Raw genomic sequence first — 131,143 nt, 5'->3', positions numbered from 1 at the left:
GGGGTATGTCTAGTGTTATCTAGAGGGGTATGTCTAGTGTTATCTAGAGGGGTATGTAGTGTTATCTAGAGGGGTATGTAGTGTTATTTAGAGGTCTGTAGTGTTATCTAGAGGGGTATGTAGTGTTATCTAGAGGGGTATGTCTAGTGTTATCTAGAGGGGTCTGTCTAGTGTTATCTAGAGGGGTCTGTCTAGTGTTATCTAGAGGGTATGTCTAGTGTTATCTAGAGGGGTCTGTCTAGTGTTATCTAGAGGGTATGTCTAGTGTTATCTAGAGGGGTATGTCTAGTGTTATCTAGAGGGTATGTCTAGTGTTATCTAGAGGGGTATGTCTAGTGTTATCTAGAGGGGTCTGTCTAGTGTTATCTAGAGGGGTCTGTCTAGTGTTATCTAGAGGGGTATGTCTAGTGTTATCTAGAGGTATGTCTAGTGTTATCTAGAGGGGTATGTCTAGTGTTATCTAGAGGGGTATGTCTAGTGTTATCTAGAGGGGTATGTCTAGTGTTATCTAGAGGGGTATGTCTAGTGTTATCTAGAGGGGTCTGTCTAGTGTTATCTAGAGGGGTCTGTCTAGTGTTATCTAGAGGGGTCTGTCTAGTGTTATCTAGAGGGTATGTCTAGTTTTATCTAGAGGGGTATGTCTAGTGTTATCTAGAGGGTATGTCTAGTGTTATCTAGAGGGGTCTGTCTAGTGTTATCTAGAGGGGTATGTCTAGTGTTATCTAGAGGGGTATGTCTATTGTTATCTAGAGGGGTATGTCTAGTGTTATCTAGAGGGGTATGTCTAGTGTTATCTAGAGGGGTATGTCTAGTGTTATCTAGAGGGTATGTCTAGTGTTATCTAGAGGGGTATGTCTAGTGTTATCTAGAGGGGTATGTCTAGTGTTATCTAGAGGGGTATGTAGTGTTATCTAGAGGGGTATGTAGTGTTATCTAGAGGGGTCTGTAGTGTTATCTAGAGGGGTATGTCTAGTGTTATCTAGAGGGGTCTGTAGTGTTATCTAGAGGGGTATGTAGTGTTATCTAGAGGTGTATGTAGTGTTATCTAGAGGTGTATGTAGTGTTATCTAGAGGGGTCTGTCTAGTGTTATCTAGAGGGGTATGTCTAGTGTTATCTATAGGGGTATGTAGTGTTATCTAGAGGGGTATGTCTAGTGTTATCTAGAGGGGTCTGTAGTGTTATCTAGAGGGGTATGTCTAGTGTTATCTAGAGGGGTCTGTAGTGTTATCTAGAGGGGTATGTAGTGTTATCTAGAGGGGTATGTCTAGTGTTATCTAGAGGGGTATGTCTAGTGTTATCTAGAGGGGTCTGTAGTGTTATCTAGAGGGGTATGTCTAGTGTTATCTAGAGGGGTTTGTTTAGTGTTATCTAGAGGGGTCTGTCTAGTGTTATCTAGAGGGGTCTGTAGTGTTATCTAGCGGGGTATGTCTACTGTTATTTAGAGGGGTATGTAGTGTTATTTAGAGGTCTGTAGTGTTATCTAGAGGGATATGTCTAGTGTTATCTAGAGGGGTCTGTCTAGTGTTATCTAGAGGGGTATGTCTAGTGTTATCTAGAGGGGTCTGTAGTGTTATCTAGAGGGGTCTGTCTAGTGTTATCTAGAGGGGTATGTAGTGTTATCTAGAGGGGTATGTCTAGTGTTATCTAGAGGGGTATGTCTACTGTTATCTAGAGGGGTATGTAGTGTTATCTAGAGGGGTATGTCTACTGTTATTTAGAGGGGTATGTTAGTGTTATTTAGAGGTCTGTAGTGTTATCTAGAGGGGTATGTCTAGTGTTATCTAGAGGGGTCTGTCTAGTGTTATCTAGAGGGGTATGTCTAGTGTTATCTAGAGGGGTCTGTAGTGTTATCTAGAGGGGTCTGTCTAGTGTTATCTAGAGGGGTATGTCTAGTGTTATCTAGAGGGGTCTGTCTAGTGTTATCTAGAGGGGTCTGTCTAGTGTTATCTAGAGGGGTATGTCTAGTTTTATCTAGAGGGGTATGTCTAGTGTTATCTAGAGGGGTATGTCTAGTGTTATCTAGAGGGGTATGTCTAGTGTTATCTAGAGGGGGTATGTCTAGTGTTATCTAGAGGGGTATGTCTAGTGTTATCTAGAGGGGTATGTCTAGTGTTATCTAGAGGGGTCTGTCTAGTGTTATCTAGAGGGGTCTGTCTAGTGTTATCTAGAGGGGTATGTCTAGTTTTATCTAGAGGGGTATGTCTAGTGTTATCTAGAGGGGTATGTCTAGTGTTATCTAGAGGGGTCTGTCTAGTGTTATCTAGAGGGGTATGTCTAGTGTTATCTAGAGGGGTATGTCTATTGTTATCTAGAGGGGTATGTCTAGTGTTATCTAGAGGGGTATGTCTAGTGTTATCTAGAGGGGTATGTCTAGTGTTATCTAGAGGGGTATGTCTAGTGTTATCTAGAGGGGTATGTCTAGTGTTATCTAGAGGGGTATGTCTAGTGTTATCTAGAGGGGTATGTAGTGTTATCTAGAGGGGTATGTAGTGTTATCTAGAGGGGTATGTCTAGTGTTATCTAGAGGGGTCTGTAGTGTTATCTAGAGGGGTATGTAGTGTTATCTAGAGGTGTATGTAGTGTTATCTAGAGGTGTATGTAGTGTTATCTAGAGGGGTCTGTCTAGTGTTATCTAGAGGGTATGTCTAGTGTTATCTATAGGGGTATGTATTGTTATCTAGAGGGGTATGTCTAGTGTTATCTAGAGGGGTCTGTAGTGTTATCTAGAGGGGTATGTCTAGTGTTATCTAGAGGGGTCTGTAGTGTTATCTAGAGGGGTATGTAGTGTTATCTAGAGGGGTATGTCTAGTGTTATCTAGAGGGGTATGTCTAGTGTTATCTAGAGGGGTCTGTAGTGTTATCTAGAGGGGTATGTCTAGTGTTATCTAGAGGGGTTTGTTTAGTGTTATCTAGAGGGGTCTGTCTAGTGTTATCTAGAGGGGTATGTCTAGTGTTATCTAGAGGGGTCTGTAGTGTTATCTAGCGGGGTATGTCTACTGTTATTTAGAGGGGTATGTAGTGTTATTTAGAGGTCTGTAGTGTTATCTAGAGGGATATGTCTAGTGTTATCTAGAGGGGTCTGTCTAGTGTTATCTAGAGGGGTATGTCTAGTGTTATCTAGAGGGGTCTGTAGTGTTATCTAGAGGGGTCTGTCTAGTGTTATCTAGAGGGGTATGTAGTGTTATCTAGAGGGTATGTCTAGTGTTATCTAGAGGGGTATGTCTACTGTTATCTAGAGGGGTATGTAGTGTTATCTAGAGGGGTATGTCTACTGTTATTTAGAGGGGTATGTAGTGTTATTTAGAGGTCTGTAGTGTTATCTAGAGGGGTATGTCTAGTGTTATCTAGAGGGGTCTGTCTAGTGTTATCTAGAGGGGTATGTCTAGTGTTATCTAGAGGGGTCTGTAGTGTTATCTAGAGGGGTCTGTCTAGTGTTATCTAGAGGGGTCTGTCTAGTGTTATCTAGAGGGGTCTGTCTAGTGTTATCTAGAGGGGTCTGTCTAGTGTTATCTAGAGGGGTATGTCTAGTTTTATCTAGAGGGGTATGTCTAGTGTTATCTAGAGGGTATGTCTAGTGTTATCTAGAGGGGTATGTCTAGTGTTATCTAGAGGGGTATGTAGTGTTATCTAGAGGGGTATGTAGTGTTATTTAGAGGTCTGTAGTGTTATCTAGAGGGGTATGTCTAGTGTTATCTAGAGGGGTCTGTCTAGTGTTATCTAGAGGGGTCTGTCTAGTGTTATCTAGAGGGGTCTGTCTAGTGTTATCTAGAGGGGTATGTCTAGTGTTATCTAGAGGGGTCTGTCTAGTGTTATCTAGAGGGGTATGTCTAGTGTTATCTAGAGGGGTATGTCTAGTGTTATCTAGAGGGGTATGTCTAGTGTTATCTAGAGGGGTATGTCTAGTGTTATCTAGAGGGGTCTGTCTAGTGTTATCTAGAGGGGTCTGTCTAGTGTTATCTAGAGGGGTATGTCTAGTTTTATCTAGAGGGGTATGTCTAGTGTTATCTAGAGGGGTATGTCTAGTGTTATCTAGAGGGGTATGTCTAGTGTTATCTAGAGGGGTATGTCTAGTGTTATCTAGAGGGGTATGTCTAGTGTTATCTAGAGGGGTATGTCTAGTGTTATCTAGAGGGGTCTGTCTAGTGTTATCTAGAGGGGTCTGTCTAGTGTTATCTAGAGGGGTCTGTCTAGTGTTATCTAGAGGGGTATGTCTAGTTTTATCTAGAGGGTATGTCTAGTGTTATCTAGAGGGGTATGTCTAGTGTTATCTAGAGGGGTCTGTCTAGTGTTATCTAGAGGGGTACGTCTAGTGTTATCTAGAGGGGTATGTCTATTGTTATCTAGAGGGGTATGTCTAGTGTTATCTAGAGGGGTATGTCTAGTGTTATCTAGAGGGGTATGTCTAGTGTTATCTAGAGGGGTATGTCTAGTGTTATCTAGAGGGGTATGTCTAGTGTTATCTAGAGGGGTATGTCTAGTGTTATCTAGAGGGGTATGTAGTGTTATCTAGAGGGGTATGTAGTGTTATCTAGAGGGGTCTGTAGTGTTATCTAGAGGGGTATGTCTAGTGTTATCTAGAGGGGTCTGTAGTGTTATCTAGAGGGGTATGTAGTGTTATCTAGAGGTGTATGTAGTGTTATCTAGAGGTGTATGTAGTGTTATCTAGAGGGGTCTGTCTAGTGTTATCTAGAGGGGTCTGTCTAGTGTTATCTAGAGGGGTATGTCTAGTTTTATCTAGAGGGGTATGTCTAGTGTTATCTAGAGGGGTATGTCTAGTGTTATCTAGAGGGGTATGTCTAGTGTTATCTAGAGGGGTATGTAGTGTTATCTAGAGGGGTATGTAGTGTTATTTAGAGGTCTGTAGTGTTATCTAGAGGGGTATGTAGTGTTATCTAGAGGGGTATGTCTAGTGTTATCTAGAGGGGTCTGTCTAGTGTTATCTAGAGGGGTATGTCTAGTGTTATCTAGAGGGGTCTGTCTAGTGTTATCTAGAGGGGTCTGTCTAGTGTTATCTAGAGGGGTATGTCTAGTGTTATCTAGAGGGGTATGTCTAGTGTTATCTAGAGGGGTATGTCTAGTGTTATCTAGAGGGGTATGTCTAGTGTTATCTAGAGGGGTCTGTCTAGTGTTATCTAGAGGGGTCTGTCTAGTGTTATCTAGAGGGGTATGTCTAGTTTTATCTAGAGGGGTATGTCTAGTGTTATCTAGAGGGGTATGTCTAGTGTTATCTAGAGGGGTATGTCTAGTGTTATCTAGAGGGGTATGTCTAGTGTTATCTAGAGGGGTATGTCTAGTGTTATCTAGAGGGGTATGTCTAGTGTTATCTAGAGGGGTCTGTCTAGTGTTATCTAGAGGGGTCTGTCTAGTGTTATCTAGAGGGGTCTGTCTAGTGTTATCTAGAGGGGTATGTCTAGTTTTATCTAGAGGGGTATGTCTAGTGTTATCTAGAGGGGTATGTCTAGTGTTATCTAGAGGGGTCTGTCTAGTGTTATCTAGAGGGGTATGTCTAGTGTTATCTAGAGGGGTATGTCTATTGTTATCTAGAGGGGTATGTCTAGTGTTATCTAGAGGGGTATGTCTAGTGTTATCTAGAGGGGTATGTCTAGTGTTATCTAGAGGGGTATGTCTAGTGTTATCTAGAGGGGTATGTCTAGTGTTATCTAGAGGGGTATGTCTAGTGTTATCTAGAGGGGTATGTAGTGTTATCTAGAGGGGTATGTAGTGTTATCTAGAGGGGTCTGTAGTGTTATCTAGAGGGGTATGTCTAGTGTTATCTAGAGGGTCTGTAGTGTTATCTAGAGGGGTATGTAGTGTTATCTAGAGGTGTATGTAGTGTTATCTAGAGGTGTATGTAGTGTTATCTAGAGGGGTCTGTCTAGTGTTATCTAGAGGGGTATGTCTAGTGTTATCTATAGGGGTATGTAGTGTTATCTAGAGGGGTATGTCTAGTGTTATCTAGAGGGGTCTGTAGTGTTATCTAGAGGGGTATGTCTAGTGTTATCTAGAGGGGTCTGTAGTGTTATCTAGAGGGGTATGTAGTGTTATCTAGAGGGGTATGTCTAGTGTTATCTAGAGGGGTATGTCTAGTGTTATCTAGAGGGGTCTGTAGTGTTATCTAGAGGGGTATGTCTAGTGTTATCTAGAGGGGGTTTGTTTAGTGTTATCTAGAGGGGTCTGTCTAGTGTTATCTAGAGGGTATGTCTAGTGTTATCTAGAGGGGTCTGTAGTGTTATCTAGCGGGGTATGTCTACTGTTATTTAGAGGGGTATGTAGTGTTATTTAGAGGTCTGTAGTGTTATCTAGAGGGATATGTCTAGTGTTATCTAGAGGGGTCTGTCTAGTGTTATCTAGAGGGGTATGTCTAGTGTTATCTAGAGGGGTCTGTAGTGTTATCTAGAGGGGTCTGTCTAGTGTTATCTAGAGGGGTATGTAGTGTTATCTAGAGGGGTATGTCTAGTGTTATCTAGAGGGTATGTCTACTGTTATCTAGAGGGGTATGTAGTGTTATCTAGAGGGGTATGTCTACTGTTATTTAGAGGGGTATGTAGTGTTATTTAGAGGTCTGTAGTGTTATCTAGAGGGGTATGTCTAGTGTTATCTAGAGGGGTCTGTCTAGTGTTATCTAGAGGGGTATGTCTAGTGTTATCTAGAGGGGTCTGTAGTGTTATCTAGAGGGGTCTGTCTAGTGTTATCTAGAGGGGTATGTCTAGTGTTATCTAGAGGGGTCTGTCTAGTGTTATCTAGAGGGGTCTGTCTAGTGTTATCTAGAGGGGTATGTCTAGTTTTATCTAGAGGGGTATGTCTAGTGTTATCTAGAGGGGTATGTCTAGTTTATCTAGAGGGTATGTCTAGTGTTATCTAGAGGGGTATGTCTAGTGTTATCTAGAGGGGTATGTCTAGTGTTATCTAGAGGGGTATGTCTAGTGTTATCTAGAGGGGTCTGTCTAGTGTTATCTAGAGGGGTCTGTCTAGTGTTATCTAGAGGGGTCTGTCTAGTGTTATCTAGAGGGGTATGTCTAGTTTTATCTAGAGGGGTATGTCTAGTGTTATCTAGAGGGGTATGTCTAGTGTTATCTAGAGGGGTCTGTCTAGTGTTATCTAGAGGGGTATGTCTAGTGTTATCTAGAGGGGTATGTCTATTGTTATCTAGAGGGGTATGTCTAGTGTTATCTAGAGGGGTCTGTAGTGTTATCTAGAGGGGTATGTCTAGTGTTATCTAGAGGGGTCTGTAGTGTTATCTAGAGGGGTATGTAGTGTTATCTAGAGGGGTATGTCTAGTGTTATCTAGAGGGGTATGTCTAGTGTTATCTAGAGGGGTCTGTAGTGTTATCTAGAGGGGTATGTCTAGTGTTATCTAGAGGGGTTTGTTTAGTGTTATCTAGAGGGGTCTGTCTAGTGTTATCTAGAGGGGTATGTCTAGTGTTATCTAGAGGGGTCTGTAGTGTTATCTAGCGGGGTATGTCTACTGTTATTTAGAGGGGTATGTAGTGTTATTTAGAGGTCTGTAGTGTTATCTAGAGGGATATGTCTAGTGTTATCTAGAGGGGTCTGTCTAGTGTTATCTAGAGGGGTATGTCTAGTGTTATCTAGAGGGGTCTGTAGTGTTATCTAGAGGGGTCTGTCTAGTGTTATCTAGAGGGGTATGTAGTGTTATCTAGAGGGGTATGTCTAGTGTTATCTAGAGGGGTATGTCTACTGTTATCTAGAGGGGTATGTAGTGTTATCTAGAGGGGTATGTCTACTGTTATTTAGAGGGGTATGTAGTGTTATTTAGAGGTCTGTAGTGTTATCTAGAGGGGTATGTCTAGTGTTATCTAGAGGGGTCTGTCTAGTGTTATCTAGAGGGGTATGTCTAGTGTTATCTAGAGGGGTCTGTAGTGTTATCTAGAGGGGTCTGTCTAGTGTTATCTAGAGGGGTCTGTCTAGTGTTATCTAGAGGGGGTCTGTCTAGTGTTATCTAGAGGGGTCTGTCTAGTGTTATCTAGAGGGGTATGTCTAGTTTTATCTAGAGGGGTATGTCTAGTGTTATCTAGAGGGGTATGTCTAGTGTTATCTAGAGGGGTATGTCTACTGTTATCTAGAGGGGTATGTAGTGTTATCTAGAGGGGTATGTAGTGTTATTTAGAGGTCTGTAGTGTTATCTAGAGGGGTATGTAGTGTTATCTAGAGGGGTATGTCTAGTGTTATCTAGAGGGGTCTGTCTAGTGTTATCTAGAGAGGTCTGTCTAGTGTTATCTAGAGGGGTATGTCTAGTGTTATCTAGAGGGGTCTGTCTAGTGTTATCTAGAGGGGTATGTCTAGTGTTATCTAGAGGGGTATGTCTAGTGTTATCTAGAGGGGTATGTCTAGTGTTATCTAGAGGGGTATGTCTAGTGTTATCTAGAGGGGTCTTTCTAGTGTTATCTAGAAGGTATGTCTAGTGTTATCTAGAGGGGTATGTCTAGTGTTATCTAGAGGGGTATGTCTAGTGTTATCTAGAGGGGTCTGTCTAGTGTTATCTAGAGGGGTCTGTCTAGTGTTATCTAGAGGGGTATGTCTAGTTTTATCTAGAGGGGTATGTCTAGTGTTATCTAGAGGGGTATGTCTAGTGTTATCTAGAGGGGTCTGTCTAGTGTTATCTAGAGGGGTATGTCTAGTGTTATCTAGAGGGGTATGTCTATTGTTATCTAGAGGGGTATACCCAAGTTTTATCTAGAGGGGTATGTCTAGTGTTATCTAGAGGGGTATGTCTAGTGTTATCTAGAGGGGTATGTCTAGTGTTATCTAGAGGGGTCTGTAGTGTTATCTAGAGGGGTATGTAGTGTTATCTAGAGGTGTATGTAGTGTTATCTAGAGGTGTATGTAGTGTTATCTAGAGGGGTCTGTCTAGTGTTATCTAGAGGGGTATGTCTAGTGTTATCTATAGGGGTATGTAGTGTTATCTAGAGGGGTATGTCTAGTGTTATCTAGAGGGGTCTGTAGTGTTATCTAGAGGGGTATGTCTAGTGTTATCTAGAGGGGTCTGTAGTGTTATCTAGAGGGGTATGTAGTGTTATCTAGAGGGGTATGTCTAGTGTTATCTAGAGGGGTATGTCTAGTGTTATCTAGAGGGGTCTGTAGTGTTATCTAGAGGGGTATGTCTAGTGTTATCTAGAGGGGTATGTCTAGTGTTATCTAGAGGGGTCTGTCTAGTGTTATCTAGAGGGGTATGTAGTGTTATCTAGAGGGGTATGTAGTGTTATCTAGAGGGGTATGTCTAGTGTTATCTAGAGGGGTATGTAGTGTTATCTAGAGGGGTATGTCTAGTGTTATCTAGAGGGGTCTGTAGTGTTATCTAGAGGGGTATGTAGTGTTATCTAGAGGGGTATGTCTAGTGTTATCTAGAGGGGTCTGTACTGTTATCTAGAGGGGTATGTCTAGTGTTATCTAGAGGGGTATGTCTAGTGTTATCTAGAGGGGTCTGTAGTGTTATCTAGAGGGGTATGTCTAGTGTTATCTAGAGGGGTCTGTAGTGTTATCTAGAGGGGTATGTCTAGTGTTATCTAGAGGGGTATGTCTAGTGTTATCTAGAGGGGTCTGTAGTGTTATCTAGAGGGGTATGTAGTGTTATCTAGAGGGGTATGTCTAGTGTTATCTAGAGGGGTCTGTAGTGTTATCTAGAGGGGTATGTAGTGTTATCTAGAGGGGTATGTCTAGTGTTATCTAGAGGGTATGTAGTGTTATCTAGAGGGGTATGTCTAGTGTTATCTAGAGGGGTCTGTCTAGTGTTATCTAGAGGGTCTGTAGTGTTATCTAGAGGGGGTATGTAGTGTTATCTAGAGGTGTATGTAGTGTTATCTAGAGGTGTATGTAGTGTTATCTAGAGGGGTCTGTCTAGTGTTATCTAGAGGGGTATGTAGTGTTATCTAGAGGGGTATGTCTAGTGTTATCTAGAGGTGTATGTAGTGTTATCTAGAGGGGTCTGTCTAGTGTTATCTATAGGGGTATGTAGTGTTATCTAGAGGGGTATGTCTAGTGTTATCTAGAGGGGTCTGTAGTGTTATCTAGAGGGGTATGTCTAGTGTTATTTAGAGGGGTATGTCTAGTGTTATCTAGAGGGGTCTGTCTAGTGTTATCTAGAGGTCCTCTGTAGCTCAGCTGGTAGAGCACGGCGCTTGTAACGCCAAGGTAGTGGGTTCGATCCCCGGGACCACCCATACACAAAAAATGTATGCACGCATGACTGTAAGTCGCTTTGGATAAAAGCGTCTGCTAAATGGCATATTATTATTATTATTATTATTATTATTATTATTATTATCTAGAGGGGTCTGTCTAGTGTTATCTAGAGGGGTCTGTAGTGTTATCTAGAGGGGTATGTAGTGTTATCTAGAGGTGTATGTAGTGTTATCTAGAGGTGTATGTAGTGTTATCTAGAGGGGTATGTCTAGTGTTATCTAGAGGGGTCTGTAGTGTTATCTAGAGGGGTATGTCTAGTGTTATCTAGAGGGGTCTGTAGTGTTATCTAGAGGGGTATGTAGTGTTATCTAGAGGGGTATGTCTAGTGTTATCTAGAGGGGTATGTCTAGTGTTATCTAGAGGGGTCTGTAGTGTTATCTAGAGGGGTCTGTAGTGTTATCTAGAGGGGTATGTAGTGTTATCTAGAGGTGTATGTAGTGTTATCTAGAGGTGTATGTAGTGTTATCTAGAGGGGTCTGTCTAGTGTTATCTATAGGGGTATGTAGTGTTATCTAGAGGGGTATGTCTAGTGTTATCTAGAGGTGTATGTAGTGTTATCTAGAGGGGTCTGTCTAGTGTTATCTATAGGGGTATGTAGTGTTATCTAGAGGGGTATGTCTAGTGTTATCTAGAGGGGTCTGTAGTGTTATCTAGAGGGGTATGTCTAGTGTTATTTAGAGGGGTATGTCTAGTGTTATCTAGAGGGGTCTGTCTAGTGTTATCTAGAGGTCCTCTGTAGCTCAGCTGGTAGAGCACGGCGCTTGTAACGCCAAGGTAGTGGGTTCGATCCCCGGGACCACCCATACACAAAAAATGTATGCACGCATGACTGTAAGTCGCTTTGGATAAAAGCGTCTGCTAAATGGCATATTATTATTATTATTATTATTATTATTATTATTATCTAGAGGGGTCTGTCTAGTGTTATCTAGAGGGGTCTGTAGTGTTATCTAGAGGGGTATGTAGTGTTATCTAGAGGTGTATGTAGTGTTATCTAGAGGTGTATGTAGTGTTATCTAGAGGGGTATGTCTAGTGTTATCTAGAGGGGTCTGTAGTGTTATCTAGAGGGGTATGTCTAGTGTTATCTAGAGGGGTCTGTAGTGTTATCTAGAGGGGTATGTAGTGTTATCTAGAGGGGTATGTCTAGTGTTATCTAGAGGGGTATGTCTAGTGTTATCTAGAGGGGTCTGTAGTGTTATCTAGAGGGGTATGTCTAGTGTTATCTAGAGGGGTATGTCTAGTGTTATCTAGAGGGGTCTGTCTAGTGTTATCTAGAGGGGTATGTAGTGTTATCTAGAGGGGTATGTAGTGTTATCTAGAGGGGTATGTCTAGTGTTATCTAGAGGGGTATGTAGTGTTATCTAGAGGGGTATGTCTAGTGTTATCTAGAGGGGTCTGTCTAGTGTTATCTAGAGGGGTCTGTAGTGTTATCTAGAGGGGTATGTAGTGTTATCTAGAGGTGTATGTAGTGTTATCTAGAGGTGTATGTAGTGTTATCTAGAGGGGTCTGTCTAGTGTTATCTATAGGGGTATGTAGTGTTATCTAGAGGGGTATGTCTAGTGTTATCTAGAGGTGTATGTAGTGTTATCTAGAGGGGTCTGTCTAGTGTTATCTATAGGGGTATGTAGTGTTATCTAGAGGGGTATGTCTAGTGTTATCTAGAGGGGTCTGTAGTGTTATCTAGAGGGGTATGTCTAGTGTTATTTAGAGGGGTATGTCTAGTGTTATCTAGAGGGGTCTGTCTAGTGTTATCTAGAGGTCCTCTGTAGCTCAGCTGGTAGAGCACGGCGCTTGTAACGCCAAGGTAGTGGGTTCGATCCCCGGGACCACCCATACACAAAAAATGTATGCACGCATGACTGTAAGTCGCTTTGGATAAAAGCGTCTGCTAAATGGCATATTATTATTATTATTATTATTATTATTTATTATTATCTAGAGGGGTCTGTCTAGTGTTATCTAGAGGGGTCTGTAGTGTTATCTAGAGGGGTATGTAGTGTTATCTAGAGGTGTATGTAGTGTTATCTAGAGGGGTCTGTCTAGTGTTATCTAGAGGGGTCTGTCTAGTGTTATCTAGAGGGGTATGTAGTGTTATCTAGAGGGGTCTGTCTAGTGTTATCTAGAGGGGTCTGTCTAGTGTTATCTAGAGGGGTATGTAGTGTTATCTAGAGGGGTATGTCTAGTGTTATCTAGAGGGGTATGTAGTGTTATCTAGAGGGGTCTGTCTAGTGTTATCTAGAGGGGTATGTCTAGTGTTATCTAGAGGGGTTTGTCTAGTGTTATCTAGAGGGGTCTGTCTAGTGTTATCTAGAGGGGTATGTCTAGTGTTATCTAGAGGGGTCTGTAGTGTTATCTAGCGGGGTATGTCTACTGTTATTTAGAGGGGTATGTAGTGTTATTTAGAGGTCTGTAGTGTTATCTAGAGGGATATGTCTAGTGTTATCTAGAGGGGTCTGTCTAGTGTTATCTAGAGGGGTATGTCTAGTGTTATCTAGAGGGGTCTGTAGTGTTATCTAGAGGGGTCTGTCTAGTGTTATCTAGAGGGTATGTAGTGTTATCTAGAGGGGTATGTCTAGTGTTATCTAGAGGGTATGTCTACTGTTATCTAGAGGGGTATGTAGTGTTATCTAGAGGGGTATGTCTACTGTTATTTAGAGGGGTATGTAGTGTTATTTAGAGGTCTGTAGTGTTATCTAGAGGGGTATGTCTAGTGTTATCTAGAGGGGTCTGTCTAGTGTTATCTAGAGGGGTATGTCTAGTGTTATCTAGAGGGGTCTGTAGTGTTATCTAGAGGGGTCTGTCTAGTGTTATCTAGAGGGGTCTGTCTAGTGTTATCTAGAGGGGTCTGACTAGTGTTATCTAGAGGGGTATGTCTAGTTTTATCTAGAGGGGTATGTCTAGTGTTATCTAGAGGGGTATGTCTACTGTTATCTAGAGGGGTATGTAGTGTTATCTAGAGGGGTATGTAGTGTTATTTAGAGGTCTGTAGTGTTATCTAGAGGGGTATGTAGTGTTATCTAGAGGGGTATGTCTAGTGTTATCTAGAGGGGTCTGTCTAGTGTTATCTAGAGGGGTCTGTCTAGTGTTATCTAGAGGGGTATGTCTAGTGTTATCTAGAGGGGTATGTCTAGTGTTATCTAGAGGGGTATGTCTAGTGTTATCTAGAGGGGTCTGTCTAGTGTTATCTAGAGGGGTATGTCTAGTGTTATCTAGAGGGGTATGTCTAGTGTTATCTAGAGGGGTATGTCTAGTGTTATCTAGAGGGGTATGTCTAGTGTTATCTAGAGGGGTATGTCTAGTGTTATCTAGAGGGGTCTGTCTAGTGTTATCTAGAGGGGTCTGTCTAGTGTTATCTAGAGGGGTCTGTCTAGTGTTATCTAGAGGGGTATGTCTAGTTTTATCTAGAGGGGTATGTCTAGTGTTATCTAGAGGGGTCTGTCTAGTGTTATCTAGAGGGGTCTGTCTAGTGTTATATAGAGGGGTATGTCTATTGTTATCTAGAGGGGTATGTCTAGTTTTATCTAGAGGGGTATGTCTAGTGTTATCTAGAGGGGTATGTCTAGTGTTATCTAGAGGGGTATGTAGTGTTATCTAGAGGGGTATGTAGTGTTATCTAGAGGGGTCTGTAGTGTTATCTAGAGGGGTATGTCTAGTGTTATCTAGAGGGGTCTGTAGTGTTATCTAGAGGGGTATGTAGTGTTATCTAGAGGTGTATGTAGTGTTATCTAGAGGTGTATGTAGTGTTATCTAGAGGGGTCTGTCTAGTGTTATCTAGAGGGGTATGTCTAGTGTTATCTATAGGGGTATGTAGTGTTATCTAGAGGGGTATGTCTAGTGTTATCTAGAGGGGTCTGTAGTGTTATCTAGAGGGGTATGTCTAGTGTTATCTAGAGGGGTCTGTAGTGTTATCTAGAGGGGTATGTAGTGTTATCTAGAGGGGTATGTCTAGTGTTATCTAGAGGGTATGTCTAGTGTTATCTAGAGGGGTCTGTAGTGTTATCTAGAGGGGTATGTCTAGTGTTATCTAGAGGGGTATGTCTAGTGCTATCTAGAGGGGTCTGTCTAGTGTTATCTAGAGGGGTCTGTAGTGTTATCTAGAGGGGTATGTAGTGTTATCTAGAGGTGTATGTAGTTTTATCTAGAGGGCTCTGTCTAGTGTTATCTAGAGGGGTCTGTCTAGTGTTATCTAGAGGGGTATGTAGTGTTATCTAGAGGGGTCTGTCTAGTGTTATCTAGAGGGGTCTGTCTAGTGTTATCTAGAGGGGTATGTAGTGTTATCTAGAGGGGTTTGTCTAGTGTTATCTAGAGGGGTATGTAGTGTTATCTAGAGGGGTATGTCTAGTGTTATCTAGAGGGGTTTGTCTAGTGTTATCTAGAGGGGTCTGTCTAGTGTTATCTAGAGGGGTCTGTCTAGTGTTATCTAGAGGGGTATGTCTAGTGTTATCTAGAGGGGTCTGTAGTGTTATCTAGCGGGGTATGTCTACTGTTATTTAGAGGGGTATGTAGTGTTATTTAGAGGTCTGTAGTGTTATCTAGAGGGATATGTCTAGTGTTATCTAGAGGGGTCTGTCTAGTGTTATCTAGAGGGGTATGTCTAGTGTTATCTAGAGGGGTCTGTAGTGTTATCTAGAGGGGTCTGTCTAGTGTTATCTAGAGGGGTATGTAGTGTTATCTAGAGGGGTATGTCTAGTGTTATCTAGAGGGGTATGTCTACTGTTATCTAGAGGGGTCTGTCTAGTGTTATCTAGAGGGGTATGTCTAGTTTTATCTAGAGGGGTATGTCTAGTGTTATCTAGAGGGGTATGTCTAGTGTTATCTAGAGGGGTATGTCTAGTGTTATCTAGAGGGGTATGTAGTGTTATCTAGAGGGGTATGTAGTGTTATTTAGAGGTCTGTAGTGTTATCTAGAGGGGTATGTAGTGTTATCTAGAGGGGTATGTCTAGTGTTATCTAGAGGGGTCTGTCTAGTGTTATCTAGAGGGGTATGTCTAGTGTTATCTAGAGGGGTCTGTCTAGTGTTATCTAGAGGGGTATGTCTAGTGTTATCTAGAGGGGTCTGTAGTGTTATCTAGAGGGGTCTGTCTAGTGTTATCTAGAGGGGTCTGTCTAGTGTTATCTAGAGGGGTCTGTCTAGTGTTATCTAGAGGGGTATGTCTAGTTTTATCTAGAGGGGTATGTCTAGTGTTATCTAGAGGGGTATGTCTAGTGTTATCTAGAGGGGTATGTCTAGTGTTATCTAGAGGGGTATGTAGTGTTATCTAGAGGGGTATGTAGTGTTATTTAGAGGTCTGTAGTGTTATCTAGAGGGGTATGTAGTGTTATCTAGAGGGGTATGTCTAGTGTTATCTAGAGGGGTCTGTCTAGTGTTATCTAGAGGGGTCTGTCTAGTGTTATCTAGAGGGGTATGTCTAGTGTTATCTAGAGGGGTCTGTCTAGTGTTATCTAGAGGGGTATGTCTAGTGTTATCTAGAGGGGTATGTCTAGTGTTATCTAGAGGGGTATGTCTAGTGTTATCTAGAGGGGTCTGTCTAGTGTTATCTAGAGGGGTCTGTCTAGTGTTATCTAGAGGGGTCTGTCTAGTGTTATCTAGAGGGGTATGTCTAGTTTTATCTAGAGGGGTATGTCTAGTGTTATCTAGAGGGGTATGTCTAGTGTTATCTAGAGGGGTATGTCTAGTGTTATCTAGAGGGGTATGTCTAGTGTTATCTAGAGGGGTATGTCTAGTGTTATCTAGAGGGGTATGTCTAGTGTTATCTAGAGGGGTATGTCTAGTGTTATCTAGAGGGGTCTGTCTAGTGTTATCTAGAGGGGTCTGTCTAGTGTTATCTAGAGGGGTCTGTCTAGTTTTATCTAGAGGGGTATGTCTAGTGTTATCTAGAGGGGTATGTCTAGTGTTATCTAGAGGGGTCTGTCTAGTGTTATCTAGAGGGGTATGTCTAGTGTTATCTAGAGGGGTATGTCTATTGTTATCTAGAGGGGTATGTCTAGTTTTATCTAGAGGGGTATGTCTAGTGTTATCTAGAGGGGTATGTCTAGTGTTATCTAGAGGGGTATGTCTAGTGTTATCTAGAGGGGTATGTCTAGTGTTATCTAGAGGGGTATGTCTAGTGTTATCTAGAGGGGTATGTCTAGTGTTATCTAGAGGGGTATGTCTAGTGTTATCTAGAGGGGTATGTAGTGTTATCTAGAGGGGTATGTAGTGTTATCTAGAGGGGTCTGTAGTGTTATCTAGAGGGGTATGTCTAGTGTTATCTAGAGGGGTCTGTAGTGTTATCTAGAGGGGTATGTAGTGTTATCTAGAGGTGTATGTAGTGTTATCTAGAGGTGTATGTAGTGTTATCTAGAGGGGTCTGTCTAGTGTTATCTAGAGGGGTATGTCTAGTGTTATCTAGAGGGGTATGTCTAGTGTTATCTAGAGGGGTCTGTAGTGTTATCTAGAGGGGTATGTCTAGTGTTATCTAGAGGGGTCTGTAGTGTTATCTAGAGGGGTATGTCTAGTGTTATCTAGAGGGGTATGTCTAGTGTTATCTAGAGGGGTCTGTAGTGTTATCTAGAGGGGTATGTCTAGTGTTATCTAGAGGGGTTTGTTTAGTGTTATCTAGAGGGGTCTGTCTAGTGTTATCTAGAGGGGTATGTCTAGTGTTATCTAGAGGGGTCTGTAGTGTTATCTAGCGGGGTATGTCTACTGTTATTTAGAGGGGTATGTAGTGTTATTTAGAGGTCTGTATTGTTATCTAGAGGGATATGTCTAGTGTTATCTAGAGGGGTCTGTCTAGTGTTATCTAGAGGGGTATGTCTAGTGTTATCTAGAGGGGTCTGTAGTGTTATCTAGAGGGGTCTGTCTAGTGTTATCTAGAGGGGTATGTAGTGTTATCTAGAGGGGTATGTCTAGTGTTATCTAGAGGGGTATGTCTACTGTTATCTAGAGGGGTATGTAGTGTTATCTAGAGGGGTATGTCTACTGTTATTTAGAGGGGTATGTAGTGTTATTTAGAGGTCTGTAGTGTTCTCTAGAGGGGTCTGTCTAGTGTTATCTAGAGGGGTCTGTCTAGTGTTATCTAGAGGGGTCTGTCTAGTGTTATCTAGAGGGGTCTGTAGTGTTATCTAGAGGGGTCTGTCTAGTGTTATCTAGAGGGGTCTGTCTAGTGTTATCTAGAGGGGTCTGTCTAGTGTTATCTAGAGGGGTCTGTCTAGTTTTATCTAGAGGGGTATGTCTAGTTTTATCTAGAGGGGTATGTCTAGTGTTATCTAGAGGGGTATGTCTAGTGTTATCTAGAGGGGTATGTCTACTGTTATCTAGAGGGGTATGTAGTGTTATCTAGAGGGGTATGTAGTGTTATTTAGAGGTCTGTAGTGTTATCTAGAGGGGTATGTAGTGTTATCTAGAGGGGTATGTCTAGTGTTATCTAGAGGGGTCTGTCTAGTGTTATCTAGAGAGGTCTGTCTAGTGTTATCTAGAGGGGTATGTCTAGTGTTATCTAGAGGGGTCTGTCTAGTGTTATCTAGAGGGGTATGTCTAGTGTTATCTAGAGGGGTATGTCTAGTGTTATCTAGAGGGGTATGTCTAGTGTTATCTAGAGGGGTCTGTCTAGTGTTATCTAGAGGGGTCTGTCTAGTGTTATCTATAGGGGTCTGTCTAGTGTTATCTAGAGGGGTATGTCTAGTTTTATCTAGAGGGGTATGTCTAGTGTTATCTAGAGGGGTATGTCTAGTGTTATCTAGAGGGGTATGTCTAGTGTTATCTAGAGGGGTCTGTCTAGTGTTATCTAGAGGGGTCTGTCTAGTGTTATCTAGAGGGGTATGTCTAGTTTTATCTAGAGGGGTATGTCTAGTGTTATCTAGAGGGGTATGTCTAGTGTTATCTAGAGGGGTCTGTCTAGTGTTATCTAGAGGGGTATGTCTAGTGTTATCTAGAGGGGTATGTCTATTGTTATCTAGAGGGGTATGTCTAGTTTTATCTAGAGGGGTATGTCTAGTGTTATCTAGAGGGGTATGTCTAGTGTTATCTAGAGGGGTATGTCTAGTGTTATCTAGAGGGGTATGTCTAGTGTTATCTAGAGGGGTATGTCTAGTGTTATCTAGAGGGGTATGTCTAGTGTTATCTAGAGGGGTATGTAGTGTTATCTAGAGGGGTATGTAGTGTTATCTAGAGGGGTCTGTAGTGTTATCTAGAGGGGTATGTCTAGTGTTATCTAGAGGGGTCTGTAGTGTTATCTAGAGGGGTATGTAGTGTTATCTAGAGGTGTATGTAGTGTTATCTAGAGGTGTATGTAGTGTTATCTAGAGGGGTCTGTCTAGTGTTATCTAGAGGGGTATGTCTAGTGTTATCTATAGGGGTATGTAGTGTTATCTAGAGGGGTATGTCTAGTGTTATCTAGAGGGGTCTGTAGTGTTATCTAGAGGGGTATGTCTAGTGTTATCTAGAGGGGTCTGTAGTGTTATCTAGAGGGGTATGTAGTGTTATCTAGAGGGGTATGTCTAGTGTTATCTAGAGGGGTATGTCTAGTGTTATCTAGAGGGGTCTGTAGTGTTATCTAGAGGGGTATGTCTAGTGTTATCTAGAGGGGTATGTCTAGTGTTATCTAGAGGGGTCTGTCTAGTGTTATCTAGAGGGGTATGTAGTGTTATCTAGAGGGGTATGTAGTGTTATCTAGAGGGGTATGTCTAGTGTTATCTAGAGGGGTATGTAGTGTTATCTAGAGGGGTATGTCTAGTGTTATCTAGAGGGGTCTGTCTAGTGTTATCTAGAGGGGTCTGTAGTGTTATCTAGAGGGGTATGTAGTGTTATCTAGAGGTGTATGTAGTGTTATCTAGAGGGGTATGTCTAGTGTTATCTAGAGGGGTCTGTAGTGTTATCTAGAGGGGTATGTCTAGTGTTATCTAGAGGGGTCTGTAGTGTTATCTAGAGGGGTATGTCTAGTGTTATCTAGAGGGGTATGTCTAGTGTTATCTAGAGGGGTCTGTAGTGTTATCTAGAGGGGTATGTCTAGTGTTATCTAGAGGGGTATGTCTAGTGTTATCTAGAGGGGTCTGTCTAGTGTTATCTAGAGGGGTATTTAGTGTTATCTAGAGGGGTATGTAGTGTTATCTAGAGGGGTATGTCTAGTGTTATCTAGAGGGGTATGTCTAGTGTTATCTAGAGGGGTCTGTCTAGTGTTATCTAGAGGGGTCTGTAGTGTTATCTAGAGGGGTATGTAGTGTTATCTAGAGGTGTATGTAGTGTTATCTAGAGGTGTATGTAGTGTTATCTAGAGGGGTCTGTCTAGTGTTATCTATAGGGGTATGTAGTGTTATCTAGAGGTGTATGTAGTGTTATCTAGAGGGGTCTGTCTAGTGTTATCTATAGGGGTATGTAGTGTTATCTAGAGGGGTATGTCTAGTGTTATCTAGAGGGGTCTGTAGTGTTATCTAGAGGGGTATGTCTAGTGTTATCTAGAGGGGTCTGTAGTGTTATCTAGAGGGGTATGTAGTGTTATCTAGAGGGGTATGTCTAGTGTTATCTAGAGGGGTCTGTAGTGTTATCTAGAGGGGTATGTCTAGTGTTATCTAGAGGGGTATGTCTAGTGTTATCTAGAGGGGTCTGTCTAGTGTTATCTAGAGGGGTATGTAGTGTTATCTAGAGGGGTATGTAGTGTTATCTAGAGGGGTATGTCTAGTGTTATCTAGAGGGGTCTGTCTAGTGTTATCTAGAGGGGTCTGTAGTGTTATCTAGAGGGGTATGTAGTGTTATCTAGAGGGGTCTGTAGTGTTATCTGTGGTCCTCTGTAGCTCAGCTGGTAGAGCACGGCGCTTGTAACGCCAAGGTAGTGGGTTCGATCCCCGGGACCACCCATACACAAAAATGTATGCACGCATGACTGTAAGTCGCTTTGGATAAAAGCGTCTGCTAAATGGCATATTATTATTATTATTATTATTATTATTATTATCTAGAGGGGTATGTAGTGTTATCTAGAGGGGTACAGTTGGGAAAAAAAGTATTTAGTCAGCCACCAATTGTGCAAGTTCTCCCACTTAAAAATATGAGAGAGGCCTGTAATTTTCATCATAGGTACACGTCAACTATGACAGACAAAATGAGAAGAAAAAAATCCAGAAAATCACATTGTAGGATTTGTAATGAATTTATTTGCAAATTATGGTGGAAAATAAGTATTTGGTCACCTACAAACAAGCAAGGTTTCTGGCTCTCACAGACCTGTAACTTCTTCTTTAAGAGGCTCCTCTGTCCTCCACGCGTTACCTGTATTAATGGCACCTGTTTGAACTTGTTATCAGTATAAAAGACACCTGTCCACAACCTCAAACAGTCACACTCCAAACTCCACTATGGCCAAGACCAAAGAGCTGTCAAAGGACACCAGAAACAAAATTGTAGACCTGCACCAGGCTGGGAAGACTGAATCTGCAATAGGTAAGCAGCTTGGTTTGAAGAAATCAACTGTGGGAGCAATTATTAGGAAATGGAAGACATACAAGACCACTGATAATCTCCCTCGATCTGGGGCTCCCAAGATCTCACCCGTGGGGTCAAAATGATCACCAGAACGGTGAGCAAAAATCCCAGAACCACACGGGGGGACCTAGTGAATGACCTGCAGAGAGCTGGGACCAAAGTAACAAAGCCTACCATCAGTAACACTACGCCGCCAGGGACTCAAATCCTGCAGTGCCAGACGTGTCCCCCCTGCTTAAGCCAGTACATGTCCAGGCCCGTCTGAAGTTTGCTAGAGTGCATTTGGATGATCCAGAAGAGGATTGGGAGAATGTCATATGGTCAGATGAAACCAAAATATAACTTTTTTGTCAAAACTCAACTCGTCGTGTTTGGAGGACAAAGAATGCTGAGTTGCATCAAAGAACACCATACCTACTGTGAAGCATGGGGGTGGAAACATCATGCTTTGGGGCTGTTTTTCTGCAAAGGGACCAGGGCGACTGATCCGTGTAAAGGAAAGAATGAATGGGGCCATGTATCGTGAGATTTTGAGTGAAAACCTCCTTCCATCAGCAAGGGCATTGAAGATGAAACGTGGCTGGGTCTTTCAGCATGACAATGATCCCAAACACACCGCCCGGGCAACGAAGGAGTGGCTTCGTGAGAAGCATTTCAAGGTCCTGGAGTGGCCTAGCCAGTCTCCAGATCTCAACCCCATAGAAAATCTTTGGAGGGAGTTGAAAGTCCGTGTTGCAGCGACAGCCCCAAAACATCACTGCTCTAGAGGAGATCTGCATGGAGGAATGGGCCAAAATACCAGCAACAGTGTGTGAAAACCTTGTGAAGACTTACAGAAAACGTTTGACCTGTGTCATTGCCAACAAAGGGTACAGTGGGGAAAAAAAGTATTTAGTCAGCCACCAATTGTGCAAGTTCTCCCACTTAAAAAGATGAGAGAGGCCTGTAATTTTCATCATAGGTACACGTCAACTATGACAGACAAATTGAGAAAGAAAATTCCAGAAAATCACATTGTAGGATTTTTAATGAATTTATTTGCAAATTATGGTGGAAAATAAGTATTTGGTCAATAACAAAAGTTTCTCAATACTTTGTTATATACCCTTTGTTGGCAATGACACGGGTCAAACGTTTTCTGTAAGTCTTCACAAGGTTTTCACACACTGTTGCTGGTATTTTGGCCCATTCCTCCATGCAGATCTCCTCTAGAGCAGTGATGTTTTGGGGCTGTCGCTGGGCAACACGGACTTTCAACTCCCTCCAAATATTTTCTATGGGGTTGAGATCTGGAGACTGGCTAGGCCACTCCAGGACAGGACCTTGAAATGCTTCTTACGAAGCCACTCCTTCATTGCCCGGGCGGTGTGTTTGGGGTCATTGTCATGCTGAAAGACCCAGCCACGTTTCATCTTCAATGCCCTTGCTGATGGAAGGAGGTTTTCACTCAAAATCTCACGATACATGGCCCCATTCATTCTTTCCTTTACACGGATCAGTCGTCCTGGTCCCTTTGCAGAAAAACAGCCCCAAAGCATGATGTTTCCACCCCCATGCTTCACAGTAGGTATGGTGTTCTTTGGATGCAACTCAGCATTCTTTGTCCTCCAAACACGACGAGTTGAGTTTTTACCAAAAAGTTATATTTTGGTTTCATCTGACCATATGACATTCTCCCAATCCTCTTCTGGGTCATCCAAATGCACTCTAGCAAACTTCAGACGGGCCTGGACATGTACTGGCATAAGCAGGGGGACACGTCTGGCACTGCAGGATTTGAGTCCCTGGCGGCGTAGTGTGTTACTGATGGTAGGCTTTGTTACTTTGGTCCCAGCTCTCTGCAGGTCATTCACTAGGTCCCCCCGTGTGGTTCTGGGATTTTTGCTCACCGTTCTTGTGATCATTTTGACCCCACGGGGTGAGATCTTGCGTGGAACCCCAGATCGAGGGAGATTATCAGTGGTCTTGTATGTCTTCCATTTCCTAATAATTGCTCCCACAGTTGATTTCTTCAAACCAAGCTGCTTACCTATTGCAGATTCAGTCTTCCCAGCCTGGTGCAGGTCTACAATTTTGTTTCTGGTGTCCTTTGACAGCTCTTTGGTCTTGGCCATAGTGGAGTTTGGAGTGTGACTGTTTGAGGTTGTGGACAGGTGTCTTTTATACTGATAACAAGTTCAAAGAGGTGCCATTAATACAGGTAACGAGTGGAGGACAGAGGAGCCTCTTAAAGAAGAAGTTACAGGTCTGTGAGAGCCAGAAATCTTGCTTGTTTGTAGGTGACCAAATACTTATTTTCCACCATAATTTGCAAATAAATTCATAAAAAATCCTACAATGTGATTTTCTGGAAAAAAATGTCTCATTTTGTCTGTCATAGTTGACGTGTACCTATGATGAAAATTACAGGCCTCTCATCTTTTTAAGTGGGAGAACTTGCACAATTGGTGGCTGACTAAATACTTTTTTTCCCCACTGTATGTTCTGCGTTTTTGATACAAAGATCTACTGTACTAGTTGTTCAGACTCTGGTCTTGTCCCATCTTGATTACTGTCCAGTAATATGGTCAAGTGCAGCAAAGAAAGACCTAGCAAAGCTGCAGCTGGCTCAAAACAGAGCAGCACGCCATGCCCTTAACTGCACATACAGAACTAACATCAACAAGATGCATGCCAGTCTTTCCTGGTTGAGGGTTGATAAGATATTAACTGCTTCTCTTTCAATTTCTATAAGAAATATTACTGTGATGAAGATTCCAGATTGTCTGCATAATCAAATAACAATCAGCTTAGACACCCATACATACCCCACAAGACATGCCACCAGAGGTCTCTTCACAGTCCCCAAGTCCAAAACGAATTCACGTCAACGCACAGTATTATACAGAGCCATGATCGTATGGAACTCCCATCTCCAATTACTCAAGCAAACAGCAACATTACCTTTAAAAAAAGGATTAAACAACATCTCATGGAACAGCGGGGACACACAAACATGCACACACAGACACACACAGACACACACACAGGCACACACAGACACACACACAGACACACACACAGGCACACACAGACACACACACAGACACACACACAGACACACACAGACACACACAGACACACACAGACACACACACAGACACACACAGGCACACACAGACACACACACAGACACACACAGACACACACAGACACACACACAGACACACACAGGCACACACAGACACACACACAGACACACACACAGACACACACACAGACACACACAGACACACACACAGACATGCACACACAGACACACACAGACACACACAGACACACACACACAGACACACACAGACACACACAGACACACACAGACACACACAGGCACACACAGACACACACAGACACACACACAGACACACACAGACACACACAGACACACACAGACACACACACAGACACACACAGACACACACAGACACACAGACACACACAGGCACACACAGACACACACAGACACACACATCATGTTTTAGTTATATTGTTTGTATAATTTTGTTGTATTGTTTGAATATCGTTGTATTTTTATTTTGTGTGACTTTCTATCAGTGTTTTGTTACTTGTTATGTTTTGTGTTTTTTGTGGACTCCAGGAAGAGTAGTTGCTGCTTCTGCAAAAGCTAATGGGGATCCAGATAAACACACAAATAAACAAAGAGGCACAGCCAGAAGAGGACTGGCCACCCCTCAGAGCCTGGTTCCTCTCTACCTGGCACAGCCAGAAGAGGACTGGCCACCCCTCAGAGCCTGGTTCCTCTCTACCTGGCACAGCCAGAAGAGGACTGGCCACCCCTCAGAGCCTGGTTCCTCTCTACCTGGCACAGCCAGAAGAGGACTGGCCACCCCTCAGAGCCTGGTTCCTCTCTACCCGGCACAGCCAGAAGAGGACTGGCCACCCCTCAGAGCCTGGTTCCTCTCTACCCGGCACAGCCAGAAGAGGACTGGCCACCCCTCAGAGCCTGGTTCCTCTCTACCTGGCACAGCCAGAAGAGGACTGGCCACCCCTCAGAGCCTGGTTCCTCTCTACCTGGCACAGCCAGAAGGGGACTGGCCACCCCTCAGAGCCTGGTTCCTCTCTACCCGGCACAGCCAGAAGAGGACTGGCCACCCCTCAGAGCCGGGTTCCTCTCTACCTGGCACAGCCAGAAGAGGACTGGCCACCCCTCAGAGCCGGGTTCCTCTCTACCTGGCACAGCCAGAAGAGGACTGGCCACCCCTCAGAGCCGGGTTCCTCTCTACCCGGCACAGCCAGAAGAGGACTGGCCACCCCTCAGAGCCTGGTTCCTCTCTACCCGGCACAGCCAGAAGAGGACTGGCCACCCCTCAGAGCCTGGTTCCTCTCTACCCGGCACAGCCAGAAGAGGACTGGCCACCCCTCAGAGCCGGGTTCCTCTCTACCCGGCACAGCCAGAAGGGGACTGGCCACCCCTCAGAGCCTGGTTCCTCTCTACCCGGCACAGCCAGAAGAGGACTGGCCACCCCTCAGAGCCGGGTTCCTCTCTACCCGGCACAGCCAGAAGAGGACTGGCCACCCCTCAGAGCCTGGTTCCTCTCTACCCGGCACAGCCAGAAGAGGACTGGCCACCCCTCAGAGCCTGGTTCCTCTCTACCCGGCACAGCCAGAAGAGGACTGGCCACCCCTCAGAGCCGGGTTCCTCTCTAGGTTTCTTCCTAGTTCCTGTCTTTCTAGGGAGTTTTTCCTAGCCACCGTGCTTCTACATCTGCATTGCTTGCTGTTTGGGGTTTTAGGCTGGGTTTCTGTATAAGCACTTTGTGACATCTGTAAAAGGGGCTTTATAAATACATTTGATTGAATAGGTTCACTGTATTCCAGATTTAGAATAGTTTAGTAACTGATTCAAGCTTCCTGGATATATTTTATTTATAGAGATTATATTATCACACATTTAGGAACACTGTTCTTAGTTTTTCCCTTTTTAATATTACATTTTATTCATTGCGTTTCCATCGATTATTCCGGTAATAAAACAATTTCTGAGGTACGGTGTTGCCGGGTAAATCAGTCCTCTTCTAGACAGACGGTATGCACTGGTTCTCAGACCCATACTAAGCCTATTCCTGGAATAAAAAGGCTTTTCAATGGAGATTCTCCTAAAGTATCATTGCTCAGCAGAGACCACAGTATGCGGACTCACAGTGAGAAAACTACAGCGCCATCATCTGAACATGAAGCAGAACTGCTCTCACTTGCTCTGTGTGTGTTGTGTTCCGTCATGTCCTACAGTTCTTTCAGCTGGTAGGTGGGGGCACAGTGAGGCTGGCTGGTGAAACGACCTCTCCGTTTTCTAGACACACACATAAAGGCACCTGTCTGGAACGTACTGGTCTCTGATTGGGTAACCATAGAGAGAGGGAGCGAGAGACTGTTCTTAGGTTTCTGAATCTGAGCCACAAGGTTAGGTTATGTTTCTGACTGAGATAATACCTATGGAAAAGCAGACAGAGTTCTGGTTCAGTGAGGGAGAAGATAAATATTCCGGAAGTCTCCACTCTGAAATCAACCAGGACAGGACACTCTAGAACAGCAGAACCAGCCAACCAGTGCAGGAACAGCCTGTTCTACAGACAGGTCAGAACAGTACAGGACACTCTAGAACATTCTAGAACAGAACAGGGCATTTTAGAACAGGACAGGACACTCTAGAAGAGTACAGGACATTCTAGAACTGGACAGAACACTCCAGAGGATGAGGAACCTCCTGACCACCCAGAACCAGAACTGTTACCGGGAGCAGATAGCGAAGGAGTGCTACACCCGGCTGGCCTGGAAGAGCCGCTACGGACAAGACTACCCCACCAGCTTCGTCTCCCGCAGGGCCAAGGAGCAGCTGGGGCTGGGTCTGAGGCTCCCTAAGCTCCCCCTGACCACCACCCCCACCACTAAGACTATCCTGCCTCCTATGTTATCTACCCTGGAGAGGAGGAGAGAGGCTGTAGTGCCCATGGACAGGTGAGTTAATTAATTAATTTTATTTGACAAACTTTAAATACAAATAGTTGCCTCAGCCACAGGAGTACAACAATTATTGATTCTGCCGACTGCGCCACAATGTGTGTGGTAACCTAAGCCCAGTGGTGGAAAAAGTTCCCAGTTGCCATATTTGAGTAAAAGTAAAGATACGTTAATAGAAAATGACCAAATTAAAAGTGAAAGTGACTCAGTAAAATACTACTTAAGTAAAAGTATTAAAGTATCTTGTTTAAAATGTACTTATGTATCAAAAGTAAATGCCATACAACAAATTCCTTATTTTACCTACGGACAGCCAGAGGCTCCAAAACACTCAGACATCATTTATAAATGGAGAATTTGTGTTTAGTGAGTCTGCCAGATCAGAGGTAGTGATGATGCATTCTCTTGATAGGTGCGTGAATTGGACCATTTTGCTGTCATGCCTGAGCATTTGAAACGTAAAGAGTTCTTCTGGGTGTCAGGGACTTACTTTCCTTCCCTGCCTCAGCCTAGGACCACTAAAGGAGGCCAAGCCACCTGTTGTTTAATGAAAAGGAACCTATTCCCTTCCCCCACACAGGCTCAGAAATCACCAGATGAGACTGATTTTAGAAAAATACAACAGTACATTTTCATATAAAATATCTTTGAGGATTTAAAACATATGAATGTCTTCCGAAATGATGTTCTTGGTTACCCTTAGCCCAGGTCCCTGAGCGAGGCTCCCCTGATGAGAGCAGTGACGCCCCAGACCAAGGACTCTCTCTACCAGGGTTTTTCCAAAGAGGGGAGGGCCGCAGCCTCTACCTCCACACACGCACCCAGAAAGGCCCAGAGGAGAAGTTTGACTACCCTCTACTGTCTTCCTGGGACTACGGATGGAGACTGGGTGAGATGTTTGGTAATCTTGTACTTGATGCTTTAGTACTTTGTTGTAAGCATGTATGACACTTTATGACTATGGATGGAGACTGGGTGAAATGTATGGTAACACTTTACCATTTAATAGCACTTTATGCCAGCAGGTATAACGCTTCATTACTGGTTATAAGCATGTGTGAGCCTTTATAATGACTATGGATGGAGACTGGTTCTGGGATGCTTCCTATAGCCATACCTTTAAAGGGCTGAATGGAAAAAGATAATGTTGATGTTGATCTTAAGGCTATTTCCCTGGCTAATGAATATAATATAATACAATAATTTAAAAAAGAAGCTTGAAAGGATTACAAACTAGTTTGTGTTTGTTTTGAGCATGTTTATCACAAAGCAATGCATGGAAAAGAAAGACTTTCAAATACACATTTAAATGTCAACGTTCCGTCTATGTCCCAGGTGACTATGAAAGAGACTACAGGTCTCCAGCCAATGGAAGATCAGGAGTCGTGAGTAACACTTTCTATGCCAGGAATGGAATATTCAATTTCCCCTCTGAAACGGATCGCCTTGGATGACGAGCAGAAGGCTTCATTCTCCAGCTGGTTTTATGCTTCATTATTACAATTCCCATGATATTGATGAAGAACTACTTTCGTTCGTTTTTACTGTATGAGCATGCTATAATTTGATTTATACCAAATATATTATCTTCTATATGATATACAGATGTATTGTTAGCTATAAATAATGTTCATATGCAATTCTTATAAAACAAACTGTTACAACTGTTCGAGAAACTAAGTTATAATAAGTTATAATAACACATGTTTGGATAAACTTTTGTAGTTATTTGCTGTCCGGTTTGTGTGGTTTAAACCTTCCTGTGTGAAAAAGCTGCCAAGCATGAGGAGAAAACAGGCTGCTTTGGTCACAGGGTCAACTGGTCTCCTAGCAACAAGGAAACCCATACCTTAAATGTCGTGGTTTATAATTAACAAGCTAGCATGGTCTGGTCACCTCTTCATCACATCACTGCTGCCTGCTAGGCTACTTAGGATTAATGAATGAACAGGTTGTGAGGAAAAACTCTGGACCCTAGTTACAGGCTATGTATCAATGTCCTGACCTCTTTCTGGGGCACAGTGTATGTCACTGATTCATCCTGGGGATTATTCATTCATACTTGGAGAGTCGTCACTGATTCATCCTGGGGATGATTAGCCCTAGTTAAAGGGCTATAACCATGCAGTAATAGGCCCTGAGATTTTCCCTGTCAGGTTACAGGGTCAGGAGAATCTCCAAGCCTTCCCTCAAACACCTCATAGGCCCTGAGCTTTTACCTGTCAGGTTACAGGGTCAGGAGAATCTCCAAGCCTTCCTTCAAACACCTCAATGGCGCCTTCGTTTTTTCATTGAGTGACCATGATTGGCTGAAGTCTAAGAAGTCCCAACTGATGGATGTAGCATTCATGGGGCGGGGCCTCAGGTGATTGATTTAGCTTGCAAAGTGCCTAATGTCCACCAGCTTGCCATGTCACTCTTTTGTGACACCTTGGCACTTCTAAATATCTCTAGATGGTGAAGTCTACATGCAAGTAATGCATTTTAGATCTTGCCAAGCCATGTGAGAGAGAAAGTAAAAGAAAGAGACCGAGAGATGAGACAGAGAGAGAGATGAGAGAGAGACAGAGGGAGAGACAGAGAGAGAGACAGAGGGAGAGATGAGAGACAGAGGGAGAGATGAGAGAGAGACAGAGGGAGAGACAGAGAGAGACAGAGGGAGAGACAGAGAGAGACAGAGGGAGAGACAGAGAGAGAGACAGAGGGAGAGACAGAGAGAGAGACAGAGGGAGAGACGGAGAGAGACAGAGGGAGGGAGAGATGGAGGGAGAGAGAGATGGAGGGAGAGAGAGGGAGGGAGAGAGAGATGGAGGGAGAGAGAGAGGGAGGGGGAAGGAGAGAGGGAGAGACAGAGGGAGGGAGAGAGAGACAGGGAGGGAGAGAGAGACAGAGGGAGGGAGAGAGAGACAGAGGGAGGGAGAGAGAGACAGAGGGAGGGAGAGACAGACAGAGGGAGGGAGAGACAGACAGAGGGAGGGAGAGAGAGACAGAGGGAGGGAGAGAGAGACAGAGGGAGGGAGAGACAGACAGAGGGAGGGAGAGAGAGACAGAGGGAGGGAGAGAGAGACAGAGGGAGGGAGAGAGAGACAGAGGGAGGGAGAGAGAGACAGAGGGAGGGAGAGAGAGACAGAGGGAGGGAGAGACAGAGGGAGAGAGAGACAGAGGGAGAGAGAGACAGAGGGAGAGAGAGACAGAGGGAGAGAGAGGGAGAGAGTGAAATAATCTGTGAGTCTCTGTGAAGGTGAAACCACCTGCACTGAACTGAAATGTCAGGAGGATATATCCATTTCAGTCACTGAAAGAAAAAAAGGCTTCTCTAGTGTCAGCCTTGCCCCTGGCAGTACCCCATATAGCCCAGATTACACACACTGTTACAAGTATCACAATGGAGACCGTTGAGCTATACTGATAGTGTGGGCTGTTGTACCATTTTACCAGTGGAGATATTTGAGCTTGTAGCTATAGTTAGGAGATCTGATGTTGTTTACTTTACCTGTGCACGTTTAGTACTGGGTGAATACATAAATGATAAACCACTAGGAGATGATACAACTACTGATAAACCACTAGGAGATGATACAACTACTGATAAACCACTAGGAGATGATACAACTACTGATAAACCACTAGGAAATGATACAACTACTGATAAACCACTAGGAAATGATACAACTACTGATAAACCACTAGGAGATGATACAACTACTGATAAACCACTAGGAAATGGCGGCATGTAGAGGAAATAGGTCAATTTGCATATCAATAAGGTGTTCTGCCATTGGTCATCCTTGCAGATAGCGGGAGATTTGTGAACTTCAATTCATCCCAGTCTGATAATTCTCTGCAAGCGGTAGGTCACGTTCTGACATAGTGCATTCTATTTACGTATTTACAATGTGTACGAGTTCACTATGTACATTTCCTGATATATAGTGCCTTTGGAAAGTATTCAGACCCCTTTACTTTTTCTACATTTTGTTACGTTACAGCCTTATTCTACAATGGATTAAATAAACATTTTTCCTCATCAATCTACACACAACACCCCATAATGACAAATCCCATCGCGCTCTAGCGACTCCTAGTGGCGGGTCGGGCGCATGCACTTTGACTTCGGTCGCCAGGTGTACGGTGTTTCTTCTGACACGTTGGTGCGGCTGGCTTCCGGGTTAAGCGAGCAGTGTGTCAAGAAGCAGTGTGGCTTGGCAGGGGTCGTGTTTCGGAGGACGCATGGCTCTCGACCTTCGCCTCTCCCGAGTCCGTACGGGAGTTGCAGCGATAGGACAAGACTGTAACTACCAATTGGATATCACGAAATTGACAAAAAGGGGTAGAAAGTAACCCCCAAAAATAACATGTATAATAATAATAATAAACAGAAATACCTTATTCAGACCTTTTGCTATGAGACTGGAAATTGAGCTCAGATGCATCCTGTTTCCATTGATCATCCTTGAGATGTTTCTACAACTTGATTGGATTCCACCTGTGGTAAATTCAATTGATTGGACATGATTTGGAAAGGCACACATCTGTCTATATAAAAGGTCCCACAGTTGACAGTGCATGTCAGAGCAAAAACCAAGCCATGAGGTCGAAGGAATTGCCCGTAGAGCTCAGAGACAGGATTGTGTCGAGGCACAGATCTGGGGAAGGGTACCAAAAAATGTCTGCAGCATTGAAGGTCCCCAAAAACACAGTGGCCAACATCATACTTAAATGGAAGAAGTTTGGAACCACCAAGGATCTTCCTAGAGATGGCCGCCCAGCCAAACTGAGCAATCGGGGAGAAAGGGCCTTGGTCAGGGAGATGACCAAGAACATGATGGTCACTCTGACAGAGCTCCAGAGTTCCTCTGTGGAGATGGGAGAACCTTCCAGAAGGACAACCGTCTCTGCAGCACTCCACCAATCAGGCCTTTATGGTAGAGTGGCCAGACGGAAGCCACTCCTCAGTAAAAGGCACAGGACAGATTCTCTGGTCTGATGAAACCAGAATTGAACTCTTTGGCCTGAATGACAAGCGTCACGTCTGGAGGAAACCTGGCACCATCCCTACGATGAAGCATGGTGGTGGTAGCATCATGCTGTGGGGATGTTTTCCAGTGATCAGGATCGAGGCAAAGATGTACGGAGCAAAGTACAGAGAGATCCTTGATGAAAACCTGCTCCAGAGCGCTCAGGACCTCAGACTGGGGCGAAGGTTCACCTTCCAACAGGACAACGACCCTAAGCACACAGCCAAGACAGCGCAGGAGTGGCTTCGGGACAAGTCTCTGAATGTTGTTGAGTGGCCCAGCCAGAGCCCGGACTCTAACCCAATCTAACATCTCTGGAGAGACCTCAAAATAGCTGTTCAGCGACGCTCCCCATCCAACCTGACAGAGCTTGAGAGGATCTGCAGTGAAGAATGTGAGAAACTCCCCAAATACAGGTGTGCCAAGCTTGTAGCGTCATACCCAAGAAGACTTGAGGCTGTAATCGCTGCCAAAGGTGCTTCAACAAAGTACTGAGTAAAGGGTCTGAATTATTTTGTAAATCTCATATTTCCGTTTTTTATTTGCAATACATTTGCACACATTTCTGAAAACCTGTTTTTGCTTTGTCATTATGGGGTATTGTGTGTAGATTGATGAGGGAAAAAACAAATTAATCAATTTTTGAATATTCCCTTTATTCAGATTACAACCTCTCACTTTCAGTTATTCGAAAAGGAAATAATCTCCCAAATATCACTATTTCTAAACAAGCCATAGAAAGTTGGTTGCAATTTCAATTTAATCCTCCAGAAACGACAGAACAAATAATGCAACAAATATTGTGGTTAAACTCAAAATACACTGATAAAAAACCATTATTTTTTGAAAAAATGTTTAAAAAATGTATAATCTACGTAAATGATATCATAAGTAGAACTGGTGGATTTATGTCACACATGCAGCTAGCAAAAACATATGGAAATGTCTGCTCTACCCAAAATTACAACCAAATAATTGCAGCCTTAACGCAAAAGTGGAAGAGGAAAGTGGAAGGGGGAGAAAGTAAGGAACTTGTCTGTCGGACCTGCATTAAAGACCATAATTGGTTAAAGAAAATTGTGATAAATAAAAAAGTATACCAGTTTCATTTAAGGACCAAAGGATTGACCGCCGTCCCATATACAGTGGGGAGAACAAGTATTTGATACACTGCCGATTTTGCAGGTTTTCCTACTTACAAAGCATGTAGAGGTCTGTAATTTTTATCATAGGTACACTTCAACTGTGAGAGACGGAATCTAAAACAAAAATCCATTGTATGATTTTTAAGTAATTAATTTGCATTTTATTGCATGACATAAGTATTTGATCACCTACCAACCAGTAAGAATTCCGGCTCTCACAGACCTGTTAGTTTTTCTTTAAGAAGCCCTCCTGTTCTCCACTCATTACCTGTATTAACTGCACCTGTTTGAACTCGTTACCTGTATAAAAGACACCTGTCCACACACTCAATCAAACAGACTCCAACCTCTCCACAATGGCCAAGACCAGAGAGCTGTGTAAGGACATAAGGGATAAAATTGTAGACCTGCACAAGGCTGGGATGGGCTACAGGACAATAGGCAAGCAGCTTGGTGAGAAGGCAACAACTGTTGGTGCAATTATTAGAAAATGGCAACAAAATAGGAAAAATGCCAAGGGGGGTGAATACTTTTGCAAGCCACTGTATATACTGTATTCTATTCTACTGTATTTTAGTCTAAGCCACTCCGACATTGCTCGTCCTAATATTTATATATTTCTTAATTCCATTCTTTTACTTTTAGATTTGTGTGTATTGTTGTAAATTGTTAGATACTAACGCACTGTTGGAGCTAGGAACACAAGCATTTCGCTACACCCACAATAACATCTGCTAAATATGTGTCTGTTACCAATAACATTTTATTTTATTTTATTTGAATAAAGAGATGCTCTGCTTTTTTGACACCACACTCCACAAAGCAAGTCCTGCAGTCTCTAATTTTATCTTATCTTGATTATTGTCCAGTCATATGGTCAAGTTCTGCAAATAAATACTAAGTTAAGCTGCAGCTGGCCCAGAACAGACCCACAAGTCTTGCTCTTCATTGTGATCAGAGGACTAATATTACTACTATGTATGCCAGCCTCTCTTGGCTAAGAGTTGAGGAAAGACTGACTGCATCACTTCTTGTTTTTGTAAGAAACATTGTTTTGGAAATTCCAAATTGTTTGCATAGTCAACTTACACACAGCTCTGACACACACTTACCCCACCAGACATGCCATCAGGGGTCTTTTCACAGTCCCCAGGTCAAGAACAAATTCAAGGAAATGTACAGTATTATACAGAGCCATGAGTGTATGGTACTCCCTTCCATGTTATATAGCGCAAGTGAACAGCAAACCTGGTTTAAAAAATAAATAAAGCAACACCTCACGGCACTGAAAATGTATAAATCATGTGACTAAACTGAATAAAAAGAAGACGAAACTACACTATGAAACAAAGAGAAATTACATAAAGAATGATAGTAAAAAAAAGCATTGGAGCACCTTAAATGAAATGTTGGGCAAAAAGGCAAACTCAGCTCCATCATTCATTGAATCAGATGGCTCATTCATCACAAAACCCACTATTGTCAATTACTTTAATTATTTTTTCATTGTCAAGATTAGCAAACTTAGGCAAGACATGCTAGCAACAAACACTGACACTACATATCCAAGTATAACTGACCAGATTATGAAAGACAAGCATTGTAATTTTGAAGTCTGTAAAGTGAGTGTGGAAGAAGTGGAAAAAGTATTGTTGTCTATCAACAATGACAAGCCAACGGGATCTGACAACTTGGATGGAAAATTACTGAGGATAATAGCGGACGATATTGCCACTCCTATTTGCCATATTTTCAATTTAAGCTTACTAGAAAGTGTGTGCCCTCAGGCCTGGAGGGAAGCAAAAGTAATTCCGCTACCTGACTCAAATAACCGACCAATCAACCTGTTACCAACCCTTAGTAAACTTTTGGAAAAAATTGTGTTTGACCAGATACAATGCGATTTTATAGTAAACAAATTGACAGCAGACTTTCAGCACGCTTATAAGGAAGGACATTAAATGACTGACACAAATGACTGATGATTGGCTGAGAGAAATGTATGATAAAAAGATTGTGGGGGCTGTTTTGTTAGACTTCAGTACAGCTTTTGACATTATCGATCATAGTCTGCTGCTGGAAAAACGTATGTGTAATGGCTTTACTCCCCCTGCTATATTGTGGATAAAGAGTTACCTGTCTAACAGAACACAGAGGGTGTTCTTTAATGGAAGCCTCTCCAACATAATCCAGGTAGAATCAGGAATTCCCCAGGGCAGCTGTCTAGGCCCATTACTTTTTTCAATCTTTACTAATGACATGCCATTGGCTTTGAGTAAAGCCAGTGTGTCTATGTATGCGGATGACTCAACACTATACACGTCAGCTACTACAGCGACTGAAATGACTGCAACACTTAACAAAGCGCTGCAGTTAGTTTCAGAATGGGTGGCAAGGAATAAGTCAGTCCTAAATATTTCAAAAACTAAAAGCATTGTATTTGGGACAAATCATTCACTAAACCTCAACTAAATCTTCTAATAAATAATGTGGAAATTGAGCAAGTTGAGGAGACTAATTTTGTTGGAGTAACGCTGGATTGTAAACTCTCATGATCAAAACATATTGATACAACAGTAGCTAAAATGGGGAGAAGTCTGTCCATAATAAAGCGCTGCTCTACCTTCTTAACAACACTATCAACAAGGCAGGTCCTACAGGCCCTAGTTTTGTCGCACCTGGACTACTGTTCAGTCATATGGTCAGGTGCCACAAAGAGGGACCTCGGAAAATTACAATTGTCTCAGAACAGAGCAGCATGGCTGGCACTTTAATGTACATGGAGAGCTAACATTAATAATATGCATGTAAATCTCTCATGGCTCAAAGTGGAGGAGCGATTGACTTCATCACTACTTGTTTTTGTAAGAAATGTTGACAAGCTGAATGTACTGAGCTGTCTGTTTAAGCTACTAGCACACAACTCAGACACCCATGCATACCCCACAAGACATGCCAGCAGAGGTCTCTTCACAGTCCCCAAGTCCAGAACAGACTATGGGAGGCGCACAGTACTACATAGAGCCATGAACTCTATTCCACATCAAGTAACTCATGCAAGCAGTAGAATCAGATTTAATAAACAGATTAGTCACATGCGCCGAATACAACAGGTGTAGACCTTACCGTGAAATACTTACTTACAAGCCCTTAACCAACAATGCAATTTTAAGAAAATAGAGTTAAGAAAATATTTACTAAATAAACTAAAGTCAATAAAAAACGTAACACAATAAAATAACAATAACGAGGCTATATACATGTACCTGTACCGAGTCAATATGCTGGGGTACAGGTTAGTCCGGGGGGTCAATTGCAAATAGTCCAGGTATCCATTTGATTAGATGTTCAGGAGTTTTATGGCTTGGGGGTAGAAGCTGTTTAGAAGTCTTTTGGACCCAGACTTGGCGCTCCGGTACCGCTTGCCGTGCGGTAGCAGAGAGAACAGTTTATTACTAGGGTGGCTGGAGTCTTTGACAATTTTTGGGCCTTCCTCTGACACCGCCTGGTATAGAGGTCCTGGATGGCAGGAAGCTTGGCCCCAGTGATGTACTGGGCCGTACGCACTACCCTCTGTAGTGCCTTACGGTAGGAGGCCGAGCAGTTGCCATACCAGGCAGTGATGCAACCAGTCAGGATGCCCTCGATGGTGCAGCTGTATAACTTTTTGAGGATCTGGGGACCCATGCCAAATAAGACACGCACTCTACACATCTACACATGGATGTTGTATTGTAAATATGTGATAGTGGAGTAGTGGCCTGAGGGAACACACTAAATGTATTGGGTAAAGTGTTATGAAATATAATGTCATGTAATATTTTAAATTGTATATAACTGCTTTAATGTTGCTGGACCCCAGGAAGAGTGGGGAAGAGTGGACATCATGGGGATCCTTAATAAATACAAATACAAATACAAATACAACGCCACTCCCCCATGTGACCTTGTTGTGTGTATGTGTATAGAGCACACACAGACTACATGTTAATGTTTTTACATGTATGTAAATTGTAAAGTCTTTACTGTAATTTATTTTCGTTATGTGTCGGACCCCAGTAAGACTAGCTGTCGCCATTGGCGTCGGCTAACGGGGATCCTAATAAATCAAATTCAATCATGTCGTCAATGTGCATGATGTTGTTTTCCCCACCCTTGTTGTCACTGCTTGGCCGGTTCTCCAAATGACTGTAGGTTTGAACTAAAAACACTAGCACTGCGAACACTCAGAACAAGGAGAGCAGCTGTGCCTGGACTTCATAGCACTGACGTCGGTAGCCATGAAGTGCTTTGAAAGACTGGTCATGGCTCACATCAACACCATCATCCCGGAAACCCTAGCCCCACTCCAATTCGCATACCGCCTCAACAGATCCACAGATGACGCAATCTCTATTGCGCTCCACACTGCCCTTTCCCACCTGGACAAAAGAAACACATACGTGAGAATGCTGTTCATTGACTACAGCTCCACGTTCAACACCATAGTGCCCAGAAAGCTCATAACTATGCTAAGGACCCTGGGACTAAACACCTCCCTCTGCAACTGGATCCTGGATTTCCTGACGGGCCGCCCCCAGGTGGTAAGGGTAAGTAACAACACATCTGCCACGCTGACCCTCAACATGGGGGCCCCTCAAGGGTGCGTGCTTAGTCCCCTCCTGTACTCCGTGTTCACCCACTCTTCTTTTAGAGTAGTGGAGTAGTAGAGTAGGACACCAAGTGTAGACTGTTACTATCTGGAGAATATGAGTGATGTTAAACAAGTTCTCTGATGCTTCCAGATAAATGTTTTTTCTTGGTGACCTGAACATTGACTGGTTACCATCTCGTTGTCCTCTCAAGAGGAAGCTTCTTACTGTGACTAATGCCTGTAATATGACCCAGGTTATCACTCACCCAACTAGAGTGTATATCAATAGTGTTGGATACTATATACTATATATACACTGTGAGGGAAAAAAGTATTTGATCCCCTTCTATAATTTTAATGGTAGGTTTATTTGAACAGTGAGAGACAGAATAACAACAAAAAAATCCAGAAAAACGCATGTCAAAAATGTTATAAATTGATTTTCATTTTAATGAGGTGTCACGCCCTGACCTATAGAACTCTAGTTTGTTGAGTCAGGGTGTGGATATCTATGTTATATATTCTATGTTTAGGTTCTAGTTAGTCTGTTTCTATGTTGCAGTTCTAGGTTGTGTTTCTATGTTTGGCCGGGTGTGATTCCCAATCAGAGGCAGCTGTCGCTCGTTGTCTCTGATTGGGGATCATACTTAAGTAGCCTGTTTGCCTACCTTAGTTGTGGGATCTTGTTCCGTGTAGGCTTGTATGTGTATAGCCCTTTGGACTTCACGTCGGTTCTTGTTTTGTTGAATGTTTATTTAGTTAATAAACATGTACGCTTTTCACGCTGCACCTTGGTCCGACCCGTCTCTCAACGTTCGTGACATGAGGGAAATAACTATTTGACCCCTCTGCAAAACATGACTTAGTACTTGGTGGCAAAACCCTTGTTGGCAATCACAGAGGTCAGACATTTCTTGTAGTTGGCCACCAGGTTTGCACACATCTCAGGAGGGATTTTGTCCCACTCCTCTTTGCAGATCTTCCCCAAGTCATTAAGGTTTCGAGGCTGACGTTTGGCAACTTGAACCTTCAGCTCCTTCCACAGATTTTCTATGGGATTAAGGTCTGGAGACTGGCTAGGCCACTCCAGGACCTTAATGTGCTTCTTCTTGAGCCACTCCTTTGTTGCCTTGGCCGTGTGTTTTGGGTCATTGTCATGCTGGAATATCCATCCACGACCCATTTTCAATGCCCTGGCTGAGGGAAGGAGGTTCTCACCCAAGATTTGACGGTACATGGCCCCGTCCATCGTCCCTTTGATGCAGTGAAGTTGTCCTGTCCCCTTAGCAGAAAAACACCCCCAAAGCATAATGTTTCCGCCTCCATGTTTGACGGTGGGGGTGGTGTTCTTGTGGTCATAGGCAGCTTTCCTCCTCCTCCAAACACGGCGAGTTGAGTTGATGCCAAAGAGCTCCATTTTGGTCTCATCTGACCACAACACTTTCACCCACTTTTCCTCTGAATCATTCAGATGTTCATTGGCAAACTTCAGGCGGGCATGTATATGTGCTTTCTTGAGCAGGGGGACCTTGCGGGCGCTGCAGGATTTCAGTCCTTCACGGCGTAGTGTGTTACAAATTGTTTTCTTGGTGACTATGGTCCCAGCTGCCTTGAGATCATTGACAAGATCCTCTCGTGTAGTTCTGGGCTGATTCTTCACCATTCTCATGATCATTGCAACTCCACGAGGTGAGATCTTGCATGGAGCCCCAGGCCGAGGGAGATTGACAGTTATTTTGTGTTTCTTCCATTTGCGAATAATCGCACCAACTGTTGTCACCTTCTCACCAAGCTGCTTGGCGATGGTCTTGTAGCCCATTCCAGCCTTGTGTAGGTCTACAATCTTGTCCCTGACATCCTTGGAGAGCTCTTTGCTCTTGGCCATGGTGGAGAGTTTGGAATCTGATTGATTGATTGCTTCTGTGGACAGGTGTCTTTTATACAGGTAACAAGCTGAGATTAGGAGCACTCCCTTTAAGAGTGTGCTCCTAATCTCAGCTCGTTACCTGTATAAAAGACACCTGGGAGCCAGAAATCTTTCTGATTGAGAGGGGGTCAAATACTTATTTCCCTCATTAAAATGCAAATCAATTTATAACATTTTTGACATGCGTTTTTCTGGATTTATTTGTTGTTATTCTGTCTCTCACTGTTCAAATAAACCTACCATTAAAATGACAGACTGATCATAACTTTGTCAGTGGGCAAACGTACAAAATCAGCAGGGGATCAAAGATGTTTCACCTAGTCGGCCCAAACCGTAACCCTTACTTAACCGGCTCTTAACCACTAAGCTACCTGCCGGTTAAGTAAGGGTTAATGTTTGGGCAACAGGGTGATGATGACGCTTTTTGCTCCTGCCCTTGAATTTCCCCTGTCGCTTCCTTTTTCATGAGAGTGGGTCGTGATTGGTTGTCTAAACTAACCAGAGATATTAGAGAAAGGAGGAGATATGAATCCCAATGGGCATTGGACGAAAGAACGTGTAACGCGTCACCCAGCAGACGGTCGACCAATCGCATTCACGTTGTTATGTCGCTTCACGCGGTTGCTAAACTAATCGTCACGCAATCCTTTCTCAAAGTTAGGGAATGAGTCGAGAACCTGCGATACGATATTACAGAGAACCAGCTAATTATCTCACATCTTGTAAAATATTTGTTGTACTTCTTGTTAACGAAATTCATGCTAATGTTGAGTTTTGAAGGAGAGCTCTCGTAGTCCCGGTATCGCCCAGAATGCACCGCGAGGCCTATCTCCTCAATAGTATCTCTGTCCGGACTCAGACAAATGCTCTGATTGGACCTGATCCTTTTCCAGGACAAGTCGCTCCTCCCACTCAGAGGACAGGTCAAAGATGGCGTCGTTGAGGTGTTTTCTTCGCTCCGGGAAGGTATTTATTAACTTTAAATCAAAGTGCAGACAATTAGCTATATTGTTCGGATGAGGCAAAAACGAGAGCCCTTTTCTGTGTTGTCTTGTGCAGAATACCGTCTCGGTGGTCCTACGAAGAGAGTTCAGCAAGACATCTCCGGCCGCTGTTCAGGTGAGCGCTAGCTAGTATCATCTTTACTAATGGCTTGATCTAGCTAACAACCTTCAATGTGTTTTACATTTACATTTTAGTCATTTAGCTGAAATAAAAAATGTTGTGGTAAAAGTTTTCACTAGTTACCACAGCCACAAAGTGAAAAGTGAAAATTGTAATTATATTTATTTTTATTTAACTAGGCAAGTCAGTTAAGAACAAATTCTTATTTACAATGACGGCCTACACCGGCCAAACCCGGACGACGCTGGGCCAATTGTGTGCCGCCCTATGGGACTCCCAATCACGACCGGTTGTGATACAGCCTGGAATCGAACCAGGGGGGGTCTGTAGTGACGCCTCAAGCACTGAGATGCAGTGCCTTAGACCGCTGCGCCACTCGGGAGCCCAAGTCATAATTTAAGGTTAGCAGTGTGGTTAAGATAAGGTCTGATTTTAAGAAGATACTTTGTGGCTCGCAGCTGTCAATTGTGTTTACTGCTATACAAGCAAGGATGATATTTCATTGAATTGCTTGAACGGTAGCATATACTGTCGATATACTGATGAACGTTTAATCTATATGGGATGTTAAGCCCTGACTGACCCATTAAAAAGGACAGATTAATTTATGCCGGGCATACACTAAACCAGGGCTAATTTAGCATATCTCATTCAGCAAGTTAAGGTTTTGTTGAGCAGCTAATAAGTAGAATCAGGTGTGTTAAATTAGGGTTGGACTGAAAAACCCACAGGACGGTAGATCTCCAGGAAGAGAGTTGGGCATCCCAGACTCATTTTCATGGTCAGTGTGAAGTCCTATGAGCTAGGATCATCACGTCGGGACTCGCGTAGTTTGAGCGGGTCAAGGACTCACCGATGATGGCTGTTCTGTTCTCCAGACCCCTGTCGGATGTCCCGATAATTTTCTGACATGTCAGAAATGTTGGTCATGCATCTTGTAGTATGAGCAGTGCTACGACGCGGTTGGGTAAGGACTACTGCCAACAGCCAATGAGACCAAAACAATGATGGAGAAGAGGAAAGCAACAACGAGGACAGACTAGTGGAGCCGTGGAGAGAAGGGAAGCGCCACCGAGGGGATGGAGGACAGACTAGTGGAGCCGTGGAGAGAAGGGGAACGCCACCGAGGGGATGGAGGACAGACTAGTGGAGCCGTGGAGAGAAGGGGAACGCCACCGAGGGATGGAGGACAGACTAGTGGAGAGAAGGGAAACTCCACCGAGGGGTTGGAGGACAGACTAGTGGAGCCGTGGAGAGAAGGGAAACGCCACCGAGGGGATGGAGGACAGACTAGTGGAGCCGTGGAGAGAAGGGAAGCTCCACCGAAGGGATGGAGGACAGACTAGTGGAGCCGTGGAGAGAAGGGGAACGCCACCGAGGGGATGGAGGACAGACTAGTGGAGCCGTGGAGAGAAGGGAAGCTCCACCGAGGGGATGGAGGACAGACTAGTGGAGAGAAGGGAAACTCCACCGAGGGGTTGGAGGACAGACTAGTGGAGCCGTGGAGAGAAGGGAAACTCCACCGAGGGGGATGGAGGACAGACTAGTGGAGCCGTGGAGAGAAGGGAAACTCCACCGAGGGGGATGGAGGACAGACTAGTGGAGCCGTGGAGAGAAGGGAAACTCCACCGAGGGGGATGGAGGACAGACTAGTGGAGCCGTGGAGAGAAGGGAAACTCCACCGAGGGGTTGGAGGACAGACTAGTGGAGCCGTGGAGAGAAGGGAAACTCCACCGAGGGGATGGAGGACAGACTAGTGGAGAGAAGGGAAACGCCACCGAGGGGTTGGAGGACAGACTAGTGGAGCCGTGGAGAGAAGGGAAACTCCACCGAGGGGGATGGAGGACAGACTAGTGGAGCCGTGGAGAGAAGGGAAACTCCACCGAGGGGATGGAGGACAGACTAGTGGAGAGAAGGGAAACGCCACCGAGGGGTTGGAGGACAGACTAGTGGAGCCGTGGAGAGAAGGGAAACTCCACCGAGGGGGATGGAGGACAGACTAGTGGAGCCGTGGAGAGAAGGGAAACTCCACCGAGGGGATGGAGGACAGACTAGTGGAGAGAAGGGAAACGCCACCGAGGGGATGGAGGACAGACTAGTGGAGAGAAGGGGAACGCCACCGAGGGGATGGAGGACAGACTAGTGGAGCCGTGGAGAGAGGGGAAACTCCACCGAGGGGATGGAGGACAGACTAGTGGAGCCGTGGAGAGAAGGGGAAACGCCACCGAGGGGATGGAGGACAGACTAGTGGAGCCGTGGAGAGAAGGGGAACGCCACCGAGGGGATGGAGGACAGACTAGTGGAGAGAAGGGGAACGCCACCGAGGGGATGGAGGACAGACTAGTGGAGCCGTGGAGAGAAGGGGAACGCCACCGAGGGGATGGAGGACAGACTAGTGGAGAGAAGGGAAACTCCACGAGGGGATGGAGGACAGACTAGTGGAGCCGTGGAGAGAAGGGAAACGCCACCGAGGGGATGGAGGACAGACTAGTGGAGAGAGGGGAAACGCCACCGAGGGGATGGATGACAGACTAGTGGAGCCGTGGAGAGAAGGGAAACGCCACCGAGGGATGGAGGACAGACTAGTGGAGAGAAGGGAAACGCCACCGAGGGGATGGAGGACAGACTAGTGGAGCCGTGGAGAGAGGGGAAACGCCACCGAGGGGATGGAGGACAGACTAGTGGAGAGAAGGGAAACGCCACCGAGGGGATGGAGGACAGACTAGTGGAGAGAAGGGAAAACGCCACCGAGGGGATGGAGGACAGACTAGTGGAGAGAAGGGAAACTCCACCGAGGGGATGGAGGACAGACTAGTGGAGCCGTGGAGAGAGGGGGAACGCCACCGAGGGGATGGAGGACAGACTAGTGGAGCCTTGGAGAGAAGGGAAACGCCACCGAGGGGATGGAGGACAGACTAGTGGAGCCGTGGAGAGAGGGGAAACGCCACCGAGGGGATGGAGGACAGACTAGTGGAGAGAAGGGAAACGCCACCGAGGGGATGGAGGACAGACTAGTGGAGAGAAGGGAAACGCCACCGAGGGGATGGATGACAGACTAGTGGAGAGAAGGGAAACTCCACGAGGGGATGGAGGACAGACTAGTGGAGAGAGGGGAAACGCCACCGAGGGGATGGATGACAGACTAGTGGAGCCGTGGAGAGAAGGGAAACGCCACCGAGGGGATGGAGGACAGACTAGTGGAGAGAAGGGAAACGCCACAGAGGGGATGGAGGACAGACTAGTGGAGAGAAGGGAAACGCCACCGAGGGGATGGAGGACAGACTAGTGGAGCCGTGGAGAGAGGGGAAACGCCACCGAGGGGATGGAGGACAGACTAGTGGAGAGAAGGGAAACGCCACCGAGGGGATGGAGGACAGACTAGTGGAGAGAAGGGAAACGCCACCGAGGGGATGGAGGACAGACTAGTGGAGAGAAGGGAAACGCCACCGAGGGGATGGAGGACAGACTAGTGGAGCCGTGGAGAGAGGGGAAACGCCACCGAGGGGATGGAGGACAGACTAGTGGAGAGAAGGGAAACGCCACCGAGGGGATGGATGACAGACTAGTGGAGAGAAGGGAAACTCCACGAGGGGATGGAGGACAGACTAGTGGAGCCGTGGAGAGAAGGGGAACGCCACCGAGGGGATGGAGGACAGACTAGTGGAGAGAAGGGAAACGCCACCGAGGGGATGGAGGACAGACTAGTGGAGAGAAGGGGAACTCCACCGAGGGGATGGAGGACAGACTAGTGGAGCCGTGGAGAGAAGGGGAACGCCACCGAGGGGATGGAGGACAGACTAGTGGAGAGAAGGGAAACTCCACGAGGGGATGGAGGACAGACTAGTGGAGCCGTGGAGAGAAGGGAAACGCCACCGAGGGATGGAGGACAGACTAGTGGAGAGAGAGGAAACGCCACCGAGGGGATGGATGACAGACTAGTGGAGCCGTGGAGAGAAGGGAAACGCCACCGAGGGGATGGAGGACAGACTAGTGGAGAGAAGGGAAACGCCACCGAGGGGATGGAGGACAGACTAGTGGAGCCGTGGAGAGAGGGGAAACGCCACCGAGGGGATGGAGGACAGACTAGTGGAGAGAAGGGAAACTCCACGAGGGGATGGAGGACAGACTAGTGGAGCCGTGGAGAGAAGGGAAACGCCACCGAGGGGATGGAGGACAGACTAGTGGAGAGAGAGGAAACGCCACCGAGGGGATGGATGACAGACTAGTGGAGCCGTGGAGAGAAGGGAAACGCCACCGAGGGGATGGAGGACAGACTAGTGGAGAGAAGGGAAACGCCACCGAGGGGATGGAGGACAGACTAGTGGAGCCGTGGAGAGAGGGGAAACGCCACCGAGGGATGGAGGACAGACTAGTGGAGAGAAGGGAAACGCCACCGAGGGGATGGAGGACAGACTAGTGGAGAGAAGGGAAACGCCACCGAGGGGATGGAGGACAGACTAGTGGAGAGAAGGGAAACTCCACCGAGGGGATGGAGGACAGACTAGTGGAGCCGTGGAGAGAGGGGGAACGCCACCGAGGGGATGGAGGACAGACTAGTGGAGAGAAGGGAAACGCCACCGAGGGGATGGAGGACAGACTAGTGGAGAGAAGGGAAACGCCACCGAGGGGATGGATGACAGACTAGTGGAGAGAAGGGAAACTCCACGAGGGGATGGAGGACAGACTAGTGGAGAGAGGGGAAAACGCCACCAGGGGATGGATGACAGACTAGTGGAGCCGTGGAGAAGAGGGAAACGCCACCGAGGGGATGGAGGACAGACTAGTGGAGAGAAGGGAAACGCCACAGAGGGGATGGAGGACAGACTAGTGGAGCCGTGGAGAGAGGGGAAACGCCACCGAGGGGATGGAGGACAGACTAGTGGAGAGAAGGAAACGCCACCGAGGGTATGGAGGACAGACTAGTGGAGAGAAGGGAAACGCCACGAGGGGATGGAGGACAGACTAGTGGAGAGAAGGGAAACGCCACCGAGGGATGGAGGACAGACTAGTGGAGCCGTGGAGAGAGGGGAAACGCCACCGAGGGGATGGAGGACAGACTAGTGGAGAGAAGGGAAACGCCACCGAGGGGATGGATGACAGACTAGTGGAGAAGGGAAACTTCACGAGGGGATGGAGGACAGACTAGTGGAGCCGTGGAGAGAAGGGAACGCCACCGAGGGATGGAGGACAGACTAGTGGAGAGAAGGAAACGCCACCGAGGGGATGGAGGACAGACTAGTGGAGAGAAGGGGAACTCCACCGAGGGGATGGAGGACAGACTAGTGGAGAGAAGGGAAACGCCACCGAGGGGATGGAGGACAGACTAGTGGAGAGAAGGGAAACGCCACCGAGGGGATGGAGGACAGACTAGTGGAGCCGTGGAGAGAAGGGGAACTCCACCGAGGGGATGGAGGACAGACTAGTGGAGCCGTGGAGAGAAGGGAAACGCCACCGAGGGGATGGAGGACAGACTAGTGGAGAGAAGGGAAACTCCACCGAGGGATGGAGGACAGACTAGTGGAGAGAAGGGAAACTCCACCGAGGGGTTGGAGGACAGACTAGTGGAGAGAAGGGAAACTCCACCGAGGGGATGGAGGACAGACTAGTGGAGAGAAGGGAAACTCCACCGAGGGGATGGAGGACAGACTAGTGGAGAGAAGGGAAACGCCACCGAGGGGATGGAGGACAGACTAGTGGAGAGAAGGGAAACGCCACCGAGGGGATGGAGGACAGACTAGTGGAGAAGGGGAACGCCACCGAGGGGATGGAGGACAGACTAGTGGAGAGAAGGGAAACTCCACCGAGGGGATGGAGGACAGACTAGTGGAGCCGTGGAGAGAAGGGAAACGCCACCGAGGGGATGGAGGACAGACTAGTGGAGCCGTGGAGAGAAGGGGAAACTCCACCGAGGGGATGGAGGACAGACTAGTGGAGCCGTGGAGAGAAGGGGAACGCCACCGAGGGGATGGAGGACAGACTAGTGGAGCCGTGGAGAGAAGGGGAACGCCACCGAGGGGATGGAGGACAGACTAGTGGAGCCGTGGAGAGAAGGGGAACGCCACCGAGGGGATGGAGGACAGACTAGTGGAGAGAAGGGAAACTCCACCGAGGGATGGAGGACAGACTAGTGGAGAGAAGGGGAACGCCACCGAGGGGATGGAGGACAGACTAGTGGAGAGAAGGGGAACGCCACCGAGGGGATGGAGGACAGACTAGTGGAGAGAAGGGGAACGCCACCGAGGGGATGGAGGACAGACTAGTGGAGAGAAGGGAAACTCCACCGAGGGGATGGAGGACAGACTAGTGGAGCCGTGGAGAGAAGGGGAACGCCACCGAGGGGATGGAGGACAGACTAGTGGAGCCGTGGAGAGAAGGGGAACGCCACCGAGGGGATGGAGGACAGACTAGTGGAGAGAAGGGAAACTCCACCGAGGGGATGGAGGACAGACTAGTGGAGAGAAGGGGAACGCCACCGAGGGGATGGAGGACAGACTAGTGGAGAGAAGGGGAACGCCACCGAGGGGATGGAGGACAGACTAGTGGAGAGAAGGGGAACGCCACCGAGGGGATGGAGGACAGACTAGTGGAGAGAAGGGAAACTCCACCGAGGGGATGGAGGACAGACTAGTGGAGAGAAGGGGAACGCCACCGAGGGGATGGAGGACAGACTAGTGGAGAGAAGGGAAACGCCACCGAGGGATGGAGGACAGACTAGTGGAGAGAAGGGGAACTCCACCGAGGGGATGGAGGACAGACTAGTGGAGAGAAGGGGAACGCCACCGAGGGGATGGAGGACAGACTAGTGGAGCCGTGGAGAGAAGGGGAAACGCCACCGAGGGGATGGAGGACAGACTAGTGGAGAGAAGGGAAACTCCACCGAGGGGATGGAGGACAGACTAGTGGAGAGAAGGGGAACTCCACCGAGGGGATGGAGGACAGACTAGTGGAGAGAGGGGAACTCCACCGAGGGGATGGAGGACAGACTAGTGGAGAGAAGGGAAACGCCACCGAGGGGATGGAGGACAGACTAGTGGAGCCGTGGAGAGAAGGGGAAACGCCACCGAGGGGATGGAGGACAGACTAGTGGAGAGAGGGGAACTCCACCGAGGGGATGGAGGACAGACTAGTGGAGAGAAGGGAAACGCCACCGAGGGGATGGAGGACAGACTAGTGGAGAGAGGGGAACGCCACCGAGGGGATGGAGGACAGACTAGTGGAGAGAGGGGAAACGCCACTGCCTTTTCATTATTACCTCTGCGTCCTACCATGACAGACACCAAAAAGATAAAGGCTGGAATGAAATAGCCTCTGCCCTTCAGCGGGTCCGGATTCTGCGTCTCTTTGATGTTTCTGCACATAATGTGCTAATAAAGCAGCTCGCGGAAATCTGGAAATGTGAGCACTTCGAAGTTAAGATTTATTAGTCATGTAGTGTATGCTCAGAATCAGATGACATTTGGCAAGTTACCATACAGCTAACCGTTGACCTACCCAGTGTTGGGCAGCGTTTCGTTAGATCTTCGTTAGCTTAGCGCTCCCATCCATCCATCCCACTGTCCTGTCCGCTGGGTCAGTGACTCCACAGCCTCAGGTCCAAAACGTCACATTGCGATAAATTTAACAACCCATTTTGTGAATTCTTGGTTGGTGAGCGGACCCCAGACCTCACAGCCATAAAGGTCAATGGGTTCTATAACTGATTGAAGTATTTTTAGCCAGATTCTAATTGGTATGTTGAATTTTATGGTCCTTTTAATGGCATAGAAGGCCCTTCTTGCCTTGTCTCTCAGATGGTTCACAGCTTTGTGGAAGTTACCTGTGGCACTGATATTTAGGCCGAGGTATGTATCGTTTTTTGTGTGCTCTAGGGCAACTGTGTCTAGATGGAATTTGTATTTGTGGTCCTGGCACACCATTGTTTTTTTCTTTGTGAGATTTACTGTCAGGGCCCAGGTGTGACATAATCTGTGCAGAAGATCTGGGTGCTGCTGTAGGCCCTCATTGGTTGGGGACAGAAGCACCAGATCATCAGCAAACAGTAAACATTTTACTTCAGATTCTAGTAGGGTGAGGCCGGGTGCTGCAGACTGTTCTAGTGCCCTCGCCAATTCGTTGATGTAAATGTTGAAGCTACATCGCTGTCTCACCCCCGAAGCTGAAGTGTACGCCCCTTCGTCCGTGATTGGTTATCTGTAGGGATTCTTCAATAAAGTCTTTGTTGTCGTTCAACGAGTGACGATGCGTTTTCATGCACATTTTTAATTGAGATACTGCACCATACATCTTAGTTAGATGTAACATTGCGCGACTAAGATCTCCATGGCAAAAACGTCAATTAATGACAGATTTCTTGAGTTATTTTAGATTAATTCTGACTTTTTTGAGGAAGTGAATACTGGTTACAGCAGCTCAAAATGGACAAACAGTACTATTGCCGCTTTGTTTGTTTTTCAAGCCAAGGTCTTTTAAGGGCGCATGGAGTGCACTTGTTTGTTTCGCCGACAGCCGAGCTGAAGCATTCTAACGCCTTTATGGGATTATTTGTGAGGGATAATGACTTGAATGTGAACTGCTGTATTTGTATTTATTTTGGATCCCCATTAGTTCCTGCCAAGGCAGCAGCTACTCTTCCTGGGGTTTATTATGGATCCCCATTAGTTCCTGCCAAGGCAGCAGCTACTCTTCCTGGGGTTTATTATGGATCCCCATTAGTTCCTGCCAAGGCAGCAGCTACTCTTCCTGGGGTTTATTATGGATCCCCATTAGTTCCTGCCAAGGCAGCAGCTACTCTTCCTGGGGTTTATTATGGATCCCCATTAGTTCCTGCCAAGGCAGCAGCTACTCTTCCTGGGGACCAGCAAAATTAAGGCAGTTATACAATTTTAAAAACATTACAATACATTCACAGATTTCACAACACACTGTGTGCCCTCAGGCCCCTACTCCACCACTACCACATATCTACAACACAAAATCCATGTGTACGTGTGTGTATAGTGCGTATGTTATCATGTGTGTGTGTGCATGTGTCTGTGTCTATGTTTGTGTTGCTTCACAGTCCCCGCTGCTCCGTAAGGTGTTTTAAAAACAAAAAAAATCTGTTTTAAAATTCTAATTGTACTACTTGCATCAGTTACCTGATGTGGAATAGAGTTTCATGTAGTCATGGCTCTGTGTAGTACTGTGCGCCTCCCATAGTCTGTTCTGGACTTGGGGACTGTGAAGAGACCTCTGGTGGCATGTCTTGTGGGGTATGCATGGGTGTCCGAGCTGTATGCTAGTAGTTTAAACAGACACCCTTCTTGGGTATGACGCTACATGCTTGGCACACCTGTTTTTGGAGAGTTTCTCCCATTCTTCTCTGCAGATCCTCTCATGCTCTGTCAGGTTAGATGGGAAGCGTCACTGCACAGCTATTTTCAGGTCTCTCCAGAGATGTTCGATTGGGTTCAAGTCCGGGCTCTGGCTGGGCCACTCAAGGACATTCAGAGACTTGTCCTGAAGCCACTCTTGTGTTGTGTTGGCTGTGTGCTTAGGGTCGTTGTCCTGTTGGAAAGTGAACCTTTGACCCAGTCTGAGGTCCTGAGCACTCTGGATCAGGTTTTCATCAAGGATCTCTCTGTACTTTGCTCCGTTCATCTTTCCCTCGATCCTGACTAGTCTCCCAGTCCCTGCTGCTGAAAAACATCCCCACAGCATGATGCTGCCACCACCATGCTTCACCGTTGGGATGGTGCCAGGTTTCCTCCAGACGTGACGCTTGGCGTTCAATCTTGAAGTCATCAGACCTGAGAATTTTGTTTCTCATGGTCTGAGAGTTCTTTAGGTGCCTTTTGGCAAACTCCAAGCTGGCTGTCATGTGCCTTTTACTGAGGAGTGGCTTCCGTCTGGCCACTCTACCATAAAGGCCTGATTGGTGGAGTGCTGCAGATATGGTTGTCCTTCTGGAAGTTTCTCCCATCTCCACAGAGGAACTCTGGAGCTCTTTCAGTGAACATCGGGTTCTTGGTCACCTCCCTGACCAAGGCCCTTCTCCCCCGATTGCTCAGTTTGGCCGGGCGGCCAGCTCTAGGAAGAGTCTTGGTGGTTCCAAACTTCTTCCATTTAAGAATGATGGAGGCCACTGTGTTCTTGGAGACCTTCAATACTGCAGAAATTATTTGGTACCCTTCCCCAGATCTGTGCCTCGACACAGTCCTGTCTCTGTGCTCTACAGAAAATTCCTTCGACCTCTGACATGCACTGTCAACTGTGGGACCTTATATTGACAGGTGTGTGCCTTTTCCAAATCATGTCCAATCAATTGAATTTACCACAGGTGGACTCCAATCAAGTTGTAGAAACATCTCAAGGATGATCAATGGAAACACCTGAGCTCAATTTCGAGTCTCATAGCGAAGGGTCTTCGGTATTTCTGTTTTTTTATATTTAATACGTTTGCAAATATTTCTAAACCTGTTTTCGCTTTGTCATTATGGGGTATTGTGTGTAGATTGAGGATTTATTTTCTTCTTGAATCCATTTTAGAATAAGTCTGTAACGTTTCAAAGTGGAGAAAGTGATGGTCTGAATACTTCCCGAATGCACTGGATATTCTTTTATGTTGTTTTTGGGTCTTTATTTCAGGTGAACGTCCGAGATGCCCTCAACCAGGCCATGGATGAGGAACTGGAGAGGGATGAGCGGGTCTTCCTTCTGGGGGAGGAGGTGGCTCAGTATGATGGAGCTTACAAGGTAAGAATGTACACTCAGTGGCCAGTTTATTAGGTACACCAGCCCATTCACGAAAATGGATCGCTCCTACAGTCACGTGGCCGTGGCTTGCTATATACAGTGGGGAGAACAAGTATTTCATACACTGCCGATTTTGCAGGTTTTCCTACTTACAAAGCATGTAGAGGTCTGTAATTTTTATCATAGGTACACTTCAACTGTGAGAGACGGAATCTAAAACAAAAATCCAGAAAATCACATTGTATGATTTTTAAGTAATTAATTTGCATTTTATTGCATGACATAAGTATTTGATACATCAGAAAAGCAGAACTTAATATTTGGTACAGAAACCTTTGTTTGCAATTACAGAGATCATACGTTTCCTGTAGGTCTTGACCAGGTTTGCACACACTGCAGCAGGGATTTTGGCCCACTCCTCCATACAGACCTTCTCCAGATCCTTCAGGTTTCGGGGGCTGTCGCTGGGCAATACGGACTTTCAGCTCCCTCCAAATATGTTCTATTGGGTTCAGGTCTGGAGACTGGCTAGGCCACTCCAGGACCTTGAGATGCTTCTTACGGAGCCACTCCTTAGTTGCCCTGGCTGTGTGTGTCGGGTCGTTGTCATGCTGGAAGACCCAGCCACGACCCATCTTCAATGCTCTTACTGAGGGAAGGAGGTTGTTGGCCAAGATCTCGCGATACATGGCCCCATCCATCCTCCCCTCAATACGGTGCAGTCGTCCTGTCCCCTTTGCAGAAAAGCATCCCCAAAGAATGATGTTTCCACCTCCATGCTTCACGGTTGTGTTCTTGGGGTTGTACTCATCCTTCTTCTTCCTCCAAACACGGCGAGTGGAGTTTAGACCAAAAAGCTCTATTTTTGTCTCATCAGACCACATGACCTTCTCCCATTCCTCCTCTGGATCATCCAGATGGTCATTGGCAAACTTCAGACGGGCCTGGACATGCGCTGGCTTGAGCAGGGGGACCTTGCGTGCGCTGCAGGATTTTAATCCATGACGGCGTAGTGTGTTACTAATGGTTTTCTTTGAGACTGTGGTCCCAGCTCTCTTCAGGTCATTGACCAGGTCCTGCCGTATTGTTCTGGGCTGATCCCTCACCTTCCTCATGATCATTGATGCCCCATGAGGTGAGATCTTGCATGGAGCACCAGACCGAGGGTGATTGACCGTCATCTTGAACTTCTTCAATTTTCTAATAATTGCGCCAACAGTTGTTGCCTTCTCACCAAGCTGCTTGCCTATTGTCCTGTAGCCCATCCCAGCCTTGTGCAGGTCTTCAATTTTATCCCTGATGTCCTTACACAGCTCTCTGGTCTTGGCCATTGTGGAGAGGTTGGAGTCTGTTTGATTGTGTGGACAGGTGTCTTTTATACAGGTAACAAGTTCAAACAGGTGCAGTTAATACAGGTAATGAGTGGAGAACAGGAGGGCTTCTTTAAAAAAAACTAACAGGTCTGTGAGAGCCAGAATTCTTACTGGTTGGTAGGTGATCAAATATTTGTCATGCAATAAAATGCTAATTAATTATTTAAAAATCATACAATGTGATTTTCTGGATTTTTGTTTTAGATTCCGTCTCTCACAGTTGAAGTGTACCTATGATAAAAATTACAGACCTCTACATGCTTTGTAAGTAGGAAAACCTGCAAAATCGGCAGTGTATCAAATACTTGTTCTCCCCACTGTAAAACAGGCATCGAGGCATTCAGTTACTGTTCGATTGAACGTTAGAACGAGTGACCTAAGTGACTTTGAGTGTGGTATGATCGTCGGAGCCAGGCGTGCCGCTTCCAGTATCTCAGAAAATGTCCGCCCATCCAGGGCGTTTCACCCACGACAGTGTCTAGTGTTTACCGAGAACAGTGCGACAAAATATCCAGTCAGCGGCAGTCCTGTGGGCGAAAACAGCTCGTTGATGAGAGAGGTGGAAGGAGAAAGGCAAGAGTGGTGCAAGCTAACAGGCGGGCCACAAACAGACACATAACGGAGCAGCACAACAGTGGTTTGGAGAACAGAACGGAACGCACAACTCGTCGATCCTTGTCGCGGCTCCAGTGGTCACGCCATCACCAACACTGGACAGTTGAGGAGTGGAAAAACATTGCCTGGAATATGACAGCGAGTTCAGTTTACTTGAGTGGTCTGCACAGTCCCCAGACCTCAACCCAATAGAGTATCTTTGGGATGAGATGGAACGGGCTGTTCGCATCATGAATGTACCGCCGTCCAATCTGCAGCGACTGCCTGATGCCATGGCGTCAGCATGGACCAACATCCCTGTGGAACGTTTCCGACACCTTGTAGAATGTCAGGCTGTTCTGGAGGCAAACGCTCATTCCATGGTTTTTGTTTTTTAAAACTATTTTCTACATTGTAGAATAATAGTGAAGACGTCAAAACTACGAAATAACACATATGGAATCATGTAGTAACCAAAAAAGGGTTAAACAAATCATAAATGTATTTTATATTTGAGATTCTTCTAAGTAGCCACCCTTTGCCTTGATGACAGCTTTGCACACTCTTGGCATTCTCTCAACAGTGTGTGTGTGTATGTATGTATGTGTGTGTGTGTGTGTGTGTGTATATATATATATATATATATATATATATATATCACACAGTGAGGGGAAAAAAGTATTTGATCCCCTGCTGATTTTGTACGTTTGCCCACTGACAAAGACATGATCAGTCTATAATTTTAAATGGTAGGTTTATTTGAACAGTGAGAGACAGAATAACAACAACAAAATCCAGAAAAACGCATGTCAAAAATGTTATAAATTGATTTGCATTTTAATGAGGGAAATAAGTATTTGACCCCCTCTCAATCAGAAAGATTTCTGGCTCCCAGGTGTCTTTTATACAGGTAATGAGCTGAGATTAGGAGCACACTCTTAAAGGGAGTGCTCCTAATCTCAGTTTGTTACCTGTATAAAAGACACCTGTCCACAGAAGCAATCAATCAATCAGATTCCAAACTCTCCACCATGGCCAAGACCAAAGAGCTCTCCAAGGATGTCAGGGACAAGATTGTAGACCTACACAAGGCTGGAATGGGCTACAAAACCATCGCCAAGCAGCTTGGTGAGAAGGTGACAACAGTTAGTGCGATTATTCGCAAATGGAAGAAACACAAAATAACTTTCAATCTCCCTCTGCCTGGGGCTCCATGCAAGATCTCACCTTGTGGAGTTGCAATGATCATGAGAACGGTGAGGAATCAGCCCAGAACTACACGAGAGGATCTTGTCAATGATCTCAAGGCAGCTGGGACTATAGTCACCAAGAAAACAATTGGTAACACACTACGCCGTGAAGGACTGAAATCCTGCAGCGCCCGCAATGTCCCCCTGCTCAAGAAAGCACATATACAGGGCCGTTTGAAGTTTGCCAATGAACATCTGAATGATTCAGAGGAGAACTGGGTGAAAGTGTTGTGGTCAGATGAGACCAAAATTGAGCTCTTTGGCATCAACTCAACTCGCCGTGTTTGGAGGAGGAGGAATGCTGCCTATGACCCCAAGAACACCATCCCCACCGTCAAACATGGAGGTGGAAACATTATGCTTTGGGGGTGTTTTTCTGCTAAGGGGACAGGACAACTTCACCGCATCAAAGGGACGATGGACGGGGCCATGTACCGTCAAATCTTGGGTGAGAACCTCCTTCCCTCAGCCAGGGCATTGAAAATGGGTCGTGGATGGGTATTCCAGCATGACAATGACCCAAAACACACGGCCAAGGCAACAAAGGAGTGGCTCAAGAAGAAGCACATTAAGGTCCTGGAGTGGCCTAGCCAGGGTTTTGCCACCAAGTACTAAGTCATGTTTTGCAGAGGGGTCAAATACTTATTTCTCTCATTAAAATGCAAATCAATTGATAACATTTTTGACATGCGTTTTTCTGGATTTTTTTGTTGTTATTCTGTCTCTCACTGTTCAAATAAACCTACCATTAAAATTATAGACTGATCATTTCTTTGTCAGTGGGCAAACGTACAAAATCAGCAGGGGATCAAATACTTTTTTCCCTCACTGTATATATATATATATATATATATATATATATATAATTAGCTGGAGGGGGGAGGAGGCGGCCCAGTATGATGGAGTTTACAAGGTAAGTATACGGTGCCTTCGGAAAGTATTCAGACCCCTTTTTCCACATGTTGTTACGTTACAGCCTTATTCTAAAATGGATTAAATAAAGATCCTCATCAATCTACACACAATACCCCATAATGACCCAATACCCCATAATGACCCAATACCCCATAATGACCCAATACCCCATAATGACCCAATACCCCATAACGACCCAATACCCCTTAATGACCCAATACCCCATAACGACCCAATACCCCATAATGACCCAATACCCCATAATGACCCAATACCCCATAATGACCCAATACCCCATAATGACCCAATACCCCATAATGACCCAATACCCCATAACTGACCCAATACCCCTTAATGACCCAATACCCCGTCGACCCAATACCCCATAATGACCCAATACCCCATAATGACCCAATACCCCATAATGACCCAATACCCCATAATGACCCAATACCCCATAACGACCCAATACCCCATAATGACCCAATACCCCTTAATGACCCAATACCCCATAATGACCCAATACCCCATAATGACCCAATACCCCATAATGACCCAATACCCCATAACGACCCAATACCCCATAATGACCCAATACCCCATAACGACCCAATACCCCATAACGACCCAATACCCCTTAATGACCCAATACCCCATAATGACCCAATACCCCTTAATGACCCAATACCCCTTAATGACCCAATACCCCATAATGACCCAATACCCCATAATGACCCAATACCCCATAATGACCCAATACCCCATAATGACCCAATACCCCATAACGACCCAATACCCCATAACGACCCAATACCCCATAACGACCCAATACCCCATAATGACCCAATACCCCATAATGACCCAATACCCCATAATGACCCAATACCCCATAACGACCCAATACCCCATAACGACCCAATACCCCATAACGACCCAATACCCCATAATGACCCAATACCCCATAATGACCCAATACCCCATAATGACCCAATACCCCTATAATGACCCAATACCCCATAACGACCCAATACCCCATAACGACCCAATACCCCATAACGACCCAATACCCCATAACGACCCAATACCCCATAATGACCCAATACCCCATAATGACCCAATACCCCATAATGACCCAATACCCCATAATGACCCAATACCCCTTAATGACCCAATACCCCATAACGACCCAATACCCCTTAATGACCCAATACCCCATAATGACCCAATACCCTAATGACCCAATACCCCATAATGACCCAATACCCCATAATGACCCAATACCCCTACGACCCAATACCCCATAACGACCCAATACCCCATAATGACCCAATACCCCATAATGACCCAATACCCCATAATGACCCAATACCCCATAATGACCCAATACCCCATAATGACCCAATACCCCATAATGACCCAATACCCCATAATGACCCAATACCCCATAATGACACAATACCCCATAATGACACAATACCCCATAATGACACAATACCCCATAATGACAACGCCAAAACAGGCTTTTAGAGATTTTAGCAAATTTATAAAAAACAGAAATACGAGAGGATCTTGTCAATGATCTCAAGGCAGCTGGGACCATCTTCACCAAGAAAACAATTGGTAACACACTACGCCGTGAAGGACTGAAATTCAGACCCTTTGCTATGAGACTCGAAATTGAGCTCAGGTGCGTCCTGTTTCCATTGATCATCCTTGAGTTTCTACAACTTGATTGGAATCCACCTGTGGTAAGTTCTATTGATTTGGAAAGGCACACACCTGTCTATATAAGGTCCCACAGTTGACAGTGCATGTCAGAGCAAAAACCAAGCCATGAGGTCGAAGGAATTGTCCGTAGAGCTCCGAGACAGGATTGTGTCGAGGCACAGATCTGGAGAAGGGTACCAAAAACTGTCTGCAGCATTGAAGGTCCCCAAGAACACAGTGGCCTCCATCATTCTTAAATGGAAGAAGTTTGGATCCACCAAGACTCTTCCTAGAGCTGACCGCCCGGCCAAACAGAGCAATCGGGGGAGAAGGGCCTTGGTCAGGGAGCTGATTAAAAATGTACTTTGTTTAAACAATCTATGGCATATTTGACAGCTTGAATGGGATTCCTTTTTTTGGCCTTGTTTATTTGTAGGTCAGCAGGGGGCTGTGGAAGAAATATGGTGACAAACGGATCATCGACACTCCAATCACAGAGGTAGGTAAACAAGACCCTGTTTATTTAGAATGTTGTCAGTCTGATGGTCTCTTAAGGAATGTTGTCAGTCTGATGGTCTCTTAAGGAATGTTGTCAGTCTGATGGTCTCTTAAGGAATGTTGTCAGTCTGATGGTCTCTTAAGGAATGTTGTCAGTCTGATGGTCTCTTAAGGAATGTTGTCAGTCTGATGGTCTCTTAAGGAATGTTGTCAGTCTGATGGTCTCTTAAGGAATGTTGTCAGTCTGATGGTCTCTTAAGGAATGTTGTCAGTCTGATGGTCTCTTAAGGAATGTTGTCAGTCTGATGGTCTCTTAAGGAATGTTGTCAGTCTGATGGTCTCTTAAGGAATGTTGTCAGTCTGATGGTCTCTTAAGGAATGTTGTCAGTCTGATGGTCTCTTAAGGGAATGTTGTCAGTCTGATGGTCTCTTAAGGAATGTTGTCAGTCTGATGGTCTCTTAAGGAATGTTGTCAGTCTGATGGTCTCTTAAGGAATGTTGTCAGTCTGATGGTCTCTTAAGGAATGTTGTCAGTCTGATGGTCTCTTAAGGAATGATAACGGATGCATTTTCTCCTCCCCTTTCAGATGGGCTTTGCTGGCATTGCTGTTGGTGCTGCATTCGTAAGTCAATTAGTATTATTATAATGGCATGTATGGAAATGTCATATTCCTATAGAAAGTAACGTTGTACGAGCATCTCTTCACTAACCCTTTATATAGAGTGTTATACGTAATAAAACACAAACAATTGAATGTCTACATCTGATTTTGGTAGAAAGATGTCTGCCTTCTCATTGTGTGCACGGGCCCTGGCCAAATGAAGTGCACTCCATAGGGAATAGGGTGCCATTCTCTGGTCTAAAGTAGTGCACTATATAGGGAATAGGGTACCATTTGAGACGCACCCATGTGTTTCCAGGCCGGGCTGAGGCCGATCTGTGAGTTCATGACCTGGAACTTCTCCATGCAAGCCATCGACCAGGTGATCAACTCAGCTGCTAAGACCTGCTACATGTCAGCCGGAGCGCAGCCTGTCCCCATTGTGTTCCGCGGCCCCAACGGCTCCTCCGCAGGTAAATAAGCAAACATCAATGCCAGTGTTTCCCATTCCTGGTCCTGGGGAACCAAAGGTGTCCAAAACATTTTTTTTCCCCTAGCACTAACATACTTGTTAATAATCAAAGGCTTGAAAATGAATTGATTTGTTGAATCAAGTGAGTGCTAGGGAAAAAACAAAAATGTGCACCCCTTTGGGTCCCCAGGACCATTGATCTATGCAGACACCAGGCTCCTTTCGGATTATTATTTTTCTGGGATAGTTGTAATGTCCTGTGGTGAAAAATGTTTTTTTGTGTTCCTCTGTCTGCAGGCGTTGCAGCCCAACACTCCCAGTGCTTCGCTGCCTGGTACGGCCACTGCCCCGGACTCAAAGTAGTCAGCCCCTGGAACTCCGAGGACGCCAGAGGTCTCCTCAAAGCAGCTATCAGGGACGATAACCCTGGTGAGCAATAACCTGCGTCCCAAATACCACCCTATTCCCTATATGGTCACTACTTTAGACCAGGGGCCCATAAGGATATGTTCAAAACGTAGTGCTCTACATAGGGAATAGGGTGTAATTGGCCTTTTCATGTTTCCTCACATCCGCTCCCACGACGGTATTGGAGAAGGTCCAAGTCTGATTTCCTGTAGCGTAGATGAGGGAATCACTGTAGATCTGCTGGTGTCCTTTTGGTATAGACATTTTAAGTTCCTGTGCTGTAACCACGGTGACACTTGCTAATCAAAACTACATTTTCTTGTATTTTTCCTCCAACAGTGGTGTTCCTGGAGAATGAGTTGATGTATGGTGTTCCCTTCGAGCTGTCTGAGGAGGTCATGCATAAAGACTTTGTCGTACCTATTGGAAAGGCCAAGGTGGAAAGACAAGGTAACTAGCAAGAGCTAAACATGGAAAAATGTAAATGTTCATTGTAACCTCCCCTGGCAAAACATTGTGAGAGATTATTGATGATTTCATTGTGAGAGAATTGATTTCATTGAGAGAATTGATAATTTTATATTGAGAGATTGACGTTGTTGTGAGAGAATCCAGAGAAGTCAGAGATTTGGTGATGGATGGTTTTGAGATGACAGCCTAAAACAGACAGAAGCATGTCTGGTCTACATAATGTATCCCACATCTCTGGGTACGCTGTGTGCACTGACCTGACATGCATGATTGTTGCTGACACTCCGATGTTCAGATGACGAGAATTAAATCGTCTATAATGTGCACCACAGCAGCCTAAACTCAGACAAAGGTGTGTAGCTGCTGGTAAAGACTCAGACAGAGGTGTGTAACCTACTGTAGCTGCTGGTAAAGACTCAGACAGAGGTGTGTAGCTGCTGGTAAAGGCTCAGACAGAGGTGTGTAACCTACTGTAGCTGCTGGTAAAGGCTCAGACAGAGGTGTGTAGCCTACTGTAGCTGCTGGTAAAGACTCAGACAGAGGTGTGTAACCTACTGTAGCTGCTGGTAAAGACTCAGACAGAGGTGTGTAACCTACTGTAGCTGCTGGTAAAGACTCAGACAGAGGTGTGTAGCTGCTGGTAAAGACTCAGACAGAGGTGTGTAACCTACTGTAGCTGCTGGTAAAGACTCAGACAGAGGTGTGTAACCTACTGTAGCTGCTGGTAAAGACTCAGACAGAGGTGTGTAACCTACTGTAGCTGCTGGTAAAGACTCAGACAGAGGTGTGTAGTCTACTGTAGCTGCTGGTAAAGACTCAGACAGAGGTGTGTAACCTACTGTAGCTGCTGGTAAAGACTCAGACAGAGGTGTGTAGCTGCTGGTAAAGACTCAGACAGAGGTGTGTAGCTGCTGGTAAAGACTCAGACAGAGGTGTGTAGTCTACTGTAGCTGCTGGTAAAGACTCAGACAGAGGTGTGTAGCTGCTGGTAAAGACTCAGACAGAGGTGTGTAGCTGCTGGTAAAGGCTCAGACAGAGGTGTGTAGCCTACTGTAGCTGCTGGTAAAGACTCAGACAGAGGTGTGTAACCTACTGTAGCTGCTGGTAAAGACTCAGACAGAGGTGTGTAACCTACTGTAGCTGCTGGTAAAGACTCAGACAGAGGTGTGTAGCTGCTGGTAAAGACTCAGACAGAGGTGTGTAACCTACTGTAGCTGCTGGTAAAGGCTCAGACAGAGGTGTGTAACCTACTGTAGCTGCTGGTAAAGAACTCAGACAGAGGTGTGTAACCTACTGTAGCTGCTGGTAAAGACTCAGACAGAGGTGTGTAGCCTACTGTAGCTGCTGGTAAAGACTCAGACAGAGGTGTGTAACCTACTGTAGCTGCTGGTAAAGACTCAGACAGAGGTGTGTAGCCTACTGTAGCTGCTGGTAAAGACTCAGACAGAGGTGTAACCTACTGTAGCTGCTGGTAAAGACTCAGACAGAGGTGTGTAACCTACTGTAGCTGCTGGTAAAGACTCAGACAGAGGTGTGTAGTCTACTGTAGCTGCTGGTAAAGACTCAGACAGAGGTGTGTAACCTACTGTAGCTGCTGGTAAAGACTCAGACAGAGGTGTGTAGCTGCTGGTAAAGACTCAGACAGAGGTGTGTAGCTGCTGGTAAAGACTCAGACAGAGGTGTGTAGTCTACTGTAGCTGCTGGTAAAGACTCAGACAGAGGTGTGTAACCTACTGTAGCTGCTGGTAAAGACTCAGACAGAGGTGTGTAACCTACTGTAGCTGCTGGTAAAGACTCAGACAGAGGTGTGTAGCTGCTGGTAAGAGACTCAGACAGAGGTGTGTAGTCTACTGTAGCTGCTGGTAAAGACTCAGACAGAGGTGTGTAACCTACTGTAGCTGCTGGGTAAAGACTCAGACAGAGGTGTGTAACCTACTGTAGCTGCTGGTAAAGACTCAGACAGAGGTGTGTAACCTACTGTAGCTGCTGGTAAAGACTCAGACAGAGGTGTGTAGTCTACTGTAGCTGCTGGTAAAGACTCAGACAGAGGTGTGTAGCTGCTGGTAAAGGCTCAGACAGAGGTGTGTAACCTACTGTAGCTGCTGGTAAAGGCTCAGACAGAGGTGTGTAGCCTACTGTAGCTGCTGGTAAAGACTCAGACAGAGGTGTGTAACCTACTGTAGCTGCTGGTAAAGACTCAGACAGAGGTGTGTAACCTACTGTAGCTGCTGGTAAAGACTCAGACAGAGGTGTGTAGCTGCTGGTAAAGACTCAGACAGAGGTGTGTAACCTACTGTAGCTGCTGGTAAAGGCTCAGACAGAGGTGTGTAACCTACTGTAGCTGCTGGTAAAGACTCAGACAGAGGTGTGTAACCTACTGTAGCTGCTGGTAAAGACTCAGACAGAGGTGTGTAGCCTACTGTAGCTGCTGGTAAAGACTCAGACAGAGGTGTGTAACCTACTGTAGCTGCTGGTAAAGACTCAGACAGAGGTGTGTAGTCTACTGTAGCTGCTGGTAAAGACTCAGACAGAGGTGTGTAACCTACTGTAGCTGCTGGTAAAGACTCAGACAGAGGTGTGTAGCTGCTGATAAAGACTCAGACAGAGGTGTGTAGCTGCTGGTAAAGACTCAGACAGAGGTGTGTAACCTACTGTAGCTGCTGGTAAAGACTCAGACAGAGGTGTGTAACCTACTGTAGCTGCTGGTAAACACTCAGACAGAGGTGTGTAACCTACTGTAGCTGCTGGTAAAGACTCAGACAGAGGTGTGTAACCTACTGTAGCTGCTGGTAAAGACTCAGACAGAGGTGTGTAACCTACTGTAGCTGCTAGTAAAGACTCAGACAGAGGTGTGTAACCTACTGTAGCTGCTAGTAAAGACTCAGACAGAGGTGTGTAGTCTACTGTAGCTGCTGGTAAAGACTCAGACAGAGGTGTGTAACCTACTGTAGCTGCTAGTAAAGACTCAGACAGAGGTGTGTAGTCTACTGTAGCTGCTGGTAAAGACTCAGACACGAGGTGTGTAGCCTACTGTAGCTGCTGGTAAAGACTCAGACAGAGGTGTGTAACCTACTGTAGCTGCTGGTAAAGACTCAGACAGAGGTGTGTAGCCTACTGTAGCTGCTGGTAAAGACTCAGACAGAGGTGTGTAACCTACTGTAGCTGCTGGTAAAGACTCAGACAGAGGTGTGTAGCCTACTGTAGCTGCTGGTAAAGACTCAGACAGAGGTGTGTAACCTACTGTAGCTGCTGGTAAACACTCAGACAGAGGTGTGTAACCTACTGTAGCTGCTGGTAAAGACTCAGACAGAGGTGTGTAGCCTACTGTAGCTGCTGGTAAAGACTCAGACAGAGGTGTGTAGCTGCTGGTAAAGACTCAGACAGAGGTGTGTAGCTGCTGGTAAAGACTCAGACAGAGGTGTGTAGCCTACTGTAGCTGCTGGTAAAGACTCAGACAGAGGTGTGTAGCTGCTGGTAAAGACTCAGACAGAGGTGTGTAGTGTACTGTAGCTGCTGGTAAAGACTCAGACAGAGGTGTGTAACCTACTGTAGCTGCTGGTAAAGACTCAGACAGAGGTGTGTAACCTACTGTAGATGCTGGTAAAGACTCAGACAGAGGTGTGTAACCTACTGTAGCTGCTGGTAAAGACTCAGACAGAGGTGTGTAGTCTACTGTAGCTGCTGGTAAAGACTCAGACAGAGATGTGTAGCTGCTGGTAAAGACTCAGAGGTGTGTAGCTGCTGGTAAAGACTCAGACAGAGGTGTGTAACCTACTGTAGATGCTGGTAAAGACTCAGACAGAGATGTGTAGCTGCTGGTAAAGACTCAGAGGTGTGTAGCTGCTGGTAAAGACTCAGACAGAGGTGTGTAACCTACTGTAGCTGCTGGTAAAGACTCAGACAGAGGTGTGTAACCTACTGTAGCTGCTGGTAAAGACTCAGACAGAGGTGTGTAATCTACTATAGCTGCTGGTAAAGACTCAGACAGAGGTGTGTAACCTATTGTAGCTGCTGGTAAAGACTCAGACAGAGGTGTGTAACCTACTGTAGCTGCTGGTAAAGACTCAGACAGAGGTGTGTAGCCTACTGTAGCTGCTGGTAAAGACTCAGACAGAGGTGTGTAACCTACTGTAGCTGCTGGTAAAGACTCAGACAGAGGTGTGTAGTGTACTGTAGCTGCTGGTAAAGACTCGGACAGAGGTGTGTAACCTACTGTAGCTGCTGGTAAAGACTCAGACGGAGGTGTGTAGCTGCTGGTAAAGACTCAGACAGAGGTGTGTAGTCTACTGTAGCTGCTAGTAAAGACTCAGACAGAGGTGTGTAACCTACTGTAGCTGCTGGTAAAGACTCAGACAGAGGTGTGTAGTCTACTGTAGCTGCTGGTAAAGACTCAGACAGAGGTGTGTAACCTACTCTAGCTGCTGGTAAAGACTCAGACAGAGGTGTGTAACCTACTGTAGCTGCTGGTAAAGACTCAGACAGAGGTGTGTAGCCTACTGTAGCTGCTGGTAAAGACTCAGACAGAGGTGTGTAACCTACTGTAGCTGCTGGTAAAGACTCAGACAGAGGTGTGTAGCCTACTGTAGCTGCTGGTAAAGACTCAGACAGAGGTGTGTAGCTGCTGGTAAAGACTCAGACAGAGGTGTGTGTAACCTACTGTAGCTGCTGGTAAAGACTCAGACAGAGGTGTGTAACCTACTGTAGCTGCTGGTAAAGACTCAGACAGAGGTGTGTAACCTACTGTAGCTGCTGGTAAAGACTCAGACAGAGGTGTGTAGTCTACTGTAGCTGCTGGTAAAGACTCAGACAGAGGTGTGTAGCTGCTGGTAAAGACTCAGACAGAGGTGTGTGTAACCTACTGTAGCTGCTGGTAAAGACTCAGAGGTGTGTAGCCTACTGTAGCTGCTGGTAAAGACTCAGACAGAGGTGTGTAACCTACTGTAGCTGCTGGTAAAGACTCAGACAGAGGTGTGTAGCCTACTGTAGCTGCTGGTAAAGACTCAGACAGAGGTGTGTAACCTACTGTAGCTGCTGGTAAAGACTCAGACAGAGGTGTGTAGTCTACTGTAGCTGCTGGTAAAGACTCAGACAGAGGTGTGTAGTCTACTGTAGCTGCTGGTAAAGACTCAGACAGAGGTGTGTAGTCTACTGTAGCTGCTGGTAAAGACTCAGACAGAGATGTGTAGCTGCTGGTAAAGACTCAGAGGTGTGTAGCTGCTGGTAAAGACTCAGACAGAGGTGTGTAACCTACTGTAGCTGCTGGTAAAGACTCAGACAGAGGTGTGTAACCTACTGTAGCTGCTGGTAAAGACTCAGACAGAGGTGTGTAATCTACTATAGCTGCTGGTAAAGACTCAGACAGAGGTGTGTAACCTATTGTAGCTGCTGGTAAAGACTCAGACAGAGGTGTGTAACCTACTGTAGCTGCTGGTAAAGACTCAGACAGAGGTGTGTAGCCTACTGTAGCTGCTGGTAAAGACTCAGACAGAGGTGTGTAACCTACTGTAGCTGCTGGTAAAGACTCAGACAGAGGTGTGTAGTGTACTGTAGCTGCTGGTAAAGACTCGGACAGAGGTGTGTAACCTACTGTAGCTGCTGGTAAAGACTCAGACAGAGGTGTGTAGTCTACTGTAGCTGCTGGTAAAGACTCAGACAGAGGTGTGTAACCTACTGTAGCTGCTGGTAAAGACTCAGACGGAGGTGTGTAGCTGCTGGTAAAGACTCAGACGGAGGTGTGTAGCTGCTGGTAAAGACTCAGACAGAGGTGTGTAGTCTACTGTAGCTGCTAGTAAAGACTCAGACAGAGGTGTGTAACCTACTGTAGCTGCTGGTAAAGACTCAGACAGAGGTGTGTAGTCTACTGTAGCTGCTGGTAAAGACTCAGACAGAGGTGTGTAGTGTACTGTAGCTGCTGGTAAAGACTCAGACAGAGGTGTGTAACCTACTGTAGCTGCTGGTAAAGACTCAGACAGAGGTGTGTAGCCTACTGTAGCTGCTGGTAAAGACTCAGACAGAGGTGTGTAGCTGCTGGTAAAGACTCAGACAGAGGTGTGTAACCTACTGTAGCTGCTGGTAAAGACTCAGACAGAGGTGTGTAGTGTACTGTAGCTGCTGGTAAAGACTCAGACAGAGGTGTGTAGCTGCTGGTAAAGACTCAGACAGAGGTGTGTAGCTGCTGGTAAAGACTCAGACAGAGGTGTGTAACCTACTGTAGCTGCTGGTAAAGACTCAGACAGAGGTGTGTAGTGTACTGTAGCTGCTGGTAAAGACTCAGACAGAGGTGTGTAACCTACTGTAGCTGCTGGTAAAGACTCAGACAGAGGTGTGTAGCCTACTGTAGCTGCTGGTAAAGACTCAGACAGAGGTGTGTAGCTGCTGGTAAAGACTCAGACAGAGGTGTGTAACCTACTGTAGTTGCTGGTAAAGACTCAGACAGAGGTGTGTAACCTACTGTAGCTGCTGGTAAAGACTCAGACAGAGGTGTGTAACCTACTGTAGCTGCTGGTAAAGACTCAGACAGAGGTGTGTAGCTGCTGGTAAAGACTCAGACAGAGGTGTGTAGTCTACTGTAGCTGCTGGTAAAGACTCAGACAGAGGTGTGTAGTATACTGTAGCTGCTGGTAAAGACTCAGACTGAGGTGTGTAGCCTACTGTAGCTGCTGGTAAAGACTCAGACATAGGTGTGTAGCCTACTGTAGCTGCTGGTAAAGACTCAGACAGAGGTGTGTAGCCTACTGTAGCTGCTGGTAAAGACTCAGACATAGGTGTGTAGCCTACTGTAGCTGCTGGTAAAGACTCAGACATAGGTGTGTAGCCTACTGTAGCTGCTGGTAAAGACTCAGACATAGGTGTGTAGCCTACTGTAGCTGCTGGTAAAGACTCAGACAGAGGTGTGTAGTCTACTGTAGCTGCTGGTAAAGACTCAGACAGAGGTGTGTAACCTACTGTAGCTGCTGGTAAAGACTCAGACAGAGGTGTGTAGCCTACTGTAGCTGCTGGTAAAGACTCAGACAGAGGTGTGTAACCTACTGTAGCTGCTGGTAAAGACTCAGACAGAGGTGTGTAGCCTACTGTAGCTGCTGGTAAAGACTCAGACATAGGTGTGTAGCCTACTGTAGCTGCTGGTAAAGACTCAGACAGAGGTGTGTAGCCTACTGTAGCTGCTGGTAAAGACTCAGACATAGGTGTGTAGCCTACTGTAGCTGCTGGTAAAGACTCAGACAGAGGTGTGTAGCCTACTGTAGCTGCTGGTAAAGACTCAGACATAGGTGTGTAGCCTACTGTAGCTGCTGGTAAAGACTCAGACAGAGGTGTGTAGCCTACTGTAGCTGCTGGTAAAGACTCAGACATAGGTGTGTAGCCTACTGTAGCTGCTGGTAAAGACTCAGACAGAGGTGTGTAGCCTACTGTAGCTGCTGGTAAAGACTCAGACATAGGTGTGTAGCCTACTGTAGCTGCTGGTAAAGACTCAGACAGAGGTGTGTAACCTACTGTAGCTGCTGGTAAAGACTCAGACAGAGGTGTGTAGCTGCTGGTAAAGACTCAGACAGAGGTGTGTAGCCTACTGTAGCTGCTGGTAAAGACTCAGACAGAGGTGTGTAACCTACTGTAGCTGCTGGTAAAGACTCAGACAGAGGTGTGTAACCTACTGTAGCTGCTGGTAAAGACTCAGACAGAGGTGTGTAGCTGCTGGTAAAGACTCAGACAGAGGTGTGTAGCTGCTGGTAAAGACTCAGACAGAGGTGTGTAGCCTACTGTAGCTGCTGGTAAAGACTCAGACAGAGGTGTGTAGTCTACTGTAGCTGCTGGTAAAGACTCAGACAGAGGTGTGTAGCCTACTGTAGCTGCTGGTAAAGACTCAGACAGAGGTGTGTTGCTGCTGGTAAAGTAATTCAAAGCCTCTTGTTTATCACTCAGCATTGAACTTTCCACTGCTACTGTTTTTGACATGTAATGGTGTTATTATACTAAACCAGACAACCCCATAGTAGAATAGTTGACCTATTTAACTAGTCATGTAATGGTGTTATTATACTAAACCAGACAACCCCATAGTAGAATAGTTGACCTATTTACCTAGTCATGTAATGGTGTTATTATACTAAACCAGACAACCCCATAGTAGAATAGTTGACCTATTTAACTAGTCATGTAATGGTGTTATTCAACTAAACCAGACAACCCCATAGTAGAATAGTTGACCTATTTAACTAGTCATGTAATGGTGTTATTAAACTAAACCAGACAACCCCATAGTAGAATAGTTGACCTATTTAACTAGTCATGTAATGGTGTTATTATACTAAACCAGACAACCCCATAGTAGAATAGTTGACCTATTTAACTAGTCATGTAATGGTGTTATTAAACTAAACCAGACAACCCCATAGTAGAATAGTTGACCTATTTAACTAGTCATGTAATGGTGTTATTAAACTAAACCAGACAACCCCATTGTAGAATAGTTGACCTATTTAACTAGTCATGTAATGGTGTTATTAAACTAAACCAGACAACCCCATAGTAGAATAGTTGACCTATTTAACTAGTCATGTAATGGTGTTATTATACTAAACCAGACAACCCCATAGTAGAATAGTTGACCTATTTAACTAGTCATGTAATGGTGTTATTATACTAAACCAGACAACCCCATAGTAGAATAGTTGACCTATTTAACTAGTCATGTAATGGTGTTAATTAACTAAACCAGACAACCCCATAGTAGAATAGTTGACCTATTTAACTAGTCATGTAATGTTGTTATTCAACTAAACCAGACAACCCCATAGTAGAATAGTTGACCTATTTAACTAGTCATGTAATGGTGTTAATTAACTAAACCAGACAACCCCATAGTAGAATAGTTGACCTATTTAACTAGTCATGTAATGGTGTTATTCAACTAAACCAGACAACCCCATAGTAGAATAGTTGACCTATTTAACTAGTCATGTAATGGTGTTATTAAACTAAACCAGACAACCCCATAGTAGAATAGTTGACCTATTTAACTAGTCATGTAATGTTGTTATTCAACTAAACCAGACAACCCCATAGTAGAATAGTTGACCTATTTAACTAGTCATGTAATGGTGTTAATTAACTAAACCAGACAACCCCATAGTAGAATAGTTGACCTATTTAACTAGTCATGTAATGGTGTTATTATACTAAACCAGACAACCCCATAGTAGAATAGTTGACCTATTTAACTAGTCATGTAATGGTGTTATTAAACTAAACCAGACAACCCCATAGTAGAATAGTTGACCTATTTAACTAGTCATGTAATGTTGTTATTCAACTAAACCAGACAACCCCATAGTAGAATAGTTGACCTATTTAACTAGTCATGTAATGGTGTTATTAAACTAAACCAGACAACCCCATAGTAGAATAGTTGACCTATTTAACTAGTCATGTAATGGTGTTATTAAACTAAACCAGACAACCCCATAGTAGAATAGTTGACCTATTTAACTAGTCATGTAATGGTGTTATTAAACTAAACCAGACAACCCCCATAGTAGAATAGTTGACCTATTTAACTAGTCATGTAATGGTGTTATTAAACTAAACCAGACAACCCCATAGTAGAATAGTTGACCTATTTAACTAGTCATGTAATGGTGTTATTAAACTAAACCAGACAACCCCATAGTAGAATAGTTGACCTATTTAACTAGTCATGTAATGGTGTTATTAAACTAAACCAGACAACCCCATAGTAGAATAGTTGACCTATTTAACTAGTCATGTAATGGTGTTATTCAACTAAACCAGACAACCCCATAGTAGAATAGTTGACCTATTTAACTAGTCATGTAATGGTGTTATTAAACTAAACCAGACAACCCCATAGTAGAATAGTTGACCTATTTAACTAGTCATGTAATGTTGTTATTCAACTAAACCAGACAACCCCATAGTAGAATAGTTGACCTATTTAACTAGTCATGTAATGGTGTTAATTAACTAAACCAGACAACCCCATAGTAGAATAGTTGACCTATTTAACTAGTCATGTAATGGTGGTATTATACTAAACCAGACAACCCCATAGTAGAATAGTTGACCTATTTAACTAGTCATGTAATGGTGTTATTAAACTAAACCAGACAACCCCATAGTAGAATAGTTGACCTATTTAACTAGTCATGTAATGTTGTTATTCAACTAAACCAGACAACCCCATAGTAGAATAGTTGACCTATTTAACTAGTCATGTAATGGTGTTATTAAACTAAACCAGACAACCCCCATAGTAGAATAGTTGACCTATTTAACTAGTCATGTAATGGTGTTATTAAACTAAACCAGACAACCCCATAGTAGAATAGTTGACCTATTTAACTAGTCATGTAATGGTGTTATTAAACTAAACCAGACAACCCCATAGTAGAATAGTTGACCTATTTAACTAGTCATGTAATGGTGTTATTAAACTAAACCAGACAACCCCATAGTAGAATAGTTGACCTATTTAACTAGTCATGTAATGGTGTTATTAAACTAAACCAGACAACCCCCATAGTAGAATAGTTGACCTATTTAACTAGTCATGTAATGGTGTTATTAAACTAAACCAGACAACCCCATAGTAGAATAGTTGACCTATTTAACTAGTCATGTAATGGTGTTATTAAACTAAACCAGACAACCCCATTGTAGAATAGTTGGCTTGTTGTGTGCTCTAAGTGAGAGTGATATTCCTCTCGGGTGCATTCAAGTTGGGAGAGCCATAGGAGGGAAACATGTATTCTGACAAGCAGTCAATGCACAACAATTTTTAATGCAATCGCGGGGAAACAATTTTTTAAAAACAGTTTTGACCTTTGTTAGTAAAGAGGGGGATCCCAGTTTTCCATTGCTACAACGTTTATTTATCTACCCCTTCAGTTGCTTGGTGGCATCGTTTTACAACCAGCTGAGTAACAGAGCTCTTAACGGGGCAATCACATACTTTGTAATAGAAACCGATAATAAGAATCAGGATGTTGTGTCCAATGGGGTAAATGCAGATGGACGAACCCCATGCTTCAGCCCATGTACATTTTATATCCACTGTGCTGCATCAGTTGGGCTACAGGTGATGATGCTTACTGCTAACAGCGCATCTGATAATATAGACTTTAGGTTATATACATGGTCCAACATGTACAAATAATTTTAACATAATTTTTGGGGCCATTTCTGGAGGTGGAAATTAATATTTTAGATGGTGTCAGCGTCATTTTATTTTCATTAATTTTGGAGTAGAATGTCCTTTTTTTTAAAAGTCACCAGAACTGAGCTTGTCAGTCCTTCTACATAAACATGATCCCGTGGAGGACCCCGGAGCCCCTAAGAAAGGGGACTGGAATTGGTCTAACTTGCAGTTTAACACAAAATGATCCTCTTTCTTTTAAAATATGATGGTCATGACTTTCTTACATGAGAGGGGAGGTTAACACGGCCCCAGACTGTCCATCTGAGAGGGGAGGTTAACACGGCCCCAGACTGTCCATCTGAGAGGGGAGGTTAACACGGCCCCAGACTGTCCATCTGAGAGGGGAGGTTAACACGGCCCCAGACTGTCCATCTGAGAGGGGAGGTTAACACGGCCCCAGACTGTCCATCTGACACGGCCCCAGACTGTCCATCTGAGAGGGGAGGTTAACACGGCCCCAGACTGTCCATCTGAGAGGGGAGGTTAACACGGCCCAGACTGTCCATCTGAGAGGGGAGGTTAACACGGCCCCAGACTGTCCATCTGAGAGGGGAGGTTAACACGGCCCCAGACTGTCCATCTGACACGGCCCAGTCCTCTGAGAGGAGGTTAACACGGCCCCAGACTGTCCATCTGACACGGCCCCAGACTGTCCATCTGAGAGGGGAGGTTAACACGGCCCCAGACTGTCCATCTGAGAGGGGAGGTTAACACGGCCCCAGACTGTCCATCTGAGAGGAGGTTAACACGGCCCCAGACTGTCCATCTGAGAGGGGAGGTTAACACGGCCCAGACTGTCCATCTGAGAGGGGAGGTTAACACGGCCCCAGACTGTCCATCTGAGAGGGGAGGTTAACACGGCCCCAGACTGTCCATCTGACACGGCCCCAGACTGTCCATCTGAGAGGGGAGGTTAACACGGCCCCAGACTGTCCATCTGAGAGGGGAGGTTAACACGGCCCCAGACTGTCCATCTGAGAGGGGAGGTTAACACGGCCCCAGACTGTCCATCTGAGAGGGGAGGTTAACACGGCCCCAGACTGTCCATCTGAGATTGACTTAAGTTTCAGTCATGGGATTTTTCTGTTGTTGCTTTAACCCCTGGAAACCTCAATAACCCAATCGCTCGCAAATTAACTTAATGCCACAAATAATTCATTCAAGGTTTTATTTACTAGACTTAAGTTGGAAAATTCGTTTATGTTCATATGAGATTAATCTGCGATTTCCTCATGAGTGTTCACAGAATGTTTCTACTGTACAGAAAACAGTTTAAGTCTCTAGGATGAAATGCGCTGCCTGCAGGTACCAAACATCCCTTCTATGTCCCAGTAAATCCTCTTCCCTTTTTACATTTTTAGTCCAGAGTGATTTACAGGAGCAATTAGGGCTAAGTGCCTTGCTCAAGGGCACATCGACAGATTTTTCACCTAGTCGGCTCGGGGATTAGAACCAGCGACCTTTCGGTTACTGGCACAACGCTCTTAACCACTAAGCTACCTGCCGTCCTAATGACATAGAACAACCAGGAGAAAATGCTTCAAGTTATACCAACATGTCATCCAGTTTAATACATTGTTCATAAGGGTCATTGGTCTGTATTGGTGCCATTTATTTTGTTACAAAGAGTTAAAAAAAAAAAAAAAAAAAAAAAAAAGTTCCTCACTTCTCTTCCCTTGCAATACACATCCCTGGCTACTTGAAAGCCTGGCTGGTCATCCCCAGTAACACATGCAGATCACGAGGCGGTCTGCTGATTTGCAGAAGGTGTCTGTTTTTTGTCTCCTGACCCCCCCCTCTAGGCCACTCAGGTAAAAGGAGAAAGATGACTTGATCCCCGAGCCGACTAGGTGAAAAATCTGTCGATGTGCCCTTAAGCAAGGCACTTAACCCTACCTGCTCCTGTAAGTCGCTCTGGATAAGAGCGTCTGCTAAATGACTAAAATGTAAAATGTAAGGGGTCAATAACAGAACTGTCAATCTTGGCCTGGAATGTGGTACTGAGTAGTTTTCTGTTTCCCACCACCCACAGCTAAGGAGGCTCTCGTTACAACACAGATAGACAACATATTGTACACTACCCAACCATGTCTGCCTGTCTGTCTGTTTACTCCAGGAACCCATATCACTCTAGTGTCCCATTCCCGCTGTGTGGGTTTCTGTCTGTCTGTCTACTCCAGGAACCCATATCACTCTAGTGTCCCATTCCCGCTGTGTGGGTTTCTGCCTGTCTGTTTACTCCAGGAACCCATATCACTCTAGTGTCCCATTCCCGCTGTGTGGGTTTCTGCCTGTCTGTCTACTCCAGGAACCCATATCACTCTAGTGTCCCATTCCCGCTGTGTGGGTTTCTGTCTGTCTGTCTACTCCAGGAACCCATATCACTCTAGTGTCCCATTCCCGCTGTGTGGGTTTCTGTCTGTCTGTTTACTCCAGGAACCCATATCACTCTAGTGTCCCATTCCCGCTGTGTGGGTTTCTGTCTGTCTGTTTACTCCAGGAACCCATATCACTCTAGTGTCCCATTCCCGCTGTGTGGGTTTCTGTCTGTCTGTTTACTCCAGGAACCCATATCACTCTAGTGTCCCATTCCCGCTGTGTGGGTTTCTGTCTGTCTGTTTACTCCAGGAACCCATATCACTCTAGTGTCCCATTCCCGCTGTGTGGGTTTCTGTCTGTCTGTTTACTCCAGGAACCCATATCACTCTAGTGTCCCATTCCCGCTGTGTGGGTTTCTGTCTGTCTGTTTACTCCAGGAACCCATATCACTCTAGTGTCCCATTCCCGCTGTGTGGGTTTCTGTCTGTCTGTTTACTCCAGGAACCCATATCACTCTAGTGTCCCATTCCCGCTGTGTGGGTGTCTGCCTGTCTGTCTACTCCAGGAACCCATATCACTCTAGTGTCCCATTCCCGCTGTGTGGGTTTCTGTCTGTCTGTTTACTCCAGGAACCCATATCACTCTAGTGTCCCATTCCCGCTGTGTGGGTTTCTGTCTGTCTGTTTACTCCAGGAACCCATATCACTCTAGTGTCCCATTCCCGCTGTGTGGGTTTCTGTCTGTCTGTTTACTCCAGGAACCCATATCACTCTAGTGTCCCATTCCCGCTGTGTGGGTGTCTGCCTGTCTGTCTACTCCAGGAACCCATATCACTCTAGTGTCCCATTCCCGCTGTGTGGGTTTCTGTCTGTCTGTTTACTCCAGGAACCCATATCACTCTAGTGTCCCATTCCCGCTGTGTGGGTTTCTGTCTGTCTGTTTACTCCAGGAACCCATATCACTCTAGTGTCGCATTCCCGCTGTGTGGGTTTCTGTCTGTCTGTTTACTCCAGGAACCCATATCACTCTAGTGTCGCATTCCCGCTGTGTGGGTTTCTGTCTGTCTGTTTACTCCAGGAACCCATATCACTCTAGTGTCGCATTCCCGCTGTGTGGGTTTCTGTCTGTCTGTTTACTCCAGGAACCCATATCACTCTAGTGTCGCATTCCCGCTGTGTGGGTTTCTGTCTGTCTGTTTACTCCAGGAACCCATATCACTCTAGTGTCGCATTCCCGCTGTGTGGGTTTCTGTCTGTCTGTTTACTCCAGGAACCCATATCACTCTAGTGTCCCATTCCCGCTGTGTGGGTTTCTGTCTGTCTGTTTACTCCAGGAACCCATATCACTCTCGTGTCCCATTCCCGCTGTGTGGGTTTCTGTCTGTCTGTCTACTCCAGGAACCCATATCACTCTCGTGTCCCATTCCCGCTGTGTGGGTTTCTGTCTGTCTGTTTACTCCAGGAACCCATATCACTCTAGTGTCCCATTCCCGCTGTGTGGGTTTCTGTCTGTCTGTCTACTCCAGGAACCCATATCACTCTAGTGTCCCATTCCCGCTGTGTGGGTTTCTGTCTGTCTGTTTACTCCAGGAACCCATATCACTCTAGTGTCCCATTCCCGCTGTGTGGGTTTCTGTCTGTCTGTTTACTCCAGGAACCCATATCACTCTCGTGTCCCATTCCCGCTGTGTGGGTTTCTGTCTGTCTGTCTACTCCAGGAACCCATATCACTCTCGTGTCCCATTCCCGCTGTGTGGGTTTCTGTCTGTCTGTTTACTCCAGGAACCCATATCACTCTAGTGTCCCATTCCCGCTGTGTGGGTTTCTGTCTGTCTGTCTACTCCAGGAACCCATATCACTCTAGTGTCCCATTCCCGCTGTGTGGGTTTCTGTCTGTCTGTCTACTCCAGGAACCCATATCACTCTAGTGTCCCATTCCCGCTGTGTGGGTTTCTGTCTGTCTGTTTACTCCAGGAACCCATATCACTCTAGTGTCCCATTCCCGCTGTGTGGGTTTCTGTCTGTCTGTTTACTCCAGGAACCCATATCACTCTAGTGTCCCATTCCCGCTGTGTGGGTTTCTGTCTGTCTGTTTACTCCAGGAACCCATATCACTCTAGTGTCCCATTCCCGCTGTGTGGGTTTCTGTCTGTCTGTTTACTCCAGGAACCCATATCACTCTAGTGTCCCATTCCCGCTGTGTGGGTTTCTGTCTGTCTGTTTACTCCAGGAACCCATATCACTCTAGTGTCCCATTCCCGCTGTGTGGGTTTCTGTCTGTCTGTTTACTCCAGGAACCCATATCACTCTAGTGTCCCATTCCCGCTGTGTGGGTTTCTGTCTGTCTGTTTACTCCAGGAACCCATATCACTCTAGTGTCCCATTCCCGCTGTGTGGGTTTCTGTCTGTCTGTTTACTCCAGGAACCCATATCACTCTAGTGTCCCATTCCCGCTGTGTGGGTTTCTGTCTGTCTGTTTACTCCAGGAACCCATATCACTCTAGTGTCCCATTCCCCGCTGTGTGGGTTTCTGTCTGTCTGTTTACTCCAGGAACCCATATCACTCTAGTGTCCCATTCCCGCTGTGTGGGTTTCTGTCTGTCTGTTTACTCCAGGAACCCATATCACTCTAGTGTCCCATTCCCGCTGTGTGGGTTTCTGTCTGTCTGTTTACTCCAGGAACCCATATCACTCTAGTGTCCCATTCCCGCTGTGTGGGTTTCTGTCTGTCTGTTTACTCCAGGAACCCATATCACTCTAGTGTCCCATTCCCGCTGTGTGGGTTTCTGTCTGTCTGTTTACTCCAGGGAACCCATATCACTCTAGTGTCCCATTCCCGCTGTGTGGGTTTCTGTCTGTCTGTTTACTCCAGGAACCCATATCACTCTAGTGTCCCATTCCCGCTGTGTGGGTTTCTGTCTGTCTGTTTACTCCAGGAACCCATATCACTCTAGTGTCCCATTCCCGCTGTGTGGGTTTCTGTCTGGACGCAGCGGCCGTCCTGGCTAAGGAGGGGATTGAATGTGAGGTGAGTGTCCTATTTATGGGGTCAAAAAATGAGATTCGTACTGGTTTTTATATAAACTGAACTTACAACAACAATAAGCATTATCACCTGTTGTCCAACTGCTAGATGAGAATGGCGCCGGAGGGGGTGGCTGCCGTTTTATGGGCTCCTAACAAATTGTGATATTTTGTATTACATTTTTTTTTTTGCATTGTTTAACTTTTTTTGTACATTATGTTTCTGCTACTGTCTCTTATGACCGAAAAGAGCTTGTGGATATCAGAACAGCGATTACTCACCTCGAACTGGACTAATACTTTTTCTTTAACGAGTCGGACGCGAAGGATATCCTGCTGCTCCCGGACCGGGCCCAAATCACCGTCATTCACATGAAGAGGAGACAGAGATACAGGGGGCGGAGATCCTGGTGTCTTGTGAGAATTCGTCGGCGAGTGGTTAACCCGCCTCTACCACCCGTCCTATTGGCCAATGTGCAATCACTGGACAATGAACTGGATGAGCTCCGTTCAAGAATATCCTACCAACGGGACATTTAAAACTGTAATATCTTATGTTTCACAAATGTGGTGGTCTGTGTCTATTTGTCATTAACAGCTGGTGTGCGAGCTCTAATATTAAGGAAGTCTAGAGGTTTTGCTCGTCTGAGGTAGAGTACCTCAAGAGTTTGTCTACATTTTTCGTAGCTGTCTATTTACCACCACAAACCAATGCTGGCATTAAGACCGCACTCAACGACCTGTATAAGGCCATAAGCAAACAAGAAAATGCTCATCCCAAAGTGGCGCACCTAGTGGCCGGGGACTTTAATGCAGGGAAACTTAAATCCGTTCTACCTAATTTCTACCAGCATGTTAAATGTGCAACCAGAGGGAAAAAAACTCTAGACCACCTTTACTCCACACACAGAGATGCGTACAAAGCTCTCCCTCGCCCCCCATTTGGCAAATCTGACCATAATTCTATCCTCCTGCTTACAAGCAAGAACTTAAGCAGGAAGTACCAGTGACTCGCTCAATACGGAAGTGGTCAGATGACGTGAATGCTAAGCTACAGGACTGTTTTGCTAGCACAGACTGGAATATGTTCCGGGATTCATCCGATGGCGTTCAGTCACCGGCGTCATCAATAAGTGCATCGATGATGACGTCGTCCCTACAGTGACCGTACATACAGTGCATTCGGAATGTATTCTGACCCTTTGACTTTTTCCACATTTTGTTACAATGGTCCCTGTGCCCAAGAACGCCAAGGTGACCTGCCCAAGGTGACCTGCCCAAGGTGACCTGCCCAAGAACGCCGAGGTGACCTGCCCAAGGTGACCTGCCCAAGAACGCCAAGGTGACCTGCCTAAATGACTACTGCCCTGTAGCACTCACATCTGTAGTCATGAAGTGCTTTGAAAGGCTGGTCATGGATCACATCAACACCATCGTCCCAGAAACCCTAGACACACTCCAATTTGCATACCGCCCCAACAGATCCACAGATGATGCAATCTCTATTGCACTCCACACTGCCCTGTCCGACCTGGACAAAAGGAACACCTATGTGAGAATGCTGTTCATTGACTACAGCTCAGTGTTTAAAACCATAGTGCCCTCAAAGCTCATCACTAAGCTAAGGACCCTGGGACTAAACACCTCCCTCTGCAACTGGACTTCCTGACGGGCTGCCCCCAGGTGGTAAGGGTAGGTAGCAACAAGTTTGCCACACTGATCCTCAATATGGGGGCCCCGTCAGGAAGTCTACATATGGGGCTGTAGTGGAGCAGGTTGAAAGCTTCAAGTTCCTTGGTGTCCACATCACTAACAAACTATCATGGTCCAAACACACCAAGACCGTCGTGAAGAGGGCACGACAATTCCAATTTCCCCCTCATTAGACTAAAAAGATTTGGCATGGGTCCCCAGATCCTCAAAAAGTTATACAGCTACACCATCGAGAGCATCCTGACTGGTTGCATCACCACCTGGTATGGCAACTGCTCGGCCTCCGACCACAAGGCACTACAGAGGGTAGTGCGTACGGCCCAGTACATCACTGGGGCCAAGCTCCCTGCCATCCAGGACCTCTATACCAGGCGGTGTCAGAGGAAGGCCCTCAAAATTGTCAAAGACTCCAGCCACCCTAGTCATAGACTGTTCTCTCTGCTACCGCACGGCAAGCGGTACCGGAGCGCCAAGTCTAGGTCCAAAAGGCTCCTTAACAGCTTCTACCCCCAAGCCATAAGACTACTGAACAATTAATCAAATGGCCACCTGGACTATTTACATTGACCCCCATTTTTTTACGCTGCTGCTACTCACTGTTTATTATCTATGCATAGTCACTTTACCCCTACCTACATGTACAAATTACCTCGACTAACCTGTACCCGCGCACATTGACTCGGTACCCTTGTATATAGCCTTGTTATTGTCATTTTATTGTTGCTTTTTTTTACTTTAGTACCTTTTCTTAACTGCGTTGTTGGTGAAGGGCTTGTCAGTAAACGTTTCACGGTCTACAGCTGTTTTATTCGCCGCATGTGACATAAGATTTGATTTCAGAAAGTATTCACACCCCTTGACTTTTTCCACATTTTGTTATTACAGCCTGAATTTAAAATTGATTTAGATAGATTTTGTTTCACTGGCCTACACACAAAACCCCATAATGTCAAAATGGAATTGTTTTTAAGAATTTTTACAAATGTAATACAAAATGAAAAAACTGAAATGTCTTGAGTCAATAAGTATTCAACCCCTTTGTTATGGCAAGCCTAAATAAGTTCAGCAGTAAAAAAAACAACAACAATGTCATCCATTTTGAATTCAGGCTGTAACACAACAACATGTGGAATAAGTCAAGGGGTATGAATACTTTCTGAAGGCACTGTGTAGGTACTCCCACTGCAATTGAAATGTCTATATATATTTTTAAAAAGTTATTTAGACCACTGTTGCATATCTACAACGCACCTTTTTAAACTGTCTCTGGATTGAGGTTTGAGTCAACGAGTGTGTGTGTGGTTTTTGAAAATGTACAACATTTCTAAAGTACTGTTCTGCCCCTGCCAGGTGGTTAACCTGCGCACCATAAGGCCTCTGGATGTGGACACCATCGAGGCCAGTGTGATGAAGACCGGCCATCTGGTCACAGTGGAGGGGGGCTGGCCCCAGTACGGAGTGGGGGCTGAGATCTGTGCCAGAGTCATGGAGGGTACGTTGAAATTATCTTGTTATAAATTACGGCTACATTTTCGTAGCGCAAAAGCAATGTGAAATGTATCATAGTGGAAGAGGCGAATTTTACTCCGCCCAAAATCTGTCCACGAAGATAAGCCCACGAAGGGAGGAATTTTTGCATGGAGGTCTATGAGTGTGGAATCTGGTCAATTATTTTATTGCTAATTTGCTACTTGAGGCTTATTTGATCTAATAAAAGTTTCTTAATGGTTAGGTTGTTACCAATGCACTCATATAAGTGGAAACACGTGGCCTTTTCGCAAATTTAGATTTTTTTTGGGGGGGGAATGACGACTCATGGATAAAGCCAGTTTTAGCATTGACATTGCCAGTGATGGCTGTCACCATTTTAAAATCTAATCACATTCTATTGGTCACATACACAGATGTTATTGTGGGTGTAGCGAAATGCTTGTGTTCCTAGCTCCAACAGTGCAGTAGTATCTAAAAATTCACAACAATACACACAAATCTAAAAGTAAAAGAATGGAATTAAGAAATATATAAATATTAGGATGAGCAATGTCGGAGTGGCATTGACTAAAATACAGTAGAATAGAATACAGTATATACATATGAGATGAGGAAGGCAGTATGTAAACATGATTAAAGTGACTAGTGTTCCATTATTAAAGTGACCAGTGATTTCAAGTCTATAGGGCAGCAGCCTCTAAGGTGCAGGGTTACATAACCGGGTGGTAGCCGGCTAGTGATGGCTATTTAACAGTCTGATGGCCTAGAGGTAGAAGCTGTTTTTCAGTCTCTCGGTCCCAGCTTTGATGCACCTGTACTGACCTCGCCTTCTGGATGGTAACGGGTTGAACAGGCCGTGGCTCGGGTGGTTGATGTCCTTGATGATCTTTTTGGCCTTCCTGTGACATCGGGTGCTGTAGGTGTCCTGGATGGCGGGTAGTTTGCCTCCGGTAATGCGTTCGGCAGACCGCACCACCCTCTTGAGAGCCCTGCGGTTGCGGACGGTGCAGTTGCCGTACCAGGCGGTGATACAGACAGGATGCTCTCAGTTGTGCATCTGTAAAAGTTTGAGAGTTTTAGGGTCCAACAGAATTTGTTCAGCCTCCTGAAGAGGCGCTGTTGCGCCTTCTTCACCACACTGTCTGTGTGGGTGGACCATTTCAGATTGTCAGTGATGTGTACGCCGAGGATGTTGAAGCTGTCCGCCTTCTCCACTGCGGTCCCGTCGATGTGGATAGGGGCGTGCACCCTCTGCTGTTTCCTGAAGTCCACGATCAGCTCCTTCGTTTTGTTGAGGTAGAGGTTATTTTCCTGCCACCACTCCGCCAGGGCCCTCACCTCCTCCCTGTAGGCGGTCTCGTCATTGTTGGTAATCAAGCCTACTACTGTTGTGTTGTCTGCAAACTTGATGATTGAGTTGGAGGCATGCGTGGCTATGCAGTCATGGGTGAACAGGGAGTACAGGAGGGGGCTGAGCATGCACCCTTGTGGGGCCCCAGTGTTGAGGATCAGTGAAGTGGAGATGTTGTTTCCTACCTTCACCACCTGGGGGCGGCCCGTCAGGAAGTCCAGGACCCAGTTGCAAAGGGCGGGGTTAAGACCCAGGGCTTGATGATGAGCTTGGAGGGTACTATGGTGTTGAAGGCTGAGCTATAGTCAATGAACAGCATTCTGACATAGGTATTCCTCTTGTCCAGATGGGATAGGGCAGTGTGCAGTGTGATGGCGATTGCATCGTCTGTGGATCTATTGGGGCGGTAAGCAAATTGAAGTGGGTCTAGGGTGACAGGTAAGGTAGAGGTGATATGATCCTTAACTAGCCTCTCAAAGCACTTCATGATGACAGAAGTGAGTGCTACGGGGCGATAGTCATTTAGTTCAGGTACCATTAGCATTCTTGGGTATAGGAACAATGGTGGCCATCTTGAAGCAAGTGGTAACAACAGACTGGGAAAGGGAGAGATTGAATATGTCCGTAAACACACCAGCCAGCTGGTCTGCGCATGCTCTGAGGACGCGGCTAGGGATGCCATTGGGCCGGCAGCCTTGCGGGGGTTAATATGCTTAAGTCTTACTCACGTCGGCCACGGAGAATGAGAGCCCACAGTCCTTGGTAGTGGGCAGCGTCAGTGGCACTGTGTTATCCTCAAAGCGGGCAACGACGGTGTTTAACTTGTCCGGCAGCAAGACGTCGGTGGCTGGTTTTCCCTGAGCCGTTGAATTGCGTCTCCACTTTGTCTCTGTACTGACGTTTTGCCTGTTTGATTGCCTTACAGAGGGAATAACTATACTGTTTGTGTTAAACCATATTCTCAGTCACCTTGCCATGGCTAAATGCGGTGTTTCACGCTTTCAGTTTTGCGCGAATGCTGCCATCTATCCACGGTTTCTAGTGGGAACAACATCCGCTTATACACTTCCTGATGAACTCATATCCCAGTCCGCGTGATCAAAACAATCTTGAAGCATGGATTCCGATTGGTCAGACCAGCATTGAATAGACCTTAGCATGGGTACTTCCTGTTTAAGTTTCTGCCTATAGGAAGGGAGGAGCAAAATTAAGTTGTGATCTGATTTGCCGAAGGGAGGGCGGGGGAGGGCCTTGTAGGCATCTCGAAAGGGGGATTAGCAGTGGTCTAGTGTTTTCCCAGAGCGAGTACTACAGCCAATGTGTTGATAGAACTTCCGTAGCTTTAAAATCCCCAGCTACAATAAATGCGGCCTCAGGATATGTGGTTTCCAGTTTGCATAAAGTCCAGTGTAGTTCCTTGAGGGCCGTTGTGGTGTCGGCTTGAGGGAGAATATACACGGCTGGGACTATAACCGAAGCGATTTCTCTTGGGAGGTAATACAGTCGGCATTTGATTGAGGTATTCTAGGTCGGGTGAACAGAAGGACTCGAGTTTCTCTATGTTATAACATACACACCATGAGTAGTAAATCACGAAACATACACCTCCGCCTTTCTTCTTCCTGGAGAGTTCTTTATTCCTGTCTGCGCGATGTACTGAGAACCCAGCTGGCTGTATGGACGGGGACAGTATATCAGGAGAGAGACATGATTCCGTGAAACAGAATGTTTCCCTGATGTCTCTCTGGAAGGAGATCCTCGCCCTGAGCTCGTCTACTTTATTGTCCAGAGACTGAACATTAGTGAGTAATGTACTCGGAAGCGGTGGATGGTGTGCACGCCTCCTGAATCAGACTAGAGGTCCATTACGAATACCTTTTCTCCAACGGTGGTGTCTTGGTGCAGCCTCTGGGATAAGTTCAATTGCCCTGGGGGGTACGAACAAAGGATCCAATTAGGGGAAGTTGTATTCCTGGTCGTAATGCTGGTGAGTTACCGCCGCTCTGATATCCAACAGTTATTTCCGGCTGAATGTAATAACACAAAAAAACGTTCTGGGCTAATAATGTAGGAAATAACACGCCAAAAAACAAAATACTGCAAAGTTGCTTAGGAGCTGGAAGCAGAGCTGCCATGTCTGTTGCTTAGGAGCTGGAAGCAGAGCTGCCATGTCTGTTGCTTAGGAGCTAGAAGCAGAGCTGCCATGTCTGTTGCTTAGGAGCTAGAAGCAGAGCTGCCATGTCTGTTGCTTAGGAGCTAGAAGCAGAGCTGCCATGTCTGTTGCTTAGGAGCTAGAAGCAGAGCTGCCATGTCTGTTGCTTAGGAGCTGGAAGCAGAGCTGCCATGTCTGTTGCTTAGGAGCTAGAAGCAGAGCTGCCATGTCTGTTGCTTAGGAGCTAGAAGCAGAGCTGCCATGTCTGTTGCTTAGGAGCTGGAAGCAGAGCTGCCATGTCTGTTGCTTAGGAGCTAGAAGCAGAGCTGCCATGTCTGTTGCTTAGGAGCTGGAAGCAGAGCTGCCATGTCTGTTGCTTAGGAGCTAGAAGCAGAGCTGCCATGTCTGTTGCTTAGGAGCTAGAAGCAGAGCTGCCATGTCTGTTGCTTAGGAGCTAGAAGCAGAGCTGCCATGTCTGTTGCTTAGGAGCTAGAAGCAGAGCTGCCATGTCTGTTGCTTAGGAGCTAGAAGCAGAGCTGCCGTGTCTGTTGCTTAGGAGCTAGAAGCAGAGCTGCCGTGTCTGTCGGCGCCATCTTACTTTTAAGTAGCCAACTGGGTTGGGTTTCCATGAGTTGGGAGCAATCAGCCAATGAATTAGAAAATGTACTACTTTAAAATGGAGGTAGCATCAATGGCGCTGCCCATGCTGTCACTGATGCTATAATGGCACAGATTCAAAGATGAGTCCTCTATCTCTATGGCCAGTTGTTCACACGTATCTGCACTCTCATTGGCTAGAATGGTCCCACCTGATCTTGCCTCCTCTCGTCTGCCTTCCATCTTTGAGGACATGTATTTCCATTGATAGAACAGTCACTCGAATGTCTTGTCAATATAATAGACAATCTTTGAAATTGCCAAAATGTGACATAAACCTAATGGTAATCTAGAAGCAAGATTTAATTTTAAACTTTTCTTCAACAAAGTGTGTTATAAGATGGAAATTATTTAACTACATTTTAGTAAACTGAGCAATACATAAATAATCACCTCTTTTAATGCACATTGTTGTAGAAAAGTTTTTTAATTGTAATAATAGTTTTATTCTCACATACATCGTATAGGTGCAGTGAAATTGAGTTTTACACAGTTAGTCATTGTCAAGCTGGTTTATGGTAAATGTTGCCCTACATATCTTAGTGTGTGACCATATCTACCTGCATCCCCATGCTGGCTTTTCTCTGGTGTCTAAGCTAGGTTGGGTAAACATGGGTGATGAAATGCTGCATGGGAAGATCAGGTTGCTGTTGGAGGGCCAGTACAGGTCTGCTTAGGGTTGGTTGAATGGCGAGAACCCGGTTACTGAGATTTACCGGGATTTACCGCCCAAAACCACCCCCTTTTCCCGGGATAAATAACTGAGAGAAACCAGTAAATTATAATACATTATTTATAAGAACAGCATGGCGTGAAATGGAACTGTTAAATTATATGTGATGTCTAAATCTGCCTTCTCTACGGCCTCTGCATGATGAATCAACGCTCAGTGGGGACAGACCCATCTCAGTATGGAGTGCAGTTCACAATGCATGTAGACCTATCATCTGATCATGGTAACAATGCATGTAGACCTATCATCTCACCATGGTAACAATGCATGCAGACCTATCATCTCACCATGGTAACAATGCATGTAGACCTATCATCTCACCATGGTAACAATGCATGTAGACCTATCATCTCACCATGGTAACAATGCATGTAGACCTATCATCTCACCATGGTAACAATGCATGTAGACCTATCATCTCACCATGGTAACAATGCATGTAGACCTATCATCTCACCATGGTAACAATGCATGTAGACCTATCATCTCACCATGGTAACAATGCATGCAGACCTATCATCTCACCATGATAACAATGCATGCAGACCTATCATCTCACCATGGTAACAATGCATGTAGACCTATCATCTCACCATGGTAACAATGCATGTAGACCTATCATCTCACCATGGTAACAATGCATGTAGACCTATCATCTCACCATGGTAACAATGCATGTAGACCTATCATCTCACCATGGTAACAATGCATGTAGACCTATCATCTCACCATGGTAACAATGCATGTAGACCTATCATCTCACCATGGTAACAATGCATGTAGACCTATCATCTCACCATGGTAACAATGCATGTAGACCTATCATCTCACCATGGTAACGTTGTTTCTTGTGACAGGTAGGTCTACATTGTCTGCAGCGTAGTCTATGCTGCAGTAATATAAAGACCGAATGAGTGTATAATTTAACCATCTCCATCTGGCTTTTGGGGGTCACCTTGTTTTTTAAATTGCCTGTCACACGAATATTGTTGCTTTAAATCAGTGCACGCGCGAGCACTCTCTCTGTTTTTTATTTTTTTATTTCACCTTTATTTAACCAGGTAAGCCAGTTGAGAACAGGTTCTCATTTACAACTGCGACCTGGCCAAGATAAAGCAAAGTAGTGCAATAAAAACAACACAGAGTTACATATGGGGTAAAAAAAACATAAAGTCAGAAATACAACAGAAAATATATATACAGTGTGTGCAAATGTAGCAAGTTATGGAGGTAAGGCAATAAATAGGCTATAGTGCAGAATAATTACAATAGTATTAACACTGGAATGCTAGATGTGCAAGAGATTATGTGCAAATAGAGATACTGGGGTGCAAAAGAGCAAAATAAATAACAATATAGGGATGAGGTAGTTGGGTGGGCTAATTTCAGATGGGCTGTGTACAGGTGCAGTGATCGGTAAGGTGCTCTGACAACTGATGCTTAAAGTTAGTGAGGGAGATAAGAGTCTCCAGCTTCAGAGATTTTTGCAGTTCGTTCCAGTCATTGGCAGCAGAGAACTGGAAGGAATGGCGGCCAAAGGAGGTGTTGGCTTTGGGAATGACCAGAGAGATATACCTGCTGGAGCGCAGACTACGGGTGGGTGCTGCTATGGTGACCAATGAGCTAAGATAAGGCGGGGATTTGCCTAGCAGTGATTTATAGATGGCCTGGAGCCAGTGGGTTTGACGACGAACATGTAGTGAGGACCAGCCAGCAAGAGCGTACAGGTCACAGTGGTGGGTAGTGTATGGGGCTTTGGAGACAAAACGGATGGCACTGTGATAGACTACATCCAATTTGCTGAGTAGAGTGTTGGAGGCTATTTTGTAAATGACATCGCCGAAGTCAAGGATCGGTAGGATAGTCAGTTTTACGAGGGCATGTTTGGCAGCATGAGTGAAGGAGGCTTTGTTGCGAAATAGGAAGCCGATTCTAGATTTAACTTTGGATTGAGATTCTTTATGTGAGTCTGGAAGTTGAGTTTACAGTCTAACCAGACACCTAGATATTTGTAGTTGTCCACATACTCTAGGTCAGACCCGTCGAGAGTGGTGATTCTAGTCGGGTGGGCGGGTGCTAGCAGCGTTCGATTGAAAAGCATGCATTTAGTTTTACTAGTGTTTAAGAGCAGTTGAAGGCTACTGAAGGATTGTTGTATGGCATTGAAGCTCGTTTGGAGGTTTGTTAACACAGTGTCCAATGAAGGGCCAGATGTATACAAAATGGTGTCCTGCGTAGAGGTGGATCTGAGAGTCACCAGCAGCAAGAGCGACATCATTGATATACACGGAGAAAAGTGTCGGCCCAAGAATTGAACCCTGTGGCACCCCCATAGAGACTGCCATAGGTCCAGACAACAGGCCCTCCGATTTGACACACTGAACTCTATCTGAGAAGTAGTTGGTGAACCAGGCGAGGCAGTCATTTGAGAAACCAAGGCTATTTAGTCTGCCAATAAGAATGCGGTGGTTGACAGAGTCGAAAGCCTTGGCCAGGTCGATGAAGACGGCTGCACAGTACTGTCTATTATCAATCGCGGTTATAATATCGTTTAGGACCTTGAGCGTGGCTGAAGTGCACCCGTGACCAGCTCGAAACCGGATTGCATAGCGGAGAAGGTACGGTGGTATTCGAAATGGTCGATGATCTGTTTGTTAACTTGGCTTTCGAATACTTTCGAAAGGCAGGGCAGGATGGATATAGGTCTGTAGCAGTTTGGATCTAGAGTGTCACCCCCTTTGAAGAGGGGGATGACCGCGGCAGCTTTCCAATCTCTGGGGATCTCAGACGTTATGAAAGAGAGGTTGAACAGACTGGTAATAGGGGTTGCGACAATTTCGGCGGCTAGTTTTAGAAAGAAAGGGTCCAGATTGTCTAGCCCAGCTGATTTGTAGGGGTCCAGATTTTGCAGCGCTTTCAAAACATCAGCTGTCTGAATTTGTGTGAAGGAGAAGCGGGGGGGCATGGGCAAGTTGCAGCAGAGGGTGCAGAGTTGGTGGCCGGGTTAGTGGTAGCCAGATGGAAAGCATGGCCAGCTGTAGCAAAATGCTTGTTGAAATTCTCGATTATTGTAGATTTATCGGTGGTGATAGTGTTTCCTAGCCTCAGTGCAGTGGGCAGCTGGGAGGAAGTGCTCTTATTCTCCATGGACTTTACAGTGTCCCAAAACTTTTTGGAGTTAGTGCTACAGGATGCAAATTTCTGTTTGAAAAAGTTAGCCTTTGCTTTCCTGACTGCTTGTGTATATTGGTTCCTAACTTCCCTGAAAAGTTGCATATCGCGGGGGCTATTTGATGCTAATGCTGTACGCCACAGGATGTTTTTGTGCTGGTCAAGGGCAGTCAAGTCTGAGGAGAACCAGGGGCTATATCGGTTCTTAGTTCTGTATTTTTGAATGGGGCATGTTTATTTAAGATTGAGAGGAAATTACTTTTAAGGAACAACCAGGCATCCTCTACTGACGGAATGAGATCTATATCCATCCAGGATACCTGGGCCAGGTCAATTAGGAAGGCTTCCTCGCTAGTGTTTTAGGGAGCGTTTGACAGTGATGAGGGGTGGTCGTTTGACCGCGGACCCGTTACGGACGCAGGCAATAAGGCAGTGATCGCTGAGATCCTGGTTGAAGACAGCTGAGGTGTATTTAGAGGGTATGTTAGTCAGGATGATATCTATGAGGGTACCCATGTTTACGGATTTAGGGTTGTACCTGGTAGGTTTGTTGATAATTTGCGTGAGGTTGAGGGCATCTAGCTTGGATTGTAGGATGGCTGGGGTATTAAGCATATCCCAATTTAGGTCACCAAGCAGTACAAACTCTGAGGATAAATGGGGGGCAATCAATTCACATATAGTGTCCAGGGCACAGCTGGGGGCTGAGGGGGGTCTGTAGCAAGCGGCAACAGTGAGAGACTTATTTCTGGAAAGGTGGATTTTTAGAAGTAGAAGCTCAAACTGTTTGGGCACAGACCTGGATAGTATGATAGAGCTCTGCAGGCTATCTCTACAGTAGATTGCAACTCCACCCCCTTTGGCAGTTCTATCTAGACGGAAAATGTTATAGTTGGGGATGGAAATTTCAGAATTTTTGGTGGCCTTCCTGAGCCAGGATTCAGACACTGCTAGAACATCAGGGTTGGCAGAGTGTGCTAACGCAGTGAATAACTCAAACTTAGGAAGTAGACTTCTGATATTTATGTGCAAGAAACCAAGACTTTTGCGATTACAGAAGTCATCAAATGATAGCGCCTGGGGAGTAGGAGTGATACTGAGGGCTGCAGGGCCTGGGTTAGCCTCTACATCACCAGAGGAACAGAGGAGGACTAGAATAAGGATACGGCTAAAGGCTTTAAGAACTGGTCTTATAGTGCGTTGGGTACATAGAATAAAGGGGGCAGATTTCCGGGTGTTATAGAAAAGATTCAGGGCATTATGTACAGACAAGGATATGGAAGGATATGAGTAAAGTGGAGGTAAACCTAAGCGTTGGGTAACAATGAAAGAGATAGTATCTCTAGAGGCATCAATTGAGTCGGTCTCTGAGTGTATGGGGGAGGGACAAAGGAGCTATCTAAGGCATGTTTAGCTAGGCTGGGGGTCTACAGTGATATAGTACAATTAGAAATAACCGAAACAACAATAAACTAACCATGTTTGGGCTGAGGCTAAACATAAACAGGATGTAGTACCGTAAAAAGGAACAGTCCAGCAGATATCAGCTGTATAGCTGAGTTATCATAAGGTCCGGTGGTGAAGCACTTGTGAGTAAGAGGCCACGGATAGCGTGTGCTAGCGGGCCAGGGCTAGCAGATGGATGGAATCTTCGTGGTTAACGTCGTAACCACATCAGACGATTTCGTCGGCAGACCAGTCGTGTAGGATCGGGCGGGGCTTCGTGTCAACACTAGGTGGTCCCGTCCGGTTGACAGAGAGGTAGATAGCCGGGAGATGGGCCTAGCTCAGGATGATTAGCCAGACCACAGCGTCCGTTTTGTTGTAGCCAGCTGGTAGCGATGAATCCGGAGTTAAAGTTCCAGTGATTCAGTGATTCGGCGGAAAAACTGATATGATCTGGGTCGATAACGCGCTGTGCAGACTGGCCGAATATCCGGTGATCAATGTCCAATGATTAAAATTATTCCCGCGGAAAAAAAATCCAATGTTTTGGGTGAAACACCGCTAGCTGTGGCTAATAGCAAGTAGCTAGTTCAGTAGCTAGTTCAGTTTAGTGAGTAAGAGGCCACGGATAGCGTGTGCTAGCGGGCCAGGGCTAGCCGATGGATGGAATCTTCGTGGTTAACGTCGTAACCACATCAGACGATTTCGTCGGCAGACCAGTCGTGTAGGATCGGCGGGGCTTCGTGTCAACACTAGGTGGTCCCGTCCGGTTGACAGAGAGGTAGATAGCCGGGAGATGGGCCTAGCTCAGGATGATTAACCAGACCACAGCGTCCGTTTTGTTGTAGCCAGCTGGTAGCGATGAATCCGGGAGTTAAAGGTCCAGTGATTCAGTGATTCGGCGGAAAAACTGATATGATCTGGGTCGATAACGCGCAGTGCAGACTGGCGAATATCCGGTGATCAATGTCCAATGATTAAAATTAATCCCGCGGAAAAAAATCCAATGTTTTGGGTGAAACACCGCTAGCTGTGGCTAATAGCAAGTAGCTAGTTAGCTGGCTAGCTAGTTTCAACTGGAGATTCTAGATTCTAGATAAAGGTAAGTCAAAAATAGAATCCGTTCCACATTGAGTGAGAGCGGGTTGCAGGAAAGTATATTTTGTAGAAGGATGAAAAGTCTGATAGGGAAATATGTACGAAAAATACAAGAAAACAGGGTATTTACAGGCTATTTACAGACACACGACAGAAACAGGACTGCACTACTTCGCCATCTGTCTTTCTCTCTCTCCATCAACTCCATTCAAATTGCATCCAAAATAGATAGTCCTGTTCTAGATTGATATATAGCCCTGTATATAGATATCCTAGCCCACCTCTTCCAGGTAATACATTCAATGCATTATTAGCCTTATATTGAGCTAATTCATGATGGGTTATGCACAGTGGCGACCCGTCATTCAGGGCAGGTGGGGCAGAGCCTGTTTTGAGACCCACCTGTTTAGCTAAAAAAAGAAGAAGCTATATATAGACAGTGCTGCTTGAAGGTATGTGAACCCCTTGTGCAATTACAGATTTTTTAAACAGTTTTTACAATGGTATGTTCATTTAATCAGAACCAGTCTTTTTGATCTGACATAACAGGTTTATATTTACCAATACCATATGTTGGTGTAGAGGAAATCGTGCGTGTAGTAGAAAAACAAAATTTAAAAAGGAATTAGTGTTCAGTGAGGGGAAAAAAGTATTTGATCCCCTGCTGATTTTGTACGTTTGCCCACTGACAATGAAATGATCAGTCTATAATTTTAATGGTAGGTTTATTTGAACAGTGAGAGACAGAATAACAACAAAAAAATCCAGAAAAACGCATGTCAAAAATGTTATAAATTGATTTGCATTTTAATGAGGGAAATAAGTATTTGACCCCCTCTCAGTCAAAAAGATTTCTGGCTCCAAGGTGTCTTTTATACAGGTAACGAGCTGAGATTAGGAGCACACTCTTAAAGGGAGTGCTCCTAATCTCAGTTTGTTACCTGTATAAAAGACACCTGTCCACAGAAGCAATCAATCAATCAGATTCCAAACTCTCCACCATGGCCAAGACCAAAGAGCTCTCCAAGGATGTCAGGGACAAGATTGTAGACCTACACAAGGCTGGAATGGGCTACAAGACCATCGCCAAGCAGCTTGGTGAGAAGGTGACAACAGTTGGTGCGATTATTCGCAAATGAAAGAAACACAAAAGAACTGTCGATCTCCCTCCGCCTGGGGCTCCATGCAAGATCTCACCTCGTGGAGTTGCAATGATCATGAGAACGGTGAGGAATCAGCCCAGAACTACACGGGAGGATCTTGTCAATGATCTCAAGGCAGCTGGGACCATAGTCACCAAGAAAACAATTGGTAACACACTACGCCGTGAAGGACTGAAATCCTGCAGCGCCCGCAAGGTCCCCCTGCTCAAGAAAGCACATATACATGCCGTCTGAAGTTTGCCAATGAACATCTGAATGATTCAGAGAACTGGGTGAAAGTGTTGTGGTCAGATGAGACCAAAATGGAGCTCTTTGGCATCAACTCAACTCGCCGTGTTTGGAGGAGGAGGAATGCTGCCTATGACCCCAAGAACACCATTCCCACCGTCAAATATAGAGGTGTAAACATTATGCTTTGGGGGTGTTTTTCTGCTAAGGGGACAGGACAACTTCACCGCATCAAAGGGACGATGGACGGGCCATGTACTGTCAAATCTTGGGTGAGAACCTCCTTCCCTCAGCCAGGGCATTGAAATGGGTTGTGGATGGGTATTCCAGCATGACAATGACCCAAAACACACGGCCAAGGCAACAAAGGAGTGACTCAAGAAGAAGCACATTAAGGTCCTGGAGTGGCCTAGCCAGTCTCCAGACCTTAATCCCATAGAAAATCTGCAGAGGGAGCTGAAGGTTCGAGTTGCCAAACGTCAGCCTTGAAACCTTAATGACTTGGAGAAGATCTGCAAAGAGGAGTGGGACAAAATCCCTCCTGAGATGTGTGCAAACCTGGTGGCCAACTACAAGAAACGTCTGACCTCTGATTGCCAACAAGGGTTTTGCCACCAAGTACTAAGTCATGTTTTGCAGAGGGGTCAAATACTTATTTCCCTCATTTAAAATGCAAATCAATTTATAACATTTTTGACATGCGTTTTTCTGGATTTTTTTGTTGTTATTCTGTCTCTCACTGTTCAAATAAACCTAACATTAAAATTATAGACTGATCATGTCTTTGTCAGTGGGCAAACGTACAAAATCAGCAGGGGATCAAATACTTTTTTCCCTCACTGTAGGTGCAAAAATAAGTGAACCCCAAGTTGCATTGGTTAAATCAAGTAGATAAGTAGAATAAGCTTCTAAGCCTCGGTCTCTTGCGCAAAACACAAGCACCTGTGCCCCGCTGGCCCCGCTATTTAAAACACGCTCCTCTTGGAGTCCCACGCATGAAAAGCTAGACTAGAATAGCATGTTGGACATTATTTTGTTAGCATTTCTTATACAAATAGACTATTCGAAGAGGGACGCACACTCTTGTTTGCTGAATGTTAAATACAGCAGCCAATAGAACTCACGGGTAGTTTGAAAGAAGAGCGAACGCGGATGGCGGTTATTTACTGTGCATTCGGAAAGTATTCAGACCTTTACTTTTTTGTTACGTTACAGCCTTATTCTAAAATTTATTACATTGTTTTTTTTTCCCTCAATCTATACACAATACCGCATAATGACAAAGCAAAAACAGGTTTTTTGAATGTTTGCAAATGTATTAAAAATAAAAAACTGAAATCACATTGTGTACAGTCGTGGTCAAAAGTTTTGAGAATGACACAAGTATTGGCCTTCACAAAGTTTGCTGCTTCAGTGTTTTTAAATATATTTGTCAGATGTTACTATGGTATACTGAAGTATAATTACAAGCATTCCATAAGTGTCAAAGGCTTTTATTTACAATTACATTAAGTTTATGCAAAGAGTCAATATTTGCAGTGCTGACCCTTCTTTTTCAAGACCTCTGCAATTCGCCCTGCTATGCTGTCAATTAACTTCTGGGCCACATCCTGACTGATGGCAGCCCATTCTTGCATAATCAATGCTTGGAGTTTGTCAGAATTTGTGGGTTTTTGTTTGTCCACCCACCTCTTGAGGATTGACCACAAGTTCTCAATGGGATTAAGGTCTGGGGAGTTTCCTGGCCATGGACCCAAAATGTCGATGTTTTGTTCCCTGAGCCACTTAGTTATCACTTTTGCCTTATGGCAAGGTGCTCCATCATGCTGGAAAAAGCTTTGGTCGTCACCAAACTGTTCTTCGATGGTTGGGAGAAGTTGCTCTCGGAGGATGTGTTGGTACCATTCTTTATTCATAGCTGTGTTCTTAGGCAAAATTGTGAGTGAGCCCACTCCCTTGGCTGAGAAGCAACCCCACACATGAATGGTCTCAGGATGCTTTACTGTTGGCATAACACAGGACTGATGGTAGCGCTCACCTTGTCTACTCCAGACAAGCTTTTTTCCGGATGCCCCAAACAATCGGAAAGGGGATTCATCAGAGAAAATGACTTTTCCCCAGTCCTCAGCAGTCCAATCCCTGTACCTTTTGCAGAATATCAGTCTGTCCCTGATGTTTTTCCTGGAGAGAAGTTGCCTCCTCGCTGCCCTTCTTGACACCAGGCCTTCCTCCAAAAGTCTTTGCCTCACTGTGTGTGCAGATGCACTCACACCTGCCTGCTGCCATTCCTGAGCAAGCTCTGCACTGGTGGTGCCCCGATCCCGCAGCTGAATCAACTTTAGGAGACGGTCCTGGCGCTTGCTGGACTTTCTTGGGCACCCTGAAGCCTTCTTCACAACAATTGAACCTCTCTCCTTGAAGTTCTTGATGATCCGATAAATGGTTGATTTAGGTGCAATCTTACTAGCAGCAATATCCTTGCCTGTGAAGCCCTTTTTGTGCAAAGCAATGATGACGGCACGTGTTTCCTTGCAGGTAACCATGGTTAACAGAGGAAGAACAATGATTTCAAGCACCACCCTCCTTTGAAAGCTCCCAGTCTGTTATTCTAACTCAATCAGCATGACAGAGTGATCTCCAGCAACCTCGTCCTCGTCAACACTCTCACCTGTGTTAACGAGAGAATCACTGACATGATGACAGCTGGTCCTTTTGTGGCAGGGCTGAAATGCAGTGGAAATGTTTTTTGGGGATTAAGTTCATTTTCATGGCAAAGAGGGACTTTGCAATTAATTAAAATTCATCTGATCACTCTTCATGACATTCTGGAGTATATGCAAATTGCCAACATCAAAACTGATGCAGCAGACTTTGTGAAAATTTAATATTTGTGTCATTCTCAAAACTTTTGACCACGACTGTAGATTGATGAGGGAATAAATGTATTTAATCAATTTTAGAATAAGGCTGTAACGTAGCAAAATGTGGGAAAAGGGAAAGGGGTCTAGAACCTTCCAGAAGGACAACCATCTCTGCCAATCAGGTTTTATGGTAGAGTGGCCAGACGGAAGCCACTCCTCAGTAAAACATGACAGCCCGCTTGGAGTTTGCCAAAAGGCCCCTAAAGGACTCTCAGACCATAAGAAACTATTTGAACTGAATGCCAAGCGTCACGTCTGGAGGAAACCTGGCACCCTCGCTACGGTGAAGCATGGTGGTGGCAGCAAATTGCTGCAGGGATGTTTTTAAGCAGCAGGGACTGGGATACTAGTCAGGATCGAGGGAAAGATGAACGGAGCAAAGTACAGAGATCCTTGATGAAAACCTGCTCCAGGGTGCTCAGGACTTCAGACTGGGGCGAAGGTTCACCTTCCAATAGGACAACGACACAGCCAAGACAATGCAGGATTGGCTTCGGGACTCTGAATGTCCTTGAGTGGCCCAGCCAGAGCCCGGACTTGAACCAGATCGAACATCTCTGGAGAGACCTGAAAATAGCTGTGCAGCGATGCTCCCCATCCAACCTGACAGAGTTGAGAGGATCTGCAGAGAAGAATGGGAGAAACTCCCCAAATACAGGTGTGCCAAGCTTGTAGCGTCATACCCAAGAAGACTCGATGCTGTAATCGCTGCCAAAGGTGCTTCAACAAAGTACTGAGTAAAGGGTCTGAATACTCATGTAAATGTGCTTTTATTTTATTTATTTTTACAAAACATACAAACCTGTGTTTGCTTTGGCATTATGGGGTATTGTGTGTAGATTGATGAGGGGAGGGGGGGGGAAACAATTTAATCAATTTTAGAATAAGGGTGTAATGTAATAAAATGTGGAAAAAGTCAAGGGCTCTGAATACTTTCCGAATGCATTGTATGTGGATGAGTTGAGTTACAGTGGGTAGAACAAGTATTTGATACACTGTCGATTTTGCAGGTTTTCCTACTTACAAGGCATGTAGAGGTCTGTAATTTTTATCATAGGTACACTTCAACTGTGAGAGACGGAATCTAAAACAAAAATCCAGAAAATCACATTGTATGATTTTTAAGTAACTAATTTGCATTTTATTGCATGACATAAGTATTTGATCACCTACCAACCAGTAAGAATTCCGGCTCTCACAGACCTGTTAGTTTTTTTTAAGAAGCCCTCCTGTTCTCCACTCATTACATGTATTAACTGCACCTGTTTGAACTCGTTACCTGTATAAAAGACACCTTTCCACAGACTCAATCAAACAGACTCCAACCTCTCCACAATGGCCAAGACCAGAGAGCTGTGTAAGGACATCAGGGATAAAATTGTGGCTGGGATGGACTACAGGACAATAGGCAAGCAGCTTGGTGAGAAGGCAACAACTGTTGGCGCAATTATTAGAAAATGGAAGAAGTTCAAGATGACGGTCAATCACCCTCTGTCTGGGGCTCCATGCAAGATCTCACCTTGTGGGGCATCAATGATCATGAGGAAGGTGAGGGATCAGCCCAGAACTACACGGCAGGACTGGTCAATGACCTGAAGAGAGCTGGGACCACAGTCTCAAAGAAAACCATTAGTAACACACTACGCCGTCATGGATTAAAATCCTGCAGCGCACGCAAGGTCCCCCTGCTCAAGCCAGCGCATGTCCAGGCCCATCTGAAGTTTGCCAATGACCATCTGGATGATCCAGAGGAGGAATGGGAGAAGGTAATGTGGTCTAATGAGACAAAAATAGAGCTTTTTGGTCTAAACTCCACTCGCGGTGTTTGGAGGAAGAAGAAGGATGAGTACAACCTCAAGAACACCGTCGCAACCGTGAAGCATGGAGGTGGAAACATCATTCTTTGGGGATGCTTTTCTGCAAAGGGGACAGGACGACTGCACCGTATTGAGGGGAGGATGGATGGGGCCATGTATTGCGAGATCTTGGCCATCAACCTCCTTCCCTCAGTAAGAGCATTGAAGATGGGTCATGGCTGGTTCTTCCAGAATGACAAGACCCGAAACACACAGCCAGTGCAACTAAGGAGTGGCTCTGTAAGAAGCATCTCAATGTCCTGGAGTGGCCTAGCCAGTCTCCAGACCTGAACCCAATAGAAATCTTTGGAGGGAGCTGAAAGTCCGTATTGCCCAGCGACAGCCCCCGAAACCTGAAGGATCTGGAGAAGGTCTGTATGGAGGAGTGGGCCAAAATCCCTGCTGCAGTGTGTGCAAACCTGGTCAAGACCTACAGGAAATGTATGATCTCTGTAATTGCAAACAAAGGTTTCTGTACCAAATATTAAGATCTGCTTTGCTGATGTATCAAATACTTATGTCATGCAATAAAATGCAAATGAATTACTTAAAAATCATACAATGTGATTTTCTGGATTTTTGTTTTAGATTCCGTCTCTCACAGTTGAAGTGTACCTATGATAAAAATTACAGACCTCTACATGCTTTGTAAGTAGGAAAACCTGCAAAATCGGCAGTGTATCAAATACTTGTTCTCCCCTTTGTATGTAAATGCCTTCAAACCTAGTGAAAAGAGCTTTATGGACAGGTTTCCCAGATTACTACTGCGCGCTAGGCTTAATCTGTGGACTAGTAGGCTTAATCTGTATCTGGGAAAACAGCCCTATAAGCAAGCTGAAGTTTTATTATGCCATTTATAGGAATACATTTAATATATAATATGCCATTTAGCAGGCGCTTTGATCCAAAGCGACTTACAGTCATGCGTGCATACAATTTTTTTTTAGGTATGGGTGGTCCCGGGGATCGAACCCACTACCCTGGCGTTACCAGCTGAGCTACAGAGGACGCCATTTTGGGAATGTGTTTTTCTAAGAGTTAACGACAATTAAGAAACACAGAAGAAGAGCCATTCTCAGGGTTTATGTTAATAATGATCCATCTCTCCTTTTTCCAGGCCCAGCCTTCAACTACCTGGACGCTCCTGCCGTCAGAGTGACTGGTGTAGACATCCCAATGCCATACGCTAAGATCCTGGAGGACCACAGTGTACCTCAGATCAAAGACATTATCTTCTCAGTCAAGAAGGTCTTGAATATGTAAACATACCAATGTCTCCCTCCCTCTCCCACCCCTCTGTTACTTGCAGACCAACCTTATTTACCTTTTAAGTATTTACTTATACAATAGTAAGTACTGCAGGAAGTACTAATCCCCCCATGTCAATTTACCAGTAAATATACACACATCTCTACAGGAAAATAGTCCCTATTCACATCACTACAGGACAATTGTCCTTATTCACATCACATGACTACAGGAAAATATTCCTTATTCACAACACTACAGGAAAATGGTCCTTATTCACATCACATGGCTACAAGAAAATAGTCCTTATTCACATCACATGGCTACAGGAAAATAGTCCTTATTCACATCACACGACTACAGGAAAATAGTCCTTATTCACATCACACGACTACAGGAAAATAGTCCTTATTCACATCACACGGCTACAGGAAAATAGTCCTTATTCACATCACACGGCTACAGGAAAATAGTCCTTATTCACATCACACGGTTACAGGAAAATAGTCCTTATTCACATCACACGACTACAGGAAAATAGTCCTTATTCACATCACACGGCTACAGGAAAATAGTCCTTATTCACATCACACGGCTACAGGAAAATAGTCCTTATTCACATCACACGACTACAGGAAAATAGTCCTTATTCACATCACACGGCTACAGGAAAATAGTCCTTATTCACATCACACGGCTACAGGAAAATAGTCCTTATTCACATCACACGGCTACAGGAAAATAGTCCTTATTCACATCACACGGCTACAGGAAAATAGTCCTTATTCACATCACACGGCTACAGGAAAATAGTCCTTATTCACATCACACGGCTACAGGAAAATAGTCCTTATTCACATCACACGGCTACAGGAAAATAGTCCTTATTCACATCACACGGCTACAGGAAAATAGTCCTTATTCACATCACACGGCTACAGGAAAATAGTCCTTATTCACATCACATGGCTACAGGAAAATAGTCCTTATTCACATCACACGACTACAGGAAAATAGTCCTTATTCAGATACAGTAATACCTACATGTACTTGCACTTCTGTTTCCTGTTTGGATGGTGGACAGACAAGACAGTGATGTCAAGTAAACCAACTAACTCATCAACGTTGTATAGTAGAGATCTGTCATTGATCCATTTATGAAAATACTTGAAGAAGAAGAAGATATTGTTGTTTGTAAGGACATGTATTTATTATGGCTGATATTATTGTACCAACTCCAGACTGTATTATTGTATTTCTGTAAATGGCTCTGTTACAGAAATAAAACTCCCATTTTATCAGTCTCTGAATAAGAGTCTCCGCGAAATGACTAAAATGAGAAATGTAAGTTCATGGTGATTTACACTGAACAACCAGGGACAAATGGATCCAATCCCAGGATCCCAGGATCTAGCTGGATTCAAGACTAGGCGTTCCATGTGTGGCAGTGCAAGGTGGCAGAATCAAGGAGCCAGAGGAGGTGGTAGGTGGGGATGAGGAGGACCCATGGTTGGACAAAAACAAGACATTAATTGATTTCAGATGAAGAATTTCAGGATACATGGCTTGTCTTGGAAAAACAGTTGTCCATAGCAGTAACATTCAGGACACAAAAATGACAATTTAGGCTTTATCATTTTTTAAATAAATAATATCAGATACTATCTTATAGAAATACTTTTAATTATTATTCGTATGATAAGTAGTATAATATATATTAGTATAATATATATTTTCCATAATTATTCATGTACATAGTATAAGGACAGGATTTATTCTGAAGAGTTACAAAAATCCGTGACCCGGAAATACTTAGTTATTCTTTCCTGTTTCACAGTGACGTATATCACCAATGATTTTCTATTATATTAACAAGATATTCGAGTGACCGCTCTAACAATGGAAATACATGTCCTCAAAGATGGAAGGCAGGCGGGAGGAGACAAGATCAGGTGGGACCATTCTATCCAATGAGACAGCAGAGACGCTGTGCACAACAGGTCATAGAGATAGAGGACTCATTTACATTTACGTCATTTAGCAGACGCTCTTATCCAGAGCGACTTACAGTTAGTGAGTGCATACATTAATTTTTTATTTTTTCATACTGGCCCCCCGTGGGAATCGAACCCACAACCCTGGCGTTGCAAACACCATGCTCTACCAACTGAGCTACACCCCTGCCGGCCATTCCCTCCCCTACCCTGGACAACGCTGGGCAAATTGTGCGCCGCCCCATGTTATTTTAACATCTGTGACACTTTAAAGCAGTCAATTTTCTTCTTCATTGACTGATCGCTCCCAACGCATGAATCCCCACCCAGTTGACAACTTTAAAATGGTGGAAGCCCTCAATGACAATGTCCATGCTAAAACTGGTTATATCCATGACAATCCTCTATATCTTTATGACAACAGGCACAACTCCGATATAGTTTTTTTGGTCAAAGTTGCCGAAAGGCCACGTGTGTCCACTTCAATCAGTGCATTCGTAACAACCCAACCATAACGAAACTTGTATTCGATCAAATAAGCCTCAAGTAACAAATTAGCAATTACATATTTTGTTGACATCTACACAAAAATTCCTCGCTTCGTGGGCTTATTTTCGTGGACAGAATTATGTCGGAGTAATACCTCTCGCTTCGCCTCTTCCTCTCTGATAGCATTCACAGACTGGCGCTAAGACCAACACGACGCAGAAGACCATCAAAGTGGAAAGTTAGCTAGCTACAATGTTGCTGATGGTTGGTTGGTTTGTTGGTTGTCTAGTCACGATTTTTGTGGCGCAGGCAGCGGAGCCATACTGAACCATATTTGGCGGAGCATCCCTCTCTGATCTTGGTGCCATGGTTTACATTTCCAGACTAACCAGCTCACTGCTTCAGCATGGATCCCATCTGATCTAGCTAGCTACAGAGGAACAAATGCAACATCGCAAACAGGTTGGGTAAATGAATCTCATAAACCTAGCTAATGTGTTAAAATACGTTCATTCAAAAATGTTCAGTAGAAAGGGTGATCGCATAGCTAGCTAGTGTTTGTTTCAGTTAGCTAACATCCCCTGCTGTTTGTATCCCAACTTCAAATCCTGGATGTAACTAGCTAGCTAACGTCACTATTAAGAGCTTTGAAATTACGAACAATGGTCTGTAAATAACTAGTTTTTTTTTTAATTATTTTTTATTCTAGTTTAGCTAACTAACCTGTGATAATTAGCAAGGCTGGCTAACTATTAACCAAAAATGGACTAAATTAGGCTAAAGGCGTCAGTATGCTTACTTTCGGCTAGCGCTAACTAGCTGAACCGAACTAGTCCTGTTTGTCTGTTTTGAGACGCCGTAGCCAGTAATTCGCTTTATTAAAATAGTCACAATTAATCTAAAGTAACTCAAGAGATCTGTCATTAATTTAGACGTTTTTTGCCGAAGAGATCTTTAGTCGCGCAATTTTACATCTAGCTAAGATGTTTGGTGCAGTATTTTATTAATGAAAAAAATGAAAACGAGTTCTGTCGTGGAATGACAACAAAGAATCCCTGCTCTTGTCCAGTCACCTAACGAGGAGGTCGTAGACTTCAGCTCCAGAAAGCAGCCGAAGAAACCCCAAAATCCTAAAGGAATAAAAACGTCAAATGTTGTCATAATATATGTACGAACTCTACCGAACTGTACCTTCATTTGAAAATACCTTAGCCTGAAAAACGAAAAAACAACAACCTGGCAATGGTATTGTTTGTCCATTTTGAGACGATAGTCAAGAAGATAATCAAGAAATCCTTTTAATTTTTGTCGGAGATGTTAGTTGCGCAATTTTATGTCCTAAGATGTTTGGTGCAGGATTTCTCAAGTTAAATTTTTTAGCATGAAAACGTTCTACTAAGCTAAAATGTGGGATTGTTTAAGATGGTCATACCAAGGATCATTTAGCTATTTGCATTTTAGGACTCCTTTAGGTATAAAACAAATACTTGATGAAACATTGAATTTGGCCTTACTGCTATTAGGGTTAGGGTGCAGTCATCCTGTCCCCTTTGCAGAAAAGCATCCCCAAAGAATGATGTTTCCACCTCCATGCTTCACGGTTGGGGTGGTGTTCTTGGGGTTGTACTCATCCTTCTTCTTCCTCCAAACACGGCGAGTGGAGTTTAGACCAAAAAGCTCTATTTTTGTCTCATCAGACCACATGACCTTCTCCCATTCCTCCTCTGGATCATCCAGATGGTCATTGGCAAACTTCAGATGGGCCTGGACATGCGCTGGCTTGAGCAGGGGGACCTTGCGTGCGCTGCAGGATTTTAATCCATGACGGCGTAGTGTGTTACTAATGGTTTTCTTTGAGACTGTGGTCCCAGCTCTCTTCAGGTCATTGACCAGGTCCTGCGTGTAGTTCTGGGCTGATCCCTCACCTTCCTCATGATCATTGATGCCCCACGAGGTGAGATCTTGCATGACCGAGGGTGATTGACCGTCATCTTGAACTTCTTCCATTTTCTAATAATTGCGCCAACCGTTGTTGCCTTCTCACCAAGCTGCTTGCCTATTGTCCTGTAGCCCATCCCAGCCTTGTGCAGGTCTACAATTTTATCCCCGATGTCCTTACACAGCTCTCTGGTCTTGGCCATTGTGGAGAGGTTGGAGTCTGTTTGATTGAGTGTGTGGACAGGTGTCTTTTATACAGGTAACAAGTTCAAACAGGTGCAGTTAATACAGGTAATGAGTGGAGAACAGGAGGGCTTCTTAAAGAAAAACTAACAGGTCTGTGAGAGCTGGAATTCTTACTGGTTGGTAGGTGATCAAATACTTATGTCATGCAATAAAATGCAAATTAATTACTTAAAAATCATCTCTCACAGTTGAAGTGTACCTATGATAAAAATTACAGACCTACATGCTTTGTAAGTAGGAAAACCTGCAAAATCGGCAGTGTATCAAATACTTGTTCTCCCCACTGTATATACACTTCCATACATTTTTCAAAACTGGTACCGGGTTACCTTCAGACTAGTCTTGAGTGTCTCACCTTTCCACAGAGGGGTCATATTGGTGTGTAGTCCAAACTGTTCGGACGCTACAGACAGAAGTTGTCAGATCGGCGGTACCAACTATAGATGAGTCCCGTGAGCTTGTGGTGGTCGTAGAGCAAAACGGAGAACCCCATGTTCGTGAGAGTCTCTCATAGGGCAGTCCCCGGCAAAAAAAAAAAACTTGGCCAACCGAGCGTTGCCTGTTCTTTCGACCAATCGATTGGTTGAAATGTTAAAACTTGTATTTTTCCAAATAGACACACCCTGTGTGTTTTTAATAAAATCAACTATATGCACTGAGCTTGTCTGATGCTTTAAGTACACTGTTTGATTTAAATATTTAAGACACACAAATGACTCGAGGGAAACAGATCAAGATAGCCTAACCAGAAGAAGAAAACCTTGTTCCTCACCCTCCTCCTGCTGATTGTGCCATAATGCTCCTGTAGATGCCGGTAATAGGTTACACCAGGGGTCGGCAGCCTTTTCCATTTCGAGTGCCAATTTATATGACAATTTCTACCGATCTGCGTGCCAGTTATGATTTTCACATGCACATTTTCATGGAACAGTTTCATTTAATTTATTATAGTCTTCGTATCTCAAAATCATTGTCATGTGGTTAATCTAAATTCTATCTAAATGAAAATGATACAAATCTAAAAAGTAACTTCTATTGCCAATATGTAAAAAAAAAAAAAAAAAGCCTACATAAAGCCAACGAATAAAAACGTTACAGCCTGCAGGTAGAAAATATCCGGATATTTTTTTTTAAATATCCTGTAAATCACATTGGCTACTCATGGCATCTCTACAACAACCTTGAAACATTGTATCAACTATTAACTGGGTCCAGCCCGAAGCTTGTATAAAATAATCTGGGCCACGGTGAGCTCGGGACAGACACAGCTGAAGGCTATTTGTGCAAGCGATAAGAAGCAATCAGGTATTTTATGACTGGATCAGAACATTACATTTTTCCCTTTAATGCCGAGTGGGAATCGAAAGGGAGAGAGCTGGAAATATTTTTCAAATACATTGAGGAACTATTGTCACTCAATGGATTCTAAAAAAATACTTGTTTGAGGTGAAGGGGGAAAAAAGTACTTTGAGAAGCTCCACAGCTCATTAGTGGTGGTGCATTAAGCCAATCAGAAATACTATCAGATCCCCAAATGGGCACATTTATAGGTCTACATTAATACACAGGCCACGTAGCCTAGGCCTAGTTCTATGCGTAATCAGGTGTGTGTCTTTACTCAACATTGACAGGAGCGCTACAAACAAAAGACAATAAATAAACTCGTAAATGGAATGAAATAAACCAAAACGTGTTTCTCAGCAGGTTTTGAGCTCTGCAAACAACTTGTCCACTCTGAGAATGAGAACAGTAAATGACTGCAACAATAATAATATACTGAACAAAAATATAAACAAAACATTTTTTTTTTTTTACTGAGTTACAGTTCATTTAAGGAAATCAGTCAATTGAAATAAATTCATTAGGCCCTAATCTATGGATTTCACATGACTAGGCAGGGGCGCAGCCATGGGTGGGCCTGAGATGGCATAGGCCCACCCACTTGGCAGCCAGGCCCACCCACTGGGGAGCCAGGCCCAGCCAATCAGAATGAGTTTTTCCCCACAAAAGGGCTTTATTACAGACAGAAATACTCCTCAGCACCCCCATCCCCCCTCAGACGATCCCGCAGGTGAAGAAGCCGGATGTGGAGGTCCTGGGCTGGCGTGGTTACATGTGGTTGGACTTACTGCCAAATTCTCTAAATGATTTTGGAGTCGGCTTATGGTAGAGAAATTAACAATAAATTATCTGGCAACAGCTCTGGTGGACATTCCTGCAGTCAGCATGCCAATTGCACACTCCCTCAACTTGAGACATCTGTGGCATAGTGTTGTGTGACAAAACTGCACATTTTAAAGTGGCCTTTTATTGTCCCCAGCACAAGGTGCACCTGTGTAATGATCATGCTGTTTAATCGGCTTCTTGATATGCCACACCTGTTAGGTGGATGAATTCTTGGCAAAGGAGAAGTGCTCACTAGCAGGGATGTAAACCAATTTGTGCAATTGTTTTTTGAGAAATACGTTTTTTGTGCGTATGGAAAATTGTTTATTTTATATTTTTCAGCTCATGAAACATGGGACTAACACTTTACATGTTGCGCTTATATTTTTGAATGGATTAACAGAAGTTGCCGTAACCAAACAAACATTGTAGATTAGAAATTATGGGAATTAACGGTAATGTACTGGTGATATATGTAATGGGGAATTGATAGACACTAACAATCAAAGGGCAAACAATTCACACAATGAAGTGATAAAACAATGAATGCGCAAAAAATGGCGGGAGAGAGCGCATTCTGGAGCGAGACTTGCCTTGTGCATCTTAGCCACACTCCCTTTCTTCCTGAATGGATTAGTCCACTGTGACCCGGCACAAATCAGGCGGGTGTCTCGTATGCCATAAAAAAAAAATATATTTGCGACTGCTCGTCTAAAGACCTCTGTCGACTAAATGGGCTCAGCCTTATGATCCTTCCATAGTTTGTAGGCCAAACCGTTCGGAAGCTACAGACATTACGTAAAGAAAACCGATTTTTCGGGACGTCTCATGGTCTGACAAACACCGCTGTAGCTGGGTCACCTTCCACCGCAGGTGCGGAAGGCCGCCATTAGCGGATGCGGTGGATTGAGACGCAGCCATTGCAAAAAACAGCTATATCTAGCTTAAACAGATGGATTTCGATTGGGATTTTTTAATGCTAGTTAGATTTCCGTGGGGACGCGGATATCGACTCTAGTTTTTTTTTAAGACCTTCACATGAAAAACGAGGAAAAAGCGGCAGTAGTACTGTTTGTCCATCTTGAGACACCGTAGCCTCTTGTGTCAAACAGCTGAAAAATATTGTTTGCCGAAGACCAAAAAATGTCACAATGTAATCATAATATACAGGGCTGATAGCATCAGCTGATATTGCACCAACTAGATTCAAAGAATAATGTCCTACCTTCAAAACAGCGGTGTATTTTAAATTGACCTGCTCGTGAGTTGCTGCTGGAACTATTGCTGCTGCTGCTGTAATTTACAGTGCTATGAAAAAGGATTTGCCCCCTTTTCTAATTTTCTCTACTTTTGCATATTTGTGATACTGAATGTTATCAGATCTTCAACCAAAACCTAATATTAGATAAAGGGAACATAAGTGAACAAATAACACAACAATTACATATTTATTTCATAAACAAAGTTATGCAACACCCAATTCCCCTGTGTGAAAAAGTAATTGCCCCCTCACACTCAATAACTGGTTGTGCCACCTTTAGCTGCAATGACTCCAACCAAATGCTTCCTGTAGTTGTTGATCAGTCTCTCACGTCGCTGTGGAGGAATTTTGGCCCACTCTTCCATGCAGAACTGCTTTAACTCAGTGACGTGTGGGTTTTCAAGCATGAACTGCTCGTTTCAAGTCCTGCCACAACATCTCAATTGGGATTAGGTCTGGACTTTGACTAGGCCATTCCAAAACATCCAATTTGTTGCTTTTTAGCAATTTTCATGTAGACTAGATTGTGTGTTTTGGATCATTGTCTTGCTGCATGACCCAGCTGCGCTTCAGCTTCAGCTCACAGACGGATGGTCTGACATTCTCCTGAATAATTCTCTGATACAGAGCAGAATTCATGGTTCCTTCTATTAAGGCAAGTCGTCCAGGTCCTGAGGCAGCAAAGCATCCCCAAACCATCACACCACCACCACCATGCTTGACCTTTGGTATGATGTTCTTACTGTGGAATGCAGAGTTTGGTTTTCGCCAGGCATAATGGGACCCATCTCGTCCAAATTCTTGGAAGAACGTTCCTTGGACAGATGATTCAAAATTATAACTTTTTGGACGACATGGTTCCAGTAATGTCTGGCGAAAACCAAACTCTGCATTCCACAGTAAGAACATCATACCAAAGGTCAAGCATGGGAAGTGGAGCCTGCGAGAAGAGCCCTGTGGTTTCAGGCTATTCGGCGTGGGAAATTAATTCACTGTTCAGCAGGACAATAACCTAAAACACAAGGCCAAATCTACACTGGAGTTGCTTACCAAGAAAACAGTGAATGTTCCTGAGTAGCCGAGTTACACTTTGACTTAAATCTACTTGAAAATCTATGGCAAGACATGAAAATGGTTGATCAACAACCAATTTGACAGAGCTTGAAGAATTGTGAAAATAATAACGGGTAAATGTTGCAGAATCCAGGTGTGGAAAGCTCTTAGAGACTTACCCAGAAAGACTCACAGCTGTAATCGCTGCCAAAGGTGCTTCTACAAAATAATGACTCAGGGGTGTGAATACTTATGTAAATGAGATATTTGTATTTATATTTCAATACAATTGCAAACATTTCAAGTATGTTTTAACTTTGTCATTATGGTGTATTGTGTGTAGATGGGTGAGAAAAATAATTCGGGCTGTAAAACAAAATGTGGAATAAGTCAAGGGGTATGAATGCTTTCTGAAGGCACTGTATGTGGATCATTTCTAGCCCAAATGAAATGAACTAAATTTAATTGGTGCATGAATGTGATACTAGCTATATTGAAGGTTGATAAGGGCCAACTCGGACAATCATCTATTGATATCTTGTTGACAGTTCTTCATTTAATCTCTCTCTCTCTCTGTCTCTCTCTCTCTCTGTCTCTCTGTCTCTCTCTCTCTCTCTCTCTCTCTCTCTCTCTCTCTCTCTCTCTCTCTCTCTCTCTCTCTCTCTCTCTCTCTCTCTCTCTCTCTGTCTCTCTCTCTCTCTGCCTCTCTCTCTCTCTCTCTCTCTCTCTCTGTCTCTCTCTCTCTCTGTCTCTCTCTCTCTCTGTCTCTCTCTCTCTCTCTCTGCCTCTGTCTCTGTCTCTCTCTCTCTCTCTCTCTCTCTCTCTCTCTCTCTCTCTCTCTCTGCCTCTGTCTCTCTCTCGCTCTCTCTCTCTCTCTGCCTCTCTCTCTGTCTCTCTGTCTCTCTCTCTGTCTCTCTGTCTCTCTCTGTCTCTCTCTCTCTCTCTAGAGCAGATCCCAGAGCGTGGAATAACAGAAGGAACAGCACTTCGTTCCACCCTGCCTCTGTTCACCCGGGGAGGAGGGGCCGGTGGGGGCCCTATGGTAGTGAATAGAAATGTTCACTACAACATAGTGGTGAAGATGGAAAATGGAGACTGGGGATATATGGTGAGTGTCAATAAGGAAGAGGAAGTGACGATCCATGTCCTGTGAAATGGGCTACAACCGTTAGGACAGATCAGTGGTAGCCTGATCCCAGATCAGTGGTAGCCCGATCCCAGATCAGTGGTAGCCTGATCCCAGATCTGTGGTAGCCTGATCCCAGATCTGTGGTAGCCTGATCCTAGATCTGTTCGCGCTGTCGTGACAATGAGCTTGGCTTCCATTTACCACATATGATCCACTTGTTCATGGACCATAGGAGTTGGCGAGACAGCACAAACAGACCTGGGACCAGACTAGAAATGTCACCCGGGATTTACACATCCAGTTTGTTTCTCTTTCTGTCTCCTGTAGATGAATGAACACTACCGGTCGAAAGTTTTAGAACACCTCCTCATCCCAGGGTTTTTCTTTATTTTTACTATTTTCTACATTGTAGAATAATAGTGAAGACATCAAAACTATGAAATAACACATATGGAATCATGTAGTAACCAAAAAAGTGTTAAACAAATCCAAATATTTTATATTTGAGATTCTTCAAATAGCCACCCTTTGCCTTGATGACAGCTTTGCACACTCTTGGCATTCTCTCAACCAGTTTCATGAGGTAGTCATGGAATGCATTTCAATTAACAGGTGTGCCTTCTTAAAAGTTAATTTGAGGAATTTATTTCCTTCTTAATGCGTTTGAGCCAATCAGTTGTGTTGTGACAAGGTAGGGGGGGTATACAGAAGACAGCCCTATTTGGTAAAAGACCATGTCCATATTATGATATTATATATGATGTCATATTATATTATGACTGACCCTGTGTCTGTCTGTCTATAGATGACTGACCCTGTGACCTTCAACGTAGGTGGCTGGCTGTCTATAGATGACTGACCCTGTGACCCTCAACGTGGGTGGCTGGCTGTCTATAGATGACTGACCCTGTGTCTGTCTGTCTATAGATGACTGACCCTGTGACCCTCAACGTGGGTGGCTGGCTGTCTATAGATGACTGACCCTGTGACCCTGTGTCAGTCTGTCTATAGATGACTGACCCTGTGACCTTCAACGTGGGTGGCTGTCTATAGATGACTGACCCTGTGACCCTCAACGTGGGTGGCTGGCTGTCTATAGATGACTGACCCTGTGACCCTCAACGTGGGTGGCTGTCTGTCTATAGATGACTGACCCTGTGTCTGTCTGTCTATAGATGACTGACCCTGTGACCCTCAACGTGGGTGGCTGTCTATAGATGACTGACCCTGTGTCTGTCTGTCTATAGATGACTGACCCTGTGACCCTCAACGTGGGTGGCTGTCTATAGATGACTGACCCTGTGAACCTCAACGTGGGTGGCTGGCTGTCTATAGATGACTGACCCTGTGAACCTCAACGTGGGTGGCTGGCTGTAGATGACTGACCCTGTGAACCTCAACGTGGGTGGCTGGCTGTCTATAGATGTGTGACCCTGTGTCTGTCTGTCTATAGATGACTGACCCTGTGACCCTCAACGTGGGTGGCTGTCTGTACTCCACGTCCCTGTCCACCCTGCAGCGCTACCCTGACTCCATGCTAGGGGCCATGTTCCTGGGGACTTCCCCACCACCCTCGATGCTCAGGTACTGTGCAGAGTTCATGTGTGTACATGCATACCTGTATGTATACATTTTGGTATTATTTTGGTGGACATGTTTATCTCTCAGGGTGTGTAGGGTGTAAATCCAGGGTTAGGAAAGTATTCAGACCCCTTGACTTTCTCCACATTTTTTTACGTGTCAGCCTTATTCTAAAATTGATTAAATATTTTTTCCCCCTCATCAATCTACACACAATACCCCATAATGACAATGCAAAAACAGGTTTTTAGAAAATTTTGCAAATGTATTAAAAATGGAAATATCACATTTACGTAAGTATTCAGACCCTTTACTCAGTACTTTGTTTAAGCACCTTTGGCTGCGATTACAGCATCAAGTCTTCTTGGGTATGATATTACAAGCTTGACACATCTGTTTTTGGGGAGTTTCTCCCATTCTTCGCTGCCACCATCATGCTTCACCGTAGGGATGGAGGCCACTGTGTTCTTGGGGACCTTAAATGCTGCAGACATTTTTGCTGCCCTTCCCCAGATCTGTGCCTCGACACAATCCTGTCTCTGAGCTCTACGGACAATTCCTTCGACCTCATGGCTTGGTTTTTTCTATTTTAGAATAAGGCTGTAACGTAACAAAATGTGGAAAAAGGTAAGGGGTCTGAATACTTTCCGAATGCAATGTACATACCTGTATGTCTGTGTGACATGGGAATATGACAAACTTTGATTTGACAGGGACACTACTTCATCGACCGAGACGGACCCCTGTTCCGCTACGTCCTGAACTTCCTCCGCACCTCGGAGCTCACCCTGCCCTGCGACTTCACAGAGATGGATCTGCTGCGGAAGGTAGCCGAGAGGTTAGAGCGGTGGACCAGCAACTGGAGGGTTGCCGGTTCAAATCTGAGCTAGCAGAGGACTATCCTCTGAGTGTGTTTCTCGGGGGGTGTTCGGATATAAGAAATAAACGTTTCAGTGTCTTTGTGACATTTGACAATAAAGTAATCTTCTTCTTCTTCTTCTTCGAAGGAGGCGGACTTCTACCAGATCGAGCCGTTGATCCAGTCTCTCACCGACACCAAACCTCTCTACCCCCTGGACACCTTCGAGGAGCTGGTGGAGCTCTCGTCAACCAGGAAACTGTCCAAGTACTCCAACCCTGTTGCCGTCATCATCACCCAGCTCACCATCACCACCAAAGTCCACTCCCTACTGGAGGGGGTCTCTAACAGCTTCACCAAGTGGATCAAACACATGATGGATTCCAGGGACTTCCAGGTGTCCTTCACCTTTGGTCCGTGTGACTACCACCAGGAGGTGTCTCTCAGAGTACTCCTGGTGGACTACATCTCCAAACAGGGCTTCAGCATCCGGAACACCAGGGTCCACCACATGAGTGAACGGGCCAATGAGAACACAGTGGAGCACCACTGGACTTTCTGCCGGCTAGCTCGCAAGGTCGACGACTGACAATTATGATTTGGGGTTCATTTATTGCTGAGTTGAAATCAACTCCTAGTACTTACTCCCTGGCTGTAACCCTGGTCATAATCCTCCCTGGCTGTAACCCTGGTCATGATCCTCCCTGGCTGTAACCCTGGTCATAATCCACCCTGCTGTAACCCTGGTCATAATCCACCCTGGCTGTAACCCTGGTCATAATCCTCCCTGGCTGTAACCCTGGTCATAATCCTCCCTGGCTGTAACCCTGGTCATAATCCTCCCTGGCTGTAACCCTGGTCATGATCCTCCCTGGCTGTAACCCTGGTCATAATCCACCCTGCTGTAACCCTGGTCATAATCCACCCTGGCTGTAACCCTGGTCATAATCCTCCCTGGCTGTAACCCTGGTCATTATCCTCCCTGGCTGTAACCCTGGTCATAATCCACCCTGGCTGTAACCCTGGTCATAATCCACCCTGGCTGTAACCCTGGTCATAATCATCCCTGGCTGTAACCCTGGTCATAATCCACCCTGCTGTAACCCTGGTCATAATCCTCCCTGGCTGTAACCCTGGTCATAATCCTCCCTGGCTGTAACCCTGGTCATAATCCACCCTGGCTGTAACCCTGGTCATAATCCACCCTGGCTGTAACCCTGGTCATAATCCACCCTGGCTGTAACCCTGGTCATAATCCACCCTGGCTGTAACCCTGGTCATAATCCACCCTGCTGTAACCCTGGTCATAATCCTCCCTGGCTGTAACCCTGGTCATAATACTCCCTGGCTGTAACCCTGGTCATAATCCACCCTGGCTGTAACCCTGGTCATAATCCACCCTGGCTGTAACCCTGGTCATAATCCACCCTGGCTGTAACCCTGGTCATAATCCTCCCTGGCTGTAACCCTGGTCATAATCCTCCCTGGCTGTAACCCTGGTCATAATCCTCCCTGGCTGTAACCCTGGTCATAATCCTCCCTGGCTGTAACCCTGGTCATAATCCTCCCTGGCTGTAACCCTGGTCATAATCCACCCTGGCTGTAACCCTGGTCATAATCCACCCTGGCTGTAACCCTGGTCATAATCCTCCCTGGCTGTAACCCTGGTCATAATCCTCCCTGGCTGTAACCCTGGTCATAATCCTCCCTGGCTGTAACCCTGGTCATAATCCTCCCTGGCTGTAACCCTGGTCATAATCCTCCCTGGCTGTAACCCTGGTCATAATCCACCCTGGCTGTAACCCTGGTCATAATCCACCCTGGCTGTAACCCTGGTCATAATCCACCCTGGCTGTAACCCTGGTCATAATCCTCCCTGGCTGTAACCCTGGTCATAATCCTCCCTGGCTGTAACCCTGGTCATAATCCTCCCTGGCACCCAGAACCAAATCTCACAACTCTATTACTTTAAACCTGAAAGGATTTGATATGTTCACGGAATATTGTAATTATTCATGTTGCTTTTTGAAGTTTTGATAGGCATGGTGGAAGTTTCGCCATATTGCTTTGGGTTGATTTGGGATTCAGCGTCAGTGTCTGTGGTAGTGATATCAAGATGGTCCTCGAAGGCGTAGGTACTAGGGCCCAGTTGATAACTGACTGACGTGGTACATATTGATATGATGATAATTAGCATTTATAAAACACCTTTCATCAGATTTCAAAGCGCTTTAATTAAATAGCACCATGCGGAATTCTGGGGTGCAACGGTACGTTTTAAATCTTACACCCTCTTTATTTGACTAAATGACTGGTTTCAGAGCTTTGGTCAAAGACGCATTATAGCGTAGGTCACTACACAGCCTTTTTAAAGGAATATTCGCCGACCTTCAAGGAGATCGCATTCAGCGTTCCGCATGTCGGCCGAAATGCAAATGACTTTTTAAAAGTGAGTTGCGCTACAACGCGCCTTGGATTGAGTCCTGTCCATAAAGTGGATGGAGTCACCACGATTTGGTATCTGCCTTTATAAATTGAAGTTGATCACTTAAGAAATACTGTATTTGGTGGTTACGTGCAGACCACTTAACATGCATTACTATACACTGAGTGTACAAATCATTAGGAACACCTTCCTAATATTGAGTTGCACCCCCTTTTCCCTTCAGAACAGCCTCAATTCGTCTGTGCATGGACTGTACAAGGTGTCAAACGTTCCACAGGGATGCCGGCCCATGTTGACTCCAATGCTCCACAGTTGTGTCAAGTTGGCTGGATGTCCTTTTGGTGGTGGACCATTCTTGATACACACTGGAAACTGTTGAGTGGAAAAACCCAGCAGCGTTGCAGTTCTTGACACAAACCGGTGCGTCTGGCTAGGGCTGTGGCAGTTGTCATGCAAAAGACTGCCGGTCTCACGGTAATTGGCCGTTAATTAACATAAACATGTTCAGCATCTCCAAGCCTCCAAGCCACTGATGCGGGCCTTTGGAACATCTACATTTAAAAAGTCTAATAAATCAATTGAATATAAACCATCACAATAAATCCATTATTTATTTTAAGCAGGTTTTATTTTATTTATTTCACCTTTATTTAACCAGGTAAGCCAGTTGAGAACAAGTTCTCATTTACAACTGCGACCTGGCCAAGATAAAGCAAAGTAGTGCAATAAAAACAACAACACAGAGTTACATATGGGGTAAAACAAAACATAAAGTCAAAAATACAACAGAAAATATATATACAGTGTGTGCAAATGTAGCAAGTTATGGAGGTAAGGCAATAAATAGGCCATAGTGCAAAATAATTACAATTAGTATTAACACTGGAATGATAGATGTGCAAGAGATGATGTGCAAATAGAGATACTGGGGTGCAAATGAGCAAAATAACAATATGGGGATGAGGTAGTTGGGTGGGCTAATTACAGATGGGCTGTGTACAGGTGCAGTGATCGGTAAGCTGCTCTGACAACTGATGCTTAAAGTTAGTGAGGGAGATAAGTCTCCAGCTTCAGAGATTTTTGCAATTTGTTCCAGTCATTGGCAGTAGAGAACTGGAAGGAATGGCGGCCAAAGGAGGTGTTGGCTTTGGGGATGACCAGTGAGATATACCCGCTGGAGCGCAGACTACGGGTGGGTGTTGCTATGGTGACCAATGAGCTAAGATAAGGCGGAGATTTGCCTAGCAGTGATTTATAGATGGCCTGGAGCCAGTGGGTTTGGCGACTAATATGTATTGAGGATCAGCCAACAAGAGCGTACAGGTCACAGTGGTGGGTAGTATATGGGGCTTTGGTGACAAAACGGATGGCACTGTGATAGACTACATCCAATTTGTTGAGTAGAGTGTTGGAGGCTATTTTGTAAATGACATCACCAAAGTCAAGGATCGGTAGGATAGTCAGTTTTACGAGGGCATGTTTGGCAGCATGAGTGAAGGAGGCTTTGTTGCGAAATAGGAAGCCGATTCTAGATTTAACTTTGGATTGGAGATTCTTAATGTGAGTCTGGAAGGAGAGTTTACAGTCTAACCAGACACCTAAGTATTTGTAGTTGTCCACATACTCAGGTAGCTTAGTGGGTAAGAGCGTTGTGCCAGTAACCGAAAGGTCGCTGGTTCTAATCCCCGAGCCGACTAGGTGAAAAATCTGTCGATGTGCACTTGAGCAAGGCACTTAACCCTAATTGCTCCTGTAAGTCGCTCTGGATAAGAGCGTCTGCTAAATGACCAATTTATTTATTTATTTATTTACTCTAGGTCCAAAGAAACATTATGATATGGAGAAAATGTATCTCAGAAGAACAGAATATGAGTTGTCCTACTGTATGTTATCTGGCTATGCTCCATGCCATAGGCTGTAGGCTTGTTCATTTAGCAGACAAGATATGCTTATAAGTCCTGTGCCATTATTTTATTATAAGATTTTACAGTAAGAAGAATATAATTGAACATTTTGTGCAATTGGCATGCTGACTGCAGGAATGTCCACCAGAGCTGTTCCCAGATAATTTAATGTTAATTTCTCTACCATAAGCCGCCTCCATCGTTTTAGAGAATTTGGCAGTACGTCCAACCGGCCTTACAACCGCAGACCACGTGTAACCACGCCAGCCCAGGACCTCCACATCCGGCTTCTTCACCTGCGGGATCGTCTGAGACCAGCCACCCGGACAGCTGATGTAACTGAGGAGTATTTCTGTTTGTAATAAAGCCCTTTTGTGGGGAAAAACGAATTCTGATTGGCTGGGCCTGGCTCCCAAGTGGGTGGGCCTTGTTCTCAAATGGGTGGGCATATGCCCTCCCAGGCCCACCCATGGCAGCACCCCTGCCCAGTCTTGAAATCCATAGATTAGGGCCTAATGAATTTATTTAAGTTGACTGATTTTCTTATATGAACTGTAACTCAGTAAAATCGTTGAAATTGTTGCATTTTATATTTTTGTTCATTATACTACTGAAAATCTTTCTGCCCACCCACTTATCAGCATATCCAATGAACCAGTGCACTTGAAGAAAGTGATCGCTTTTTCTGGCACCTATGAATGTATTCAAAACCGTGAGGGGGGGAGTGAACGAGGGTATAGGGAGAGATAAGGGGATTGGAATTGGAATGCAAATCAAGCCCAAATGGGCACCGAACAGAACCAGAGAGAAAGAGGCGATGCGAGAGGTTTAAGCCGCCCAAAATATGTCCACGAAAATAAGCCCACATAGTGAGGACATTTTGTTTGGCGGTCAACGAGCAAAGCCACGGGAAGCAGTGGTGCTGCAGTAACCCCTGAAAAGTCTGAATATTTTCTTTTTTTCAGCACAAATGCACTGATTTAAGTGGATGCATGTGACATCTAGGCAAATTAGAAGAAAAACAAATTATATCAGTTATGCCTGTTGTCATAGAGAGAGGATTCATTCTATTTCTATGAGAGGATCATCTTGGATATAACCCGTTTTAGCACGGACTTTCCATTTGAGGGCTTCCACCATTTGAAAGTAGTCAACTGGGTGGAGATTCTTATGAGTTGGGAGCGATCAGCCAATGAATCAGAAGAAAATTGACAACTTTAAAACAGGAGTTGGAACCGGTTCAGGGATCAGAACCGAAAAATAAACGAAATATTTCAAGGAACAGAAATGGAACCCGGGAACGAAAGTGATCCATACTGTTCCAGAACAGAACCGCTATTTTAAAAGCATGGAAACCGGTGAATAATATTATTTTTGTTCCAGACATTTTATTCGAGTCCCACAAAAAACCGCAACAAAGCGCTTATGTACGCCCTCCCTCTGTATTCCAGTGTCTGCCTGCAAGCTGAACATCTTTGCCGGTGTGTGTTAAGGCTACCTGACCCTCCGGAGCAGAGGCTACTTCTCACGTTAGACGCGTGACAAGATGGGGAAAGAGATTTTTTTTATTAGCTAGAGAAAATCGGATTCACTTTTTCAATACTATTTAAGGATACTATAGGCCTAGTTGTCATGTTTCACGTTGAATGAATGAATTAATTACAGAAAGGTAAGATGTGTGTTTTAATTCTGGTGCCGGCTCTGCACACACTGCTTGTTCGCTTGCTATTGTTAAGGGACGTCACGCTGCTTGCTTAGCGAGTACAACTTCCTCCCGATTCGGCCCAAACGTACCAGTCGGCGCCAGGAGAAAAGCTAGCTATTCGCTGGCGCAAGTGGGGACATTTCAGGCTGAGGAGTAAGTTTCACACATCCCCCATCTGCTACATTGACGACTCAAACTTACTCAACAGCGACCCCAGCGCAACTGTAGATCCAGGTCACTACACCACTATGAAGGACTTCAGGCTGCTTGCTTAGCAAGTACCACTTTCACCCGATTCGGCCCAGAACTGGCGCGAATTTGGGACCTCTGCCTTGCTAGCACGCACGACCACCCTCCTGCACGCACGACCACCCTCCTGCACGCACGCACCACCCTCCTGCACGCACGACCACCCTCCTGCACGCACGCACCACCCTCCTGCACGCACGACCACCCTCCTACACGCACGACCACCCTCCTACACGCACGACCACCCTCCTACACGCACGACCACCCTCCTACACGCACGACCACCCTCCTGCAGCGTCTGACCAGTTGGCACCATTCGAAAAGCTAGATAGATAAACGCTGGCGCAAGTGGGGACATTTCAGGCCGAGGAGTAAATTTCTCACATCCCCTTGTGCTACACTAGCTCAAAGGACATTCAAAGTTCCTTCATAGAAGCCGCTCCTCCGTAGGTATAATTCTGTGGACCTAATTAGATAATGCATAACAAGATGCCTGGCGCTTCAAGCCTGCTCCTCCTCTCTGGCTCTCTCCCCACCTGTACAATGTCAGTCACCTCTTGCGCCATAGGCTACACTCGTCTGTCCATCACGCCTGGAAACAACCAGCTTGGCTGCTCTATCCGCACTGATTGGTGAAGGAATTGAATGAGCTAAATGTTTTTTAAAAACTTGATGTCAGAGGTTAAAAAAGGAACAATATAATATATATACTTTTTGGGGGGTTAGAACCGTTTCAGAACTTTATTTTGCAGGTCGGAACAGAACCAAAAAAAATAGTGGTTCTGTTCAGAACTAAACGATTGGAACATAATTTCGGTTCCAACCCCTGCTTTAAAATGGAAATAGCCTCAATGGCCCTGAGACAAAAGATGATTCCTCTTATCTCTACGGCCAGTTGTGCACACGCATATCTGCCGTCTCATTTTGCTAGAATGGTCCCACCTGATCTCGCCTCCTCCCGCCTGCCTTCCATCTTTGAGGACATGTATATCCCTTGTTAGAGTCGTCACTCGAATATCTTCTCAATATAGCAGACAATCTTAGACCGAAAAAAAAAAAAATATGACTTTTTTACAAAACGCCCCTTCTTCCTTATATGGGTGTTCACTCCGCCCAGTTTCCTTCCTTATATGGGTGTTCACTCCGCCCAGTTTCCTTTTCTGTTTTAAATGAATCCCGCCTCTTTTCACTGACTCAATTCGCACCATTCGCAGCCATTTTAATCTAGACTTCAGTTGCTACTGGACCTAAACGATGCTCGCTTGGGACCGTTGAAAGGTAAGGTTTTATTTAGATTTCGCTGTTTGCGTCTCTCGGTTGCTGTCATCGCTTCATCTAATGACATTTCCCTCCGATTTCGGGGCGCCAGTTTCTCGTTGAGCGCAGAGAAAGCGTAAGGAAACACCGAATCGCATAGCGACCTGGCGCTGGGTAACCGGGAGGGAAGTGTGGTAACGTTATTCTAGTGACCCGGCTGTCGCTAGCTAGCTTTGTGTGAAGTCTAATTTACGTCGTATTACTGAGATTTAATTTGAAAATACATTTGATTTTCATTGTTTGTAGCTTATTGTAAACCCCTTTTGTGTTATTACTAAGTTTATTTGGTCATATTTCAATTTAATAAAAACCACATTAACTAGTTTTGGAATGGGAGTTACCAAACATTTTCATACTCATGAAGGGGAGGGGAGGAGGAAGGAGGGGCTGAATTTGTTCGGCCCTACCTGAATGCGTTCCTCCCTACCACAAGGGGCGCTACAGGTAATAATACACGACTCGTTACGTCTAAGAACAGTAACGCATTATGTTTTTAAGCCTAATTTATACCCTATGCAAAACTGAACAAACTACACGCAACAACTACATTTAATTACGCAAAATGGCAATCCTGCTCAGTTGTGTAGCGAAAATGCGGAAACATGAAACAATCTCTCAGCTTGTAACTCGGCAGAAGTATGAAAGATCACCAATTTGCGTAGATTGTGTTATTGCGTATGGTATAAATAACGCTTTAAGCCTACTTTCCATCGAAAATAACTTATGTCACTGTAAAATATAAATATTTAGATATCTCACTGTTCAACTGTCGTGGCGGTGAGCCGCGCCCACTGCTTTCCTGTGCTACAACTGCGCCCCCATAGGAGGTCACTGCGCCCCCATAGGAGGTCAATGCGCCCCCATAGGAGGTCAATGCGCCCCCATAGGAGGTCACTGCGCCCCCATAGGAGGTCACTGCGCCCCCATAGGTCACTGCGCCCCCCATAGGTCACTGCGCCCCCCATAGGTCACTGCGCCCCCATAGGAGGTCACTGCGCCCCCCATAGGAGGTCAATGCGCCCCCATAGGAGGTCAATGCGCCCCCCATAGGAGGTCAATGCGCCCCCATAGGAGGTCACTGCGCCCCCATAGGAGGTCAATGCGCCCCCATAGGAGGTCAATGCGCCCCCATAGGAGGTCACTGCGCCCCCATAGGAGGTCACTGCGCCCCCATAGGAGGTCACTGCGCCCCCATAGGAGGTCACTGCGCCCCCATAGGAGGTCACTGCGCCCCCATAGGAGGTCACTGCGCCCCCATAGGAGGTCACTGCGCCCCCATAGGAGGTCACTGCGCCCCCATAGGAGGTCACTGCGCCCCATAGGAGGTCACTGCGCCCCCATAGGAGGTCACTGCGCCCCCATAGGAGGTCACTGCGCCCCCATAGGAGGTCACTGCGCCCCCATAGGAGGTCACTGCGCCCCCATAGGAGGTCACTGCGCCCCCATAGGAGGTCACTGCGCCCCCATAGGAGGTCACTGCGCCCCCATAGGAGGTCACTTTGCCCCCATAGGAGGTCACTTTGCCCCCATAGGAGGTCAATGCGCCCCCATAGGAGGTCACTGCGCCCCCATAGGAGGTCAATGCGCCCCCATAGGAGGTCACTGCGCCCCCATAGGAGGTCACTGCGCCCCCATAGGAGGTCACTGCGCCCCCATAGGAGGTCAATGCGCCCCCATAGGAGGTCAATGCGTAGTTTGTGTTTCGTTAGTCTCTGTTTAGCACTAGGATGCTCACATTATAGCCTACTACCTTTGTAATAAGGCATCGCCTAGACCTCTACGGAACAGCATGTGAAACGGTTGGTTGGTTGGTTGGTTGGTTGGTTGGCAGCCTAATCAGCACAGTGATGATTTCCCTTATTGCTAATTAAGACACTTTTTAAAAAGACGTGTTACGGTGGCTAGTAAAACATTATTTAGGAGCGGCTGCTAACCGTAAATAAATATAGCTAACTAGCCTAGTTGGATTGGCATTTGAAAGGTCTGTTTTCATGACAAATTATTTAGTGTACTCTCATTTAAGCCGTTTGAATGTAAAACTGAAGGCCAATTATTAACTGAAAAGGGAACTTAGCCGAACACATTTTCACTGCACTTGACAGGGCTGTCAGGTAATTGTATGTTTGCGTACCCGACGATTATGGATGAAGACCGTCATGAAAATAAAATAACCGCCAAAAAATACATGTGTGTGTATATCGTTTTTTAATTAACTTCATATTCAAGTCGACAAACTTTACCCAAAAGTAGCAAAGGAAAAGTAAGCGTGGTTTTCATCTAATGTCTACGTGAGGTGGGAAAAAGTACCAAGTTTTAGTGTGTTGTGTTTGGCAGCCGGACATTCAAAAAGATCAAGCATGCATTTGAGTCCGTTTCTGCGGTAACATAACATGGACTCCAAAACGTAATGGAACTTTGTTGCTGCTTGTTTCAGCAAGGTGTTGTACCGAGTCTTCCATTGCCTAGGCAAAGCACATGCAGTCAGGAGCGGAGGTGAGGAGAATTTGTCTTAAAAAAATATATATATAAATGTTTAGTCTGTTTTGCTATTCGAATGATTATAACGGTGACTGTGGTCATTTGGCTAACCAGTAATGTCATCCAAAATTCCAAGACCGTCACAGCCCTACTTTGCGGTATACTGTATTTTACTACTCTGAGTATACCAAACATTAGGAACACCATCCTAATGTTGAGTTGCACCCCCCTTCTCCTTCAGAACAGTCTCAATTTGTCAGGGCATGGACTCGACAAGGTGTCAAAAGCGTTACACAGGGATGTTAGGCCATGTTGACTCCAATGCTTCCCTCAAGTTGGCTGGATGTCCTTTTGGTGGTGGACCATTCTTGATACACACTGGAAACTGTTGAGAGTGGAAAAACCCAGCAGCGTTGCAGTTCTATACCTTCCTTTTCTGTTGGCTTTTCTGCATTTTAAAACAATTAAATCCATTTAGATGCACCAAACCATTTAAACTAAGTCCTAAGGGTTTTCCTGAAATATTCGCATTATGTCACAAACCCTGCTGCTGGGATCATTCGATGGCATTGACATTTTCTTTAGAGAGGACGCCATAATGATATAAATAATGTAGCCTAAACTACTGAAAACAGGCCTTTTACAAGATTAAATCATGACAGGAGCGTTTGATTCTTATTAAAGAGATCCAGACAGGCTACTGTAGGACTCTTTCCCCCGGGACGTATGAAGGGACAGACCCCCCCCGGGACGTATGAAGGGACATATGAAGGGGACAGCTGTGCTATAGTTTGAAGATGAAATTGACAATCATTCAAATAGAAAGAAATACAGCCATAGTCTATTTATCAGCCATGCTGATTAGAGAGGGGAGAGTGGTGGAAAGAGGTTTAACTACTGGGAGAAACTACTATAATTTGAATGGATGTTTAAAAAAAATAAAAAAAATGGACTTCCTGTGTGAGGTGAAGAGAAAATGACAGATGCCCAGCTGGGCACTTTCCTACATTTTGACATTTGCGAGAAGCAGGCCAGGTACTTCTATGCGCGCGAAGAACGTTTCCAGTCGGAGAATGAGAACGGAGTGTAGTTAAAAACATTAACATGCATTAATGGAACAAAATGACAGGGGTTGACGGTAAAATTGCCTGTTTTCCAAACGGTAGGCTACCATTGTATAGCCCTGACTACTCTTCTACTATGCAGGGACAGGAGGGCAGCATATCGGACCGGGCCTGATCAGCGCTGGGCAGCATATCGGACCGGGCCTGATCAGCGCTGGGCAGCATATCGGACCGGGCCTGATCAGCGCTGGGCAGCATATCGGACCGGGCCTGATCAGCGCTGATTCCTCTATAAATTAAGAAAAGGTTCCGTATCAAATTATACCATGCCAGGTTGGAGAGGCCTGGCGGATTGTCTATTGTCCTCAGAGCCAGAACAACCTTGTCCCCCGCTTAAAGAATAATTCATGAATAGTCACACATCCAAACTTTTTTTTTTTAAATACTGATTTACTTATTTACTAGCAAACAATGAAAACATGCGTTCTATAAAAGGAAGTCCGCACATCAAACAAATGTTTTTTACTGAAGTGCCATCGAGTATAGCGCTCTACGTCTAGCAGATAGTTGCCGGAGCATCAGAGGACCGTTGGAAAGAGGAGATGTAGACAGTTTACTACAGGCTAAGTTTGCAAAACAATTGCTTATAATAATTAGTAAACACTCTCGCTATTAGGTAAAGTTTATCTACGTAAAAATAAAGTTCATCACTATTTTATTTTTTTATCCTTAAATGAATGTAGGCGTATTTAAAACAGTTGTTGGTTATTTTGTTTTCATGACTGTCTTCATCCATAACAGTCAGCGGTTATTCAACTAACGTCACAGCTCTACCTGCAATGGAAAAAGCAAAAACGATGCATGGACGTCATATTTTCTAATGTTTATCATAGAGAGATTGTAGCCAGCTACATTTCCTAATGTTTTGCTTGAAGTTAATCTGCATTTTACTGGATAGATGTGGGCTACGCCAAGAAAAGTCCCGGAGAAAAGGATCTCCACCTCAGTCAGAGCGCTGCTGATCATGCTGTCATCCGAGTGGAGAAATGCAACTGAAGCACAACATTTGTGACCGACCGGCTCGATTTGGTCTTATGTAGCAAAATTTGTTTGGTTTGTTAATTGTAATAATTGAAGGATGATACTCTCAAAATGATGGCAATCGTCCATTTTACCACCAGGAAGAGACTGCTAACGGCTGTAAACAGCTAACTTGTTGGCAAGAGCTTTGGGAGCGCACCCCATACTTTTTTCCTGTGAGAGCTCTGCTACCAGAGCTCGACCGGCCTAACACTGGGTTAGGGCTGGGTAGGGATTGTTTTCTCATCAATAACTCTGGCACGGTTAGGGATTGGGTATCACTGAATTAAACACTAACATTTAGGTTTGGCGGTATCCTGATTTTCATACCGAGCTCTTGCCATAGCGAGATATTCGGTAATACCGGCACTGAACACAAGGGGCGCTATTTTCTAACCCCACAGCCTCTGTAATCCGACCGTTAGCAATGCTAACAAGGCCATGTCAAATCCCATAGAGAATGCTAACTAAATGCTAACGAGCACGTTGCAAACATTTTATAAGGTCTCTGACCTAAACTATTTTCAGAACAGACATCCCAGCTCATACAAGTAACTCAAAAATGGTACTCACAGTTTGCTGCACACACAAACCAAATATTAGACAGCAAGGCTCTTGATCCAGGAGGGGATTCTCTGCTGTTAAGAAAGTGAAGCTTGATTTTGGAAGAAGCTAACCACTTAGCTAGATCAGGGGTTCCCAACCTTTTTCACTCAGGCCCCCCTTCCAGGATTGGGGAACGCGTCCATCTCTATGGGCACAAGCACTGTTCATGACACAAGCTGTTCACACCCCTCTTGTTGGCGGAGAGAACATTTTGCAGGTTTTAATGCATATTTCCTGCAATTCTACACATTTTGCCGTGTCTAAAAATGGCGGGTGGGGAAGCAGAAGCTGCTACGTCATGGTGAAAGGGGGAGATATGTTGTGTGGGGAACCAGCTTTTTTTCACCCGATTTGTCCAACTTATCACCTCTAAAATGTAAATAAAACACTAAAGAGTTTATATAATGTCTCGTACCTATTTGAAGGTTTGGGTCGAATTTGAATAGGGTTTTTAGGGCAGCGCTACATTTATCTTCACCATTAAACTGTCGGTGTCACGGTTTCTGAGAGTCATGATGGCTCGCAGTGATTAGGCGAAAAATTAACAAATTATCTGAATTGATTACTCGTGAGTTCATCAATAGTTAACTTTACACTCACCATTACTCACCATTTTGATAATTTCTTGTTTTTAATCTGCATGAGAAGCGCTCCACCTGGTGGAAAGAGGCTGTACGGCACAGAATGAGTTGAATGATGCGTGCCGTACGTTACGTCGTGACATGTCACGCTTTAACGAACAGCGTCAGCGGGGTCATTTTATAACCTTTCTCCAATACTATTGGTCCATTACCATGTCAATCAACACTGAATCGAAACTTAGTTCACACCCCGGATTGTGATGCCAACACAGTCACTACAGTCCCATTAGTTTTCATTGCAGCCTCGTTTGAATGCCGCGGTTTCCCACATATGTACAGATCGGAGTTAGCTACCAACTTTCAAGAGTAAGTTGAAAGCTGACCCCGAACACAGTTTGGGAACCACTGAGCTAACTAGCTACTGAATTAGTAAACCAAATGCACAACTGCAGAGTATTTAGTTAACTTAATAGTTACAAGAGATCTAGCTGGGGAACATTTTAGTTGTGAATTCCATAATGTAACTAAATCACCTGGCGTGTGCTGCACAACAGGGAGACTCACAATGTGGCTGGGGACTACCGGTAAGATTCATAATGAAAAATTATGTGAAAATGAAGAACGCAATCTTCTTTATCTCTTTAACGTGTTGCATAAGTTGACTGCAGGTATTTACTTAAAGTAGCTACAAATATTCAAATGTATAAAAAAAAACGTCAGAAATAGTTTCAACGTTATTGAAAAATTATCCCGTGGCTACTTCAAATGACCCCGGTATACAGTAGGCCTATATAAGGTATACCGCCCAAGCCTGCTAACATTTTGAAGCTGAGCCATTTTCTCATGCTCTGCTGCGCAGGACAGTCATATCTTACTAAGAGGTGCTTCAACCTCGTCAAATATAAGATATTATCCGAGTTGACTCGAGAGATTATTTCACAGAAAATAAGAATGTTCCTTGAGTTTTGTCGTTTAGCGTGACGGAAAGTAGTTGGCTAACTGCTCGCTCCAGTCTCATCATTGAGCAGCCCAAGGATGCTCAGACTAGCAGCAGGGCGATGGACCGAGACTAGCAGCAGGGCGATGGACCGAGACTAGCAGCAGGGCGATGGACCGAGACTAGCAGCTAATGATACTAACAAAGGAAGTTATTTCTGATTTCGGGCCGGGCTTTAAATTTGGCAGAAGCAATCAGGCCTGTGCAGGGTAGGGCCTGAACGTTGCGGGCATGGGTAGGCCTCAGGCTTAAAATGTATCCCCGTGCAGGGCTCTACTGTGAGGCAGCGTGGGGTGCCAAAAGGACCATAGAAATCATCTTGGGGCGAAAGTATGAACTGCCATTGAATCCATTGAGAACTTTTGTGAAACATCACATCACAGTAGAAAAATATAAGGCAAATCGAAATCCAATATGGATGGTGTTAAGAGATGGGTGGGAGGGGTTGAGGGTAGCTGAAGGATGGGACTAATAACAACAAGACAACTAATGTAAAATATACTGTGTCCGTAAAATGTATATAGGTTCAGAACTTTTGTGAAACAGCAAAGTAAAAAATATGGCAACTAAAAATCAAACTGGATGGACATCAGAAATAGATGGGAGAGGTTGAAGGTAGAGGAAGGGCCGCACTGACCGGACCGGACTAAAAACAAAAAAATAGAACTATTGTAAAATAGATTGTCCGTAAAATGTATATAGTATGTATAAGCTGGAAGTAGAGGCCTAAGTGTTGTTGTTCATTAGTTTACTCCAATTAGGGGAGGGGTGGTAGGGTTAGAAAGTATTTGTAGGGTTAGTGGAAAATAATAAAGGAAAATAATATTTAAAGATGTGTATTTATCTATATGTACCAGTCAAAGGTTTTTCTTTATTTTTACTATTTTCTACATTGTAGAATAATAGTGAAGACATCAATGAATTAACACATATGGAATCATGTAGTAACCAAAAAAGTGTTAAACAAATCCAAATATATTTTAGATTCTTCAAAATAGCCACCCTTTGCCTTGATGACAGCTTTGCACACTTGGCATTCTCTCAACCAGCTTCATGAGGTAGTCACCTGGAATGCTTTTCCAACAGTCTTGAAGGAGTTCCCACATATGCTGAGTGCTGCTTTTCCTTCACTCTGCGGTCCAACTCATCCCAAACCATCTCAATTGGGTTGAGGTCGGGGGGTTGTGGATGCCAGGTCATCTGATGCAGCACTCATCACTCTCCTTCTTGGTCAAATAGCCCTTACACAGCCTGGAGGTGTGTTTTGGGTCATTGTCCTGTTGAAAAACAAATGATAGTCCCACTAAGCCCAAACCAGATGGGATGGCGTATCGCTGCAGAATGCTGTGGTAGCCATGCTGGTTAAGTGTGCCTTGAATTCTAAATAAATCACAGACAGTGTCACCAGCAAAGCACCATCACACCATCTCCTCCTCGATGCTTCACGGTGGGAACCACACATGCGGAGATCCTCCGTTCACCCACACCGCGTCTCACAAAGACACGGCGGTTGGAACCAAAAACCTCCAATTTGGACTCCAGACCAAAGGACACATTTCCACCGGTCTAATGTCCTTTGCTCCTGTTTCTTGGCCCAAGCAGGTCTCTTCTTATTATTGGTGTCCTTTAGTAGTGGTTTCTTTGCAGCAATTCGACCATGAAGGCCTGATTCACACAGTCCCCTCTGAACAGTTGATGTTGAGATGTGTCTGTTACTTGAACTCTGAAGCATTTATTTGGGCTGCAATCTGAGGTGCCGTTAATTGGCGATTTCTGAGGCTGGTAACTAATTAATTTATCCTCTGCAGCAGAGGTAACTCTGGGTCTTCCTTTCCTGTGGCGGTCCTCATGAGAGCCAGTTTCATCATAGCGCTTGATGGTTTTTGCGACTGCACATAAAGAACTTTCAAAGTTCTTAAAAAATGTCCGGTTTGACTGACCTTCTTTGCTTATTTGAGCTGTTCTTGCCATAATATGGACTTGGTCTTTTACCAAATAGGGCTATCTTCTGTATACCCCCCCTACCTTGTCACAACACAAATGATTGGCTCAAACGCATTAAGGAGGAAAGAAATTCCACACATTAACTTTTAACAAGGCACACCTGTTAATTGAAATGCATTCCAGGTGACTACCTCATGAAGCTGGTTGAGAGAATGCCAAGAGTGTGCAAAGCTGTCGTCAAGGCAAAGGGTGGCTACTTTGAAGAATCTCAAATATATAAAATATCATTTGATTTGTTTAACACTTTTTTGGTTACTACATGATTCCATATGTGTTATTTCATAGTTTTGATGTCTTCACTATTATTCTACAATGTAGAAAATATACAAAATAAAGAAAAACCCTGGAATGAGTAGGTGTTTCCAAACTTTTGGCTGGTACTGTAAGTACACTACCGGTCAAAAGATTTAGAACACCTACTCATTCAAGGGTTTTTCTTTTCTTTTTGTTATATTTTCTACATTGTAGAATAGATCCTCTCCATCCATCAGCCTACATCAGTAAGCATGCAATAGTTTTTAGTTTGTCTTCTTGATGTATTTATTGGAAACTGCTCCTCTCTAAATTCTCTCAACAGGGTGAAAAGCAAGACAGACTTCGGGAGCTCTCAAACATTTAACCTCAAGGCAGATGTCATGAATTACACAGACCCGGTTGTGGAGAAGGCCGTCAACTCCTGGTCCAGAATCGCCTCGGCCGGACAGTCTGTCCTTCTTGAGGCGTTACAGATCCTCAACCCCATGTCAAAGGATCTCTCAGACACAGAGGAACTAGTAACCTTTCTCCAAGGGCTTAAAGAGGAGGGCCACAAGCCCACAGTGCTACGAAGTAAAGATGTGTATGGATATAGGTCTTGTACGGCCAAAACACTACCAGAAGAGATGTACTCTACAGACATGGCTAGCAAGGGTTCAAGGACAGGCAAGAAGAGGGGAAGGAGGAAGAAGAAGAAGAAGGAGTCTAACAAGTACGCATCGTGGAGTACTAGTGCATCAGAATCTCACAAGGGATCTGTCTTTTCCAGATGTCCGGTTATGACTATTGAACCTCCACCGGTACAGCAATGTCTGAAACTAACGAACATTACAGGTTTGAGGAGGGGTCACACTGCGAGACTGCAGATTCACTCTCAACCTCCAACACTTTCAGGGATACCGTTGCTGCCTTCGCAGAACATGGGTAGAACACCAAAAGCAGTGGCGTTGGTCGGTCAAAGGTATCATCCCTTCTGTCCGGAATGGAATGGAGCCCTTATCGGAGACTCCGCCCCGGTGATATATCAAAACGGCCGAGGAGTTTACGACTACAAGATTGACGTGTCGAACCACAGACGGTCCTGGAGGGATGACCGGTCTCTGTGGGTGATGAATGATCAGGAGGAGTGTCGTCTAGATGAGAACAGCCTGCGGTTGAAGGTGATCAAAGTGGACGACTGCGTCACGGTGGAGGAGCTGAGGAGGAAGGCCCAGAGGATCCTGCAGGTGAACCTGTCCCCTGTCATACAGATACGACCGCTGTATGAAACTGTAGCGGAATAGCAGAGTGATATCTCTAGTGACGTCTTGGTTTACCCTATCTAGTGTTTCTTGTATTGAGCAGCGACGGGATGATGGCGTCAACAGGACTGAAGGAACTGACGTTTCACAGAAGTTCCACACGGTGGTGCTTGAAAGACGCTCCATAGACATTACAGAATGGGGCGTATTAGTGATTTTCTACCAGCTTCTGTTTTGTACCCGGAGGATGGACTGATAGACTTGGTGAGCAGTGTCACAGCACACTGTAGGATCACTTTTCTTGCAAGAACAAAAATAAAATGTTTACCGTATTTGGTCTAGCAGTCTCCTCCCACACGACACTTTGCAGATTTCGGTCCCCTGAAGTGAATGTGTAAATGGTGCAACCTTGTTTTAGGGACAGTCTTTTACATTTAGATCTTCCTGTGGTTACTGACTCATTTGATTTAGTTTTATCTACTTTTGTGTAGCCTATTTCATTGAGTTTAAACTTTGACGGCCTCAAATTATTCTGTGTTTGCTGAATGTAAGAACTTGAATCGTAACAATTCCATTGCAGGACAAAGTTAAAATGGCCTTATTCTTTTCAACTAAAATAATTAGTATTTTTGTAGTGGCTGATTTTGTTTTATTTTCTCTGGGTAAAGCATTTAATAGCATCATCAACCACCCTATCTTTGAAGTATTTTATTTTACCTGGATTGCAGAACTTTTCCTAACGGCAGATGTTTGAAAATGGAAACAGATATTAGATATTATTTTACTGTCTTAGATCGGGTGCTAACTTTGCATTGGTGCTAACTGGGAACCAGCTAAATCTGGCCATTTGTGAAGAAGTTGCCACAAAGTGTTTTGCGATCTTTCATCACTAGTTCAGTTGAATGGTTTAGGATGCGCTTCTTCCATAACCACAGGGACTGTGGTATCAAATGTGTCCCAAATGGCACCCTATTCCCTATATAGTGCACTACTTTAGACCAGAGAATGGCACCCTATTCCCTATATAGTGCACTACTTTAGACCAGAGAATGGCTCCCTATATAGTGCACTACTTTAGACCAGAGAATGGCACCCTATTCCCTATATAGTGCACTACTTTAGACCAGGGTCAATAGGGTTCTGGTCTAAAGTAGTGCGCTATAAAGGGAATAGGGTTCCATTTGGGACGTAGCCATACTGTTGGTTTTATTAGTATTTTATTGGCTGGCTGCATCTTCATCCCGCCTCTGGATTTAGTTGGCACATCGTTCTGTCGCCATTATCACCATCCCAGAAGTTGCAGGACAAAACTACAAATTAAGGAATTGGTTAAATTTAAGGTTTTTGTTAGGTCAGGTTTAATGTAAGGGAAAGGGAAGTGTTCAAATGGCTTGAAATCATGTTGTAGCCCAAAATCAGGGCCTTAAATTGATCCTTTTGTTGAAAATATTGTAAATGTTACTGAATGGTTGTGTTCAGGCCAGGGACCAAACAGTCATTGCGATTGCCAAAGGCGTTCTTAGAGAAAATTACAGCAAATTACTGTAAAATACGTATTTTTCGGACAATATTATTATTATTAATCTTAATTTCAATGTACCGGTATAAAATAAAATGACTTGAAAAGACAAGTTGCCATGTTATTTTGAACTAGGGTATGTATGCACAAATAACACTTACAATTGTCTGATGCAGCAAATACATTTTTCACGGGGTCTTTGAAGCCTAATTTATACCTCATGCAAGTATTCATCGCAAGAAAGTAATTAGCTACTCAAAATGGCCATCCTGCGTAGTTTCATCAAGTTACAAATTGTAGGGCTGCACATGTTTGTATGTACGCAGAATGGCCATTTTGCTTAGCTAATTTTGTTGTTGCATTCTTGCGTCTGGTATAAATAAGTCCTCTTGTCACATGACACAGTGCTACATTTCTTGCAGGTTCTCAACCAACCATGTGTCTCCCAGATGTGTCCGTTTTTTGTTGCAGTTCGTTTACATTTGCTGAACAGAACTGTACAGTGTGTATTGGATTACATTTTCAGAAATTGCTAAATAAAATGATACAAAAAAAAAAAGGCATTTGAATGAGAGATACCCAAGGGTGTGGCGTCTATTCTACATACCATCAATACTTGACTTCCTTTCAGACCTGGTTGGTCAACTATATCAAACGTCAAATACTGGAGCTGCACCTGATTTAGTTTGCCCAGTACAGTGGAGCCAATGACTCGGCTTTGTCCCAGTACTAGGTGCTTAATCAAGGACACCCCTAACACCAATGTGACTGTTCACCAAACCCACGGTTATCGCGGTTTTGGGTTACGTTTCGGTACAGCGGGGAAATGAAATGCCAACAGTTACTGTAGTTCATTTTTGTTTATTTCCGCAAAGTGTTGGTATTTCTGATTCCATATATGATCATGAGCCATATGCCTGATGAGAGCACCATCAGGAATAACAACACTTTTTCTGAAATTAAAACACCAACTCGACAACAATGGAGGCCTTTTTGTCTGGAGAAGGAAATGAACGGTTCCAGCGCTGTAGGAGTTGTATCTACTACGCTTTGTTTTGGGACAAACCAGATCACTCAGAGTTCCAATGCGCCAATTGTTTGCTTGCCGAGGATTATAGGCTTGAAGTGGCTTCCTTGATCACGCAGGTCGCCAGCCTACGTAAGAAACTGGGGAAAACACAGAATGGAATGTTTACCTTTTCTACGCCGGTGGCTGGACGGCGTTCGCGCTCGTTGGATGCATCTCCGCCTTGTCGTTTGTCGTTATCCGACTGGCCGGTGTTGCCTGGAGTTCGTTCGCCAGGGGAGCCATCTCCTGCCTCTCCTCCCCCATCTGATAGCGGAGTCAAAGGAGCACAGCAAGAGGAGAATGGCAATCTACGATGGTCGCATGTCACGGGCCGCGGAAGCCGATGACAGCGACCTCCCGCAAAGCAGTCTACACTCCCAACGAGAGGCCCGGAGCGGATACAAACAAAGAATAGTTTTGCTATCCTGGAGCCTGATCTTCCTGCACCTTCGTTGCTGCGGCCACAGTGCCTACTCCTACGATTTCAAAGTCGACGTCGGCAACCTTCCGTCCATGCTCTGGATCGAGCAGGGCTTCTCCATCTGTCGGAGGGCTGCAACGGGCGCAAGTTATCATGCCTCTCG

The 131,143-nt window shown here is 44.9% G+C and overlaps 4 protein-coding genes across 6 annotated transcripts; all 4 read left to right on the top strand.

Annotated features, from left to right (window-relative positions):
* Nucleotides 1-26,053: 26,053 nt before the first annotated feature.
* LOC121575973 lies at nucleotides 26,054-28,341 on the top strand. Its single transcript, XM_041889273.2, has 3 exons — nucleotides 26,054-26,671; nucleotides 27,383-27,563; nucleotides 28,010-28,341. Exons 1-3 carry the CDS (start codon nucleotides 26,409-26,411, stop codon nucleotides 28,061-28,063), a joined length of 498 nt encoding a protein of 165 aa, XP_041745207.2. The 5' UTR covers nucleotides 26,054-26,408; the 3' UTR covers nucleotides 28,064-28,341.
* Nucleotides 28,342-40,253: 11,912 nt separating this feature from the next.
* LOC121575381 (pyruvate dehydrogenase E1 component subunit beta, mitochondrial-like) lies at nucleotides 40,254-98,638 on the top strand. Its single transcript, XM_045222982.1, has 11 exons — nucleotides 40,254-40,363; nucleotides 40,457-40,516; nucleotides 51,149-51,256; nucleotides 57,532-57,594; nucleotides 58,181-58,216; nucleotides 58,515-58,668; nucleotides 58,965-59,096; nucleotides 59,415-59,525; nucleotides 76,013-76,104; nucleotides 79,164-79,305; nucleotides 97,198-98,638. Exons 1-11 carry the CDS (start codon nucleotides 40,328-40,330, stop codon nucleotides 97,341-97,343), a joined length of 1,080 nt encoding a protein of 359 aa, XP_045078917.1. The 5' UTR covers nucleotides 40,254-40,327; the 3' UTR covers nucleotides 97,344-98,638.
* A 1,326-nt stretch (nucleotides 98,639-99,964) lies between these two features.
* LOC121557932 (BTB/POZ domain-containing protein KCTD6) lies at nucleotides 99,965-112,263 on the top strand. Its single transcript, XM_041871375.2, is given in 6 exon segments — nucleotides 99,965-100,273; nucleotides 107,428-107,583; nucleotides 109,058-109,154; nucleotides 109,157-109,188; nucleotides 109,899-110,012; nucleotides 110,193-112,263. Coding segments are annotated over 6 exon segments (858 nt in total). The 5' UTR covers nucleotides 99,965-100,255; the 3' UTR covers nucleotides 110,634-112,263.
* Nucleotides 112,264-117,543: 5,280 nt separating this feature from the next.
* Nucleotides 117,544-128,996, top strand: LOC121557934. 3 transcript variants are annotated; one of them, XM_041871381.2, is made up of 3 exons: nucleotides 117,566-117,626; nucleotides 121,350-121,513; nucleotides 127,053-128,996. In XM_041871381.2, exon 3 carries the CDS (start codon nucleotides 127,111-127,113, stop codon nucleotides 128,011-128,013), a length of 903 nt encoding a protein of 300 aa, XP_041727315.1. In that variant the 5' UTR covers nucleotides 117,566-117,626; nucleotides 121,350-121,513; nucleotides 127,053-127,110; the 3' UTR covers nucleotides 128,014-128,996. The 3 variants fall into 3 exon arrangements, with proteins under 3 accessions (XP_041727314.1, XP_041727315.1, XP_041727316.1); XM_041871382.2 differs by lacking the exon at nucleotides 117,566-117,626 and adding an exon at nucleotides 120,100-120,158; XM_041871380.2 differs by lacking the exon at nucleotides 121,350-121,513 and having other exon boundaries at nucleotides 117,544-117,626.
* Nucleotides 128,997-131,143: the final 2,147 nt, after the last annotated feature.

The sequence above is a fragment of the Coregonus clupeaformis genome, chromosome 10 (genome assembly GCF_020615455.1).
Source record: "Coregonus clupeaformis isolate EN_2021a chromosome 10, ASM2061545v1, whole genome shotgun sequence".
NCBI lineage: Eukaryota > Metazoa > Chordata > Actinopteri > Salmoniformes > Salmonidae > Coregonus > Coregonus clupeaformis.
The sequence above is the reverse complement of the archived record's forward strand: the minus strand, read 5'-3'. Positions and strand labels throughout refer to the sequence as shown.

What these genes read in the sequence shown, in the direction of transcription:
- LOC121575973 (XM_041889273.2), top strand. Translation starts at nt 26,409, where the DNA reads ATGAGGAACCTCCTGACCACCCAGAACCAGAACTGTTACCGGGAGCAG. An exon ending in GCTGTAGTGCCCATGGACAG is followed by an intron (nt 26,672 to 27,382) that starts GTGAGTTAATTA and finishes CCCTTAGCCCAG; the next exon opens with GTCCCTGAGCGAGGCTCCCC. An exon ending in GGACTACGGATGGAGACTGG is followed by an intron (nt 27,564 to 28,009) that starts GTGAGATGTTTG and finishes TCTATGTCCCAG; the next exon opens with GTGACTATGAAAGAGACTAC.
- LOC121575381 (XM_045222982.1), top strand. Translation starts at nt 40,328, where the DNA reads ATGGCGTCGTTGAGGTGTTTTCTTCGCTCCGGGAAG. An exon ending in AGGAGGGGATTGAATGTGAG is followed by an intron (nt 76,105 to 79,163) that starts GTGAGTGTCCTA and finishes TGCCCCTGCCAG; the next exon opens with GTGGTTAACCTGCGCACCAT. An exon ending in CTGTGCCAGAGTCATGGAGG is followed by an intron (nt 79,306 to 97,197) that starts GTACGTTGAAAT and finishes TCCTTTTTCCAG; the next exon opens with GCCCAGCCTTCAACTACCTG.
- LOC121557934 (XM_041871380.2), top strand. Translation starts at nt 127,111, where the DNA reads ATGAATTACACAGACCCGGTTGTGGAGAAGGCCGTCAACTCCTGGTCC.